This window comes from Halichoerus grypus, chromosome 1 (assembly GCF_964656455.1).
Source record: "Halichoerus grypus chromosome 1, mHalGry1.hap1.1, whole genome shotgun sequence".
Lineage (NCBI taxonomy): Eukaryota > Metazoa > Chordata > Mammalia > Carnivora > Phocidae > Halichoerus > Halichoerus grypus.
The window spans coordinates 152463397-152585278 of NC_135712.1; the positions used below are offsets into that span (position 1 = coordinate 152463397).

The following is a 121882-nucleotide window of genomic DNA, read 5'->3' on the forward strand; positions in this document are numbered from 1 at the left end:
AGCAGACACCTGGAGTATTTGATAAACCCATTACTCTTTAGCACTTGATCTTTTTTGTCCATAATCCTGGTTATAATTATAACCATGGACTATGTTAAGCAATTTATCACTTTCACCACAGTATTCTACTAAAAATTATATTTTTTGGTCAAAAAAAATATATATATGGTTTCTTGACCAAACAATTTGTAATCATTGGAATTTTGAGCAAGTGTCATTAACGGATTGTTTTTTCAACAGGATAAATTCACGACTCTCATGCAAATATAAAATAAGAACAGGTCAAGGATGTAATTTAACTCATCAACAAGTTAGAGGACTAAGATATTATAATTGGTTCAAAGAATAATTCAAAGATCCACATATATATAAGCAGTCAGTAATGCTGAAATGAATTTACAAATTGGTGCAAAATTGGAAGAACTCCAGGAGAAAGGGAATTCAATTGCATTTCCACACATCAAAATTTACCTGCATGTCTGTGGATAAGAGCCATTTGCATTGCTCTCAGCCATCTACAATTCATAGACTTACAAAAGAGCTCAAGGACAAGGATCACCCAGAAGGGTATGTTTAGATAATATCCACCTGTTTTTCCATTGAACGCACCTGGTAATCATTTTGCTCCGTTTCAACGTCTTTCACATTTCTCCCTGCATTGTCTTGTTTCATCCCCTCATTTCACAGATAAAGAAAAGGAGGCCTAGATGAAAATAGCAGCCTTTATATTTGCAACAAAGAAGTCCGTCAAGTCTGAATTTCAGGGCACTTGCTTATCCAGGACAGTGCTGGACCTGGACTTCTGACCTTCACTTTTCCATCTTCCTTCAGTCACTATGTTCCTTTATTTCCACCGGTCCTTGAATTGACCTGTTGCTTTTCATTTCCTAATATCATCCTTCTGCCAACCTTGTTCTTTACCCTGGGTCAAGGTGACAGTCTAGTTTGTCTAGTGACTTCTCATAGTTAACCTCAGCCACGGTCATTTTATTTGCCAAACTTTGAACAAAGTCAGAGCCTTACGTTGTTTCTGCATTGTGTGTACAAATTACTATCCACCGATAAACCTGAGGTTTGTGATCAGAAAACAAGAACTGCTTTGAATCCCACAAACCAAAAGTAGGTTAGCCCAAAGTATCTTTTCGTACCTTGCTGGTTTCTCAGTTTCCGTTTTTCTCTTGAAAGAGTTAACAGAGAATGCAAACCAGCAAGGAATTCCCACACTGGTTAGTGGGGCTGCTATTTCTGGCTGAAACTAACCTGTCAATCTCTTCCTCCACTTTCCCTACTTTCAAATCCTCTGCATCCTCTAATACTCTGCCAGAGGCAAAGTCCTTCACAGAGGGGCCCGTGTACAGTTCCAAAAGGGGTCTTGATATATCCCATGGGCTGAAAATGCATTGAATCAAGAATGGTAGGGACATGAAATAAAGCAAAAAGCCATGACAGGAAATCAGATAGCAAGCTTTGTCCATTGCAAGTGCCATGGGACAAGATGGAAGGACACTTGGGTCAGATTTCCCAGCATTTGGTGCCACTGAGCAAGGTTCAGCTGCTTGCAGGGCTTATGAAATATGGCTACAATCATCCAAGGAAGTGAAAAAGTAACAAGGAAACAGAACAATCAAAGTTACCTACCAAGAGAAGGTATCTTGATTTATTTCCTCTTGCATTGTTTGCTATAAATAGCGTGGCATTGGCCTCCTTGTACTTGCTTAAGGGAAAGGATTTGTGGTCCTATTGTTCTTCCTTCTGTTTTACTGATAAATGAAAGAGCAAAGGTGGAAGGTTACTCCCCGTTGGCAAAGTTCTGACACCAAACCAGCTGGTGTCTAAGGAGGAGACGCAGAGACTCATGAGATTGGCATGGACAGAGATATCTGGTAGTCCAGATAGAAGTAAATCATAAGAAAAGAAAAAAAGAAGAAGAAGGAAGTCATAAGACTCATTTCTACAGAAAGGCCGTGGCTAATCCGTAGTAGACACTCAATAAATACAGAATGAACAGGGGAGGAACAGAGTGAGAGAACACAACCAGTTTCACTATATGGTTACGTGTTATAAGGTTCTTTAAATTCATATTGGGGGGTACCTGGGTGGCTCAGTCAGTTAGGCGTCTGCCTTTGGCTCGGGTCATGATCCTGGGGTCATGGGATTGAGCCCCGTATCGGGCTCCCTGCTCAGTGGAGAACCTGCTTCTCCCTCTCCCTCTGCTGCTCCCCCTGCTTGTGTTCTCTCTCTCTCTGTCAAATAAATAAATAAATAAATCTTAAAAAAAAAAAAAAAAAAGAGTTGGATGCACCACCACTGAGCCAGGCAGGCATCCTGCATAACCTTACCTTTTAATCTGCAATGGTTCAGCAGTCCTGAACACAAAAAGAACTTAAAACCATTCACAATTGAGATGGACAGGTACAGACCTGCCTAATGAATTGGGAGTTCCCGGAGGAGGCTGGACTATACTGAGAGACAGCAGGTTCTGGAAAGAAAAATGCCCACAGGAGAGAAACCCTATTTAATTCACCCAGAAAGTGTCTGCATTTGGTTTTTCCTCCATCAGCACCTTCTCCTGACATATGTCTGCACAGCCGTCATGCAGTGGGAGAAAGTTAAATATATCAAGATGTTGATTGTAACACTGAAATAGCAAAAAATTGGAAAATATCTCAATGAATATTATGGAGGATTGGCTATGTAAATCAAGATACATCCATAACGTAGAATCCTAGGTAATCATTAAGGAAAAGGTAGAGAAAACAAAAACAAAAGACAAAAATACATGAAAAATAATGCTTTTCAAAATACTGGACATCAGGTGATAAAGGACAGTGATCCCTATGGGACTCTTTAATATGGCTTGTATGGCCAGGCACAATCTAGCTTCTCCCTGCCTCACAGACCTCATCTTGTGCTTTGTTCTCTCTGCTCAAGCCACACTGAACATGTGTTCATCCCTCACACCAAGAACCCTCTCACCACAGGGCCTTTGCATCTGCTCTTCCCTTTACCTTTTTAACTACTACCCAGCGGGGCGCCTTGGTGGCTCAGTCGTTAAACGTCTGCCTTCGGCTCAGGTCATGATCTCAGGGTCCTGGGATCAAGCGCCACATGGAGCCAGGAAGCCTGCTTCTCCCTCTCCAGCTCCCTGTGCTTGTGTTCCCTCTATCACTCTCTCTCTGTCAAATAAATAAAATCTTTAAAAAAAAAAAAAAAAACTACTAGCCAGCTTTCAGATCTCAGTCTCCTCAGGCTGTCCCTGAGCTTCTGACTAGGAACCCCTAATCTTTAAGCTTTCCACTCCTAAAATATGTGCTCTCAGAGAGCATTTTTCTCATCCTTCTACCTCTCATTTGTCATAATATATGTATACACACACAACTGTTTTATTAATGTCTGTAGCCTCATTGGTGTGTAAGTAGACAGGGTCTGTGTTCATTTTCATTCTCTATTGCATCAACACCTAGCACAATACATTCCATAACTATTTGTTAAATATGTATATCAGTGAATGCAATTCTTATTTGGGGTGATTTTCAAAATACTTAACAACTAATATGGCACGGACACTTCTCATTCAGTACTGGAGATAGCCATAAATAACCAGCATAACTATACATGTCAACACCAACTATATATTAATCCTGCCTGTATTACAATACCAAGGTTTCTTTTTTTTAAGTTTATTTATTTTTTTTAGTAACCTCTACACCCAGTGTGGGGCTTGAACTCACAACACCAAGATCGAGAGTTGCATGCTCTATCGACTGAGCCAGGCACGCGCCCCCACAATACTAAGGGTTCTAACATAAACATTGCTTTCATTCTGACCTATTACAGGATTTACATGGGACTGTAAATAATTAAATAATAAATTTAAGTAACATGCAAAAATCAAATCAGATCTAGATCTATTTGCTTAATTTGATTTAGATACTGACTCAGGATTAATATCAGCTGCATATAATAGAAAATCCAAATTAACAATGAATAAGTCTTGGGGTGCCTGGCAGGCTCAGTCAGAAGAGCATGAGACTCTGGATCTCAGTGTCATGAGTTTGAGCCCCACACTGTGTAGAGATTACTAAAAAAATAAATTTAAAAAATGAATAAGTCTTGCATGTGATAAGGTTTCATATATACACAAATCCAGTCTGGAATTAATATGGAGACTCTAAGATATCATCAGGAACACAGGCTCTTCAAGCTTTCTGTTCCTGCCTCACTAGTACTCTTGTCTTCATGGTCTAAGATGGCTGTTGGAGTTCCGGCCATCACATTTACATTCAAGCAGCAGGATGGAATACTAGGTGAAAAGTGAGAGACAGAGAAAAAGATATGTATCAGTCTTTTAAAGCAGTTTTCCAAAAACTGCCATATGACTTTAATTCTTTGCATCTCATTGGCAAGGATTAACCATATGGCTACACCTAGCTGCATGGGAGACTGGAAAAATGGGAGCATTTGATCCAGGCAGTTATGTGACAAGCTAAAATCAGAGACTGTATGACCTTGGAAGATGAAGACAAGTTGGGATAGGTGGCTAACAGTCTCTACTTCAGACAGATTCACATATTACACTATTTTTTTAATGGGAGGGAATGCATAGAAATTTAAGAAATTAGTTACAAGGGGTGGTTGGAAAGGAGTAAAAAGAAGAGGAGAATGGAAATGGAGTAATACAGATGAGGACCAAGTTATACTTCTTTGAGAATACCTTTTTGTTATAGAACCACAGTCATGTTTCACATGCTGTTCACATTTCCCTGAAAAATAAACAAGTAATTCAGACCTATGCAGATGTGGTGGGAATCCAAGATATAATACAAACAGTAACACATGAACCTGTACTAATAATAAAAAAGAAAATCTCACTGAAGGGGTGAGGAAGAAAAGAACTACTCTAAGTAACCTTGGAAAACAGGATCTTGTCTGCATAATACAAGTTTATAGACAGGGCGCCTGGGTTAGTTAAGCATCTGCCTTTGGCTCAGGTTGTGATCTCAGGGTCCTGGGATCAAGCCCTGCATTGGGATCCCTGCTCAGTGGGGAGCCTGCTTCTCCCTCTGACCCTCCCCCCCATGCTTTCTCATTCTCTCTCTCTCTCTCTCAAATAAATAAATAAAATCTTAAATAAAAACGTTGGGGTGCCTGGGTGGCTCAGTCGGTTAGGTATCTGCCTTCGGCTCAGGTCATAATCCTGGTGGTCTGGGATCCAGCCCCACATCGGGTTCCCTGCTCAGCCTGCTTCTCCCTCTCCCTCTGCCACTCTCCCTACTTGTACCTCTCTCTCTCTAATAAATAAAATCTTTAAAAATTTTTAAAAGAGGTTAAAGACAAAAAGAACTACATAAATGCTATAATCTAGAATAAAAATGTGTATTTCAAAGGACTATGGGTTAACAATTCTGACACCACTTTATGTGTACTTTATGAATAAATAAGAATTTTATATACAATGGAGAGCCTGGTTTCTCACTATTGGAAAAAAAGTTACAAATAAGAAGCCGCATAATACTGGATTGGCATCAGAGGTATCAGCATAAAATCCTAGTTTTAAAATATATATACAGATAGAGTTCTATAAAAATACAGATGCATGTGTGCATGGCTTAGTAGAGATACATGTATTTCCTAGCTTTTCCACAGAAGGAACCTAGTAGCAGTGAGCACACTTAGCACCCAGATATTGGTTTCCATACACCATTCTTCAGTAAAAGAACCAGGATTCCTTGGAGAGTGGTTGATTCAAGGACTGGGACAGGGAAATTATACGATGAATCCAGAATATTTTGCAGTGCCAGAAAGTAAGGCTGTGCTGAAAAAAGGAAGGGACATGTCAAAAAGACACAGGAACCAAACCTGAAGGAGCTCTAAATGGCCAAAGTTAGAACAATCTGAGCATTAAAATAAATAAATTATGGTGTTAGATTATAACCCATAGAATAAGATAAATATTATGAATCTATACTGACATAAATAAATAAAGGGGAAAGAATTCTTACAGAAGAATTCCAACTAAAGTGTGTAGAAAGAAAGAGGGAAATAAAAAAAATCAATATTAAGCAAGTACCACTGTGTTAATTCCTTGCAGGAAAGGTAGATACTAAAATTAGCAGGCAGGGAGCCTGGGTGGCTCAGCTGGTTAAGCGACTGCCTTCAGCTTGGGTCATGATCCCAGGGTCCTGGGATGGAGCCACGCCTTGGGCTCCCTGCTCCTCAGGGAGACTGCTTCTCCCTTTCCCTCTGCCTGCCACTCCTCCTGCTTGTGCTCTCTCTGTCAAATAAATAAGTAAACTTTTTAAAAAATAAATAAATAATAAAATAAAATTAGCAGGCAGAAATTTGAGGAGAAACAGGATATTTAGATAATCTTAGAGTATCTACTCAAAGTTATTTATGAAGACAAGGGGAAGATAGTAACTTTACAGTGGAGAAACCTCACAGGCTGCACCCTAACCAAATGATCAAGGTTAACGTGTAACAACATAACAATGTCATAAACGCCTTACTACGGAGCACTGAGAAGGACAAAAAGTCATTTGTCCAAAATGCATAACCTCAATCTAATCACAAGAAAACATCAAACAAGCCCAAATTGATGGATATCTTAACAACATTCATGACCAATACTCTTTAAAATGTCAAGGTCATGGAAGATAAGGAAAAACTACAATACTGTCATAGATTTGAAGACACTAAGGAGAAATAACAACTCAATGATCTGTGAAATCCCAAAACAGGAAAAGGACATCAGTGAATCACTACTGAAATTCTAATAAGTTCTGTACATTAGATAATAGTATTATACTAAGGTTAATTTCTTGGTTTTAATCACTGTACTTTGGTCATGTAAGATGTTAGAATTAGATGAAGCTAAGTGGAAAATATGTGGAAACTTTCTGAATTATGTTTGCAACTTTTCTGTAAATCTAAAATTGGTTAAAAATAAAGTTTTGGGGCGCCTGGGTGGCTCAGTTGGTTAAGCGACTGCCTTCGGCTCAGGTCATGATCCTGGAGTCCCTGGATCGAGTCCCGCATCGGGCTCCCTGCTCGGCGGGGAGCCTGCTTCTCCCTCTGACCCTCCCCCCTCTCATGTGCTCTCTCTCTCTCATTCTCTCTGTCTCAAATAAATAAATAAAATCTTTAAAAAAAAAAATAAAAAAATAAAAAATAAAAAATAAAAATAAAGTTTTGGGTTTTTTAAAGAATTTATTTATTTGAGAGAGAGAGAGAGAAAGCACTAGTATGAGCGGGGGGAGGGACAGAGGGAGAGGGAAAAGTGGGCTCCATCTGGGACTCCAGGATCATGACCTGAGCCAAAGGCAGATGCTTAACCAACTGAGCCACCCAGGGGCCCCAAAAATAAAGTTTTTTTAAAAGGTATGATTCTGGGGTACCTGCCTAGCTCAGTCTGTAGAGCATGCCACTCTTGATCTTGGGGATATGAGTTCAAGCCCCATGTTGGGCCTAGACCTTACTTAAAAAATAAAATAAAATAAAATAAAATAAAGTAAAATAAAATAAAATAAAATAATAAATTGAAATGTGTGGTTCTGTGAATGTCAGATGTAGTGTAAAAAAATAAAACATGTTTTGGTGTGAATACTTTATTGTATCTAACAGCTGTTATTAAATATACTTCATACTATTTTAAAGGGAAGGGGTTTTAAATTGTTGCCTTGATGAAGGATAGTTGGAAGAAAGGCAGGCAGACAAGGGGCCCCGACCCTAAGAGGAAACCACCCTTTAAAGGATTTTACACCGCCCTGAAAGGAGCCCTCCAACCTTGCCCATGTAATAGATAGATGACAAAAATCTGATTGGATGCCAGGCACAGGGAGGGTTAATCAGATTAAAACAGCCCACCAATAAGCCCATAAAAACCCCTAGAACTAAATGTCAAATTGGCAACCCTCTCGGGTCCCCTCCCTCTTTGGGAGCTTTGTACTATCACTTTGCTATCACTCAATAAACTTTGTTTTGCTGCCCACCAGTCTGTCTGGTCTACCTCTTCGTTCTTAAAAGCGGCATGGCCAGGAACCGTGGGCACTTAGAGGAGAAGAAATCCTGTAACAGCCTTATGTTTTAGTAAGAAATATGTCAGGAGTTTAGCTAAGCTAGCCATGCTATTGCTGCCTTAGCATTTATTTTGTTTAGCCAACCAGCCTGCCAGCGGGCTTAACTGACATGAGCCCCCCATGCAAGCAAGCACATGTCCTAGGTAATGGCCTGCAGAGTCACAAGCAAATGTAAGTTCCTGACATGACTTCCTCAACAGCCCTTGTGACCAACTGTCTGTCCTCTCTCCCAGAGCCTTTCTCTTGTGCACCCCATAGAGAAGACTCCCCTTGGATGGAATGCCTGGGTGGCTCAGTTGGTTGGGGGTCTGCCTTCGGTTCTGGTGGTTCATGATCCTAGTGTCCTGGGATCGAGTCCCACGTCGGGCTACTTGCTCAGCAGGGAGCCTGCTTCTCCCTCTGCCTGCCTCTCCCCCTGCTTGTGCTCTCTCTCTCTGACAAATAAAATCTTAAAAAAAAAACAAAAAAAACTCCCCATGGAGCTTCCCCAGACCACACTGTTTTGGGTTTGAATTGACCAATCCAGCCTTAGCCCAGGAACCCCAAAGCCCTCCCCACCCACAGGAAATGATGAAGGCATATGCCCCAGGTCCTCTCCCTCTCTGTTTGCACCCTACCTTGACCTTCCCAAGTGCTCAAGTGGCCCCTTGACACATACTGTGTACTTCCTCCAGATCTTGTGAGTAATAATCCTCTCTTTCAATTTCTCTCGTAATCTTTTGTTGAACCGTGGCAACATCCACATCTTACATTTCTTCAACAAATGTTAATCTAACAAAGTTATAACAAAAACATATTCTGGACTTCTAGAATAAGGAAAGGAAACTAAGAAAGTAGAGGTATAATGCAAGAAACCATGGTGGGGGGGAAGATTTCCACAAGCAAGATTAAGACATCGTGGACCCATTCCCCAGTGAAATTGGTGAACATTTTTTTAAAAAACAGACATAGGGGTGCCTGGGTGGCTCGGTCGTTAAGCATCTGCCTTCGGCTCAGGTCATGATCCTGGGGTCCTGGGATCGAGCCCCGCGTCAGGCTCCCTGCTCAGCAAGGAGTCTGCTTCTCCCTCTCCCACTCCCCCTGCTTGTGTTCCCTCTCTTGCTATGTCTCTGTCAAATAAATAAATAAAATATTTAAAAAAATAAATAAACAGGGCACCTGGGTGGCTCAGTTGGTTAAGCAACTGCCTTCAGCTCAGGTCATGATTCTGGAGTCCAGGGATCGATTCCCACATCGGGCTCCCTGCTCAGCAGGGGGTCTGCTTCTCCCTCTGACCCTTCCCCTCTCATGCTCTCTGTCTCCCATTCTCTCTCTCAGATAAATAAATAAAATCTTTAAAATAAATAAATAAATAAATAAATAAACAAACAAACAAATAAATAAAAAATAAATAAAAAATAAAAAAAATAAAAAACAGACATAAAATCAGTCTTTGTTTTTCCCTGCCGCTGTCACTGAGTCGTGCGGAGGCTCAGGTGCATTCAAGATTCGGCTCTACCAGTAACCCACTGCCATTACTGAGGAAAGCATGACTGCTGGAGGTGTAATGGGTGTTCATACTGCTGCTTTGCAAGATGTACTGAAGACCACCCTCATCCACAACGGCCTAGCACGTGGAATTCGCTAAGCGGCCAAAGCCTTAGACAAGCTCCAAGCCCATCTTTGTGCGTTTGTATCCAACTGTGATGAGCCTATGTATGTCAATTTGGTGGAGGCCCTTTGTGCTGAACACCAAAATCAACCTAATTAAGGCTGATGACAACAAGAAACTAGGGGGATGTGTAAGCCTCCACAAAGTTGACAAAGAGGGAAAACCCCACCAAGTGGTTGGTTGCAGTTGTGTGGTGATTAAGGACCATGGCAAAGAGTCTCAGGCCAAGGATGTCATCGAGGAATACTTCACATGGGAGAAATGAACAAATGAAAAACTTGGTTCTTGTTGAAAAAGAAAAACAACAAAATCAGTTAAAATCTCTAGAAATGGATCTAAGGACATATAGCCTATAAAAAGAAAAGAAAGAAAGAAACATTTACTAAAACAGAACAAACAAAAGCTACTAAAATTCAGTACAAACACTGAGTCTATGGTATTTAAGCTGAGACCTACTCCTCCTTCCCCCATTCCCGCTCGGCAAGATGAACACTCAAGACTGGTACATCCAAGAAAGAACACAGGGCTCTCTCTCCCGCCAGCTCCCAGTTGGAGGGCTATTTCCTACGAACAGCAGGACATCAGCATTTCTCATCTTGTCCCCATCAACCTGTTGCGGAGGCTCACTTCCTGTGAGTGTGGCTGAGAAATGAGGGCTCCTTTCGTCTGCCCAGATCCTGCTCATGGGACTGAGGCTCTCTACTCTACTGTGGCGCCTCTGAGAGTCCACAGAGCTCTGATTGTCCTTGCCTCAGCTCACCAGGCAGTGGTTCCAAGCCGGAAGAGGCAAGCCAAGATGTGATGTTACTACCCCCTTTCTACTGAGTACTCAATTCCTAGGGCAAGAGTGTCACTCCGAGAGAAGTGTGCCACAGTCCCCACCCCCTTCAGAGTAATGGCTCAGAAATTTTGCCTAAGGGAAGAAGCAAGATGAAAAAGACAGCTCTTATTTTCTTCCCAAAGACACTGATTTCATCTGCTATCAATGTGGAGAAGTTCAAGCCTGAGGGTTCTCTCAGAAACAGTGGAGATTGTGGTGAAAGGCAACTGGGAGGAGAATGACGTATTTATTGGATACATAGGCAAAGTATAGGCCAGCTAGAAAACCTGGGAAAGGGAGCGGGGAAGAGCCTGCCTGGGATCTGAATAAACTCAAATACTGCTCTCAGGGGCGCCGAGGTGGCTCAGGCGGTTAAGCGTCTGCCTTTGGCTCAGGTCATGATCCCGGGGTCCTGGGATCGAGCCCCACATTGGGCTCCCTGCTCAGTGGGGAGCCTGCTTCTCTTTCTTCTGTTCCCCCTGTTTGTGTTCTCTCTCTCCTTGTCAAATAAATAAAATCTTAAAAAAAAAAATACTGCTCTCAAAAAACTATTTCATCAGGGCACCTGGGTGGCTCAGTAGGTTGAGGGTCTGGCTCCTGATTTCGGCTCAGGTCATGATCTCAGGGTCTTGAAATCAAACCCTGTGTCAGGCTCAGTGCTCCACGCTTGGTGTGGAGTCAGCTTGAAATTCTCTCTCCTTCTGCTCCTCCCAAGCTTGTTCTCCCTCTCTCTCTCTCTCAAAATAAACAAATAAAATCTTAAAAAAAAAAAATCTATCCCGTCAAAGGAGACTGAATTGGATTGGGTTCCTCTGGGGAGCAATTTTTGCACCAGGGCTTTGCTGAAAACAATAGAGTAACCAGTGGGCAATTGGTGGAGTTTAACAGCAGTGTGGTCCGAGGAAGAGATATCAAAGAAAGCCCTGCCAAAACCTCCACATCCCAGGATGACTATGGACGACTGGGCTTCCGCCAGCCTCAGGACATTAGACCACAGGGAAAGGGGAGGATGGAGAGAGAATAGACTACACTAAAATAATCCAGTCAGTCACTAAACAAATAAACTAGCAAATAACAATAACAAGCCCTATTGGAGGGGTTACTGTGATATTATCTAAAATGTCCAGTTTCTGGGGCGCCTGGGTGGATCAGTCGTTAAGCGTCTGCCTTCGGCTCAGGTCATGATCCTGGGTTCCTGGGATCGAGCCCCGCATCGGGCTCCCTGCCCTGCGGGAAGCCTGCTTCTCCCTCTTCTACTCCCCCTGCTTGTGTTCCCTCTCTCGCTGTGTGTCTCTCTCTGTCAAATAAATAAATAACATCTTTTAAAAAAAATAAAATAAAATAAAAAAATAAAATGTCCAGTTTCTGACAAAAAAAAAAAATTATGGTACATGCAAAGAAACAAAGTATGACTTAACATTGAAAAACAAAAAAACAAAAAAACAGGCAACAGATACTGCAAGTGAGAGCAACCAGATGTCAGTTAACAAACAAAACCCTCCTAGTAGCCATTTGTTTTGTGTTGGTCCCAGCCTATAGATAGTGAAGCCACTGGCTAGAAATGCCTGGTACAACACCATTTCCCCAGTGTTGAAGCCAGACCAGCCCATGTGGTTCTTATGATTGCAAGATGCACCTCAGTAACAACCATCAGGAAACCTTGAAAAAAAACAAGGTTTATTACTGAGGAGTCCTGGAGGGTACATGGCACATCCAGGCCATACAGTGAGATCAGGGGTACAGACAGAGAGAGCATGGGCCTGGGGTTTTGCCTTTATTGGGGTCAGGGGTGGGTTGCCTAGGGTTTTACAGGTTCACTCTTTATTGGTGAATTTAAAACATAAAAGTAGGAATTAAAGTGCATGAAGAGAAAAACATGGCCCTTCAAACACTAGCAAACTATGCGGCAACATATAAAAATGCACCATGACCAAAAGAGATTTATCCTAGGAATGTGAGTTTGGTTTAACATCTGAAAAATAACTATTTTAATGCATCATATCACTAAAATGAAAAAAGAACCCATGATCATCTCAATAGACACAAAAAAGCATTTGATAAAATTCAACACCTTGTCATTAAAAAAGAAAAAAAAAAACACTCAACAAACTTCACAAACTAGGCACAGAAGGGAACCTGACAAAAGACCGTCTATGATAAAGTCACAACTAACATATTTAATGGTGAAAGACTGGATGTTTTCCCCCTAAAATCAGGAATAAGACAAGGATGCCCACCCTTGCTATTTTTGTAATAGAAGATTCTAGTCAGGGAAATTGGGCAAGAATAAAAAAAGGCATCCAGATTGGAAAGGAAGAAATAAAACTATCTCTATCCACAGATGATGTGGCCTTGTATATAGAAAATCCTAAAGAATTACCTGAAAAACTATTAGAACTAAGAGAAACCGTTTTATTTTCATCAAGGCTGCAGAATGCAAGATCAATTTTTTTCTATATACTTTCAATGAACAATCTGAAAATGAAATTAAGAAAATAATTCCATTTGAAATAGCATCAAAAAGAATACAATTCTTTGAAACACACTCACAAAACAAATATAACATTATATGCTGAAAATTATAAAATATTGTTGAAAGAAATTAAAGGATATCTAAATAAATTGAAAAAAATCCCATATTCATGGATCAGAAGACTTAATATTATAAAGGTGACAATACTCCCCAAATTGATCTACAGATTCAATGCAATATCTATCAGAATCCTAGCTGACTTTCTAGAAATTTACAAGCTGATTCTAAACTACATATAGTATTTCAAGAGCTTCTGAAAAACTCAAAACAACCTTGAAAAAGAACAAACATGGAGGACACACATTTCCTTATTTCAAAATACACTACAGAGTAATGGTAATCAAGACAGTATGGTACCGGCTTAAGATTAGACATAAACATCAATGAATAGAATTGAGAGCCCAGACACAAACCCATGTGTCTGGGGTCTATTTATTTATTTGTTTGTTTGTTTGTTTTTATTACTAATATATAATGTATTATTTGTTTCAGGGGTACAGGTCTGTGATTCATCAGTCTTACACAATACACAGCGCTCACCACAACATATACCCTCTCCAATGTCCATTACCCAGCCACCTCATCCCCCCACCCCCCTCCCCTCCAACAACCCTCAGTTTGTTTCCTGAGATTAAGAGTCTCCTGGAGTACCTGGGTGGCTCAGTCGTTAAGCCTCTGCCTTCAGCTCAGGTCATGATCCTAGGGTCCTGGGATCGAGCCCCGCATGGGGCTCCTGGCTCGGCGGGAAGCCTGCTTCTCCCTCTCCCACTCCCCCTGCTTGTGTTCCTGCTCTCGCTATCTCTCTCTGTCAAATAAATAAATAAAATCTTTAAAAATTAAAAGAAAAAAAGAGACTCTTATGGTTTGTCTCTATCTCTGGTTTCATCTTGTTTCATTTTTTCCTCTCTTCCCCTATGATCCTCTGCCTTATTTCTTAAATTCCACATATCAGTGAGATCATATGATAATTGTCTTTCTCTGATTGACTTATTTCACTTAGCCATCCACATTGTTCCAAATGGCAAGATTTCATTTTTGATGGCTGCATAATATTCCATTGTGTATATGTACACCACATCTTTTTTTTTTTTTAAATATTTTATCTATTTATTTGACAGAGAGAGAGAGCACAAGCACGGGGAGTGGCAGGCAAAGGGAGAGGGAGAAGCAGGCTCCTTGCTGAGCAGGGAACGTGACACAGGGCTCGATCCCAGGACCCCAGGATCATGACCCGAACCTAAGGCAGACGCTTAACCCGCTGAGCCACCCAGGTGCCCCTACCACATCTTCTTTATCCATTCATCTATCAATGGACATCTGGGCTCTTTCCATAGTTTGGCTATTGTGGACATTGCTGCTATAAACATTGGGGTACAACTGCCCCTTCGGATCAATACATTTGTATCTTTGGGGTAAATACCCAGTAGTGCAATTGCTGGGTCATAGGGTAGCTCTATTTTCAACTTTTTGAGGAACCTCCATACTGTTTTCCAGAATGGCTGCACCAACTTGCATTCCCACCAGCAGTGTAGGAGGGTTCTCCTTCCTCCACATCCTCACCAACATCTATCATTTCTTGGCTTGTTAATTTTAGCCATTCTGACTGGTGTGAGGTGGCATCTCATTGTGGTTTTGATTTGTATTTCCTTGATGCCGAGTGATGTTCAACATTTTTTCATGTGTCTGTTGGCCATTTGGCTGTCTTCTTTGGAGAAAAGCATGTGACTCTTGATCTCAAGGTTGTGAGTTTGAGCCCCACATTGGGGATAGAGATTATATTAAAAATTTTAAGGGGCAGCTGGGTGGCTCAGTTGGTTAAACAACTGACTCTTAGTTTTGGCTCAGGTCATGATCTCAGGGTTGTGAGATCGAGCCCTGCATTGGGCTCTGAAGTCAGCAGGGAGTCAACTTCAGATTCTGTCTCTCCCTCTTCCACTGCACCTTCCCCTTTCTGGCACTCTCTTAAATGATAAATCTTTAAAGAAAAAAAATTTTTTAACAGTCTTGAGGTCTTTTATTTTCTTTACGTTTATCATGCCATGAATTCATAGGGAATGGGTTCCTGCAGTTCGGGCTCCTTTCCATTGGTTCTCATAAAATGTGCTTCTCTGGGTGGGGCAGGCTGGCACTTCAGTTGAACCCAAGTACCTTTCTTTTTGGCTTCCTTCTTTTTCTGATCATTTTCCTTCACACGCTTCAGGAAGCTATCTCAGCTCTTTGAGTGTTTAATATGCTCAATGCGTACATTAATTCTCTCGGCAAGAGTCTTGCCCTTGTTTGTTTAGAACAATGCCAACAACATGCTCAGTAACATTGTAGACTCTTCCAGTTTTGCCACGGTGACATTTGTGGGGCATTCCTTTTTGAACAGTGCCCATTCCCTTGATGTCCACAATATCACCTTCCTTGTAGATTCCCATGTATGTGGCCAAAGGAACAACTCCATGTTTTCTAAAAGGCCTAGAGAACATATAGTGGGTACCTCTCCTCTTTCCCTTTGTTTTGATCATTTTAGCAAATTACTGGAAGATGGCAGTTCCAGACGAAAGGAAAGCAGAAGTTTTTAAAAATAAAATATAAATGGGGGGCGCCTGGGTGGCTCAGTTGGTTAAGCGACTGCCTTCGGCTCAGGTCATGATCCTGGAGTCCCGGGATCGAGTCCCACATCGGGCTCCCTGCTCGGCAGGGAGTCTGCTTCTCCCTCTGACCCTCTCATGCTCTCTCTGTCTCATTCTCTCTCTCAAATAAATAAATAAAATCTTTGAAAAAAAAAATATATAAATGGGACTCCTGGGTGTCTCAGTTGGTTAAGTTACTGACTATTGGTTTAGGCTCAGGTCATGATCTCAGGGTCATGGGATCTAGCCCCGTGTCATTGGGCTCTGTGTTCAGAGGGAAATCAGCTAGAGATTCTCTCTCTCCCTCTCCACCCCCACACTCCGTATCTCTCTTTCTCTCTCTCTAAAATAATAAATAAATAAATCTTTAACATAAAAAATAATAAATAAATAAAATATTAAATATTAAAAAGTTTTTAACTAAAATGGGCAAAGAGGGGAACCTGGCTAGTTTAGTTGGTGGAACATGTGATTCTTGGTGTTGGGGTCATGAATTAGAGCCCCATGTTGGGCATGGAGATTGCTTGAAAAAAAAAATAAAAACAAAATAAAATAAAATAAAATGGGCAAAGTAGCTTTATTCTTAATAGCCCCAAAGTGGAAATAACCCAAACAGCCATCACTTGATGAATTAATAAACAAAATGCGGTCGTCACAAACAATGGAATATTAGTCAGCCATGAAAAGGAATGGAGTGCTGATATATGCTACTATATGGACAAACTTTGAAAACATGCTAAGTGAAAAAGCCAGTCACAGAAGGCATACATTGTATGATTCTCTTTGTGTGAGATGTCCAGAATAGGCAAATCCTCCAATAGTCAATTTGAGACATAAAGCAGATTAGTGATTACCAGGAGCCACGACGTGGGAGGAGCAGGAGAGAACTAGTAATGTGTGCAGCATTTCTTTGGGGAATGATGAAATATTTTGGAATTAGATAGTGGTGATGGTTGCATAACTTTGTGAGATACTAAAACCCACCAAACTGTACATTTTAAGTGGGTGAATATGAATTATATCTCAATATAGCTATTTCCTTAAAAAGGAAACAAGAATAAGCAAAGAAATTGGCGAACATGAGGATATATCTAAAATACATACAGAACAACAACTAAATAAGGGATTAAAAGCATGGTAGAGGGGCGTCTGGGTGGCTCAGTCGTTAAGCGTCTGCCTTCGGCTCAGGTCATGATCCCAGGGTCCTGGGAGCGAGCCCCGCATCGGGCTCCCTGCTCAGAGGGAAGCCTGCTTCTCTCTCTCCCTCTCCCACTCCCCCTGCTTGTGTTCCCTCTCTCGCTGTGTCTCTCTCTGTCAAAAAAATAAATAAAATCTTTAAAAAATAAATAAATAAAAAATAAATAAAAGCAGGGTAGAATTATAATAGCAAACAATCATTGGGGTTGTGTGCTTCCACAGGCACACATGGGATAATTTTAATTTCAAAAAGGTTAAGGACTGCAGTTGATTAAAACATATTGAATATATAAAAAGTCATGAGTTCAGAATAATTTTTTAGAAAGGAAATAGTCCTGGAGATAGCCAGGCCATCAACTTATTCCTCTGAAAATTGTTAATTATAGGGAAAGAACTAAACATTTCTGCTTTTCTAATATAAATAGAATTTCAGTATAACCTAATATCCCCGTGAATAAGGGAAAGTGTTTCAATACAGAAGAATTCCAGCTAGGGCTGGGATTAGGGTAAGGTGAGTCAAGTGCCTAGGGTAGAAAATTTAATAAGGTACTCACCTTGCCCTGATTTTAGTTAATAAATGCAGGAGTATCCAAACTAGAAAATTGTTTCAACCATTAGTGAAATAACTGATTCAAGCACTAGTCATTAATGCTGCTAAAACAACTACAAGAAAAACTGATAGGAAATGTATAAAAATCAGGCTGTCACCATCCAAACCCAATGATCAATCTTAATGCCACAAAAAGTGAGACAACCAACATCGCATGCCTCCTGAGTGGGTACAGAAAGTACATAGCATCACTTAGTAAGGATTCTCAGGAAAAAAATTTTGAGTCATAATACAATCAAACCAGGCACCTGGCTGGCTCAGTCAGTGGAGGATGTGACTCTTGATCTCGGGGTTGTGAGGTTGAGCCCCATATTGGGGGTAGAGATTACTTAAAAATAAAATATTTAAAAAACAATAATAGGGGCGCCTGGGTGGCTCAGTCGTTAAGCGCCTGCCTTCGGCTCAGGTCATGATCCCGGGGTCCTGGGATTGAGCCCCGCATCGGGCTCCCTGCTTGGTGGGAAGCCTGCTTCTTCCTCTCCCATTCCCCCTGCTTGTGTTCCTGCTCTCGCTGTCTCTCTCTCTTTGTCAAATAAATAAATAAAATCTTAAAAAATAAAACAAATAATAATAATAATAATAATAATGCAGTCAAACCTTTAAAACTGACCCCTAGTCCACAGGAAATATTGAGCATAAAGGATGCAGTCCACAAGGAAGCAATATACAAGATCTCAAAGGAGGGACTTTCTATCAGACTCTAATTTCATCAGCAAGTCAATGAAAGGAAAAATAAAAGGTGAGGGGACTGTTCTAGATTAAGAGAAACATAAGACTTAAAAGACTTATGAGAAACACAAGAGACGTAACAACCAAATAAAACGGATCCTGTTTGATCTTGATTCTAAACAGAAATTACAAAAAGAATTTTTTATACAATCAAGGAAATTTGAGTATGGCTTGGTAATTGAATAATATTAAATAATTATTTGCATTTTGTTAGATGTGATAATGGATTGTGGTCATGCAAGAAAATATTTGGAGATTTCTTTTTGAGTTGCATACTGAAGTATTTAGAATTGAATGGTACAATGTCTGGGATTTGCTTTAAAATACTCCAACAAAAAACATAACAAGGGGGAAGGGGTAAATGAAACAAGTCTATGGTTAAATGAAGCTAAGGGATGGACACAGGGGGTTTGTTATACTTTCTAGTTTGGGGCATGTTTGGAAGGTTTCACAATAAAAATCCCAAAAATATGGGTACCCCATTATTCAGCTAAATCCCACTGTGTAGTATGTATCCTAGAGAAACTCTTATAGCTGTGCCCATGTTCAAGAGTGAGTTGTGCTTTGTAAAATGAAAGGGTAAAGTGTCAACAGCCATACCCCATTCCTCCTAGTTAACAAAATCCTGATTTTATCTACCCCTCACAGAAATACTTTGTGAATACTGTGTGAGGATCCAAGGCATGCTTTGGAATCTCATTTCTTCTTACCAGTAATTCATGCAGTGGCAGGCAGGCAACAACTTTGCCAATGAAAACGAAGGGAAATCTTGATGAGAGTCTAGGGAAGTTCCACCATACTTCATTGATTCCAAGGCACACAATCTTTCTTTCATTTCTGAAATTTGCAGGCTTCTCACAACTGATAGCATGTCGCTGGATGGCTGGTGCAGTGTGTTTGTCAACCCTGCGTGTGTACAAACATGATCTGGAAACCTACCCTTTGTGCCATCTGGTAAGATCCAGAAAGTACTAGAATTACAACTTGCAGAATGGGTGTTCCTGAGACCATAGTGGCACATTCTGTGAGGAGATACTGCACTGCCAGTTCCTTATAGCACAGAGGGTAACATTTTGGGGGGAAACATGGACGTGGAAGGCTCTGATTTGAAAAGTGATTTAGAGTGGAACTCTGATGAGAAGACATTCTGAAAATACCCTTAACCAATTTATTTCATTTCTACTTTCTTATTTTGTATACTCAAGAGTAATATATAATTTTAAAAATTTTATGTCTAAGTTTAAAAGGGCTATTTTTAAGAGTATAAAACAAAACTTCTAAGGGATAAGAAAGTACTGTCAGTTTAAGTGTTGGAATTTTGGTTTTTTTAGTAGTTAAAAAAATGTGTGCCTTCCCACTGATGGAATGTGGTACCTATCTGTTAGAGAATAAGGCTAGAAAATAGAAATTCTTTTTGCTCCCCTTCTTGCTTTGGATACTGTCCAGCAAGGGCACAGCTGTGGCAGTTACCTGGGACCACCAGGGGGAGACCAAAAGGATCCCAGGGATGCCCAATTGCATCCTGACATTGCTGAGTCGCTAATCTAGCAATGGAACATCCTACTTGCAGATTCCCATCAATGAGATAAGTAATGCCTATATTACTTATAAAACTTTTACTTAGGAATCATGCTACAAAAGTATACTGAAGTGATAATCATTTAGTAGAATACTGAACATTTTAAAATACACTATAAAGTTTAATGTAAATATATATTTTTTATATTTTAACATATATTTTATATAAATATAAACATATTTTATATGAATACTATGTATTTTATAAATATATATTTCGATATCAAAAAGATAATGTTGAGTTAAAAAAAGCAAGTTTCAGAATAATATCTGTGCAATACTTATATAAAGTTGAATGATTCATAATGTATTGTTTATATGTTTTAAACATGGACTAGAAGGATACATACTATCTTTAGCATAGTGGGTATGCTAAAGATACTCACTGGGGGGGCGTCTGGGGGGCGCCTCTGTGCCTTCGGCTCAGGTCATGATCCCGGGGTCCTGGGATGGAGCCCTGCCTTGGGCTCCCTGCTCAGCGGGAAGCCTGCTTCTCCCTCTCCCACTCACCCTGTTTGTATTCCCTCTCTCGCTGTCTCTTTCTGTCAAATAAATAAATAAAATCTTTAAAATACAAAAAGATACTCACTGGAAAGGGAGTAAGGGAAATGCAATCAGGAAGGGAATATAAACTGGACTCATCTGTACCAATAATGATTTGCATATTTTTTCAAAAGAATATCCAAAGCAAATGTGGCAAATATTAACTTTGTTAAATCTGAGGGGTAGGGGCGCCTGGGTGACTCAGTCATTAAGCGTCTGCTTTCAGCTCAGGTCATGATCCCAGAGTCCTGGAATCAAGCCCCGCATCGGGCTCCCTGCTCGGCGGGAAGCCTGCTTCTCCCTCTCCCACTCCCCTGCTTGTGTTCTCTCTCTCACTGTATCTCTCTCTGTCAAATAAATAAAAAGTCTTTAAAAAACAACAACAACAAATAAATCTGAGTGGTAAATAAACTTGTCATATTCTTCATTTTATGTTTGTGAAATATCTCATCATTATGATGATGAGGATAAAAAACCCTAGTCACCGGGGCGCCTGGGTGGCTCAGTCGTTAAGCGTCTGCCTTCGGCTCAGGTCATGATCACAGGGTCCTGGGATCGAGCACCACCTCGGGCTCCCTGCTCAGCCAGGAGCCTGCTTCTCCCTCTCCCACTCCCCCTGCTTGTGTTCCCTCTCTCGCTGTCTCTCTCTCTCTCTGTGTGTCAAATAAATAAATAAGAATTTTTTAAAAACCCTAGTTACTTAATTTTCCCATGTTTATAATTGAAATAATCTCAAAGTCATAGTTTAGAGCATAATAAAAGTATGTTTAACATACATACATTTTTTTCTTCACTTGTAAATTAGAAATGTCCACTGGAGATGGCGCCAAAGAGTCATGAAAAACACTAGGCTATATGACAGACTAATTCTCTTAAAGGTACTAGATATAATTGTGAAAATCCCATGTATACTATTAAGGCTTCTATCAACAATATCTTGTATTTGCATATTAGTGGTTCAGAAATAATGATAAGGACACAAATCTAAAAGCCAACAAACTTTGTAGGACACCTCCACAAAGAATAAAGAACCTTAGGATGAGAAGAGACTCCCCGACTCAATATGTTGTGTTTTGTTTTGTTTTAAAGATTTTATTTATTTATTTGACAGAGAAAGACACAGTGAGAGAGGGAACAAAAGCACGGGGAGTGGGAGAGGGAGAAGCAGGCTTCCCACAGAGCAGGGAGCCTGATGCAGGGCTCGATTCCAGGATTCTGGGATCATGACCTGAGCTGAAGGCAGACGCTTAACGACTGAGCCACCCAGGCGCCCCTCAGTATGTTGTGTTTAAGTCTTTTGCCAAAGGATTTCTATTGGTCAGGGTCTAACCAGGAAAATAGAAACCACTCTCAGCATTGAAAACAGGGGAGAAAACCCCGGAGGGAACTTAATACTGGGAAGTGGATAGAGGAGCCAAGAAACCTGGCAAGGCAGTGAGGCAACCCAGCCCTTAACAGAGCGGGACACCACTACTGCCTCCTGCTGGAGCAGGGGGGAAGGACAGGAAGCACGAGGTGTTCCTGGAGTCCAAGGGCTGGGGTCACTGAGCAAAACCAGAACTACCCTGAGCCTGTTGAGGGATGAAGCCTTTCCCAGAAAGACTACCTGAAGCAGAGAAAGAAGAGGAGAAATACCCCTGGTTTCTCCCTTCCTCTTGCTTTCCGTTTTCCCAATGACGCCTCCCACTGGCTGGACTTAGCCAGAAATCAGCTGACCTGGGAGCCTGGGAAACAGCCTATAGGAGTCAGCCCCCTGAAAGTACAGCGGAGCGGAGCAAGGGCAAAAATGAAATCTGAGGGCAGAGAGGATCCATCCCACTAGTTGAAAACTTAATTAGTTATAGTTAAATTTTCTTGTTTCTCGTATTTCTTTTCCAGAATGGTTCTCAGGCGCCTGAGTGGCTCAGTCGGTTGGGCGTCTGCCTTCCAGTCAGGTCATGATCCCGGAGTCCCAGCATGGAGTCCTACATCGGGCTCCCTGCTCACTGGGGAGTCTGCTTCTCCCTCTGACCCTCCCCCCTCTCATGCTTTCTCTCTCTGGCTCTCTCTCTCTCTTAAATAAATAAAATCTTTAAAAAATAGTAACAAAATAAGATAAAATGGTTCTCAACTCCTATATACCTAGAGTTGCCAGATTTAGGGAGTGGGAGGGAGAGACACGGATGCCAGTTGAATCTGAATTTCAGATAAACAATGCAATATTTGGAATATATTTATAACAAAAAATTTTTAGTATTTATCTGAAATTCAAATTTAACTGGGCATCCTGTGCTTAAAATTGTATCTTGCACACTGTGTACCATATACCAAGTATAACTGAAATGCTTTAAAAACAAAACTAACTTATACACCCAACTATACAAAAACCAGAACTTACCCTAACTTCCACATCTGTAAGACAGTGGGAAAGACTATTTCACAAAATTGGATAATGCCACTGTGCTCCAAACATTCTGGTGACAGAGCCTTTGGATACAGGGCCAGACATAGGGTAAAGCAAGTGAGGCACTGACCTTGGGTGCAAACTTTAATGGGGTGCCAAAAAACTTAGTAAGTAATCAAGATAAATAATATGTTAATGCAATATTTTTAAATAAAAATGAATACAAAAAATCCACAAAGAACAAAATATTGAAAATTTTAATATGACAGGATCAGTAACAGTGCTGTGCTGAGACATATTGAAACCTGAGAAAAGAGGAAAAATCAGTCTTTACTTACTTTAAACCTGTCTTTACTTAAAATATTGATATACTGCTCATCATGAATATATTAACTCCTGATTTCTAAAAATATTGCCTTAAAATATTATTTGTCTTAATTAGGGAATTTTTTGGCACTTCCTTAAATTTTTCCACCTGAAATGAGTGTTCAGCACTGTTTGGATCCATTTCAGGGTTACACAAAATTCGCCAGATTTGTGTCAAATGATTACTGGCACATTTTAAGTTGGCAAATAGTTTTGCCTTTGAAGCTTGATTTGAATAGCCAGTGAATGAAAAGTGAAGCTGGGACAGGAGCTTGATGTCCATCCCTGTGGATGTAACTGCTTTGGCAAAGTGGGTAGAAATTTACGCTTTCACATCTTTGTAGTATTTCTTGGTAATTATCTACTCACTGTGATGAATTGGTTGCAAAATAACTTGTAGTTTCCACCAGAAATTTGATTATGGGAATAACACTTGATTTAGCCCTTTGTATCCTAAAAAAAAAAAAAAAAAGCCAGATCTAGAGTGGAAGAACTCTTTTCAAGTTCTAGTTCTGACACTTACTAGCTGAGCAAGCTGATTCATTGATTTACTTCTTGGAGCCTCAATTTCTTCACCCTTAAAATGGGTTTGAATATCCATATTACAACAATGTTGAGGAAGAAAAGAAACAATCATTGCAAAACCTCTTTATGAAATTGTAAAAGACCATTCCGAAGTGTCAAAACTCCTGATACACTGAAGAATTCTCATCTTGGAGGGGGGGAGGGGCAAAGGGTGAGGGAGAGAGAATCTTAAGCTCCAGTGTGGAGCCCGATGTGGGGCTTGATCTCACCACCCTGAGATCACGGCCTGAGCCGAAATCAGGAGTTGGATGCTTAACCGACTGAGCCCCCCAGGCCCCCCAGAATTCTCATTATCGTAAAGTCCTGTTGCATTCATAGATATTGGCATGCTTGCTAAGTATCAATATAAGGATGATATTTATAAAGACAGTATTTGGAGATTATAACTGAGGTGATGGAGAGGGGATTCATATCGAGAGATTGTTTCCATAGTGCAAGAGAAGATTTGCATATTGCTGGTATAGTCTTTGGCCATCAGGAACATCTTCTTGAGAAAATGATGCCCATGTTTCCTGGTAAGGAAACGGCTTTAGCTACAAAAGAGGGTGTGTACGGGATGGAAACTGAAAAGGGATTATAGGCAGGTCATGAAAGGTCTTAAAAGTCATTTTTTTTTTTTTAAGATTTTATTTATTTATTTGACAGAGAGAGACAGCGAGAGAAGGAACACAAGCAGGGGGAGTGGAGGAGGGAGAAGCAGGCTTCCCGCCGAGGAGGGAGCCTGATGCGGGGCTTGATCCCAGGACCCCAGGATCATGACCTGAGCTGAAGGCAGACACTCAACGACTGAGCCACCCAGGCGCCCCTTAAAAGTCATTTTAAGGAGTTTGGAATTGGTACTAAAAGCAATGAAGTGTTTTAAATGGATGTGGACATGATCAGATTAGCATTAAAAAACCTATCTCAGGGCGCATGGGTGGCTCAGTCTGTTGAGCGTCTGCCTTCAGCTCAGGTCAGGATCCCAGGATCCTAGGATCGAGCCCCACGAGCAGGGAGCTTGCTTCTCACTCTGCCTCTGCCCGCCACTCTGCCTGCTTGTTTGTGCTCTCTATCTCTCCGTCAAATATATAAATAAAATCTTCAAAAAAAATAAAAATAAAAAACCTATCTCTGGCTAAATGAAGACATTCTGGAAGGGGAAAGACAGGATGACAAGGTTGCTGTGGCACTTGTCTCAGAGGCGATAATGACTTGGGAGTAGAGTGGCAGTGAAAATGGAAGGATCCATCATACGGAGGAGGTAGAATCCACAGACCTCGGTTGGCTGGTTGAACCAGATGGGGAATGAAGAACTGGGAGATGGTGTTTCAGTTATCTATTGCTACACCCTCAAATTTAGTGGTTTAAAAGAACAACTTTGTACATCCACATGCAAAAGAATGAGGTTGGGGGGGCGCCTTGGTGGCTCAGTAGGTTAAGGGTTTGACTCTTAATTTTGGCTCAGGTCATGATCTCAGGGTCATGAGATTGAGCTCCGTGTGCGGCTCTGAGCTGGGTGTGGAGCCTACTTGGGATTCTCTCTCTCTCCAACTGCTCCCCCCACAACAACAACAACAACAACAAAAATCTTTTTTTTTTTTTTTTTTTGGAGAGAGAGCGCATGTGTTCAAGAGGGATGGGGCGGGGAGGGGCAGAGGGGAAAGGGAGACAGAGAATCTCAAGCAGGCTCCATGCCCAGCACAGAGCCGGGCCCAGGGGCTGATCTCATGACCCTGAAATCATGACCTGAGCTGAAATCAAGAGTCAGATGCTTAACTGACTGAGCCACCCAGGCGTCCCTTCAAAATAAAATCTTTAAAAAAATTGTTAGAATTAGAAATTGGTAATGATTGTACAACTTCATGAATGTACTAAAAACCACAGAACTGCACACTTTACAAGGATGAATTGCATGGTATGTTAATTATATCTTAATTTTTAAAATTAGATTTAAGAAATGCAACAGCAATGCCTTATTATTTTTGCCATCCTGGGGGTTGACTGAGCAGTTTTTCTATTTCGTATGGTATTAGATAGGATCATTCATGTGACTACATTGAGCTGGCAGCTGAGTTGAGCTGGAAGTTTCAAGAAGGCTTCATTTTTGGGGTGTCTGGGTGGCTCAGTCAGTTGAATGTCAGACTCTTGGTCTCAGCTCAGGTCATGATTTCTGTGTCCTGGGATCAAGCCCGGTGTCAGGCTCCATGCTCAGCCTCCCCCTCTGTCCCTTTCCCTCTCCCTCCCCCTCTGCCCCTCTCCCAGCTCACACGTGCTCACTCTCTCTCTCAAATAAATAATTAAAATTTTTTTTAAAAAAGAAAGAAAAGAAGAAGGCTTCATTCTTATGTCTGGAACCTTGGTGCTTGCTGTCAGTTGAGGCATCTTGGGTCTCCTTCATGTGGTCTCTCTCCAGCAGGACAGCCTGAGCTTCCTTACACTTTGGTGGCTGAGAACAAGAGAGGAAAAGTGGAAGCTGCAATACTTTTGAAGGACTAGCCCAAAACTGGCTCACCATCACTTCAGCATCCTGTTGGTCAGAGCAACTCACAGCTCAGTTTCAAAGGGAGAGGGAGAGCAGCATGTGCGTATTGGGACAGGTGTAACTGCCGACAACTATCTTTGCAGACAGTCTTGCAAGGAAAGTGACAAGGACCACATCCAGTTTGAGGTGCTGTTCACTGGCTGGAGGGGAAGTGCGGTGCCAAGGTTGGTGACAGAACAGAGTCCCACTGAGATTTTCCACCTCCCACTTTGTTTTTTTTAAAAGATTTTATTTTTAGGGGTGCCTGGGTGGCTCAGTCCTTAAGTGTCTGCCTTGGGCTCAGGTCATGATCCCAGGGTCCTGGGATCGAGCCCCGCATCGAGCCCCGCATCGAGCCCCGCATCTGGCTCCCTGCTCAGCGGGAAGCCTGCTTCTCCCTCTCCCACTCCCCCTGCTTGTGTTCTATCTCTCCCTCTCTCTCTCTGTCAAATAAATAAATAAAATCTTTATTTTTTTATTTTTTTAAAGATTTTATTTATTTATTTGACAGAGAGAGACCAGCGAGAGAGGGAACACAAGCAGGGGGAGGGGGAGAGGGGGAAGCAGGCTCCCCGCAGAGCAGGGAGCCCGATGCGGGGCTCGATCCCAGGACGCTGGGATCATGACCTAAGCCGAAGGCAGACGCTTAACCATCTGAGCCACCCAGGTGCCCTAGATAAAATCTTTAAAAAAAAAAGATTTTATTTTTTTAAGTAATCTCTACACACAATGTGGGGCACAAATCCACAACCTCAAGATCAAGAGTCTCATGCTCTACTGACTGAGCCAGCCAGGTGCCCCCCTCCCCCACTTCTGAATTAACACCTTTCCATCACTGATGTCACCCTATCTGTGAACAAAGGATAGCTGCCAATACTGAAAGTTGAGAGACCTAAGATGTCTTCAATGTAGGAAATTCTAGAACCTTTAAAGCTGAATGTGGTGGTTAAGATAATAGTCACTTATTTGTCTTGTGACTTGGGAAAGTGGGTTAACACCTGTGCCTCAGTTTCCTTATCTATGAAATGAGGAAGAAGAACAAGAAAAGTGACCACCTGTGAGAAACTAAAAAAATGACTCTGTTGACATCTAGGTCCTGCTAAGAAAATAAAAATAATTCTTCATAGCAGAATGTTCCCAAATGGACATAAACAATCACAGAATATGAACAATGTTCAGAGAAGTTTACAGCATGACTGTGTTTGGAACAAGACAAAAAACAAAGCCCTCCACAACTGTAAAAATGAGGGAACACCCCCTTCTTCTAACATGAGTGATGCTGCCCCTTGACCAATGACAACTCTAGCCTTGCTTTAATCCTCCTGCCTCCTAGATAAAAATTAAGACCCTTAATCACTGAACTGCCTGTTTCCTGAGTGAATCTAATTCTAAATTGCCCCCTCCACCTGCCTAATCCCTCTTTAAAATCATCCAGCACAAGTCCAAATTATTTATGAGGTTCCACCTAATTCCCTTTTCTTGAGAGGATCCTTCCTTAAGCAAGATCAGTAAGCACTTCAGGCATCTTTTTATGTGAGCTCTAACATGTTGGGGAGAAAGAATCTCCTCTGCCCTTCAGAGTTCCTCTAGCTGGACTAAGAATCAAACTGAGATGAGACAGATTAGTGGGGAAAAAATCAACTTTAATAGCATACATATGAGCAGTCCACACAGACATGGAAATTCCAAAGACAGTGAGTCACATGAGGCTTATATGAGCTAAGGAAAGGGGTAGGGGTCTGAAGATACAAAGGGAGAAAAAGACCTTTAGCAGGAAGGTGGGAAGAGATGTTTGGAAAATAAAGATGTTTGCCCTATGCCAAAGTGACCCATCTTGGGTCAGCCTGCCCTTGGCCCCTACAAACATATACATCAAAATATATACTAGAATATTCATATTGGCCTTATTCAATACAGACAATAAAATGAGCACATAAATTACAGAATAATTAACATAATGGAACATTACATAACAATGAGAAACAAGCTACAAACTCAACAACATGGATGAATCTCATATTGTTGAGCAAAAGAAGCTAGACTCCAAGAAAAATGTACTGTATGGGGATGCTTGGGTGGCTCAGTTGGTTAAGTGTCCAACTCAGGTCATTATCTCAGGTTTGTGGGACTGCGCCCTGAATCAGGTCCATGCTCAGCAGGGAGTCTGCTTGAGATTTTTTCCCTCTCCCTCTGTCCTTCCCCCAACTCTTGCATGCTCTCTCACTCTAAAATAGATAAATAAGGTGTGCCTGGGTGGCTCAGTCACCTTTGGCTCAAGCCATGGTCCCAGGGTCCTGGGATCAGGCCCTGAATCAGGCTCCCTGCTCAGTGGGGAGTCTGCTTTTCCCTCTCCCTCTGCCCCCTCCCCCACTCGTGCTTTCTCTCTCCCTTGCTCTCTCTCTCAAGTAAATAAATAAAATCTTTAAAAATAAAATAAAATAAAATAAAATAAAATAAATAAGTCTTTAAAAATATATATATAGGGGCCCCTGGGTGGCTCAGTCGATAGCGTCTGCCTTCAGCTCAGGTCACAATCCCAGGGATCGAGCCCTGCATTGGGGTCCCTTGTCTGCGGGAAGCCTGCTTCTCCCTCTCCCACTCCCCCTGCTTGTGTTCCTTCTCTCGCTGTGTCTCTTTCTGTCAAATAAATAAAATCTTTAAAAAAATAAAACAAAATAAAATAAATATATATATGCTGTATGGTCCATTTGTATTAAATTTGAATACAGGTGAAACTAATCCATGGTGTTAGCCATTAGTTTAGTGACTACCCTTGTGGAGAAATGGGAGGAGGCATTAGGGGGGCCTCTAGTTGCAAGTAGTTTGTTGTCCTTTCTCTGGGCGCTAGTTATGTGGATATGTTGAAAATTCAATAAACTGTACTTATGATTTGTGCACTTTTCTATGTGAACGTTAATGTGAATAAAAAAGGTTTTTTTAAAAGTGGGCAACCACTTAAAAGGGACATAGGAGCCTACCTGAAAAAGCTCCCAATTAATAAAGCTGAAACAATTTCAGCAACAAAGTAACTTAATATCGAATTGTAAACACAATCATGAGTCCATACTCATAAAATTTATGGTTAAATAAGTAACTAAATGGGGGAGAAGAGACAAATCTCCCTTAGAGAAGGTTATCTACATATATACTCCTCACTGCAGGAGGTAGAGTTTAAAACATCCTCCACTCCCCAACCTGAGTGTGAACTGCACTTAATGACTCACTTCCAAAGAGTAGAGTGTGGAAGTAACTTTACAGTGGAGAAGACTGGCAGACCCTACCTGAGCCAGGTGATCAAAGTTAACATCATCATTTGCTAGCATGTAATCTTAATTTGATGTGATGAGAATGGCAAGTCACCTCTGGTTTTCCTCCTAAAAACCCATAATCCTAGTCTAACTGTAACTGAACTCAAGGGGTGCTGCACTTGGGGTGCATCAAATTGAACATAACCCAAAGAAGTGTTGAAAGCAAAGAGCTTTTTGTTTTCAAGAAATTTTTTTAAAATTTCATTTATTTAATAGAGAGAGGGAGGGAGTGCAAAGAGGGAGAGTGAGAGGGAGAAGCAGATCCCCCACTGACCAGAGAGCCTGATGTGGGATCTCAATCCTGAGATCATGACCTGAGCTGAAGGCAGACACTTAACCAACTGAAGCACCCAGGCGCCCCAAAAGCAAAGAACTTTTTATTACTCGTTACTTGTAAGGAGACAGTTCTCAAAGCACTGTCTTCCTATGGATTAGTACAGGATGCTTTTAGTCACTGTATTAGTGGGCAGGGCAGGTAGCTTGCATATACATTAAGGAACTTATATATATTCTATTACTTACGCTCCTTGCTTCACCTATGCTTGTCTAACACATTAACATGCTAGTGCATATAGGTATGTTCAAGAAATGGCAGAAAACCCCACCTATAGGAAGAGATCTTAGTATTATAATGAGCTAAAGGCAACTTTAAGACAACTTGGGGAAAAATAATAATAAATAAATAAATAAATAAATAAATAAATAAATAAATAAATAAAGGGGCTCTTTGCTGGCTCAATTAATAGAGCATGCAGCTCTTGATCTTGGGGTTGTAAGTTCAAGCCCCATGTTGGGTATCGAGATTACCTAAAAATAAAATCTTCTTGGGGGCACCTGGGTGGTTCAGTCAGTTAAGTGTCCGACTCTTGATTTTGGTTCAGGTCATGATCTCAGGGTTGTGAGATGGGCGTGGAGCCTGCCTAAGATTTTCCCTTTCCCTCTCTAATAATAATAACAAAAATAATAATAAAATAATACAATCTTAAAAAAAATAAAAAGACAACTCAGTGGGGCTTCTGCATAGATCCTCAACTCTAGTCCTGCTCAAACTGTCTCATGTAAGGGGCTATCATGTGAAACACCTAGCCGGGTAGTCTCCTTGGCTGGAACTGCTGGTTCTGCAAAACAAAACACATTCCTCCCCTGCTTTTGTCCCTTCCCGCTCCTCCCTTCTTCTGAGAGCTTTTAGCCCTCTGATCTAAGTAACTTCCCTGCTGCATCCTAGCTAACAGGGGCAGGGGTGTCCTGAGAAGGTAGACCCCATTGATTGAAGGCCCCGAAGTCATGTTAGCAGGTGTCCTGATGCCATGCCACTTTGTCTGGTCCTCTGTAGGTCTTTTCCATTTCAAGAGACTTGGAATCTAAAATATACCTTTATTCTTTATGCTAAAGATTTCATTAGATATATTTGATAATTGTTATCTCTAGGATAGTGCTGATTAACTACTTGTCCCACAGGTTGCTTTGAAAGATAAAGCAGGCATTCCTATCCCTGGAGGCTAGGCCTAAGTGTTCCTTGTTTGGTCCTGCTGTGCCTGGGGACAATTTGCTTCTGTTCTGAATTGACAGGATGAATGTCTGGGTGCCAGCTTCATAACCATGAAGAAAATAAATCAAATCAAATGTGCAGTCTTCAAAAATCCTGACCGGTACTCCTTAAAGCTGTCAAAATCATCAAGGACAAGAGAAATCTGAGAAACTATCACAGTCAAGACTAGCCTAAGAAGACATAATGAATGTAATGTGATGTCCTTGACAGAATGCTGGAACAGAATGGGGACAGTGGGGAAAATTGATGAAATTACAAAAAATATATGGTAATGTACCAATCAAGGTCGTTTCTTAGATGTGACGGATGTACCAGTTATTTAGTCAAAATCTATGATGCTCACAACACGGGAAACTAGGTGGGGAGTATACAGGAACTCTATGTATCATCTTTGCAATTTTTCTGTAAATATAAAACTATTCTAAAATAAAATGTTTTGTTTACGGGAATTGCAACAGTGTCTTCTCACAGAATTGGGAGAAATCAGTGAAAGCGTACAGGTGTCAGGTGTTATTATTGTGATTTTACGTAAAACGCGGGAGGAAAGCTCTGACACTTAGGAATTTTAACCAGGATAAGCAAGGGGTAATCGCGTGCAGATCCCTCCCTGGCTACCCAGCACACGCCCACAACCCCGAGTGAGGATCCGTCCGGTCGGGCGCGCACGCATACGCACACGCACACGCCGCCGGGGGCGGGGCGCTCGGGGGACGCCTGCGTGGGGCGGGGCCAGCCGCAGTTCCCACACCCGCGGCGGCCCCCGGAAGTGGTGTGTACCAGGATGCCGTGGAGCGGAAGCTGTCCCTGGCGGGAGTCAGTGGGGCTACCCGGCCTGAGACTCTGCCTCTTGTTGCTAGACGACGCGAACTAGCCTTCGTCACTTCCTCAGCCCGCCGCCTCCCCATTCCCCAGGCCGGAACCCAGGGGCCCGGAGCCGGGGTGGGCTCGTCTTCCGGGGTCCAGGACCGCAGCTAGCTCGGCAGCTGGAATCGAGGCCACGCCACCTGCGGGGAAGAACCTAAGCTGGGGTGGGAAGATGGCTGCAGACAAGCCTGCAGGTGAGGCTCCCACGCCCCGTGTGCTGAAGCGGTGGGACACGCAGGGGTGGGCCGACCCTGGCGCTGAGTCTGTGGGGACTAGGGGGTGGGGGCCCGAGGGCGATTTTAATTTGGGTGTGCATTTCTCTCCCCCGTCCTCTCCCTCGACCGTCCCATATGTGAGTCTTTGGGCCCCAGATCGATAGTTTGTTTTTGGTTTTGTTTTTGTTTTTGTTTTTATCTAAGTGCAGTATGAAGCCACTACTGACCGCCTTTGCCCCACTCTCCAGAATATCTGACTTAAATTTATTTAACCACTTCACAGGCTTTTCGGTTTTCCAGTGGGGAAGGCAGAACAAGCAAAGTTCACCCTGGAGCACACAGCTGCCTTAAGTCCCCTGGCTCAGGATAAGACTCACCTGGGCTGTTTTGCCCCACATAAGCCTGCCTCTGGTCAGCGACGTCCTATGTAATTAGTTTTGTGAAAACTATTTGTTTAAGTAGACATAACATTAGAGTGTCTCTATTCGTTCTGTGCTCTCAGATATCTTGGGTTTAGAACCTATTTTCCTGTAGTTCCTCAAGGTTAATTAATTTAATCTCGATTATTTTCTTTATGGATTACTGCTCCATTCCTAGAATCTTCTCCATTAGGGTATGTAAAATTCTTTCCTGCCTACCTCTGGGACGATCTGCCATATGTGTCTTTTAAGAAATTAATGTTCTCTGTGGCATCTCAATTATGTTGTGAGAGTTTAACTGACAGATCTTAGAAGTGGTCAACACTAAGACTTTTTGCAGTGAAATTTAAAAAAAAGAAAAGACAGTCTCTATATTCTGTAGATTTTGATCTCAGTAAGGGACAGATGGACTTGATTTGAAATGAAAGTGAGCCAATCCTAATATAGGTACAGATGAATAAAATTGTTGAAAGATCTCTTCAGTAAACTGAGAAGAAAAACAATAGAGAAAAGGTTTACAAAGTGAGGATAATAGAATATGCTGTAGAATTTTAGGTAGGCTGGTCACAGAAAGGCTCGGGTGAAGTGATATTTGAGCAAATACCCACATGAAATGAAAGAGAGCCATGTGGAATGGTTAGGGTGGATAGGGAGAATGTTCCAGGCAGGAAATAAGCATGACTTGTCCAAGGCTGGACGAAGGGGACCAGCATCTTCCTTCTTAATTGATGGCCGTTATCTGTTCGCCAGGTTTACCATTCCTCCTTGCCCATATCTTTTGCACTTGCCTGGAATGACCTTTTTAGGCCTAAAGCCCATCTAGTTTTCAAGTCCTACCTCAGTCATAAAGCATTCTTCTACTTGTTCATTCACTCACAAAGATTGAGTACCAGGCACTGCCTTGGATATTGAAGAAATGGGTATGACACACTCCCTGCCTTTGAAGACCTACTGCTCAGTTTGTGAGAGACCTAATATAGTGGTACATCCATTTCGTAGCATGTATGTAATATAGCCATGTAACGTAGCTATGTAATACGTGTAGTGGAGGAGTAAGGCCCAGGGCGATTTGGGACTGTGTCTTTGGTTGAAGTTTATAGGCCATGTTGTAGGAAATTCTTACCTAGATAATGTTAAATTTGTATTAAGTAGATGAGTGTTTAATGTGGTTCCTTTGAATCTCTCCTCCTCTCCATCCCCATTTCACCTGCTGTGATTCTAGCCTTTATCTCTCTTTTTTTTTTTTTTTTTTTATGGCTCTTTTCAGTTTATTGCATGAAGGAATTACACTAGTCCAAGTTAAAAGCAGACCCCAAATGGTTACATTATACAAGCTGTGAGGTTTTTAAACTTGTGACAAGGGACAGAAGGGAAATTCTACTCATTGCAAGGAAATCCTCACTTAAGCTTCAGTGAGCCAGAAGCACTTAAAACCCATGAACCTTCAGCTGGTCGTCCTTAGCCAGTCCAATCTCTACCAGGAACTGGCATATGTTCTTGCGCTGGTCACCCTGTAGCTGAATTACTTCTCCATATTCTGGATGCTCAATCACAGTACCATTGCAGGCAAATTTCTTCTTAAACGCCTTCACTAGTTTCTTTTTATCGTAATCATCAGCGATCCCTTGGACAGTAGTAAGGGTCTTCCTGCCGTTTCTCTGTTGAATTCTTATATGGATATAATCCTCAGTGCCAGCAGGAAGCAGATCATCACCCTTACTTGCATCAGCAAAGGGGTCGAAAGAGTGGAGGTTCTGGATAGCGGACATACGATACGATTCCTTTTCCTCAGTGGAAACGGCCTGCGGAAGGCGGCGGCGGGAGAAGGCGGGCGCGGGGGGACGGAGCGTAGGGAAGCGAGGGGGCTCAAGGGGGAGGCTGCTGAGTCCTCGGCGGCGGCTCAGTGACTGGGGCCTTTTTTTTTAAAAGATTTTATTTATTTATTTGATAGAGACACAGCGAGAGAGGGAACACAATCAGGGGGAGTGGGAGAGAGAGAAGCAGGCTTCCCGCTGAGCGGGGAGCCCGATGTGGGGCCCGATCCCAGGACCCTGGGACCATGACCCGAGCCGAAGGCAGACGCCTAACGACTGAGCCACCCAGGCGCCCCGCTAGCCTTTATCTCTTAATGGGGTCTGTTTCACATTAAGCAGCCTTCTGACTGTTGTTCGTTTCTCTTCCTATATAGTCCATTCTTCTCACTGCTGTCTTTTTATTCTAAAACACGAATTGGAACATACTATTCCCACCCCTGTAAACTTTCTAAGATTGTACCATCTTGTGTGCATCAAATCCTCACCCTTTAATGTCATTTGTGAAACTTCACAGTCTGTTTCCAGCTGATGTTTCTATATCAACACACCTAGCTCTTCACACCAGAAATGACTCTCTTGAAAAGCATTGTGTTCTTTTGAGTTTCTGACTGGTAAGAAAGAAGGGAAAGTGGTATCTTCCTTTCTCTTCTCAATCTGGTAAACACTCTCTTCATTCAAAGTCTAGTTTATATGCTGCTTCATCTCTGAGCTCCAGAGCTCAGAGCCCTTGTCATGGAGGGTATTGTGTGCTTATTCTTAATTAGGTAAGAAAAGAGACCCATGAAAGCGTTTAAGAAAGTACGTGACCTGGGGCGCCTGGGTGGCTCAGTCGTTAAGCGTCTGCCTTCAGCTCAGGTCATGATCCCAGGGTCCTGGAATCCAGCCCCGCATCGGGCTCCCTGCTCAGCGGGAAGCCTGCTTCTCCCTCTCCCACTCCCCCTGCTTGTGTTCCTGCTCTCACTATCTCTCACTATCTCTCTCTGTCAAACAAATAAATAAAATCTTTAAAAAAAAAAAGAAAAGAAAAGAAAGTAAGTGACCTGATCATAGTGTGGAAGGGGGTAGATTTAAGTGAAACAAGACTGGAAGCCCAGAGAATAGCTAAAGCCAGCTAATGTTGTGATATTAATTTATTCCATAAATATTTACCCATGGCCTGCTTTGCCAGGCACTAACATAATCTCTGTAGTCCTGAAGCTTATAGTATGAAAGACAGATAAACATGTAAACAAAATAAGAAATAATTGTGACTTTTAAGTTGTGATAAATATTGTGACAAAAAGGAAAATGAGTAGGATATGAGAGGATAATGAGAGCAAGGACCCTGTTTTGAATAGATTGGAAGGGCTCTCTTAGAAGTAACATTGGAACCCTCAATATAAAGATCCAGCCATGTGGGGGAAAAATGATCCAGGTAAGAGGAGCAACAAATGTACAGACCCCTTGGAAAATGTTTAAAGAGAGTGCGAAGACCCCTTGAATATAAGCACCTCGAAGAAAGGTACTTTTATCTGTGTTAGTCTTGCTCTTATCTCCAGTGCCTAGAACAATGGCTGGCATATAGGAGGCACTCAATACGTATTTATAGCATAGTGAGCAAAGGAGCATGAAAGAGATGAATTCAGTTGTGTCGGGCTGGCCTATGTCAGTTTGAGTTCATTCTAATGGGAAACCATTGGGAGATTTCAGCAAGAGCATCATGTGACCTGATTTATGTTTTAACTGAGGTAGGTAAGAACTGATGAAGAGATAGAAGTAAGGGGTTTGAAACCAGACAGCCTGGGTTCATCCTAGCTCTACCACTTGGTATCCATGTGACCTTGGGCAAATTTTCTTTTGTAAAGTAGGCTCCACACCCAGCATGGAGCCCAACAGAGAGCTTGAACTCGGTGACCCTGAGATTAAGACCTGAGCTGAGATCAAGAGTCAGATGCTTGGGGTGTCTGGGTGGTTTAGTTGGTTAAGTGTCCAACTCTTAATTTCAGCTCAGGTCATGATCTCAGGGTTGTGAGATCGAACCCCATGTGGGGCTCTGTGCTCAGCAGGGAGTCTGCTTCAGATTCTCTCTCTGCCCCTCTCCCCTGCTTGCTTGCTCGTGCGCTCTCAAATAAATATATAAATGAGTCAGACGCTTAACCAACTGAGCCACCCATGCACCCCTTGGTTAAACGTTAAGACCCTTTTTAAGCCTCAGCTTTCCTCTGTAAAATGAGAATGATAACAGTATCTGTGTCTCAGCATTAATAAAGGGTTAAAATGACATCATCTCAGGGCCTGATTTTTTTTTAAATGTGGGCTAATATTACTTTGGGGTAAGCGGTAGGATGGCAAGGAGAGGCAGATATGAGAAATGTTTAGGGAGTAAAACTGGCAGAATTTGTGAACTAATTGGGTATAGTAAGTGAGCAGAAACCTTTTTCCTTAGGAAAGGTTCTTAGTTGGACCTCAGTTTCTTCATTTGTAAGATGGGTGTCCTAGCAATTTTCTAACTTTTTTTTTTAAGATTTTATTTTTCAGTAATCTCTATACCCAACATGGGGCTCAGACTTAATAACCCCAAGACCAAGAGTCACATGCTCTACCAACTGAGCCAGCCAGGTGCCCCCTAACTTCTAATAGCATTTTATTTTATTTTATTTCATTTATTTTATCTTATTTTTTAAGATTTCATCCATTTATTTCACACAGAGAGAAAGAGAGTGAGCACAAGTAGGAGGAGTTGCAGAGGGAGAGGGAGAAGCAGGCTCCCCACTGAGCAGGGAGCCCGACGTGGCACTTGATCCCAGGACCCTGGGATCATGACCTGAGCTAAAGGCAGACACTTAACTGACTAAGCCACCCAGGTGTCCCTTTATTTATTTATTTATTTATTTATTAAGATTTATTTATTTATTTGAGAGAGCAAGAATGAGAGAGAGAGAGAGAGAGTACATGAGAGGGGGGAGGGTCAGAGGGAGAAGCAGGCTCCTCGCTGAGCAGGGAGCCCGATGCGGGACTCGATCCTGGGACTCCGGGATCATGACCTGAGCCGAAGGCAGTTGCTTAACCAACTGAGCCACCCCGGCGCCCCCCTTTATTTTTTTTAAAGATTTTATTTATTCATTAGAGAGAAAGCGGGGGGGGGGAAGGGGGAGAGGGAGAAGGAATCTGAAGCAGACTCTGCCCGACTCGGGGCTCGATCCCACAACTGCAAGATCATGACCTGAGTTGAAACCAAGAGTCGGACATTCAACCAATTGAGCCAACCCAGGTGCCCCCCAATAGCATTTTTATTTATCTCATAGGGTTGTAGCTTAAGTGTATCAACTGAGGTAAGGTGTACTATTTAGCTCACATCCTCTGAGAAGCAGAACTCAAAAAGTGCTTTTTATTTGGAAGGTGCAAAATCAAGATAGTAAAAGTGAGAGAGAAAAAAAAAAGTAAGGCAAAGGAAGGTGCAGTACATTAATACCTGGCTCCTGTTTCACCTTGAGCTAAGAGACAGAGCATGTCACTTGCATAAGGGATTTTTCTGAAAGGGTTTCGAGGAGAAACTGCACTCCAGAATAGTTCATATGAAGAGAGAAAAAAGGGATAATTTATCTGTCCAGTTTCCTCCCATTTCCTGTTTCCAATTGATAAAGACTTACTCCCTGAGAAACAAATTGACCTGTGCTTCTGGATTGTGTGGCTTCTCAGTGACTGATCTGCCAGCGGTTCTCATGCTCTGATTTGTATTTCAGCCAGACTGTAGAGGGGGGTGGATGGGGGACCAACCAGGGACAAAGATTGAGGGGGGCATTGGGAGGTTCACAAGGTCCATGTCCCTATATGACATACAAAAGTGATGTGAAACTGGTTGCATTTTTGATTAAGGAAGTACCAACAGTGTTTTAGGATGATTTATTTGACCTTATTTTTTTATGGTTATCTGAAGGGAGAAAATGGCTGGAATTAGGACACAAAATCCTAGATTTGAATCTATCTGAGAATTTGAACTGTGAGGCTGGCTGTAGTAGGCTTAATAGGAAAAGGTTGACAATATTATGAATAAGGGAAAGATAGGACCTGATGGGTAATAGGAAATCAGGAAAAGAGTACTTACAGATGGCTTTGAAATTTTGAGCCAGGATGGCCACAGAAATGATAACAACAAACAAATGGGAAAAATTTAAGCCAAGGCTATTTTATTTTATTAAAGACACCCAAAACTGATGATTATTATTAAATGTATAAGGTAAAAAGTATTAAATTCTCTGTTGCCTCTACCTGGTCTCTGCCTCCAGGTAGCTTATACTGAGTTTGTGTGTTCTTCCAGACTTTTCCTATTCCTACCCTAGCTCATATTGACTTAAAAATATGTATGTGCAGGGTCGCTTGGGTGGCTCAGTTGGTTAAGCTTCGGACTCTTGGTTTTGGCTCAGGTCATGATCTCATGGGTTGTGGGATAGAGTCCTGCTCCATGCTCAGGGCAGAGTCTGCTTGAGATTCTTTGCCCCTTCCCTCTCCCTCCCCCTCTGCTCCTCTGCATGCATGCACGTGCACCCTCTCTCTCTCAAATAAATAAATTCACTCTTAAAAATAAATAAATAAATAAATAAAATATAATAAATATGCAGATGAGGAAATAAACTATGTAATACTGTCCTACCATTTGCTTTCTTCAGGGTCCAGTAAGGAATCTGCATATATGAAATTTTTTCAACTTTGTATTACAGAGGATTTCAAACATCCAAAAAATTGAAAAAATGAGTATCCATATGCCCACCACCTAGTTTAACGATTGTTACATTTTGCCATATTTACTTCCTCTATCTCTAGCTACAACTTTTAGTATTGAATCATTTCTAAATAAGTTATAGACACTTCATCTCTAAATATTTCACTATGCATTTTTTTTTAAAAGATTTCATTTATTTGACAGAGTGTGAGCACAAGCAGGGGGAACAGGAGAGAGAGAAGTAGGCTCCCCACTGAGCAAGGAGCCCAACGCAGGGCTCGATCCTAGGACCCTGAGATCATGACCTGAGCTGAAGGCAGATGCTTAACTAACTGAGCCACCCAGGCGCCCCTCACATGCATTTTTTTTTTAAATAAAGCCATTCGGGGCGGCTGGGTGGCTCAGTCCTTAAGCATCTGTCTTTGGCTCAGGTCATGATCCCAGGGTCCTGAGATGGAGCCCCGCAACAGGCTCCCTGCTCCCTGCTCGGCGGGAAGCCTGCTTCTCCCTCTCCCACTCTTCCCTGCTTGTGTTCCTGCTCTCACTCTCTCTCTCTCTCTCTGTCAAATAAGTAAATAAAATCTTTAAAAAAAAAAAAAAAAGGCCATTCTCCTATATAACCATTGTCATACTTTAGAAAATTAATATTTGAATATATTAAATTTCCCAGTTGTCATAAAAATGCTATTTAAAAGCTTAAAGAAGCTGTGCTTATCTGGCAAAGTATCAGTTAAAAGATAATAGTAGGGGCGCCTGGGCGGCTCAGTTGTTAAGCATCTGCCTTCGGCTCAGGTCATGATCTCAGGGTCCTGAGATCGAGCCCCGCATCGAGCCCCGCATCGGGCTCCCTGCTCGGCAGGAAGCCTGCTTCTCCCTCTCCCTCTCCCACTCCCCCTTCCCCTGCTTGTGTTCCCTCTCTCGCTGTCTCTCTCTGTCAAATAAATAAATAAAATCTTTTAAAAAAATAAAACATAATAGTAAGTTAAAAAGATGAAAAGTACAGCATTGGGAATAGAGTTAATAATACTGTAATAATGTATTAACTGCACCTACTGTGGCAAGCACTCAGTAATGTATAGACTAGTTCAATCAACATGTTGTACACCTGACACTAATATAACACTACGTTAATTAAACTTCAATTAAAAAAAAAGCTGTGGGGCGCCTGGGTGGCTCAGTCGTTGGGCGTCTGCCTTCGGCTCAGGTCATGATCCCGGGGTCCTGGGATCGAGCCCCACATCGGGCTCCCTGCTCCACGGGAGGCCGGCTTCTCCCTCTCCCATTCCCCCTGCTTGTGTTCCCTCTCTCGCTGTGTCTCTCTCTGTCAAATAAATAAATAAAATCTTTAAAAAAAAAAAAAGCTGTGCTTTTCAAACTAAGATCCAGTCATGGTTTACACATTATATATATATATATTTTTTTTTTTTTTAAGTCTCTTCAGTGTATTAATTCCTAGTATTCCTTTATGTTTTGTTTTGTTGTATGACAGTGATTTTTGAATCAATTGTCTTGTAAAATATCCCACATTCTGGATTTGTCTGATTGTTTCTTCTTAGTATCCTTTAATTAGTTCCTTGTCTTCTGTATTTTCCATGAACTGAAAGTTGTTGCCTCTGCAGACTTGATTAAATTTAGGTTTACCATATTTTTGAGATACTTTTTAGATGATTCTGTATGCTTTATATAAAGTGCATAATGTCAATTTCAATTTGTCCACTGTTAGTGATGCTAAATTTCATCAATTTGTTAAGGTAGTGACAGGAACATCTTTTTCCAATTGCAATTAGAAGTAATCTATGGGGTAATAATTTGGAGTCATGTAAACATCCACCATTGATGATCAGTTATATCATTGGGGGTTGCACAGTGGCACTTTTCCTAGTTCTATTACTGTTTACATTTATTTGCTGATACTACATAAAGAATAGCTCTCCCATATCAACTGGGAATGAACTATAACTCTTCCCAGAAAGGCATGTTAAATGTTAAAAACTTGAAAATTCATCCTTTTCATTTACTAGTTTTCAGGATAAGGAGTTGATATAATAGTGACCTACATTTGATATTTCAAGTATCTTTAATGTTTAGGAATTGAGAGTAATGTATTGGTCTTATGATTCCAATTTTAAATATATAATTGAGTGTATAGTTGATTTGTACGTGTGAACTTAAGTTGAAACCTTAACTATATATTTTTGCATGGACATTAAAGAGTACCTGAGTCACTATTTTCATAAGTTAAATTTTTTTAGATTTATAAGTTATTAAAGTTCTCAGAAAATTTTCTTTTCAAGTCAACTGTACTTAAAATTGAATATATTAAAGTAGTAGAAATTTTATGTCTGAATGTGTCTAACTTTGTAAGGGAGATCAAACATTCATCACAGCCCTTTAAAATTAAAACCCCAAATAGAATGTCTAAGTTGTGGGGTGCCTGGCTGGCTCAGTTGGTAGAGCATGCAAATCTTGCTCTTGGGGTTGTAAGTACAAGCCCCACAATGGGCATAGAGACCAGTTAAAAATAAAACCTTAACAAAGAAAAAGTTGGGACAGATGGCTCAGTTGGTTAAGCATCTGCCTTCAGCTCAGGTCATAATCCCAGGGTCCTGCGATTGAGTCCCACATCGGGCTCCTTACTCAGCGGGGAGCCTGCTTTTCCCTCTCCCTCTGCTTATGCATGCTCTCTCTCTCTCTCTCACAAATAAATAAAATCTTTAAAAAAGTCTAAGTTGAATGTAAAAGCTTAAGGGAAATCTAGGCTTTCTGGATTTATAACATTAATAAATCAAGTATTAATATTTGAAAACTAGAGTAAATCTCTTTTCTGTGCATAAAAACTACTCTCCAATATGAAAATTAAAATACTCCTCAGCAGGGGTGCCTGGCTGGCAGTCAGTGGAGTATGATCTTGATCTTGAGGTTTTTCGAGCCCCACAATGGGTGTAGCGATTCCTTAAAATCTTAAAAAAAATACTCAGCATGGTAGAGGTCTGGTTTGCCTGTCTTTTCCAAAGCATGTTATTATTGATTTTTTTATTTAAAGATTTTATTTATTTATTTGACAGAAACACAGCGAAAGAGGGAAAACAAGCAGGGGGAGTGGGAGAGGGAGAAGCAGGCTTCCTGCTGAGCAGGGAGCCCGATGTGGGGCTCGATCCCAGGACCCTGGGATCATGACCTGAGCCAAAGGCAGACGCTTAATGACTGAGCCACCCAGGCTCCCTAGAGTCTTTTTTTTTTTTTTTAAGATTTTATTTATTTGACAGAGACACAGCGAGAGAGGGAACACAAGCAGGGGGAGTGGGAGAGGAGGAGCAGGTTTCCTGTGGAGCAGGGAGCCCGATGTGGGGCTCGATCCCAGGACCCCGGGATCATGACCTGAGCCGAAGGCAGACGCTTAACGACTGAGCCACCCAGGCACCCCTATTATTGATTCTTGATATTCTCTTCCTTTATTTCTGTAGTGCTGGACAGGGTGCTCAAGTCTGAGGCATTGCTGGCCACATATTATTTCTCTGAGCTATGTAGTAATCAGCTGTTATATGTGTAGGGTTTTGGTAAGTCAGAGACACTTGTCTAAGTGATAGAAAACCACATGTGAGGTGTGTGAACTTCAGTTATATGGTAACTTTGGCAAACCTGAATGATTTTTCTTTGAAATGGCATCCTTTTTTAAAACTTGCCTTCACAAAGGCATTAACACTACTTTGTGACCATACTAGTAGGTTTTCTTAGTTTTTAACATTCCTTATTCATTTGGAAAAAAATGTCTTTTCTTGAACATCATTGAAGTTATATTTTGAAAAGTGTAGCTTGTGTGGAATACCCTCCTCCAATCAGATTTCAATTGTTAACATTCTGTATTAGAATGTGTCTGTGCTTTCAGTTAACTGACTTCTTTCAGTTTTGAAATAGCAGTGTATTTCTTTTCTACTTAGTTCAAACCTAAAAGCAATTGTTTGGTTCAAAATGAAGCCTGTTGGCTTAAAGGGTGTCAAGGTTTTTGCTCCTAAGAGCTCTGTGCGCCTGGAAGGTCAGCCATGTTCGTTAGGCCAGAGTAGAAGGAAAGTCAAGCTTATGGATGAACGGCCATACACTCTCACAATTGGCAATGGAGACTACTTTTGGACAAATAAAGACACACTATGGAATTATGTGCAGACTCTTTCTGGTAAGAACTCAGCAGTTACAAATACTGTTTTAAAAACTGATTATGAAAATAACACCCATTCCTTATAGAAAACAGGAAGATAACAGGGAAAATAAAAATAATAATCCCATTGGAGTATTTTTGTTTTAAAGTTTTATCTTGAAGTAAAAATGCAGATAAAATAATGGTTGGTTAACTTGGAAAAGGCTACTCTTTGGGCTCAGTTCTCCAAAATATCTGTAGAAATGAGAATTTCAGAGTCTCTTGTAAGCCTTAGAGTCTAGCTTATTTATTTATCTTAAAGTTCGCTTCTCTCTTTACCTGGAGGATTGTAGGAGGCTTTTACAGTTCCTGGAGGATAATGGTGGAAAGTGGAAGCTTAAACTCTTCAGTGCGTTGGTGAATTGTTGGGTTATTTCCCCTTGCTTCATAGTATATATAAATCACTCTTTGGCAGTTGGGCCCAGAGGTCCCGTAAAAGAATATAACCTAGAGAGGGTATATTTTAGAAGAAGCTATGGAGATAACTTGATGGCACGTTAAGAAATTTTGGCATTTGGTTTAAATTTTGTGTACTTCCTTATGAGGGAAGATAAATGTTGTAAACACTTAGGGTTTCCTAAAATTTTTTAAAGTGTTTGTGTTCATTGTTAAAATTTTATGACAGATGTACATGCAGTTGAGGGTTCTGCTTCACTCTAAACTCATTCTTCGATATCTGGAGTCCTGAAATCCTGTGTCCTATTTTTACACATTTACAAGTAATTAGTTCTGGGGCACCTGGCTGGCTCAATCAATAGAGCATGTGACTCTTGATCTCAGGGTTCTGAGTTCAAGTTGGGTGTAGAGATTACTTTAAAAATAAAATCTGGGGTGCCTGCGTGGCTCAGTCCATTAAATGTCCAACTTCTGATTTCGGTTCAGGTCATGATCTTAGGGTCATGGGATTGAGCTCCACATAGGGCTCCAGGCTCAGTGCAGAGTCTGCTTGCCCCTCTCCCTCTGCTCCTCCCCCTGCTCACATGCGTGCTCTTTCTCTCTCAAATAACATCTTTTTTTTTTTTTAATCCAAAATAAAGATTTTATTTATTTTTTTTTTAAAGGAGATTTTATTTATTTGACAGAGAGAGACACAGTGAGAGAGGGAACACAAGCAGGGGCAGTGGGAGAGGGAGAAGCAGGCTTCCCTCTGAGCAGGGAGCCCTATGCGGGGCTCGATCCCAGGACCCTGGGATCATGACCTGAGCTGAAGGCAGACGACTAACAACTGAGCCACGAGGCGCCCCCAAAATAATCAATAGTCACATCTCTACCAACTGAGCCAGCAGGCGCCCCCAAAATAAAATCTTAAAAAATGATAATAGTAAATAAATAAAAGTAATTGGTCCTTACTGTTATTATACACCTAAAGTTTTGCAAAACAGATGTATTGTGTAAACAGGTTAACAATGACTCATTGTCACTGGCTTTCTAAAGAAAAAGCTATCCTTTTTTTTTTTTTTTAAGATTTTATGTTTTCAGTAATCTCTACACCTGGAGCGCCTGGGTGGCGCAGTTGGTTAAGCATCTGCCTTTGGCTCAGGTCATGATCTCAGGGTGCTGGGATTGAACCCCACATCAGGCTCCCTCTGCCCCTCCACCCACTTGTGCTTGCTTGCTCTCTCCCTCTCTAATAAATAGTTAAAATCTTAAGGGAAAAAAAAGTAATCTCTACGCCCAACAAGGGGCTTGAACCCACAACCCTGAGATCAAGGGTCGATCCACCAATGGAGCCAGCCAGGTGCCCCTAATAGTGTCCTTTTAAACTTTCTCTAATAAACTATTCGTTTTCCTCCTCCCTTTAGGACTCAATCCTTATCTGTATGCTGAAGTGGAAATGAAATACTAATTTATCTGCTAACTCTTTTTTTCATTTATCTTATATATTTTGAAAGTTTTATATATTTAAGTATATATATATTTAAGTATCCCAGTGTGGGAGTCAAACTCATGACCCCGAGATCAAGAGTCACATGGTCTTCTGACTGAGCCAGCCCGGCGCCCCTTATCTGCTAACTTTAATTATCAGAAGTAATACTAAAAAACCCAAATACCAGAATACCTTTTTTTTGTAGAGCAGATCTAAGTTTTTGATAAGTTCACTTAAGCACAAGTTATATTTTGTTCTTGGTGTTAAGTGGTGATTCTCAAGAGTATGCAATCCTACTGGGTATTTACCCCAAAGATACAAAAGTATGGATCCGAAAGGGTACGTGCACCCCGATGTTTATAGCAGCAATGTCCACAATAGCCAAACTGTGGAAAGAGCCAAGATGTCCATCGACAGATGAATGGATAAAGAAGATGTGGTATATATATACAATGGAATATTATGCAGCCATCAAAAGGAATGAGATCTTGCCATTTGCAATGACGTGGATGGAACTGGAGGGTATTATGCTGAGCGAAATAAGTCAAACAGAGAAAGACATGTATCATATGACCTCACTGATATGAGGAATTCTTAATCTCAGGAAACAAAATGAGGGTCGCTGGAGTGGGGGGTGGGGTGGGAGGGACGGGGTGACTGGGTGATAGACACTGGGGAGGGTATGTGCTCTGGTGAGTGCTGTGAATTGTGTAAGACTGTTGAATCACAGATCTGTACCTCTGAAACAAATAATGCAATATATGTTAAGAAAAAAAAAAGAAGATAGCAGGAGGGGAAGAATGAAGCGGGGCAAATCGGAAGGGGAGACGAACCACGAGAGAGGATGGACTCTGAGAAACAAACTGAGGGTTCTAGAGGGGAGGGGGGTGGGAGGATGGGTTAGCCTGGTGATGGGTATTAAAGAGGGCACGTTCTGCATGGAGCACTGGGTGTTATGCACAAACAATGAATCATGGAACACTACATCAAAAACTAATGATGTAATGTATGGGGATTAACATAACAATAAAAAAGAATAAGTAGAGATAAAAAAAAAAAGAGTATGCAATCTACCAGTGCTGGCTCCATTGGTGAGAAACTGCAAGAATCTTTAATGGTTTTGTCAAAAGGAAAGGGGAAGGGAGGTAATATCTATTTAGCATCTCCAAGCAGAGAGTTAGATGGCCAAGGGGAGACCGTACTGGAGATGTGACCGATTCCAAGGCTTATACTGCTTTCATTGCACTGTGTTTCCCTCTTGAGAGAGGGAAATTGGGAGTCTTTACTGACTGCCAACATGTGCCTGGCCAGGGCTCTTGGAGTCAGCTCTGTGGAGGACTGGTTCTTTGAAATGCTCTTGGAATATACAGGCTTCTAGATAGTTATCAAAAATGTCCACATCGTGCTTGCTTCAGCAGCACATGCACTAAAATTGGAATGATAGAAGATTAGCATGGCCCCTGTGTGAGGATGACAGGCAAATTCGTGAAGTGTTCCATATTTTTAGATATATTTGGAATGTTAACCAAAAAAAAAAAAAAGCCCACATCATGAATGTAAATAGAGTTTAATGACTCCTCACACACCCAGAAGCCCCCTGTATGCATCTTGCAGTCACTAGACTCCTGAAGGATTGATTTGAAAATTAAATGAGTTAAGCTATTTGAGGTGCTTACGTGCCTAACACATAGTGAGTGCTCAATAAAGGCTAGATGCTATTGTTGTTACAGTTAGGCAGAAATTGCGGGTAGTATAGGATGGAGAAGCAAATAGTTTCCCAAGATAGAACCTGGCATAGTAGGGGCTGGAAAGAATGATGGTTGTTTCAGAGCTGCAAGCAGTTTACATTTGGAGCCCTATATCCTCAGGACTTCCATGCCTGCCTTCTGATTTAGGTCCAACCTCACCTCCCATCCCCACTCCCTCTCTTTCACAGCCCCCTGTTATTGTCATAGCATTATTCACATCCGGAGTCATGTATTTGTATCTTATCTCCCCAGGGAGTCTCTTAGTTTCACAAGTGCTGGAACCTTGTCTGTGTGGTTCACATTTACATCCCTAGCACTTAGAACAATGCTTGACCCATAGTGGTCTCTCAGCTATTTATTAATTGAATGCATGGCTTGAATTTATCACATATAAGCCAAACTATCACAGTTAAAAAAATAACTCCCAGGCAAGTGTTCCGTGTTTCACCATGGCCAAAGTTAAAGAGTGAACAATGTCTTCTGAGAAACTTGGGGTGATGGTAATGGTAGTGGTTGTAGGAATTATTGAGTAGTAAATTTGGGGGACAAGATGATCTGCTATTTCCCCCCATGTGGAGATTTGTCTTCCATTGATACCTTAGTTAGATATAAGTGTTGCTTTGTGAACAAACATAGCTGTTTCTTTATAGAAGCTTGTTTGGGGGGACTGAATTTCTGAGTTGGAGGGTACCCTAAAAGCCATCTAATACAGATGCTCATTTTAGTAAATAGGGAAGCTGACATTTGCCCCAGTTCCATTTCTGTATCATCTGTTTAATTTCAAAAGTGGCACTAGAGTTTTGGTCATCGTATTTTATTTCCAGGTATTGTCTCCACCTCATTGTGCTACCTGGTCCTGTCTGTATGTTGAAAATAATAAAGTCTGTACTACCATGCCACATATGGGGACTTTCTCTGCCAGATACATTTCAATCACTTCACATATATTCTTAACAAAGCCTCCCAATAACTCTGAAAAATGTTTTCTTATCCCCATTTTGCACCTGGGTTCAAGCTTTGGAGGTGTTTGGATTCAAGGCTGAAGCAACAATTCTATCTGAAAAAAAAAAAAATCTATATAAATAAGAAATTCAAATATCACAAGATTTTGATAGTTTAAAGAATTCTTCTTTATTCTGAGTCATAAACAGTGGCATCACCCTCACATGTTCTATGTTTGCAGCCCATTGCATCATACTTGTACAATGGTCATATTTCTTTTTATTGGTATTCCATTAATGATACATGGAGCTTTTGTTGGTGAGTAAAACTAAAAAACCAGAATGTTCTTTGGGAGATATTGAAACATAAAAGACACCTTTTTAAAACAAAAGGTAGATTTTTAAACCAATTTAAAGTATTAACATTAAAAATGATTAATATTTGGGGTACCTGGGTGGCTCAGTCGATTAAGCATCTGCCTTCGGCTCAGGTCATGATCCCAGGGTCCTGGGATTGAGCGCTGCATTGGGCTCCCTGCTCGGCGGGGAGTCTGCTTCTCCCTCTCCCTCTGCCGCGATCTCTCTCTGTCAGTTAATAAATTAAATCTTTTAAAATGATTAATATTCAAAAAAATTAAAATGACTAATATTTATGTCACCGACATAATACTCTTGCCATAAATGTTAGACTGTATGCATGAGGAAACAATTAGATAAACCCAGAATATGGAACATTCTACAAGGCAACTAGTTTTGGCTCTTTTTTTTTTTAATTTATTTGAGAGAGAGAGAGCATAAGCAGGGTGAGGAGCAGAGGAAGAAGCAGACTCCCCACTGAGCAGGGAGCCTGATGCGGGGCTTGATCCCAGCACTCCAGCTGGGATCATGACCTGAGCCAAAGGCAGACGCTTAACCGACTGAGTCACCCAGGTGCCCCAAGTCAATAATTATTTTAAAGAGTCTAAGCTAGGGGCACCTGGGAGGCTCAATCAATCGGTTGAGCGTCTGCCTTCGGCTCAGGTCATGATCCCAGGGTGCTGGGATCAGCCCCGCATTGTGCTCCCTGCTCAGCGGGGAGCCTGCTTCTTCCTCTGCTTCTCCCTCTGCCTGCTGCTCCCCCTGCTTGTACTCTCTCTGTCTCAAATAAATAAATAAATAAAATCTTTAAGGAAAAAACAGCGGCTTGATAAGCAAAAAATGGTAAGGCAGTGTTCTGGACTAAAATAAACAAAAGCTATTTAACTGAGGAAATGTGTGAGCCTTGATTGGTCCCTGGATTGGGAAGGAAAAATAAAGTTATAAGACATGTCTTAGAGGGCGCCTGGGTGGCTCAGTTGGTTGAGCGACTGCCTTCGGCTCAGGTCGTGATCCTGGAGTCCTGGGATCGAGTCCCGCATCGGGCTCCCTGTTCAGCGGGGAGTCTGCTTCTCCCTCTGACCCTCCCCCCTCTCATGCTCGCTCTACCTCGTTCTCTCAAATAAATAAATAAAATCTTTAAAAAAAAAAAAAAAAAGACATGTCTTAGAACCGGGGTGCCTGGGTGGCTCAGCTGTTGAGCGTCTGCCTTCGGCTCAGGTCATGATCCCAGGGTCCTGGGATCGCGCCCTGCATCGGGCTCCTTGCTCAGCAGAGAGCCTGCTTCTCCCTCTCCCACTCCCCCCTGCTTGCGTTCCCTCTCTCACTGTGTCTTTCTCTGTCAAAATAAATAAATAAAATCTTAAAAAAAAAAAAAGACATGTCTTAGAACCATCAGGGAAATTTGAATGAAATTAGTGGACTATTTGTTAGATGATACTATTGAATTATTATTACTTTTCTTAGTGTGATTATTTTATTTTGGTTATGTAGGAGAATGTCCTTAAATCATAGGAGAGACATGCTGAAGTAGGGGAGTTAAATGTCATATTACTTTCAAATGATTCAATGAAAGAAATATGTAAATAATGAGAAAGCAAATGTGGCAAAATGTTAAAAATTATGCATCTCCATTTATATAACTAATGTTCTTGAAATGACAGTTGTTGAAACGGAGAACAACCTATCAGTGGTTGCCAGGGGTAGGGAGGCAGAGAGGATGTGAGTGTGGCTATGAAGTATAATAGGAAGGATACTAGGGGCGCCTGAGTGGCTCAGTCAGTTAAGCGTCTGCCTTCGGCTCAGGTCATGATCCCGGGGTCCTGGGATCAAGCTCCACGTCGGGCTCCCTGCTCAGTAGGAAGCCTGCTTCTCCCTCTCCCACTCCCCCTCCCCCTGCTTGTGCTCTCTCCCTCCCTCTCTCTCTCTGTCAAATAAATAAAATCTTAAAAAAAAAAGTAGGAAGGATACTTCTGTTGATGAAAATTTGTGTTTCTTGGCCATAACATTGTTAGCATCCTGGTTGTGATACCATAGTATGGTTTGGCAAGATGTTACTATTGGGGGAAACTGGGTAAAGGATACAAAGAATCTCTCAATTTTTTTTTTAGGCGTTATTTATTTTAGAGAGAAAAAGAATGCACGTTCATGTGCAGGGGGAGGCGCAGAGGGAAAGAAGCAGACTTCCCACTAAGCACGGGGCCAGACTGGCGTGGAGCTCAATCTCACAACCCCTAAGATCATGACCTGAGCCAAAATCAAGAGTGGGATGCTCAACTGACTGAGCCACCCAGGTGCCCCTCAATATTATTTCTTACAGCTGCATATGAATTTACAAGTATCTTAGAATAAAAAGCTTAATGTAAAAAACAGTGAATCTAGGTGAAGACAATATGGGTGTTCATTGTATTTTTTTTTTAATTTTTTTTAAGATTTATTTATTTGAGAGAGAGAAAGAACATGAGCAGGAGGGGCAGAGGGAGAGAGAGAGAATTTTAAGCAGACTCTGTGTGGAGTGCGGTCCCTGATGTGGGGCTCAATCTCAGGACCCTGAGATCACATTCTGAGCCAAAACCAAGAGTTGGATGCTCAACCCACTGCACCACCAGGTGCCCCTGGGCGTTCATTTTCATCGTATATTCTTTCAGCTTTTCTGTAGGTATGAAAATTGTCAAAATTGAAAGTTGGGGGAGGGAGTTGGAGGAAAAAAGATCCAAAAAAATCAAAAGAAAGCTTGCTTGCTTGCTTGCTTTCAAAAGGATTTTATTTATTTGTCAGAGAGAGAGAGAGCACAAGCAGGGGGAGCGGCAGGCAGAGCAGGGCAGAGGAAGAAGCAGACTTCCTGCTGAGCAAGGAGCCTGATGAGGGACTCAATCCCAGCATCCTGGGATCATGACCTGAGCCGAAGGCAGCCGCTTAACTGACTGAGCCATCTAGGCGTCCCAAAAGAAAGTTTTCTAAGTGGGAAATACTGGTAAATTGTAGAGGACAGTTTCTAAAGACTGATCTTGATTAAGTACAACTTGTATTTTGAGTTCAGTACTTCAGGGAAAAGCAAGAAATGTCATGATTAATTTGAGATTAAATGAAGCTAAAATAATCCATAGCATTATAGCTGGTTATGCCTTCTCAAGGTGCCTTCCTTCCCTCCCTGAATTCCTATTCCCAAAGTCTTTATAATGATGATGATGGCAGCATTGAATAAATGTGAAAAGGGCTGAAAGATTTATTTTTTTTTAAAGATTTTATTTATTTATTTGACAGAGCCACAGTGAGAGAAGGAACACAAGCAGGGGGAGTGGGAGAGGGAGAAGCAGGCTCCCCACTGAGCAGGGAGCCCGATGCGGGGCTCGATCCCAGGACCCTGGGATCATGACCTGAGCTGAAGGCAGCCGCTTAACAACTGAGCCACTCAGGCACCCCAGGGCTGAAAGATTTAAAGGATTTAACATTTTTTTACGGTCCCTTGAAACACTAGATGCTACATTTTTATGAGCTCTGTAGATGTGATTACCTTTTATTCTTATTAACTTTTATAACTTTATTGTCTCCTTTCCTTTAAATAAATAATTAAAAGCTCAGGTATGTTTCTTAGTGTTGAATGGAAACTATGTTTTGTGGCTACTGCTATGTAATTTTACAGAGGAAACTTAAAAGTTTGTGAAAACTGGATAAGCATGATGTTGTCTCCAGAGTGTGATATTATGGTTTAGGTTCTTGTCACTTATCTGACATCAAGGCCCCAAATTCCAAGGATAAGAAAGATTTCTGCCAGCCCCTCTCCCAAAAAATCATCTCCCACAGTATATAAATGAGGCTTAGTCTAGAAAGATCTCTTGTGAACAAGAAGAGATGGGATCATTTGACTGCATTGTGCTCACAAATGTTGGGATCAATGATGCTGCTTCCTTCATGAAAGAAAAAGTATTATTTTGGGATGCCTGGGTGGCTCAGTCGGTTGAGTGTCTGCCTTTGACTCAGGGTTCCGGGATTAAGTCCGCTCACGGGGCTCCTTGCCCAGCGGGAAGCCTGCTTCTCCCTCTGTCTGCTGCTCCCCCTGCTTGTGCGCGTGCGCTCGCTCGCTCGCTCGCTCTCTGGCAAATACAATTTTTTTTTTTAAAGATTTTATTTATTTGACAGAGAGACAGCAAGAGAGGGAACACAAGCAGGGGGAGTGGGAGAGGGAGAAGCAGGTTTTCCGCCGAGCAGAGAGCCCGATGCAAGCTCGATCCCAGGATCCTGGGATCATGACCTGAGCCGAAGGCAGGCACTTAACGACTGAGCCACCCAGGTGCCCCTGCAAATACAATTTTTTAAAAAGATGTATTTATTTATTTTGAGAGAAGGGAGAGACTCTCCTGCAGACTCCCCTCTGAACTCAGAGCCAGATGAGGGGCTCGATCCCACCACCCAGAGTTCATGACCTGAGCCAAAACCCAAGAGTCAGACACTCAACCAACTGAGCCACTCAGGCACCCCAGAAAAAGTATTTTTTTTTTTTTTTGAAGCATTTGTCAGAACAGTTAAAAGTGTTGAACTCGAGTAGTTTTAGACTTTATTTAGCAGAGATTTTTATGTTTACTTTGGAATTTGGTTTTTAAATAAAAAATATCAGGGCACTTGGGTGGCTCAGGTGTTAAGCGTCTGCCTTTGGCTCAGGTCATGATCCCAGGGTCCTGGGATCGAGCCCCACATTGGGCTCCCTGCTCAACGGGAAGCCTGCTTCTCCCTCTCCCACTTCCCCTGCTTGTGTTCCCTCTCTCGCTGTATCTCTCTCTGTCAAATAAATAAAATCTTTAAAAAAAAAAATCTAATTTTGAAATACTGAATTGTGGGGCAGGAATCATTAATCTTAAAAGGTATATGGATACTTAATCATGTTAAGGAAGCTTTTTAAATGTGTTAATCTTGGCTTTTGGATTTCTAAGCCTATGGAAGTATTCTTGGCCTGGAAATGTTTTGTTTTGTTTTGTTTAAAGATTTTATTTATTTATTTGACAGAGAGAGACACATGAGAGAGGGAACACAAGCAGGGGGAGTGGGAGTGGGAGAAGCAGGCTTCCTGTTGAGCAGGGAGCCTGATCCGGGACTCGATCCCGGGACTCTGGGATCATGACCTGAGCTGAAGGCAGTCGCCCAACCGAGCCACCCAGGTGCCCTCAAAGTAGTTTTCTAATTGTTAAATGTTACTATATTCCAACTGGGTTATAAACATTTTGAAGGTATTATATATATATTTATAATCTTTGGTCTCCAGAGTCTGGCATAATTTCTTGAATATGTAGGACTTTGATATATTGCTGGGGGGCAGATCTCATCTTTTTAAGTGAACACAACATTCTCAGCCCAGGATGGACAGAGCTGTAATCTTTACATAAGTGATGGTGGGTTTTCATTGTGCTTGACCATGGCTAAGGGAAACATTTAAGTTTTTGGTGGAGTGGCTTCTAACTCACTTATAACCCTAATATGCCATTGTTGTTGAGAAAGCCCTAACTGTGGCACCTTCATTAGGAAGAAGACAGAAGAAAACTAGGGTATGTTTACTGTATGACTTTATTTCTAAACAACTGTAAAACTTTTGTGCTTGCAGATCAGGGAGCAGAGAAACATGAAGGGACAAGTCAGTCCTCTGGGATTACTGATCAAGAGAAGGAGTTGTCCACCAGCGCTTTCCAAGCTTTCACAGTAAGCAATGGTTTTTTCTTTTGGCTCCCATTTTTAGAATCTGTCGAATGTGAATCTTTCCACAATGAATTTTTAAATTTATAATTTTTGTTCTGTAATAATTCAAGAATTAAGTTTAGAGAGTAGGTTTAGTTTTAATATTTAAAAAATTAGAGTTTAAATATGGTAAAAGGAATGGGAGTAATTTGAGCCATTACCAAGTTTTTGTGTTTTCATAAACATGTTTTAACTCTTACAGTGTTGTTTTTAAGTCTTTAAAACTTAGGGTCGCCTGGGTGGCTCAGTCGTTAAGCATCTGCCTTCGGCTCAGGTCATGATCCCAGGGTCCTGGGATCAAGCCCCACATCGGGCTCTCTGCTCGGTGGGAAGCCTGCTTCTCCCTCTCCCACTCCCCCTGCTTGTGTTCCCTCTCTCGCTGTCTCTCTCTCTTAAATAAATAAATAAAATCTTAAAAAAAAAGTCTTTAAAACTTAGATTTGTAAATATGTGGGTCACTCTTTTCAATTCACTGCTTTATTCAATTCTTTTTCTTGAATATGCTTTAAAATGGAACTCCAAAGGTTTCTTGTCAAAACTTTAACTTCTTTGACATTAAACAATATGAAAAAAAACCTTATTTGATTATCAAGTTACATGTATGCAGAAGAATTTGATACTGGGCGCCTGGGTGGCTCAGTCATTAAGCATCTGCCTTTGGCTCGGATCATGATCCCAGGGTCCTGGGATCGAGCCCCACATTGGGCTCCCTGCTCAGCGGGAAGCCTGCTTCTCCCTCTCCCGCTCCCCCTGCTTGTGTTCCCTCTCTCATGTGTCTCTGTCAAATAAATAAATAAATAAATAATCTTTAAAAAAAAAAGAATTTGATACTTGGGTATTCCAAGTGTATTTACTGGAAATTAAAAATTAGAATAATTAATCATATTACCTTTCTTGGCCAGTCTCAGCTACTATGTCCTACTAGCAATATACAACTATATACATATATATTTGTGTGTATATAGCATGTTGTTTTATACATATATAGAGATATATGGTATACCTATGTGTCTATGTATGTGTCTTATACAAGTATTGGTGTTAGAGTTTGAGTCTTAGGAAATATCTACAATTTTTTTTCCAGCTTTATTGAGATAATAATTGACATATCCCAGTTTCTTAATTGATACGAATATTGCTTCATCTAGTCACTTTAATTAGTAGGGGATTTGTAGGTCCTTTTATTTTTCTTTCCTTTTTTTTTTTGTTGTTGTAGGTCTTTTTAAAGAGTTTTTTTTTTTTAAGTCTTTATTTGTCAGAGAGAGAGAGAGCACAAGCAGGGGGAGTGGCAGGCAGAGGGAGAGGCAGGGGAGCCTGATGTGGGGCTCGATCCTAGCACCCTGGGATCATGACCTGAGCTGAAAGCAGACACTTAACTGACTGAGCCACCCAGGCGCCCCTTTAAAGAGTTTTTCAATGAAGAGTGAAATATATTTGGAAATGAATGTATAGTTTTAAAGCTGATAAATAATTTTGTCTGTTTTTTTGTCTTAGGCTGGAAATTATGATGCCTGTCTGCAGCACCTTGCTTGCCTACAAGAAGTAAACAAAGATGATTATAAAATAATTTTGAATACAGCAGTGGCTGAGTTTTTTAAAAATAACCAAACGACAACAGATAGTTTGAGACAAACACTTAACCAGCTGAAGAATCAGGTGATACGCAAATGAATTTAGCTGTAAAAATACTGTGGTATTCTCTCAATTGTGCAATAGAAATACTTAAGGAAAATTCATAGGACATGTCTGATATTGATAGCACAATTTCTAATGTATCTAAAACACTTGCATTAATTTTATAAAATTATTATTCCAGGAAATGGAAGGTATGTTGTATAATTTTATTTTCTATTGTATTTTTAAATTGAACAGAATAGATTAATATACCAAATTTGAATGAGCTTTGGAGTGTTGAGAAAAAATTAAAGTGGAAATATATGAAAAAGCTTAACCGCTGAGATTATCTTTTTTTTATAACTGCAAAGATCTGATTATTTATAATGTCAAATTGTTTTAGCACTTTGGATCAGGACATGATTAATTGATTAAATAGAAGATATTCTGATTCATATATGGTTTGGGGCTTGTCTTGGTCATTGGTCATAACAGCAACATTTCTCACATCACAGAGTTAGAGCTTTGATAGTCAAAAGGGCTGATGATGAGGATGATAATAGTATCAGATAGCAGACATTTATTGCTTATTATGGAACAAGGCCCTGCTAAGAACCTTGTATGCAGCATGTTACTTATTCTTCCCAGTAGTCCTATGAAACAGCTACTACAATTTTTCTCATTTTACAGATGGGAAAGCTGAGGTACAGATAGCTTGTATAAATTGTCCAAAGACACAAAGCTCGTAAATGAAAAGAGCTCCATCAGCCCAGTCCTGTTTGACTCTAGGGTCTGTGCTTCTGATTACTGCTTCATACTGTAGAAGGTCTTAAGACCTTTTTGAGCTCCTGTCCTTGTTCGTGAATACCACTATATAATGGAGTATCACCCTAATATGTGATATAGTTAGAAATAAGTGACCCCTTCAGGGTCTTCATAATTTTTTATAGGAGTAAAGCTACTTTATAGTATCACCCTAAACGTGGTATTGTTAGAAATAAGTAACCTGTTCACGCTCTTCCTAATTCTTTACAGGAGTGATTTTTCAACCCTATTATAGTTCCTCAATAAAAATGAGAATAATAGGGGTGCCTGCCTGGCTCAGTTGGTAGAGCATGCAATTTTTTTTTATTATTAACATATAATGTATTTGTTTCAGGGGTACAGGTGTGTGATTCATCAGTCTTAAATAACACACAGCGCTCACCATAGCACGTACCCTCCCCAGTGTCCATCACCCAGCCCCCCCATCCCCCCACCCCCCTCCGCTCCAGCAACCCTCAGTTTGTTTCCTGAGATTAAGAGTCTCTTATGGTTTGTGTCTCTCTCTGGTTTCATCTTGTTTCATTTTTTCCTGTCTTCCCCTATGATCCTCTGCCTTGTTTCTCAAATTCACATATCAGTGAGATCATATGATAATTGTCATTCTGTGATTGACTTATTTCACTTAGCATAATACCCTCTAGTTCCATCCATAGAGCATGCAGTTCTTGATCTCGGGGTCATGAGTTCAAGCCCCACCTTGGGTGTAGAGATTACTTTAAAAAAAAAAAAAAGAAAAGAAAATGAGAATAATAGCCAACGTTTATTAAACGCTTATGTGATTCCAAATTCCATATTAAATGCTTTTTATGTTTTATCGCATATAATCCTCACATTCAACCCTTAAGATAGGTACTTGTTACCTCAGTTATAAAACTGGGATTTAGGGAGCCTAATAATTTTAATTTATATAGCCAGGAAAGGGAGGAGCAAGATTTGAACCAGACCGTCTGAGTTTTTTTTTTTTTTAAAGTAAACTCTACATGTGGGGTTTGAACTCACGACCCCAAGATCAAGAGTTACATGCTCTACAGACTGAGCCTTCCAGGCACCCCCAGACTATCTGACTTTTGAGCCTGTTTTCATAGCTACCCCAGTCTTCACAAATTTATATATCACATTTCTTTATTTCTCTAGTCTTAGTAACTGTGACTTTATCTGGAGCTCCAGAATCGAAGGAAAGATGATGTTTGTGGATATCTAGTACACATGTCCTATGGCCCCATAGACTCTTTCTTCCAGGGAACATTTATTTGGTCTTTGAGCACGAGTTCATCCTTAAAACCCTTTTTTAGAGTAAGAGACTCCTGCAAACTTCCTATTAAGCCAAGAAAACTGCTTTTTGAAATCCTTTCACCAGTCCTAATTCTTTTTTTTTTTTTGCTTTTATTCTTGATAAGGCTGGTTCAATAATCCCCCTCACGCCATCCAACTCTCTTGCGTTTCCTAGAAGTGTTGTACCTGTGTCTCCTAGGTTTATCTAAATCACACTTCCATTCAGAGTCTTCTGTGCTTGGCATAGTTACATACCTTTACAACCTATTCCACCTTTATTAATATTTTATCTCATTTAATGAGTAGTTTTTGTTCTGGCTGGGGCAAATACTAGATGTTTTTGGTAAGTCCTAGAAGATGTTGCTGTTATTTATGTCATATGTTCAACCATTTTTGCTTTGTTTTGGTTTTGTTTCTTAAGAAGAAAGAATTTATTTATTTATATTCTTCGTTTGCTAGAGAGAGAGAGAGAGAGAGAGAGCAAGAGAGCACTCACACGCACACACAAGCAGGGGGAGCAGCAGGCAGAGGGAAAAGCAGGCTCCCTGCTGAGCAAGGAGCCCGATGTGGGACTCAATTCCAGGACCTTGGGATCACGACCCGAGCTGAAGGCAGATGCCTAACCGACTGAGTCGCCCAGGTGTCCCTACTTAAATAAAATCTTTAAAAAAAAAACACCAAGTCTTAAAAACAGACCCATAGCAGTCCCTGCCATTTGACAGCAAACTCCCAGCGCCCAGCAACTAGTAATCTGCTTTGTCTATGTATTTGCCTACTTTGGCTGTTTTGTATAGGTGAATGTTCAACCATTTTTGAATCCAAAATTCCTTAATTTGTCCAAAACCCCCTTTTCTGGCTAAGAATTAACCCTTTCTTAGCTCATTCTCTCTCCATTATATTACTACCAAGAAGTACTATTTTTCTTAGTCACTTGAAGACTATGACTTGGTAAGTGAAGATTATACAGAACCTGCAAACTCAACAGAGATGCAAGTGCTTGTGGTCAGAGAGGACCAGTTGTTAACATTTGAACCGCCCTGTCAAGCTCACCACGTGGATGACGAAGTCTCAGGTGTCTGATTACAACTCTGTCATGAACCTTCTGCTTCCTTGCCATCAGCCAAACCAAGGTTAAGTTCATCATGTATATCAAAGTCCCACTGCTTAATTTAGGGAAGTGTCAGTCTTAGAGTTAATTATTTAACATTGCTCAATAATTTGTTCCAATCTTTAGGGGCACCTGTGTGCCAAAGTTGGTTGGGAGTCCGACTTTTGGTTTTGGCTCAGGTTGTGGTTTCAGGGTCATGAGATTGAGCCCCGTGTAGGGCTCCAAGCTCAGTGCAGTGTCTTCTTAGGACTCTCTCTCCCTCTCCCTCTCTCCCTCTCTCCCTCTCTCCCTCCTCCTCATGCACTCTCTCTCTCTCAAATAAGTAAATCCTTAAAAAAATAATTTATTCCAATCTTAATAGTGGCAAAGAAAAATTAGTTTTAATACCAATAGATTTCCAGTTTTGTGTGTTAAATGAAATTACAGAATGTTTGTAAAACTTGAATAAAATTTGCAAGGCTGGGGCACCTGGGTGGCTCAGTCGTTAAGCGTCTGCCTTCGGCTCAGGTCATGATCCCAGGGTCCTGGGATCGAACCCCGCATCGGGCTCCTTGCTTGGCGGGAGGCCTGCTTCTCCTTCTCCCACTCCCCCTGCTTGTGTTCCCTCTCTCGCTGTGTCTCTCTCTGTCAAATAAAAAAAAAAAAATTTGCAAGCCTATTGCTACAGCTTAGGGAGGGGATATGCAGGTAGTCATTAGCTTTAAAATGCAAAGTGTTGTGGTTTTTTTATCTGGTATCAGATGTGAATGTTAGTGTTTTAGCAAAGCCATTAAAAGCCTATTTTTGTTGTTTATTACTTTAAATAATTTTTTTTTAGTTATATGAACAAAACCTGAAAATAAGAGGAATATCAGAAAATATACTCCCTAGCTATAAAACCTTGGGCAAGATAATTAAGTTTTTTGTGCTGGTCTCCTTATTTATAAAATGGAAATGATAATATCTATGTCCTCAGGTATCTTGAGGATTAAATGAGGTAGTCTCTATAAAAGGTTTAACATAGTGGGCCTGGCACATAATTAAGTAGTTAGCCATTGTTTATTAATGTTTAAATTTTACTTCAGTTTTTACAAAATGAAATCAAGGTTATTTATACATATGTTGTGTGTGTGTGTGTATGTGTATGTATAAAACATAGTGCATACAGGAAAGGTCTTTTGAGTTTTGCCCACTGCCAGAGAGGCTAGAAAGTAGGGGACCGTCTCGGAAGCCATATTGGCAGTTAAAACATTGACGATATCTTCACAGTGGCAAGGAAGAGACTTGCCTTGCTTTGTGCTAGGTACTACATAAAGTCCATGAAAATGTTTTACTTAATGGAATTTTATTATGAATAAAATAATTTTGAATATATGAGAATTAAAATCTAGAGGTCTTGTTGAAAATGGAAAAATTCAGAGTAAGAAATGTTGGCCTTTGTTTCTGTTTATTCATATAGATTCTTTCACTTTTGCTCTTTATTTTCTTACTGTTGTGAGAACAACAACGATCTTTGTTGATTGTTTCATAGGTCCACTCAGCTGTTGAAGAAATGGATGGATTAGATGATGTTGAGAACAGCATGTTGTATTACAATCAGGCAGTCATTCTTTATCATCTGCGGCAGTACACAGAAGCGATAGCAGTTGGTGAAAAACTTTACCAGTTCATAGAACCTTTTGGTATGTTCTGTAAAAAATTTCCCTATCATCAGGGGACTTGGGTGACTCAGTCAATTAAGTGTCTGACCCTTGATCTCAGGGTTGGGAGATCGAGCCCCCTGTCGGGCTATGCACTGGGCACAGAGCCTGTTTGGGATTCTCTCTGTCCCTCTCCTTCTGCCCCTCCCCACTCTAAAAAAAAAAAAAATTCTCATATTTGCAGTGGCCTCTGGTACTTTTACGTAGTTAACCTAAATCAGGGAGTTGTCTGTTAGTATTTAAAGAAAGAAAAAAAGCTGTGTAGGTTTTCTTAATAGCTAGAAAAGATAAAAATGGCATTTTTAGATGAACCCAGGTTTTCTTTTAGCATTTCTTCCCCACTCCTCAATTTTTTTTTTTTTTAAACATCTCATCTACTCATTTGAGAGAGAGAATGAGCAAGAGAGAGAACATGAGCAGGGGGAGCAGCAGAGGCGGGGGGAGCAGCAGAGGCGGGGGGAGCAGCAGAGGCAGAGGGAGCAGCAGGCTCTCCACTGAGCAGGGAGCCCGATGTGGGGCTCGATCCCAGGACCCCCGGGATCATGACCTGAGCTGAAGGCAAACACTTAACTGACTGAGCCACCCAGGCACCAGGCACCCTGCCCACCCCTCAGTTTTTAAAAATGACTGTTAGAAATGATGTTTCTGATTGGAAAGACTTAGTGATTTTTGTTTTTCTCTGCTCTTTGAATACCACCTAGTGTACCCAATCCATTCTTACTTGAGCAGTGTATTAAGGAGTGTTTGGGGATGTTAAGGGACAGTGAAATATTTTGTCCATTGCCTCACTGACGTTTTTGTGGATAATCAAAGAATAGATAGTACAGACTATGCTAGCTTTTTTTTTATCTTTTATTTTATTTTTATTTTTTTTTAAAGATTTTATTTATTTATTTGAGAGTGAGAGAGAGAGACAGCGAGAGAGGGAACACAAGCAGGGGGGAGAGGGAGAAGCAGGCTTCCCGTGGAGCAGGGAGCCCGATGCGGGGCTCGATCCCAGGACCCTGAGATCATGACCTGAGCCGAAGGCAGACGCTTAACGACTGAGCCACCCAGGCACCGGGGAACCTTATTTTTAGATAAGGCAATCAAGGAAGGCCTGGGATAAGACAGTATTTGAAGAGACCTGAGTGAAGGTAAGAGGTGAGCCACATGGCTCTTGAGGAGGAAAGCATTCCAGCCAGAGGTGATTGTATATGCAGAGAACCAGCAATGAGCTTGAGTTTAGTGAGAGGAACAGCAGAAGTCCGTTGTGACTGGAACTAGGTAGGGAAAACAGAAGCAAACGAAGTCGAAAGTAGTGAGGGGCAGAATAGGTAAAGTCCTGTGGCCTAGGTGAGGCCTTAACTGTTTTAAGAGTGGTGGGTGACCTTTGCGCATCAACCACCTTGATTTTAGTTTTAAATGGAATCCACTCTGGCTGCTGTGTAAAAGCAAGAATGGAATCAGGAAGACTTGTTAGGAGGCTCTCTTAAGGGCTTTTGAAATTTCTGTTCTTGATTTTAGCATTTTTTAGACCTTATTTTTCCTTTTTTCTTCTGAAAGGAAAAGAAAATAGTGTTGTGATATACCAGGTTACCCTTCCTTTCTTTTTGGGCTCTTCTTCCTTTGAAGTCCTTCTTAGAGTTGGAAGGAACCTCAAAAGATCACCTGGCTCACCCCCCTGCCTTTAGGCAGGTGAAGTATTCTCCCCATTTTACAGGTCGGCCAGCTGAGGTCTAAAAATTAGCTCAGTGGTGTGTAGAGGCCACATATCTAGTAAGTAGCCAAGCGAATACTAGAATTGAGGTTTTCTTCTTCCTAAAGTAATATTCCTCATTTCATGTGTTGGTGTTTGGTAGATATTTTGTCAAAGGAGGATCTGTCACTAGGAACCCTACAATGAGAAGCCTTGAGATGCAGAATAGAATAGCATTGTTGGTATTGCAAGTTTTCCATTTGTGGCTCTAGGTGATGAACAGTCATTTAAATAAAGACTTAGTCTTTGCTCTTAACTTTTCGGGGAGGAGTGGTCTGAAATGTTCGCTTCACTTTGGATTATAACTTTTCTTTTCCTGTTTTTTTTTCCCCAGAAGAAAAATTTGCCCAAGCAGTGTGTTTTTTGCTTGTAGACCTATATATATTAACCTATCAAGCTGAGAAAGCTTTGCATCTTCTTGCTGTCCTAGAAAAAATGATTTCACAAGGCAACAATAACAAAAATGGGAAGAATGAGGTAAGTGTTCTGAAGTGATCAGATTAAAATTTGTGGTTAATATTTGGAGTTATTAAATATTTTAATAGCTTTATTGAAATATAATTCACTGTACAGAATGGTTGCTATTGTTAATCATACCGTAGTATTACATACTCGAAAATGGCTAAGAGAGGGCGCCTGGGTGGCTCAGACGGTTAAGCGTCTGCCTTCGGCTCAGGTCATGATCCCAGGGTCCTGGGATCGAGTCCCACATCAGGCTCCCTGCTAGGCGGGGAGCCTGCTTCTCCCTCTGCCTCTGCCTCTCTGACTCTCATGAATAAATAAATAAAACATTTAAAAAAAAAAAAAAAGAAAATGGCTAAGAGAGTAGATCTTTAAAGTCCTCAGCACAAGAATAAAAACCTTTTGTAATTGTGTATAGTATAGTGATAGATGTTTTAACTAGACTTATTTCATAGTATTTACAAATATTATTATGTTGTATACCTAATAGTGTTTATGTCAGTTATACCTCAATTTAAGAATTCTTGTAATAAAAATCAGAAGAATTATGCCTACCCTCAGGCGGCCCACAGTCTAGGTAGGGAGAGACAGATGAGTTAAAATTTTGATTAATGGGGCAACTGACTGTTGCTCTACCAGCTCGGTAGAGCATGTGACTCTTGATGTCAGGGTCGTGAGTTCGAGCCCCACGTTGGGCATGGAGCCTACTTATTTAAAAAACTAATTTGATCAGTGACCTAAAAAAGCAAATATAATTCACATCTACAAAATTTAACATTTTAAGGTGTACAATTCAGTGGCTTTTAGTATACTCACTGAGTTGTAGAACTGTCATCACTATCTAAATTCCAGAACATTTCATCACCCCAAAAAGAAACTCTGTAGCTGTTAGCACTTTCCCCCTTACCCCTGGTAACCACTAATCTACTTTCTATCTTTATGAATTTGACTATGCTGGACATTTCATATAAATGGAATCATACAATATGTGGCCTTTTGTGATTGGTTTCACTTGGCATAATACCTTCAAAGTTTCCCAAGTTGTAACATGTACTTCATTCCCTTTTCATGTATTTCATTCCTTTTTATGGCCATATAATCCTCCACTATGTGCTTTTGCCACATTTTTTTAATCCATCAGTTGATGGTCATTTGGGTTGTTGTCCACATTTGACTTATAATTGATGCTGCTATAAACATTTGTATACATATTTTTGTGGTGGCATATATGTTTTCATTTTTCTTAGGTATATGTTTAAGAGTGGAATTGCTGGATCATACGGCAGTTCTATGTTTAATCTTAGGAGGAACTACCAGCCTGTTTTCCAGAGTAGCTACACCATTTTACATTCCTACCAGCCTTTCATGAAGGTCCCAGGTTCTCCACATTCTTGCCAACCTTGTTATCTGTTTTTTTTTTTTAAGATTTTATTTATTTATTTGACAGAGACACAGCGAGAGAGGGAACACAAGCAGGGGAAGAGGGAGAGGGAGAAGCAGGCCTCCCGCCGAGCAGGGAGCCCAATGCGGGGCTCGGTCCCAGGACCCTGGGACCATGACCCGAGCCGAAGGCAGACGCCCAACGACTGAGCCACCCAGGCGCCCCTTTTTTTTTTACACTGTAACCATCCTAATGGATGTAAAGTGGTATCTCATAGTGGTCTTAATTTCTGTGCTTACTAAGGGTGTTTGCATCTTTTCATGTGTGAAATGTTAGTTTTATAGAATGTAAAGATTAGAATTAAGACAATAGAAATCCATAATCTGGATAAACAGGGCAGCTTTCTTTTTCTTTTTTTTTTTAAGATTTTATTTTTTTTTATTTATTTGACAGAGAGGGACAGCAAGAGAGGGAACACAAGCAGCGGGAGTGGGAGAGGGAGAAGCAGGCTTCCCGCTGAGCAGGGAGCCTGATGCGGGGCTTGATCCCAGGACCCCCGGGATCATGACCTGAGCCGAAGGCAGATGCTTAACGACTGAGCCACCCAGGCACCCAGGGCAGCTTTCACTAGAGAAAATTTCATCATTTAAGTTCTTCGGAAAGAGTGCATATTTATGACATATTCTGGGATAAAAGACTTGGTGTACATTAAGAATACTTTTTAGATCTCATGGGTTTTTTTTTTTTTTTTTAAAGACTTTATTTATTTATTTATTTGAGAGAGAGAAACAGCATGAGAGGGGGGAGGGTCAGAGGGAGAAGCAGGCTCCCCACTGAGCCGGGAGCCCAATGCGGGACTCGATCCCAGGACTCCGGGATCATGACCTGAGCCGAAGGCAGTCGCCCAACCAACTGAGCCACCGAGGCGTCCTCATGGGTTTTCTATTTTTAAGATTTTATTTGTATTTTTAGTTATTTATATTTTTGAAGATTTTATTTGAAAGAGAGCGCGCACACGTGCGCGAGTCGCGGGGTGAGGCAGAGGGAGAGGGAGAAGCAGGTTCCCTGCCCAGCAGGGAGCCCAATGTGGGGTTTGGTCCCAGAACCCCAAGATCATGACATGAGCCGAAGGCAGACGCTTAACTGACTGAGCCACCCAGATGCCCCAAGATTTTATTTTTAAGTAATTTCTACACCCAACGTGGGACTCAAACCCACAACCCCGAATTCAAGAGTCACAAGCTTAGCTGACTGAGCCAGTGGAGGTGGCCACCATGAGGTGCCCCTCTTGTTTGTCTTGCTTGTTCTCTAGTTGTCAAGGGATGGTCCTCTCTTCCTGTCCCTGTCCTTTTGTTAAAAAAGGAGTTATTTGTAGAAAACAGATTGTTAATACCTTTCTTTCTACCTATGTAAGTTCTCGAGGTTTAAAAGTAAGTATTTAGGGAGTCTGGGTGGCTCAGTCATTAAGCATCTGCCTTCTGCTGGGGTCATGATCCCAGGGTCCTGGGATCGAGCTCAGCGTTGGGCTCCCTGCTCAGTGGGGAGTCTGCTTCTCCCTCTCCCACTCTTTTTGCTTGTGTTCCTTCTCTTACTATGTCTCTCTCTGTCAAATAAAATCTTTAAAAAAATAAAGAAAGAAAGAAAAGTAAACATCTAGCATTACTTTTTACAATTTAACAGGTGTAGATAGAAAATAATTCAGTTAGGGGCGCCTGGGTGGCTCAGTCATTAAGCGTCTGCCTTTGGCTCAGGTCATGATCCCAGGGTCCTGGGATCGAGCCCTGCATTGGGCTCCCTGCTTGGCGGGAAGCCTGCTTCTCCCTCTCCCACTCCGCCTGCTTATGTTCCCTCTCTCGCTGTGTCTCTCTCTGTCAAATAAATAAATAAAATCTTTAAAAAATAAATAAATAAATAAATAAAAAGAAAGAAAATAATTCAGTTAAATCATCTTAGCATTATTCCTAAACACTGTGTGGTAAAATACTTTGTTTTTATATGCAGTATGTAAGAGAGTTGATAAAATAAAATTCTGTTCAAAAGATGCTTGTGTCCTCTGCTAGATACTAAAGTGACAAAAATAAAAACCTTATGGTTCACACTTCGTGAGAGAGGAGAAAGATGGGGCAGCATCTGTCCAGGGACTGGGAGGAAGGCGAGTAGGGACGATTTTGGAGAAGTTTAGGGGCGCCTGGGTGGCTCAGTTGGTTGAGAGTCCGACTCTTGATTTCGGCTCAGGTCGTGATCTCAGGGTCATGAGATCAAGCCCCACGTAGGGCTCTGTGCTCAACGCGGAGTCAGCTTGAGATTCTCACTGCCTCTCCCTCTGCTCCCCCCCCCCCCCGAAATAAATACTGATTTTGGAGAAGTTTGGATGTTTGATTTGGGCCTTGAAAGATGTAATATAATTCGACTAGTCAAAAGCAGAAGGATGGAGCAGAGTAACTGGCATGGCAGAGAAAACACAGAAGGTGTGAGAGTGGTTACATTGGAGGAATTTCTGGTAACCTGAAATGCATAGTACACCTGAAAAATGATATAGGAGATCTGGAGATGAGATTGGCAACTCAAATATTGGTCACATTGTGAAGGATTTTGGATATTACTAGGAATCTAGCATATGATGTTGGCAGTGTTTATACCAGAGAAAGTTTTTAAGAGGGAAATGACATGGGGGCACCTGGGTGGCTCAGTCTGTTAAGTGTCTGCCTTGGGCTCAGGTCATGATCTCGGGGTCCTGGGACTGAGCCTGACGTCAGGCTCCCTGCTCAGTGGAGAGTCTGCTTCTCCCTCTCCCTCTGTCCCATACCTCCCTCCTGTTCTCTCTCTCTCTCTCAAATAAATAAATAAAAATCTTTTTAAAAAAATGTAGACATCAAAAGTTTAAAAAAGGGACGCCTTGGTGCCTCAGTCAGTTAAGCATCTGCCTTCGGCTCAGGTCATGATCCCAGTGTCCTGGGATTGAGCCCCACATTGGGCTCCTTGCTCAGTGGGGAGTCTGCTTCTCCCTCTCTCACTCCTCTGCTTGTGTTCCCTCTCTCGCTGTGTCTGTCAAATAAATAAAATCTTTAAAAAAAAAAAAATTTCCTATTACTCCCTCCAGACTATTATACCTGAATCTCTGGGAGTGAGACCTGGGATTCTGTAGTTTTAAAATATTCTGTAGGTGATTCAGATAAGCTCACTTGTAAATCACTGATTTAATTATGGTAAAAAATTTTTAATTTTGGTTAACTTTGTTTTACCACCCTACAGACTGGTAATAACACCAACAAAGACGGATCAAATCATAAAGCTGAAAGTGGAGCCCTAATAGAAGCTGCAAAATCAAAGATTCATCAGGTAGCATAAATTCTCAGAGAGGTTATGCATCACGTATATTTACTAATAGTTATGAATGATGAAGAATGTGATAGATCATTGAAAGCAGTAAATAATTCAAGGCATGTATATTTGTTTGGCTTTGAAATATTATAATTTAAAAGCATATTTATCCTTCTAATTATATTTGCTTAAAATGATAATGCAGTATCTTTTCTTTAATTACTTGATAAAAGATTGAGAGAAATGGCCTGGGAATGTATTGGATGATAAAATCAGTTTGTAGACTACTAAAATTCATTCTTAATTAGCCAGGTGCAGATAAAAATGATAGGAATTAGAGAATTGCTGAATCACTCTATTGTGCCCCTGAAACTAATACTGTATGTTAATTATACTGGGATTAAAATATAAATTAGTTTTTTTAAAAAATAAAAGAATTGTTAGGATTTTTGCTTGGAATTTAAGTATAAATTTTATTCTACCATGTTTTTTGTTTTTTAGAATGCATTCTAAGAATACAGTAAAAATAGATTAAGATAATTTAAAACTTAGTTTTGCAAGTAACTGGTATAACTATGTTGTAAACAGATTGGGTTGAAATTTCATTTAACTAGAAAGTAAAACTAGTTCAGCATGTGTAAATCCATCATAGTTCTCACATACTAGCATTTTCCTTTGATAGTATAAAGTAAGAGCTTATATCCAAATGAAGTCCCTGAAAGCATGCAAAAGGGAAATCAAGTCAGTCATGAACACAGCTGGAAATGTAAGTTTCTTCTTGATTTTCTTTTTTTTTTTTTTCCAGTTTGTAACTTTTATGTCCTAAAACTTTCTTGTTTGGATAGTAGGTATTTGTCAGTCTTAAATAATTTATTTTAGTCTATTATAGTATAATATACTGTTACATATAATCCTTGACATTGAGTTGTAAAGTGATGATCATACTGTGTCTATAATTTAATACTTTTCTCACTTAAAATTATAGCAAGCATTTTCCCTTGGTGCGTAGCCCTCAAAACCACCATTTTAAATAGCTATCTAGTATTCTGGAAATGGTTTATCACAAGTCACATAAACATTTACTGTTAGACACTTCAGGATTTTATTAGTTTATACTCAAAACATGTATTAAAGATTAACAGTTCAGCTGTAGCCCAAACCTACCCTTCCAAATGATCTTTGACTTGACAGTACCTCAATTTGACTAACGTTGCTAGAGTATTTGAGATAAAATTACTCCTTCCTTCCACTCCCTCCACCCCACTCCTCCACTGATACATAACGTTTAAGACTGTGGAGGGAAACGGTAGAATTGTGAACGTTCTTGATGCTTTTGGGAAAACTGTTAATTTTAAGTATGAAGTCATAAGGAGAAATAGTTTGGCTTTGAAGTATTGTAGTAGTTTGTACTACAGTTTGTAGTAGGAATGGTTCAGGATAATTGACCCTAGGAATCCTAGGCAGGATCCAGATTAGTCACTGGGTCAGTACTCAAGTGATTTTTGAGGAGAACAAATTGTAGCCAAAGTCTGAGGAGGTAGACTTGAGGCTAAGAGAGAAAAGCCTAACTAGCCAGCTAACCATTATCAAACCTTTTTTGAGATAAAAGACATGATCCCTGCCTTAATGGAAGCTATATTCACAGGGGAGAGAGAAACAGTAAAATAAATAATTGTAATGCCGGGTAGTAGTAATACCTAAATCAGGAGGAAGTATTGCTACCCGGAATAAGCTTTGGAAGCCCTTGTTCCTCAATGACCAGGAGGCAGAGCAAAGCATGAACAAGGACTTAGAAGAAAAGCCTATAGCTAAGCTAAAGTGAATAAATGATGAGACCAGGATTCCTGATGTCCTCTTGGATGGATGTTTAGTCTGCAGATCTATGCATGCTTTTGCATTCTAAATAGGTATGATACAGATGATCCTCCACTAGGAGGATTCTTAGGGGAGGTGAAACATGGTCTGCCATCCAAAATGTGATCTTTGTCACAAGCAAGATTAGCTCTTGAAAATAAGGCATTCTGTTAGGCAATTCTTCCATCCACAGAATGACACTTTTTTTTTTCCTATTTGGAAAGGCATTGGATTATTTGTGTCCCTTTGGGTTCTAATGAAGGTACATCTGTACCCTAAAAAATAAGGGAGACCTCCAGTCTCTCTAAATAGTCATTGAACTGAAGGACCTAGTTAAATTGGCTTCCAAGTAGTAGTATAATAAATGAAGACAGTCTGTTGTTGATCTGCAGACTGTATTCTTATACATATGTACTGCGTGTTATTTTTTTTAGGCAGACCCTTAATTCAGTTGATAAGGTGCTCTCTGATAGGTTTAATTTTTTTAGATCGTGAAAGCAATGAAAAATTGCTAGTTTTTTGTGAGCATGATTTAAATGATTCATTTATGCTCTTGAATACATGCCAATACAGCAGTGTGATTATGATCTCACAATAGACATCTGAAAACAAAATATAAGCAACTTATATTTTCTTTACAGTCTGCACCCTCTCTATTTCTTAAAAGCAATTTTGAGTACTTAAGAGGCAATTATCGAAAAGCTGTGAAGCTATTAAATAGTTCAAACATTGCTGAACATCCAGGATTCATGAAAACAGGTAAAAGAAAATTGTGAAATTCTAGTATTTTTTCTGGCTCTTCTGTCTTTTGTTGTTTATTTCCTATAGTGCTCTTCAGTGTGATTTTTGCTATTTTTTTTATTTTTTTATTTTTATTTTTTATGACAGAGAGGGAACACAAGCAGGGGGAGTGGGAGAGGGAGGAGCAGGCTTCCCACAGAGCAGGGAGCCCGATGCGGGGCTCGATCCCAGGACCCTGGGATCATGACCTGAGCTGAAGGCAGATGCTAAATGACTGAGCCACCCGGGAGCCCCGCTAATTTTTTTAAATGAAATGTTTTATTATTTCTGCCGCAGAAAATTCTTAGAATTTATTCTATTATTTGTTTCCACTTTATTTATTTTATAGATTTATTTATTTTAGAGTGGGAGTGAGCATGGGGAGGGGCAAAAGGGGGGGAGCAGAGAGAGAGAGAGAGAGAGAGAAGCAGACTCCCCACTGAGTGCAGAGCCTGAGGCTGGACCGATCCCAGGACCTGTGCCAAAACCAAGAGTTGGATGCTTAACCTACTGAGCCACCCAGGTGCCCCTATTTGTTTCCATTTTAGAGGAAGCTTCGGGGCTCCTGGGTGGCTCAGTGGTTGAGCGTCTGCCTTCGGCTCGGGTCACGATCCCAGGGTCCTGGGATCAAGCTCCACATCGGGCTTCCTGCTCTGCGGGGAGTCTGCTTCTCCCTCTCCCACCCCCCCTGCTTGTGTTCCCTCTCTCTCTGTCAGATAAATAAATAAAATCTTTAAAAAAAAAAAAAAAAAGAAGCTTCACTCCTTTACTTTTCTCTCACCTCATGTATGCTTTCTTTCATTTCATTTTTTTTTTTTTAAGATTTTATTTATTTGAGAAAGAGAGAGTACAAGCAGGGGGAGCGGCAGAGGGAGAGGGAGAAGCAGGCTCCCTGCTGAGCAGGGAGCCCAATGTGGGGCTCGATCCCAGGACTCCAGGATCATGACCTGACCCGAAGGCAGACACTTAACCGACTGAACCACCCAGGTGCCCCCATTTCATTTTTTAATACCAGCTTACAAATTATGCCCAGGACATAAGGTCCTTGGACTTTTACTTTGTGAAATGAGATCTTTTAAGGAAATGAGATGATAATGTTTTTACTTTTCCCTTTTCTCCCGTAAAAGCTATGACCATATGATGATTTTTTTAGATTAACTATATCAAAAATATTTCTATAAAGCTGGGAAGATAATTATCATTATCTGTTTTCTATTTCAAAAGTTTTTTTAAAATATTTTATTTATTTATTTGTCAGAGAGAGTGCACAAGCAGGGGGAGCGGCAGAGGGAGAAGCAGGCTCCCCACTGAGCAGGGATCCCGATGGGGGACTCAATCCCAGGACCCCGGGATCATGACCTGAGCCGAAGGCAGATGCTCAACCTACTGAGCCACCCAGGCGTCCCTGTTTATAGAGAGTTTTATTTATTTATTTATTTATTTTAAGATTTTATTTATTTACTTGACAGACACAAAGTGAGAGAAGGAACACAAGCAGGGGGAGTGGGAGAGGGAGAAGCAGACTTCCTGCCTAGCATGGAGCCCGACGCAGGGCTCAATCCCAGGACCCTGGGATCATGACCTGAGTCGAAGGCAGACATTCAACAACTGAATCACCCAGGTGCCACTAGAAAGTTTTTTTTTTTTTTAAAGATTTTATTTATTTGAGAGAGAATGAGAGAGAGCGAGTACATGAGAGGGGGGAGGGTCAGAGGGAGAAGCAGGCTCCCTGCCGAGCAGGGAGCCCGATGCGGGACTCGATCCAGGGACTCCAGGATCATGACCTGAGCCAAAGGCAGTCGCTTAACCAACTGAGCCACCCAGGCGCCCGCCCCTAGAAAGTTTTAACGAGGTTTAAGCGTCAGCTTAAGCATCCAGCTCTTGATTTTGGCTCAGGTCATAATCTCAGGGTAGTGAGATCGAGGCCTGCATCGAGCTCAGTGCTGGGTGTGGAGCCTGCTTAATTAAGATTCTGTCTCTCCCTCTGCTCTTCTCTGTGTCTAAAAAAGAAAGGTTTTTTTTTGTTTGTTTTTTAAAAAAAGTTTTAATGAGTTGCTTAATACGGTTGGTAAAATGAAAGGTAAAATTTGGGGCCTTCTTTTAAGTTCACATCATTGCTATTTTATGGGGAGAAAGGGGGAAAATCCATTTATTCAAGAAATGAAGTCAAACTATTGAAAATGCTTTATCCCAAATTTAAAATGCAAAGATGGGGACGCCTGGGTGGCTCAGTTGGTTAAGCCTCTGACTCTTGGTTTCAGCTCAGGTCATGGTCTCAGTGTTGTGAGTTTAAGCCCCAGGTTGGGCTCTGCACTCAGCGTGGAGTCTGCTTAAGATTTTTTCGCCCCTCTGCGCCTCCCCCCTTCACATGCACATGCACCCGCACTCACTCTCAAATCAATCAATCAATCAATCAATCAATAAAATCTTAAAATGCAAAGGATGAATAAGGTTTTTGGGGATGTTTTCTTTTAGATTCTATCCAGATACGAAGATAGAACACACATGCAGGGGCGCCTGGGTGGCTCAGTCGGTTAAACGGCTGCCTTTGGCTCAGGTGGTGATCCCAGAGTCCTGGGATCAAGCCCGGAGGCGGGCTCTCTGATCAGCAGGAAGTTGGCTTCTCCCTCTCCCTGCAGCTCCCCCTTGTTGTGCTCACGCGCTCGCTCGCTCTCTCTCTCTCTCTCTCTCTCTCTCTCTCCCCCTGTCAAATAAATAAATGAAAGAAAATCTAAAAAAAAAAAAAGCACACCTGCAGACATACTCACCTCCCGCCGCTTTACCCGTTCTGTTAAGTGGGGTTGTAAAAGATGGAGAAAAGCAATTTGTTCCATTGCAGTTCTCTTGGATATTCTGTTTATTCTGAGTACCAATTTTTAATTGTGCTAAATTTTCATTTTTGCTGTTTTATTGTCATAATTTCCCCTCAGAGTCCCATAACACCCAAACACTGAATGATCTTTAAGACTAAAAATTCAGTATCCTTTGAGAAAATTTTGCTTAGGATTGTCTTGATGCAGATTTCAGAATCAATATTTTTAGGCTCTACAGTGGAGTGAGGAGCAGGACATACAGTTGACTACTCAACAGTTAAGATGACCTAATGGGAAAGATTTTTATATAGTAGTTATGTATTTTACATACTGAATTTTTTATAGTTATTAATTTAAAATATTTTCTCATGTACAATTATTTTTTGCTGCTGATAAAATATGCTTATTGGAAAAGATTCAGGAGTAGAATGTTTCTTAAATTGTTCACAGTGCCACTACCAGAGGTGGCCTCCTTTAAACATTTTAATGTGTTTCCTCTGTCTTCCCCAGAAGCCTACTATTTGTCTTTTTAAAATACCGTTGCTCAATTTAAGAACACATCCGAAGAAAATCTTTAGATTTTAGTATTAAGCATTGAATATCCTGAGTGTTAATTTTGTCAGTCTGATCTGGTATTTTATATCATTGTGGAAAAGACAATCAGTAAATTGTTTTGGAGTATTTGGGAAGCAGTTTAGAAGAAGAAAACTAAAGCTTGGATTGCTTTCATTACAGCAAAGTAAAACCCAGAGGAATGAAGGGTTGAAAGCAACTAAAGAAAACTTGAATATTTTAATTTGGGGGGGGGGGGATACTTGATTTATCCAAAATGCAAGAACCATAGATTTTAGAAAAGATGATTAAATTTCACCACATAAAAATGTAAAACTTTTTATGATTAAATGCACACACATACACACTGAAGCAGGTCATAAGACAGATGACACACTGGCTTTGGGGGGAGTATTTGAAATAGATGTGACAGAAGGTTTCTATAATATACTAACAGGTAACCAATAGGAAAAACATCTGTAACCAAATAAAAAAAATGGGTAAAGAACAGAAAGAAGCAGTGTATTACAGGATAAGAAATACAAATGCCTAACAAGCTTGAGAAGATAGATGCTCAGCCTTAGTGATAATTAAAGAAGTGTGAGCTAAAAGAACAGTGAAGACTTTAAACAAGCAAGAGCAGGATTTTATATATTGTTTAATGTATTCTTGCTACTCATGTAGTATGTTTCCATATATACTGATTCTTTCCAGTTTCTACATAATATTTTGTTGTGTGGATGCAGTGCATATAATGTTACTAATAAATACTTTTTGTCCTTTGCATTATTATATTATTTGCCCACAATTATTTAAAAATCAGAAGAAAAGATTAAGCAGGCTAACAAAATCAATGGGTAGGGTTTATCACCTTTAATAAAAGATTATAAAAGGAAAGGAGCTTAGAAAATTTTCAGATGTCCTGAATTTCAGATGCCTTATAAACTTTTCTATAAGGACCAGGTGGAATTCCTGTTGCATTGCCAATTTTTGTGTGGCGTATGTCAACAGTAACATTTTTGGACAAATTTATTTGTGTTTTTGTCAGGTGAATGCTTGAGATGCATGTTCTGGAATAATCTTGGTTGCATCCATTTTGCCATGAGCAAGCACAATTTGGGAATTTTCTACTTTAAAAAGGCTCTGCAGGAGAATGACGGTGTTTGTGCACAGCTCAGTGCAGGCAGCACTGATCCAGGTGAGCCCATCGCTGGGGGACAGCTCGTATCTTCCTACTTGAGAGATGATATTAAAGAGCAAGCATCTGAGCACCGAGTAGTGTAGAAAATTGTTGAGTCACTGTGTTGTATGCCTAGCACTAGTATAACAAGGTAAGTAAATTATACTGGGATTTAAAAAGTAATTTTTTGTTTTTGGTAAAGAATAAATAGGTAGATAGTGATCAAGTGTCTGGTCAGAATGCATCCATATGTGCCTGCCTACAATTAACATCGACCCTGCCCAACGGGTTTGACTCCGGAGACTTTTGGTAGATATGGCTACTTCAAATAGCAAGGTGGTAGGAGTAATTATCAAAGAAATTTATAAATTACATTTACTTTTTCATGGATTTGAAAATCAGTAATCACACATGGTAATGTTATAAAGCAAAGTATGTTGCTAAGATTTCTCGACTCGTTTTTTTGGTGTTTTTTTTTGTTGTTGTTGTTTTGTTTTGTTTTGTTTTTTAAGTAAGCTATATGCCCAATGTGGGGCTTGAACTCACAGCCCCGAAATTAAGAGTTGCATGCTTTACCAACTGAGCCAGGCAGGTGCCCCTAAACTAGTTTTATTATCGCTTCTTTCCAGGGTTTCACCTGGGATGTTACAGGCAGCACCTGACAGTCTTTTTTACTTCTTTATTTTTTTGCACCTGACAGTCTTTGAGCAAATTCCTGAAGTTTCTTACTTTAATATTCATATGATACGTTGATCCTGGATTCATTGATCCTTGACCTGGAATGCTTAAAATCAAGCAATTATTTAGCTTTTTTAACCATAAAAAAACTGATGAAAAGTGTATCCAAAATCATAAGTAGTCTTATTTTATTGTAGACTGTGAAACTTTGAATAAGTGAGTGAACCATAGTCATTGTAGGTACAATATATTAATTTTTATTTTCATAGTAAAGTTCCCAGACTCCTGCTAACATTAGCTGAATACTTCTGGTTAAGAAAGCACATGACAATAAAATGGCTAACCAAAATGAAAGTTAAAAAAGAAAGTGAATCTTCTGAAAAGGTGGAAAGGTGGTTAAAGATTCATAGGAGTCAGTGGGTCCTATCTATTTTGTTTGCCTTTCTGGACCATTGTTACCTGGGGAGCTGGCAAATGAGAAGAGACATCGCTGGCCACACCAGCACAAGCAACTGAGATGACTGTGGAGGATATTTGTGGGGTTGAGGATGAAGATCATCACTACTAGAGAGCTATTACAACCTTACACTGGGCCGGAACACCTGGGTGGCTCAGTCGGTTAAGCATCTGCCTTTGGCTCAGGTCATGATCCTGAATCCTGGGATCCAGCTCTGTGTCGGGAGTCTGCTTCTCCCTGTCCCTCTGCTGCTCCCCTTGTTTGTGCTCTCTCTGTCAAATAAAATCTTCAAAGAAACACAAAACTTCACACTGAGGTCCTTGGTATTAAACAAGGTAGTATTTAAGTATTTAGTGGAATAAATGTTTTCAGTGTAACTTATTTTTAATCTAATGTTTTCTTCTTACCTAATTTGTATCATTAGGCAAGAAATTTTCGGGAAGACCCATGTGTACATTACTAACCAACAAGAGGTATGAGTTGCTGTATAACTGTGGCATTCAGCTTCTTCACATTGGAAGACCTCTTGCTGCCTTTGAGTGTCTGATTGAAGCTGTTCAGGTTTATCATGCAAATCCCCGCCTCTGGCTAAGGTTGGCTGAATGCTGCATTGCTGCAAATAAGGGGGTGAGTGCTCCTTGGGTATCTTATACACTCCCCCCCAACTTGTTACATAGAAAGCAGAAAATACTTGAAAACACACAAGACCTCATTCCCTTTATAACTCTCAGAGAATTTATAGGGCGCCTGGGTGGCTCAGTTGGTTAAGCGACTGCCTTCGGCTCAGGTCATGATCCTGGAGTCCCGGGATCGAGTCCCGCATCGGGCTCCCTGCTCAACAAGGAGCCTGCTTCTCCCTCTGACCCTCTCCCCTCTCATGTGCTCTCTCTCTCATTCTCTCTGTCTCAAATAAATAAATAAAATCTTTAAAAAAAAAGAAAATAACTCTCAGAGAATTTATAAAGATAGTCTGTTCTTCAACAGTTGGACAAAAGATTTAGTTTCTTAAAGTCATTTGTTAACATTCTGGTTCTTAAAGTATAGCAGCCTGTATCAGCAGTCACATTAAAGAGGCGAAGCCAGCGAGAGGGTCGTATCTGTTGGAACAGTGGTCTGCTAGCTGCTGGGGCAGGGGCCGTATCATCTGCTGGCCTGAGAATGGTATGTGCACCGGCTGGTTAGGGAAGGGCTAAGACCATGAGTGTGCAAAGAACTGTACAACACTGCATTTCCTTCAGTGGGGAGGGGCTTTACTTTTGATTCAGTAAATGGTTCAGAGTTCATGGATTATCAAGCTGTCTCTCTCACACCTTTGTCCACAGTGACTGTGAGAAATAGGCCAGTTTACATGGCTGTCCTTGCCTAGAACATCTGCACGTGGTGGTTGGTAGAAGCCTTTGGAATCTCAAGTGGGGAGTGGTCAGTGGGAGTAGGAGAAAGACAGGTTCTATCAGAATTAACAGATGCCTGTATCACCCCATTTCTTACCCACCCCCCACCCTTGCTGCACTCTTTGGCTGTGTGGAGATTGGGAGGCCTGGCACCTGGGGTTTGTCTGCCATAGGTGATATAGATGTTTTTGCTGCTCCTATTGCTGAACAGCACTTCCTGAGAAGCAGCTGCAAAAACTAGCATTTAGAAGTATGTTTGCCTGGCAGTTTTCACACATGATACTTAAGTTGTTCATGATTTGGGTATACCACTGGGGAAAGAGATAAGTGCTATCTTTGAAGGGCTTTAATCATTTATATAATTGTAATTTGCCTTTTAAAAAAGGACAACTTTTTTTTTTTTAAGATTTTATTTATTTGACAGAGAGCACAAGCAGGGGGAACAGCAGGCAGAGGGAGAAGCAGGCTCCCTGCTGAGCAAGGAGCCCGATGTGGGACTTGATCCCAGGACCCCAGGATCATGACTCGAGCCAAAGATAGACGCTTAACCGACTGAACCATCCAGGTGCCCTAAAAGACAACTTTCTTACTGGATATTTCTTAAATTAGCTGACAATTTTAGGCAGTATTTATACTTTTTTAAAACAAGAATCTCTAGAAATTGGGGCGCCTGGGTGGCTCAGTCATTAAGCGTCTCCCGTTGGCTCGGGTCATGATCCCAGGGTCCTGGAATCGAGCCTCATATCGGGCTCCCTCCTTGGCGGGAAGCCTGTTTCTCCCTCTCCCACTCCCCCTGCTTGTGTTCCTGCTCTTGCTGTCTCTCTCTCTGTCAAATAAATAAATAAAATCTTTAAAAAAAAAAAAAAAAAAGAATCTCTAGAAATTGCTTATTCTCTTTAATTCATTCATGAATTTAAGTGTTGGAGACCTCTCATTTGGACAGTTATTGGAAACCAGGGAATTAGATCTTCCTAGGAGTAGAGAAATACAGTAAGGTTTAATATTTTCTTTTAAAATTACTTATTTTTAGAAATAGTACCTTTAGGATAGTCTTCATTCTGTGGATTTTATTATGAAGTCCCCATCCTCCCATTTTCTTGTACAAATTTCTAATTTTTTAAAAAAGACTTTATTTATTTAATGGGGTGCCTTCAGCTCAGGTCATGATCCCAGGGTCCTGGGATCGAGGCCCGCGTCAGGGTCCCTGCTCAGCAAGAAGCCTGCTTCTCCCTCTCCCACTCCCCCTGCTTGTGTTCCCTCTCTTGCTGTGTCTCTCTCTGTCAAATAAATAAAATCTTTAAAAAAAATTTGTATTTATTTATTTTGAGAGAGAGAGCATGCACAAAAGGGGGGAAGGGGAGGGGCAGAGGGAAAGGGAGAAGCAGACTCCATGCTGAGCAGGGAACCTGATGCGGGGCTCGATCCCAGGATCCTGGGATCATGACCTGAGCCAAAGGCGGACGCTTAACTGACTGAGCCACCCAGGCGGCCCTAAGTTTCTAATTTTTAAAAAATGGTAGGGGTGCCCTGGATGGCTCAGTTGAGCACCCAACTCTTGGTTTCCGCTCAGATCAGGATCTCAGGGTCATGGGAAAGAGCCCTGCATCCGGCTCTGTACTTGGCAGCGTAGAGTCTACTTGGGATTCTCCCTGTCCCTCGTCTGCCCCTCCCCCTGCTCACACGTCTTCTCTAAAACAAATAAGTAAAATCTTTTTTAAAAATGGTAAAGATACTTGATTGCCATAATTTGGTGAATCTTAGAACACTCAGTTTGTGCTACAAATAGGGAATTTGCCAAAAATAATTATCTATGTCTATGCTTCTCCTCCTTCTAAAAAAGATCTAAAGTGCCATAAAAGACAGTAAAAACAACCCCCAAAATACTCCTGAATAAAACCAGAAAACAAAATCCCAATAAGTAGAAATTATAAACTACAAATAAAATTCCATAAAATGTGTTTAGTCAGTATAGAAGGAATGCTGACCAAAGCAGTTTATACGTTCAGAAATAAATTGATTTTGGGGGCACCTGAGTGGCTTAGTCGGTTAAACATTTGCCTTTGGCTCAGGTCATGATTCCTGGGCAAGCCCACATTGGGCTCCCTGCTCATCGGGGACTCTTATTCTTCCTCTGCCCCTTCCCCCGCTTGTGCACTTGCTCGCTCTCGTTCTGTTCTCTCTCAAAATCTTTAAAAATAAGTACTTTTTTTTTTTAAAGATTTTATTGATTTGTTTTTTGACAGAGACACAGCGAGAGAGGGAACACAAGCAGGGGGAGTGGGAGAGGGAGAAGCAGGCTTCCTGCAGAGCAGGGAGCCTGACATGGGGCTCGATCCCAGGACCCTGGGATCATGACCTGAGCCAAAGGCAGACGCTTAACGACTGAGCCACCCAGATGCCCCCAATAAATTCATTTTTGAATAAAAAGAACGAACTTAATTGTTAAATTGGTGATGCTAAGGAGATGATTTATGTCCTGTTTATCTGATGCACATTGCTTCAGACCGCTTTTGTCAGAAGCACAGCTTACGCTTGCTTGGGTAGGTATAATATGTGAGAAATCCTGCTAATTATCAAACGTAGACTTAATTGCAGGGAGAGTATTTAAGCATTTTAAGAGAAGGCTATTAAAATATATAAATGTGGGGCGCCTGGGTGGATCAGTCGTTAAGCGTCTGTCTTCGGCTCAGGTCATGGTCCCAGGGTCCTGGGATCGAGCCCTGCATCGGGCTCCCTGCTCAGTGGGGAGTCTGCTTCTCCCTCTTCCACTCCCCCCGCTTGTGTTCCCTCTCTAGTTGTGTCTCTCTCTGTCAAATAAATAAATCTTTAAAAAAATATATATATATAAATGTACCATTTATTTTTCTTAGTTCTGAAATTCAAATATGTTGAGTGCTGTTGCTGTTATGGCACTATAAAGTAATATTTTAATTACATACGATTCTTCTACATCATGACTGATCTGACACACGTTCTGGCTCTTGGTGTATTATTGAAAGTATTAGTTTATTATTGTGGGTTTTTAGTTCCAGTCCATTTTTGTTTTCATCCGTTGCATCTTCAAATCTAGCCATCTGATTGATCGGCTTGCATGACCTTAAGGATCAGGAAAGAATGTATGGATGAATCATTATAAATTTATCACCACCAGTAGGAAAAGAAGTCAGAATGGAAGTCTTTCCCATAGTGGTTCAGAATATCCACTATCTGTAATTTTTCATTAATATTGCTTGGCTGCATCCTTGACAAAAAATTTCCAATCAGAGAGGTGCCTGGGTGGTTCAGTCGGTTAAGGGTCCAACTCTTGGTTTCCGCTCAGTTCATGATCTCACAGTTGTGGAATCGAGGCCTGCATTGGGCTCTGTGCTCCGTGTGCAGTCTGCTTCAGATTCTCTCTCCCTCTCCCTCACGCTCTCTCAAATAAATAAATAAATAAAGCCTTTATAAAAAGTTTTTAATCAGAGCAGTTTTGTATTTTTTAAGCATGTTGTGTGTTTTTTTTTAAAGGTTTTATTTATTTATTTGACAGAGACAAAGCGAGAGAGGGAGCACAAGCAGGGGGAGTGGGAGAGGGAGAAGCAGGCTTCCCGCAGAGCAAGGAGCCTGATGCGGGGCTCGATCCCAGGACCCTGGGACCATGACCTGAGCGGAAGGCAGACGCTTAATGACTGAGCCACCCAGGCGCCCCAAGCATGTTGTATTTTTTAAGCACTATGTAATATTTTCTGTTTAAAATGAATATGCAAGTGAATCCTTGTTTTATTAGAAGTCATAGATAGTAAGTTATAGTAGGGGCAATAAGTAACAGTACAGAAACATTATGCTTAGAGAAGGACTTTTTGCAGGGCAGAGTTTAGCTCTGTGAGTTCATGGATTGGCTCCAGTTTATTCTGCATATGAGAATCTGCCTGACTTTATATGACTAGTTGGGAATCCACCTGCAGGTAACTCAGAGATTTGGAGTGAAAGGGAAGATAGAGGTAGTTGACACCATCCAGTTCCCATAGTAAGATGATGCATCTTAGTGAAATATCCTAAAATACTGTATATGTGTAAGTAGCTTTTACTCTTTTCAGTTTAATGTTTTACAGGGCTTTAGGATTTTAATTTTCTATAAGGCAAGAATTGTGCCCATGTAAATTTTAACATATAGGTTGTCTGAGTTTATAAGTTGTTGACAATTTAATGCTTTCAATGAAGAAGCACAAGATATGTGTTTTAGAAAGTAGAGCTGCTTCCCTTTTTCATGAGTTTTTGTGGCTCTATATGTTTCCTTAATCTGATGTCGAAGTGCCTGTAATATGCAGCATGGTCCCTGGGATGTAGAATGTTCTAAGTAAATCATTCTAAATAAATGCTTGAGTCATTCTTGAATTGCCTTTTTTCCTTAGAATTACCTCAAAGTTCATATTAAAGTACAGCATGCATCACAGACTTCCCACCCCATGTACTAACTAACTACTCTTCAATGTGGAGCATATTTCGCTCCACATCGATGGATCTTAGGAACTTCCTTGGAGTAACCGGAAAAGTATTAGATCATTTTTCACATCCTGTCTTATAATTGCATTAAATTAATTGGAAATTATTTATATTTTGTAGACTGCTGAACAAGAAACTAAAGGCCTTCCGAGTAAGAAAGGAATTGTACAGTCTATTGTTGGTCAAGGCTATCATCGTAAAATAGTTCTGGCATCACAGTCCATACAGAATACTGTATATAAGTAAGTATTTTGCAAAGAGAAACTATAGATATTTAATACTTCACATAATGTTATTTATAAAAATATGCTTAAGACTTATCACTTTATAGGAGAAATCATTTTGTAACTAGGTTTTATTGCTACTTCAACAAATAGATCCCCATATATAGGTTCACAGTGAATATTATCTGACATAAGAATTCAGTTAATTACATCTATGCTGAAACTGTTGATGGCCTAAGAGACCCTGGTCTATTCAGTACCATTATTCAAAATGTCCAGAAGAGGGCATCTTGATGTTTCTTTTTTTTATATAATTTATCATTGATGCTTTTTATTTAGGTATTTTCTTATAGTCCCTAAAGGTAATTCTTAGTATTTAGAGAGAAAAGTACTAATACATAAAGTAACCAAAGCATTATAAAGCTGGTCACATGTAAACCTTCAGTTGAGTAACTTTTAAATATGAACATCTTTATCTTGTATAAAGATTCCAATTTGGAGTTGCTATTATTTCTAAAGTAGTAGGCTTTGTAAAAAAAAAAAAAAAAAAATTGGCTGTATTTTTTCTTTTCCAAAAAATAAAAATGTTCCACTACCATTTAAAAGTTCTCCCAGGGGCGCCTGGGTGGGTCAGTTGGTTAAGTGACTGCCTTGGGCTCAGGTCGTGGTCCCAGGGTCCTGGGATCGAACCCTGCATCGGGCTTCCTGCTCGGCGGGAAGCCTGCTTCTCCCTCTCCCACTCCCCCTGCTTGTGTTCCCTCTCTCGCTGTCTCTCTCTCTCTGTCAATTAAATAAATAACTAAAATCTTTAAAAAATAAATAAATAAAAGTTCTCCCAACGTTTTAAAATAGTAACGGGCACACAATATTTTGGTCTTAATTTATTTCAACTATAATGCAGATTTTTTTTTTAAGACTTAAGATAAAGGATCATTTTCCTACAATTTCAAAATTATTACTACTTTTCACCTTTTGAACCAATAGAAAGTTATATAAAATCTCAAAAAAATTGTAAGACAAATTTACAAATAAAACATTTTCAAAAGCAAGGATCAACCAAAACAAGGCTCAGATGTGAAAATCTTTTCTTTTCAATTCTTACTATACTTGCCCTTGCCCTCGCTGTAATTTTCCTTGTCTATAACTCTTGTGTTACATTAACGACGACATTGCAGATAACCTTCAAGTTGGTTTCCATCCTTAGTCCCATTCCTAGAGATACATCTTGTATGACGTGTATACTTGCTATGTATTATTCATACTTTTAAATTTTTTGTGTGTAATATTTAGGATTTAGGTTCTTTACAATTCTCTTATAACTGCTTATTTTCAAATTTCTACCTGTCAGCAAATTTTCATTTCCAGTTATATTGGTTTTATTCCTGATAATAGAAAAGTCTTATTTATTTTTACGTTATTTACTTAGCTAATTTGTTTTCGTTTTTTAAGTGATGGACAGTCTTCAGCCATTCCTGTAGCCAGTATGGAGTTTGCAGCCATTTGTCTCAGAAATGCCTTGTTGCTGTTACCTGAAGAACAGCAAGATCCGAAGCAGGAAAATGGGTCTAAAAATAGTAATCAATTAGGTGGGAACACGGAGAGCAGTGAAAGCAGTGAAACTTGCAGGTATTCTAATCCCTTTGACCCCCTTTGGTGAAACCCCTCAGGACTTCATTAGTAAGCCTCTTTGTCCTTTAGATGAATTCCTAAAATCTCGAGCCCGAATTTCCTAAATCCCCTGTTTTGAATAATAAGAAAGGAAAGTATGAATGTTAAGTATTTCTGGAAGAAAGAAATACTGTGAAGACTAAATGAGGAGAGAACCTAAGAAAAGTGGAAAGAGGGGCGCCTGGGTGGCTCAGATGGTTAAGCGTCTGCCTTCGGCTCAGGTCATGATCCCAGGATCCTGGGATCGAGTCCCGCATCGGGCTCCCTGCTAGGCGGGGAGCCTGCTTCTCCCTCTGCCTCTGCCTCTGCCTCTCTCTCTCTCTCTCTCTCTGACTCTCATGAATAAACAAATAAAACATTAAAAAAAAGTATTGCGGGCGCCTGGGTGGCTCAGTTGGTTAAGCGACTGCCTTCGGCTCAGGTCATGGTCCCGGAGTCCCGGGATCGAGTCCCACATCGGGCTCCCGGCTCAGCGGGGAGCCTGCTTCTCCCTCTGACCCTCTCCCCTCTCATGCTGTTTCTCTCTCGCGCTCTCAAATAAAAAAAAAAAAAAAAGTATTGCTGCTGAGCCTAGTGACATTTATAAAAAAAAAAAAAAGAAAGAAAGAAAAGTGGAAAGAAACAACTTTTCATTGATAGGAGGAATAGTTGTAAAGAAATCCTGTTGCTCTCTCAGAGATAGCATTTTGTTTTTATGTTTATTAAAGTAAATACTTAAATCCTAAAATTTCTCCTTTTTTCTTAGCCTATGCCTTTTCTCTTAACATACCATAAACGATTAACCTCAAGAATATTTCTACTAATTTCTAGTTTTTTAGTATAAGTTAAATATTAACCAGTCTCTAGAAATTAAGAGAGCTTCTCGTAATAATAAAACACCATTATATATAAAGTTGTTTTTACACATGGCACCTTTAAATTCAAGTCTTTCATCCCAGCGTTTTTTTCTTGATTATGATAGAAATACATGTATTAAAGAAAATTTGAAACAAAATTGTGGGGGTTTTTTGTTTTTTCCTGCATTGGGGTTATGTTTTACTGTAGTTGATAAAAAGCAATCAGAAGACTGAGAAATGTGTGAAAATACAGGAGTGGTTTCCTTTGTAGAGATATTGTTTACAATTAGAAATTTTTAAAAACAGTATTGTGTACTGGAGGAAAGAAACTGAAATACAGTATAGCTTCAGCACAATGGTTGCTAAGCATTTTGCATTCGTTGTTTTTGGCTCTTGTATATTTTTGGCATAAAAAATTGCATGAGAGTGGGGGTAGGGAAACAATTTTATATTTAATTGTTTATTTGCTCTTCATAATTTAGAGTCTATCTTTATTTTAGCAGTAAAAGCCATGATGGAGATAAATTCATTCCAGCTCCACCTTCTTCTCCATTGAGAAAACAGGAATTAGAAAACTTAAAGTGAGTATCTAAACAAAATTAGGGGCGCCTGGGTGGCTCAGTCCTTAAGCTTCTGCCTTGGGCTCGGTCATGATCCCAGGATCCTGAGATTGATCCCCGCATCAGGCTCCCTGCTCGGCAGGAGGCCTGCTTCTCCTTCTCCCACTACCCCCTGCTTGTGTTCCCTCTCTCGCTGTGTCTCTCTCTCTGTCAAATAAATAAATAAAATCTTTAAAACAAAAATTAGTATAGCATCTATTGCACGTTATTTTTAATCTTCTTTATTTTGTTAATGTTATGAATTATATTGATAGAATGTCAAATGTTAAACCAACCTTTCAATCTTGTGATAAACCCCGCTAGTCACAATGTATTATCTTTTTCTATAAATTGTTGGATTCAGTTTTTTAATATTTTGTTAAGAATATTTGCTTCTTGGGTGCCTGGCTGGCTCACTTGGTGGAGCATGCAACTCTTGATCTTAGGGTTGTGAGTTTGAGCCCCACGTTGGGTGTAGAGATTACTTAAAAATAAAATCCTAAAAGAAAAAAGGCCGTCTTTTACATTTAGCCGCATAATTACCACTTCTGGCTGATTCTAGTTTCCATAAGATATCATTTCCCTTCATTCTGAGGCTCCTCCTTCAACATTTCTTACAATACAGGTCTTAATTTTCCTAGGGTTTTGGGTTTTTTTAATCTGTTTAAATCTACAGTTGTCTTTATTTCATCTTCATTCTTAGAGAATATTTTCACTGAAAACAGAACTCTAGATTGGTAGAGTTTGTTTTTCCTTTCAGTCAGCTCTTTGAAGAGGTCACTGCATTAACTTCAACTTATGTTATTTCTGATTAGAAGTTTATAGTCATTGTACTGAGGTGCCGTTTTTCTATCTGTAGATTGTCTCTGTTTTTCAGCAATTAGACTATGATGAGTCTGAATGCGATTTTCTTCATTTTTACTCTTGCCTTGGAGTTAGTGGACTTTAAGTCTATAAATTTATCTTTCAACAAATTTGATATACTTTGACCATAATTTTTTTTTTTTTTTTTTAAGATTTTATTTATTTATTTGACAGAGACAGTGAGAGAGGGAACACAAGCAGGGGGAGTGGGAGAGGGAGAAGCAGCCCTCCCGCGGAGCAGGGAGCCCGATGTGGGGCTCAATCCCAGGACCCTGGGACCATGACCTGAGCCTAAGGCAGATGCTTAATGACTGAGCCACCCAGGCGCCCCGACCATAATTTCTTCATATTATTTTTGAGTTAGGCTGAATGATACAGCATTACTTTTAAGAATGATTTCAATAATAGAACTGAAAATTAAAATGAAAAAAAAGCCATTATTTCTTTTATTATTATTATTTATTTTTTTTTTTTTTAAGAACCATGATTTCTTACGTTTTGCCTATTGCAAAAGAGTGACAGAAGTACATTTAAACATATATATGTTGCTGGTAGCATTGTCAATTAATGGATGACTTTTGGAAAACATTTATTTATTCCCATTTTTTTCTGACAAACAGTGCTAGCCTTGTGAAAGGTACAGAGGAATTAGAGATAGAGGAAAAAAAACTGCCTTCAAAAGCAGATGATGAGGAGCATCTGGGTGGCTCAGTTGGTTGAGTGTCCGACTCTTGATTTCAGCTCAGGTCTGATGTTAGGATTGTAGGATCAAACCCCACGTGGGGCTCCACGCTCAGTGGGGAGTCTGCTTCTGTCTCCCTCTCCCTTTGCCCCTCCCCCAGCTTGCACACTTGCTCTCTCGCTCTCCCACTCAAATAAATAAATCTTTAAAAAAAAAAAAGCAGATGGCGAACACTTAGGACAAAATGATATTAATTAGTAGTTTAGTTATTAGGTCGTGAGATTTGGGGTATCTCTTTTATTCGTGTGATATTTTATTACCCTGAGAAGTAAAAAATGACCTCATTTTAAAATTTTGCATTTCTTTCAGTCTGCTCAAGGTGCTCAGTCTGATGCCAAGGTTAACTGATGGCTTGTATTTCTTTTTCTTTGAACCTCCTGTTTGTAGAATTTACCATTTTCATATCGGGTTTTTCATCCTTTTTGTTTTTGTAAGAGTTCTTGTATGTTACAGAAATTGGCCTTTTATCATTTCTGAGATTTATGCTTTTAGTTGTAAAACAGAATTCCATAAGTATTCATGTAATGTGTAGAAAGGCCTTCTTGCCTCCAAAGATGAGAGAATAATTCACCTATGTGTTCTAGCACTGTCACAACCACCAATATAAATTTCTGTTTCATCTAGAATGTATTTTATAGAAATGAATAAGGTAGGGGCGCCTGGGTGGCTCAGTCGTTAAGCGTCTGCCTTCGGCTCAGGTCATGATCCCAGGGTCCTGGGATCGAGCCCCGCATCGGGCTCCCTGCTCAGCGGGAAGCCTCCTTCTCCCTCTCCCACTCCCCCTGCTTGTGTTCCCTCTCTCGCTATGTCTCTCTCTGTCAAATAAATAAATAAAATCTTAAAAAAAAAAAAGAAATGAATAAGGTAGGGATCTATCTTTACTGTGTGTAATTTTTCATAGTATAGTCCATTTGATTAACTTCATTTAACTTTCAAATAAAGCATGCAACAGAACTATAAAATGTTAAGATTTTATGTCTAAACAGTTTAAAATTACAATTTTATAAAATAACGTATATGTTTATTTGCATGAAAAAATTGGAGGGATCTATGTCAAAACCTTCATGGTGGTTATCCCTGAATAGTGGAATAACTGATGATTTTTGTTTTCTTATTGGATATCTGTTTTTTCTAACTCTTTAAAAAGGAGGCTATTTCATTAATGTTAGTGAAGCCCCTCCTTGCATGCGTAGTGTTTTTGGAGGAATATTGGCCAGCAGGATATGTCCTTTTCTCTCTCTCTCTCTTTTTTTCCATTTAAATAAAGATGTGCCCTTTTCTTTTTTTTTTTTTTAAGATTTTTATTCATTTGTTTTGAAAGAGAGAGAGCGTATATGTATGTGTGTGAGAGATCGCGAGAGAGCAGGGGGCGGGGCAGAGGCAAAGGGAGAGAGAATCTCAAGCAGACTCCACACCAAGTGCAGAGCCTGACATAGGGCCCAGTCCCACAACCCCAAGATCATGACCTGAGCCAAAATCAAGAGTCAGGTGCTTAACTGACTGAGCCACCCGGATGTCCCCAAGATGTGCCCTTTTCTGATCATATTCTGTCAGATCAACATGTTCATGCCAGGGCATTGCTGTCCATGAGCACAGGGTCCCATGCACCATTCTCACCTAGACAACATCTTTTTATTTCTTTATTTTATTCTGTTGAAGTGTACCATAAATTCCCACTTTGCATTAATGCCCTCTCTGTCCCGGGTTTTATTATGAGGAGGAAAGAATTAATCCTCTGATTATATGGAGGATTAAATCTCATGTTTAGTTAGAAATGAGTTGGTCATTTAAGATTTTGAATGTGGAGTTTTGGTTTTTTGAAACTTGACAAAGTTAATTAAATGTTTTCTTGGGGGCACCTGGGTGGCTCAGTCAGTTGAGCGTCTGCCTTCGGCTCAGGTCATGATCCCAGGGTCCTGGGATCGAGCCCCGCGTCGGGCTCCCTGCTCTGCGGGGAGCCTGCTTCTCCCTCTCCCACTCCCCCTGCTTGTGTTCCCTCTCTCGCTGTCTCTCTCTCTGTCAAATAAATAAATAAAATCTTTAAAAATAAATAAATAAATATAAAAAGCATCAAATTTCAACCATATAACTAAAACCATGCTAGATTTTTGTCCTGAATGGAAATTTGTAAAAACAACGCAAATTAAGTAAAGCTAATCTGTATTTGGTATAACTTGAGCTCATGGGAAAGAGGTGGATTGTAGTGCTCAGCCAGGACAATATTTGGGACAATGCTTTGATTTGCCAAAAAAATGTACTGTTTTCCCCCAGTGTTCCTCATGTTTTCTAGAGATGTCTTTCTTTATGGATCCACCTGCATTTTATATTTATCTAAGGGGTTCATCTATTTTTAATAGGTTATTGTGTGTGATAAAAATCTTAGTACAAAAAGTTACATAGTGTAGGGGCGCCTGGCTGGCTCAGTCAGAAGAATGTACGACTCTTGATCTCAGGGTCGTGAAGTTTGAGCCCCATGTTAAGGTGTATAGATTACTTAAAAATAAAATCTTAGAAAGAAAAAAAAGTTGGATAGTATAAGTAAAATTTGACCCATCCCAGTCCTCTGTTTCTAAGATCTTCCCTGAGGGGCGACCAGTTACCAGTTTCTTGTATGTCCTTCCAGTGAGATTTCTCATTCCTGTGCCAGTGTATGTATATATGGTAATTTTTACACTAGCAATTGGATAGTGTCCCCATCTTGTTCCATACCCTACTTTTCCCATTTGACAATGTATCTTTAGAAATTGCTCTGCATTGGTACAAAGCTCTGTTTCATTCTTTCTAATAGGTGCATAGAATTGCATTATATGGATATGACATACTTCATCATTCCTTTATATTTAGTTGTTTATAATGTTTGTCTTTGATGTTACAAATAATGCTGCAGTGAGTATCATTGTACACAGTTTTTAAGGAGAATCCTTAATGAATAAGGTATTTTAAACAGTTTTTAAATTGGATTTAATTTTTACAAATTTATTTGAGTACTAATCTTAGGATGGCTTTATGCAATTTAACAAGTATATTATTCTCTAATGGTTGAACAGCTGCAGAGTTGTGTAAATTAATTTTGCCTTCTGAAAGTGGCATTAAAGAGAAGGGTATGTGCAGAGTGGCATACTTCCTCTCTGAATTTTGTACCCTCCAAGGCACAACTCTTTGCTTTCCATGTGCCCTAATAGGAGGATTGATGATTTTCAGAGAAAATAAAATTACTTCCCTATTTTTGTGGAAAGGGGCAAAGGGTCTCCATTGGGAATTCCATCATCATAAATTGAGGTAAAGATGGGTTTGCTGGTATATATTAACCTTTTTTCTTATGGAGCAGATGGGAGAAAGGAAATGGAACAAGAGGGAAGGAGCCTTAGGGTAGATTGATAAAAAGAACTGCTATGCAAGACAGTAGTAATGGTAATGTGGAGACAAATGGTGCAGGGAAGGAGTCGTAAAAGATTTGTGTCGTAATTTTCAAAGCTATAAAAGCTCATAATGCAGTTGGGCGTGTTAAAGGGCAGTTCTGTGGCAGGAGCCAGCTGTCTTCTATAGAAGGAAGGAGACTGAGTACATTGGTTTTCTGTTAAGATCACGGAATTCTTAGAGATTTCATCTTTTTCTGACCTGAATTCTTTTATGTGATTGGAAATGTGTGTGTGACTAGTGTATAGTTTAGTTTTTATGGACTATTATCTTTGACCCCTTGTGCCCTATAATACCCAAGACACCAATGTAAAACCTCATTTCCTATTTCCAGCATAACTAATATGCAGTAAATTATCATGAGTGTTATAATGGCCGCTTCCTTTGGTATGGGTTCACAGCCTCTTGAGTACTTTCATTTTTTTCGTTTGTATATAAATGAAGATGGGTCCCCAAAAATATTCATTCTAACCAAGTTTCAAGAATGTTTTTTGAAGACAGATGACACCTGAAGCAATTAATGAGATTCTATATTAGAATTAAGAAAGATTTCAGAAAAATATTCTCACAATTAAAACAGAAATTTACCCCACATCAAGAAATGTCTCAGAAATCAACTAAGCAGTTTAATTGTGAGGCTGAGATGAACAGATGAACACTGTTAGAGTATTGTTCAGTTCCTGAATCATTCCGAGCTCTGCAAAGCCATCAGTTTCATTCAATTAGGAAAGCACACACACACATACACACATTCTACAGCCTTAAATTAAATAAATGCTATGACTTAAAATTTTCAAAGAAAAGGTGATTCTATTTCTAGGTACGTACGCAAGATAAATGAAAACTTGTACATACAATAAATCATAGCAACTTTACTCATGATAGAGAAAAACTAGGAGTAGTCCAGTAACCATTAATAAGAGAACAGATAACTAAATTATAATCCACTATATACACTGGAATACTATTCAGCTATAAAAAGCAACAAATTATTGATGCACAAGTCAATATGAATGAATCTCAAAACATTTTGTGTTTCTTTTATGCAGTGTAAGGTATCTACAGTATGATTCCATTTATGCCATTTATATGACAGGCAAAACTATACAAAACTAATTTATGTTAATAGAAATCAGCAGTGGTTGGGAGGAATTGACTGGAAGAATCTTTCTGCAGTGATAGAAATGTTCTGTATCTTAACTGGGCTGGTGGTTACATGTATATATTCAAACTCATCAAACTGTACACTTCAAGTGATGCATTTTAGTGTATATAAATTATATCTCATTAAAATTTTAAGGTATTGGATCTCAGTGGCTCAGTCAGTAGAGCATGCGACTCTTGATCTCGGGGTTGTGAGTTTGAGCCCCATGTTGGGTGTAGAGATCACTAAAAAAAAATATAATTTTTAAGGTAGTTTTAAATTTTACAAAAATTAATATAATTCTAAATATATTCTTTTGAGGGGCACCTAGGTGGCTCACTCAGTTAAGCATCTGCCTTTGGCTCAGGTCATGATCTCAGGGTCCTGGGATCGAGCCCCACATTGGAGTCTCTGCTCAGCAGGAGTCTACTTCTTCTGTGCTCTCTTTCTCCCTCTCTCTCTTGTTCTCTTTCAAATAAAAAACTAAAATAAAATAATATATTCTTTTGGGAAATATAATTTAACCACTAATGATTGGTACATGGTCAGTTTCCCTTATATATCACTTACGAGGTGGCAGGACATGAAAAATTTGGTTTCTTGGGGCGCCTGGGTGGCTCAGATGGTTAAGCGTCTGCCTTCAGCTCAGGTCATGATCCCAGGGTCCTGGGATGGAGCCCCACATCGGGCTCCTGGCTCAGCGAGGAGCCTGCTTCTTCCTCTCCCTCTGCCTCTCTCCTGCTCATGCTTTCTCTCTCTCTCTCTCTCTCTCTGTATCTCTGTGTCTCAAATGAATAAATAAAATCTAAAAAAAAAAAAAATTTTGGTTTCTTAACAACAACAAAAAAAAACCCTGTTTGTAGTTAGCATGTATTCCTTAGACCCTAAGGTTGCAGTATCTGGTACGAAAGCCACTTACCAGGTCACTACTAAGCACGTGAAAGGTGCACTGTTTAAGTGTATGGTACAAGGAGGGATTTCAAAACTTATAACCAAGAACAATGTAAAATGTATTAGTAATTTTTTATATTGATTGTATGTTGAAATGATATAGTAGATTATTTTAAATATGTTAAAACTAAATAATTTCACCTGTTTCTTCTACTTTAACGTGTTTATTAGAAAATTTAAAATTAGGGGCGCCTGGGTGGCTCAGTCGTTGAGCATCTGCCTTTGGCTCAGGTCATGATCTCAGGGTCCTGGGAACGAGCCCCACGTTGGGCTCCCTGCTCCGCGGGAAGCCTCCTTCTCCCTCTCCCACTCCCCCTGCCTGTGTTTCCTCTCTCACTGTCTCTCTCTCTCAAATAATAAAATCTTTTAAAAAAAGAAAATTTAAAATTATACTTACAGCTCCAATTATATTTGTATTGGACAGTGCTGCTCTGAGTTTTTATTTTTATCTTTTTAAAGATTTATTTATTGGGGCGCCTGGGTGGCTCAGTTGGTTAGGCGACTGCCTTCGGCTCAGGTCATGATCCTGGAGTCCCGGGATCAAGTCCCGCATCGGGCTTCCTGCTCGGCAGGGAGTCTGCTTCTTCCTCTGACCCTCCCCCCTCTCATGTGCTTGCTCTCTCTCATTCTCTCTCTCTCAAATAAATAAATAAAAAATCTTTAAAAAAAAATAAAATAAAATAAAGATTTATTTATTGAGGGGCACCTGGGTGGCTCAGTCGGTTGAGTGTCTGCCTTCAGCTGGGGTCAGGATCCCAGGGTCCTGGGATTGAGCCCCACGTTGGCCTTCCTGCTCAGTGGAGAGCCTGCTTCTCCCTCTCCCTCTCCTGCTCCCCCTGCTTGTGCTCTCTCTCAAATAAATAAAATATTAATTTTTTAAAAATGTGATTAATCACTTTTTTTTAAAGATTTTATTTATTTGACAGAGAGCGAGAGAGAGAACACAAGTAGGGGAGTGGGAGAGGGAGAAGCAGGCTTCCTGCGGAGCAGGGAGCCCAATGCGGGGCTTGATCCCAGGACCCTGGGACCATGACCTGACCTAACGACTGAGCCACCCAAGCACCCTCTTTTTTTTTTTTTTTTTTTTAAAGGTTTCTTTATTTTAGAGAGTGTGAACTGGGGGTGTGGTTCAGAGGGAGAGGGAGAGAAATCAAGCAGACTCCCCAACTGAGCACAGAGCCTGACATGGGTTCAATTCCAGGACCCTGAGATCATGACCTGAGCTGAAACCAAGAGCCAGACACCCAACTCATTCAGCCACTGAGGCAACCCTTACTTTTTTCTTTTATTGACCATGCTTTTCATGTCCTATCTAAGAATCCTTTGCCAAATTCAAAGACATAAGGGTTTACCCCTATGTTTTCTTCTAAGAGTTTTATAGTTTTACGTGTTACATTTAGGTCTTTTATCTGTTTTTCAGATAATTTTTATATATGATACGAAGTAAGCGCTCAACTTAATTCTTTCGCATACTAGTACCTTATTAACAGGAAAGAAATAAGTTCATAGGCCTAATTAGTCACATATTAACATTTCATTGTTGCACAGTGGTTTATTATTTTTTTTATTTTTTATTTTTTTAAAGATTTTATTTATTTATTTGAGAGAGAGAGCACAAGAGGGAGGAGCAGGAGAGGGAGAAGCAGACTCCCTGCTGAGCAGGAAGCCCGATGCGGGACTTGATCCCGGGACTCCAGGATCATGACCTGAGCCGAAGGCAGTCGCTTAACCAACTGAGCCACCCAGGCGCCCTGCACAGTGGTTTAATAACCAGCTTAGGTATATGTACTGATTTTTACATGTTGCATATTATAGGACATCTTTGTTATTCATTCTGAGATTGTGATTTTTAATTTCTGAAACTAAAATGGAACTGCTCTAGAACTTGGAAAACAGTATAACAGAACTGGAAAAGGGCAGGAAGTAATTTGGGGGCCCACATGGGAAATGTTTGTATGAGAAATTAAAATCACAGCATATAGAATAAAAGTGAGGGGCACCTGGGTGGCTCAAGTCATTAAGCTTCTGCCTTTGGCTCAGGTCATGATCCCAGGGTCTTGGGATCGAGCCCCGCATCAGGCTCCCTCTCTCGCTTCCTCTGCTTGTGTTCCCTCTCTCGCTGTGTCTCTCTCTGTCAAATAAATAAATAAAATCTTAAAAAAAAATAAAAAAATAAAAAATAAAAATGAAATTTCAATTTGTCTTTTTTTTTGTTTAATAAGAGGCTCAAAAATGGATAAAAGGAAGTGTTCAGGTCACATTTAATTAAGCCCAGTTAAGTTGTTCTACAAGTATAAATTATAAAACTTTAATTAGTTCATTTAGAATTTGATGTAATACTCAGTGGATGATTTCCCATTCAGTTAAAGAGGACCTCCCATGACCCAATGTTTGAGAGAAGATGAATCAAACAAATGGTTGATGACATAAATATTATAGGCAGTTCTAGTGTACTTATGGAATCCAGTTTCTTTTGGTTTTGGCCTAGTGGTTATATTATAGCTCATGAGACATACCTAAAACAGAATTACGGCTGAAAATCTTTTGAATCTCCTATTGTTCTTACATCTGAGTGTGTGGTTCTATTGAAATGTATCCATCTATAATCAATTCCACCAAAGAAGGAACCTGCATATGTGACATTTCCTTCACATCATAAGCAGTGTTCATATTGACAGGGCTCGAGTAATTCTTCAGTGGTCTGCCATTCTGTGGAAGCCCCATATGGCCACTGCTGACATTGGACAAATCCTTTAACCCCTGTAGGTCTTACTTTTCTGTCAAGTAAATGAATTGGGTCAGATGATCTTCAGGTCCCGTCTGTATATAAAATGCTGTGTCTGTGACTTTATGAATTTTATGTGCTGCCTAGGCTAGGGCTCGGTCCTTTGAGATGCTAGATTTGGTTGAAAAAACTTTTTTCAGCTTCTTTGTGTTGGGCTTCTATTTGGTTTGGATTTGGGGTGTGTTTGTCAGTAAGCTTCTTTTTGTACAGAACTGTTACCAGAAAAGCAAAATGTTTACAAAACACGTGAAGTGAAAAACTTAAAAATTTTCTTTTAAGATTTGAAAGTTGACAAGTTTAACATTTTCGAAATTATCATGGATAATGGAAATAGCTTGAAGGACTTTTTTTTTTTTTAAAGTAGGCTCCATGCCCACCATGGGGCTCAAACTCACAACCCTGAGATCAAGAGTCGAGTGCTCTACCAGCTGAGCCAGCCAGGCGCCTGATTATTTTTTTGAAATTATATAATCTATTCAGCTTGGAAGAAATTCTTTTTCTTTTTTTAAGATTTTATTTATTTAGGGCGCCTGGGTGGCTCAGTCAGTCATTAAGCGTCTCCCTTCGGCTCGGGTCATGATCCCAGGGTCCTGGGATCGAGCCCGCATAGGGCTCCCTGCTCAGCAGGAAGCCTGCTTCTCCCTCTCCCGCTCCCCCTGCTTGTGTTCCCTCTCTCTGTCAAATAAATAAATAAAAATCTTTAAAAAAAGAAAAAGATTGTATTTATTTATTTGAGAGAGAGAGAGAGAAAAGCAGGCTCCTCATCTAGCCTCTCGTCGTGGGGCTCGATCCCAGGACCCTTGGGACCATGACCTGAGCCAAAGGCAGATACCCAACTGGCTGAGCCACCCAGGCATGTCCCCTGGAAGAAATTCTTTATTGGATTTTTTGGGCCAATTTTTCAAACTTGTTTGCTCTAAGATCTCTTTATAATTTCCTTTGACACATGGTGACTGACTAGATTTACCCCCATTTTAGCCTCTTTTAATAAGGGTTAAACTATTTCAGACATTTGGTTTAGATTCATTTAACTCATTACAGAATATGTGGCTTGACAGACTTTTAATTCCCAGTCTTATATGCCTTGTTGCTGTAATTTGATGCTTTAAGGAAAGTCCTTACCCCCATTTCTTTTCTTTTTTCTTTTTTGTTCTTTCCTTTCCAAGGGTTGGCATTCTGTGGACCTAGAGCAAGTTCCTCCCACATGTAGAGGAGAGAGTGTGGGGTTATGTCAGATCCTCCAATTGGGGGGGGGGTGTAGACTGGGGGCAGGAGATGGAAAGCTAGTGTGTCTCTTCCCTTGAGGTATAGTTCTTCCAGTCTGATGAACTGTCAGATCCACTGTGTGGTTGGTAAAGCAGATTGGACAGTGACTCGGGGAAGTGGGGGGTGGGGGGGGGTTAGTATTTTAAGTAGCAACTCTCAGAAGTAAAGTGATTTCTCCAGGGGCTTAGTAGATAGAGCTATATGTGTTTCTAGTGTTACCACTCTGTAGGAATTAATGGCAGAGTAGAGTATTGTTTCCTAGAGGAAAAGGAGGATGAGTGAGGATGATGAGAGGTTGGGATAGATTGTGAGGCATTAAGGGAAGAGGGGCCATAAATGTTAGTTTTAGTTTTGTGCAAGTAATGAAACTTGCTTAATCCTGACAGCTCTTGATTGGAATGCCAGCCACAGAGTTCTGCTTGACATATTTAAGTATTTTTGAAAAGAAAGATTATTAGTAGAATCTTCTACCCTGTTGTGATTTGATAGGATCTCTTCTGGGAAAAAAGGGTAAAAGTTGAGGAAACCAGATTTTTACCTGGTACATAGCTGCAGTCTGGACTTCTGGGCAGCAGAAACCTGCTGCAATCTTACATGACTGATTTCTGGACCCAAAGTGGGCTTGACAGTGGGCTGGAGCAGTAATAGCCCCCTACTGTCGGGAGAGGCCAGGGCAGGCTTTTCCCAGCAAGCCTGCCTGAGGTGTGGCTGTCCTAGATGCTAGGCCCCAGAGCATGCAGGATGACTCTCCTGTCTGTGGGAGCTGGGAAGGAGGTGGCTTCGTCAGTGAGGCAGCCTGCCAACAAGACAGGTGGAGGTCTGCGTGCCTGGAGCAGTAAGTCAAAAAATGTTGAAAGCTGTGGTCTTCAGTGATTATCTGTTAAACACCTACTGCGTAGATGCTGAGGAATTGCTCCAGTGTTAGTGCAGGAAACAAAAGATGGTGGGCTTCTGCTTTGAAGGGGCTTATGTCTGATCTTTGGCCAAGTCATGGATGAAAATGGATATTAAACTTAGTGATTTTCATTCATATAGGCCCTGCGCTGATGGCTTTCTTGGGCCTCTGGAGACTTAGGCCTTAAAAGTCTTTTTCTTCATAAGCAGTACATACCTGGCTGATGAATTTGTGTTCATTGCCATTTTAAAATAGTACAGGGGCACCTGGGTGGTTCAGTCGTTAAGCGTCTGCCTTCAGCTCAGGTCATGATCCCGGGGTCCTGTGATCGAGCCCCGCATCAGGCTCCCTGCTCCTCGGGAAGCCTGCTTCTCCCTCTCCCACTCCCCCTGCTTGTGTTCCCTCTCTCACTGTGTCTCTCTCTGTCAAATAAATAAATAAAATCTTTTAAATAAATAAATAAATACATAAAATAGTACAAATAAGCCAAAAGAGGAAATTAAGTCACCCTAATCTCACGACACAGAGCTAAGTAAGCACTGAGGAGCTACTGCGCGGGGGAGATAACTAGCCATTGCCTCCCTTCTTTGGGCCCTTGCTTCTTCCATCAGAGAGAGGATGCCCCCTAGGGGCTGTGGCCACAGGACAGCCTGGCTGGTAAAGACAACTCTTGGAAACATAGGGATATTGACAGTAAGCTTGTCAAAAAATCCCTTTGAGAAGGACATTACTTGCCTGCTCTTATTCTCTTACGTGAACAGGGTTCAGATTTTAAATTATGTGCTCAGTAAGAAAATTTAAACTTTGGAGGGGCGGCTGGGTGGCTCAGTCGGTTAGGCGGCTGCTTTCCGCTCAGGTTATGATCTCGGGGTCCTGAGATTGGCCCCATGGGAGGCTCCCTGCTCAGTGGGGAGTCTGCTTGTCCCTCTCTCTCTCCTGCTTCCCCTGCTTGTCAGGTCTCTTGCTTGCTCTCTCTCTCAAATAAATAAAATCTTTTAGAAAAATTTAAACTTTGGATTACCTTCTGTTTTCTTCCCTTTTAAAGAGACAGGCTTAAGTACCTACATTTGTATGCATAGTTACGAATGCATTGGGAAAATCGTAACAATCTTTTCTTTCTACTTTATTTTCAGGTGGTCTTGTGAACCGATAGTGAAGTAATATGATAGGATGGGAAGGGCAGTGAATTAGGAGTCCATGGTGTTGAATGTTAGTCCTAACTCTAATCACACACTCTAAGCTAGAGAATATATTAAATGACTTTGGATTTCAATCTCTATCTTTTTAAAACAAGGGACGACATTAGGCACTCTTTCAGCCCCTACCATTGTAGCCTAAGGCCATAAATCTCAATCTCCTTGTGTCTCCTCTGGGACCGGTCTACTTTTCTGTGTTGTGAGTTGCTGAGGGGACTACTTTGCCTTTAGTGGGGTAATTTTCCAAGGTTCCAACACCCAGGACTCATTCAGTGAAGAGGAAACAGCAGACGACTTCTGTTTGTCTGATTTGCCCAGCTGCGGCACTTTTAGAAGGGCCATTTCTAGTTAAGGATTTCAGATTATTAGAAAACTGCAGGGTTGTGGGGGTTGCATTCTTCCTTAGACTGAAATTACAGCCCGAATGCACTTAATGATACACATATGTACTGTAATTTGTAAACATAACTCAAAACCCTGTATCTAAGTTGGGTCATTTGCGGTTGGCCGTTCAGACCTCATTTCTATTTGACAGGGGTTTATTTTAAGATTGCTTTTTGGAGCGGTTGTTTAACATTCAAGTGATCTATTAGTGTCAAGTCTTTACCTAGACCTGTTTTAAATGAGCTGCCCGTTAAGTAGAAAACCAAACAGAAGTTTGCTTTCCAACGCAACTTAGCAAAGTCAATGTAACTTAAATTTTCTTATCTTCACATGTATGTACTCAGCCTGATTTCTTTCTTGAATATTCATTTAGGGTAATAGTACATGTATGAATGAAATTCTTCTAGTTACTCTTGATATTGTTGCTTAGCAAGAAATATAGACTTAACAGGTTCAGAGAAGAACACTTTACAGTAAGCTAAGTGGATTTTTTAGTGAGTTAATTGTGTTTCTCGGCGAAATGAGTTTGAAAGAATAGTAATCTGCTTCTGGAGCTTTATTTCTAGGATGTTAAATGTTCTATGGGAAGTAAATTCTCACTAGGCCATTAACTACATATTTTTTTACAGGCTAAATATTGTAACTCCTTTTGGTTATTTTGTTGGAGATGGGGGTCAGTTGGATGGAAGCTAAAGATGGTTTGGGTAGATAGCCACACTGTGCCTCAGATGGTAGTTTTATACATCATCCTAATTCTTACCATTACTGTTGTGACTTCCTCTCTCTTCTTTCCCGGTGTCCAGATTGTCACAGCTTTAATTAGGGCGTTCTTTCGTATTTAATAACAAATACAACCATTGTCAATTTTGTAACTCAGGTTTTCAGCCCTTCCCTTTTGTGTTCCAGATGCTCCATACTTGCCTGTAGTGCTTACGTGGCTCTGGCTTTGGGTGATAACCTTATGGCTTTGAATCACGCAGATAAACTTCTTCAGCAGCCCAAGCTGTCAGGATCGCTTAAGTAAGTGTGACTTCCCCTGTGTGTCCCAGGGTCGTTTTGTTTGGAGGTTTTCAATTAGTTTGTGGTACATATTGCTGCTCTTTACTCCCCCAGTGGGATGTATTATCTAGACAAAGCAACTGACTGAAACATTAATTTGGTAGTTCTTTTCCCTTGTTGTACCTCGAGGATTAAGGGAAGTAGCATTTGCTGTACTGAGTATCAGGAGGCAGAAACTTTGCACTGTCTAGCGTCCACTACTAGGCCTGACTGGAGCATATTTTCACGTATTAGTCCCCAAAACAAGATGAGTCCTCAGGAAGAAGACCCACAAAAATAGGAGTTTAGTCAGCATGATAAATCTGCTTCAAGGAATGCAATTTAAATAGATAACAATTCTGACTACCTGAGTTTTATGCCTCTTCAGTATTACTGTCATTGTCAGTCTAAAATTGGCTAAAGCACCTCTCTTTCCATTTATGGAGGTTGAGTGAGATGCAGCTGTCTTTGAATCTTTGTATGATGCTCTGCTAGAAATTTTATTCGGAACCACAGATACTCTGCATAACGTTAGGACAGTTGTTTTTTCATTCATCCTGTGGGTATATACCTATAATCTCCAGAATATAATTACTTACTCTTGCCTTTTAGTGGTCTTTGTTTATAATGTGCAATGCTTAGAATTGGGAGATCATACTCTGAGGAATAATTCTGTTGATGTTTAATTATGTTTGTCCTTAAGAAAAAGTATTACTTTATACAATCATCTAAAATTAACAATGATTACGGTTATTTTAGGCCAGTGTTTCCCAAACATACCTTGTGTTTCAAAAAAAAAAAAAAGATAATTAAAAGAACATCCAGTAACATAAGAGGCTTTGCCACAATCAAATATAAGAAAGCCTTGTCTAACATTGAGGCCTGGCGGGATCCCGAGTTCCAGTTCAAGCAGCGGGGTTGCCTCTGAGGGCACCGCCATCCAGCTCGGGGAAGTAGCGCCCAGAGTTGCCGCCCAAGTCCACACTCGGCCTCTGGTGCCACGGCCATGATTAGAGCAGTGTTCGGTTTGTTTTGCTGTTTAACAGAGGTGAAACACAAATCTTCACTGCTTTTTCAACCTCTTTGGTTGACATTGTGGTCACTGTTCTCAAATCCCAAGTAGATTCTTTACTTGGCATTCGTTGGAGGGTTTTTAAGTTTATCAACTTTTGAGGGATTGGCCAAGCTGTGTCTGGCAATTTCTTTTTTTAATTCTCTTGATTTCTTTTTTAATTCTCTTAACTATTCTTTCCTAAGTATTGGTTTCTTAATTAATAACAAGGCCACTGTCTGTCTTCCCAGCAAAGACAAGCAGGTAATTCTGCATTTGGCAGCTCACATACCACAGCAGCTTTACCCCACAGCTTTTTGCTTTCTGTACACCTGGTCAAAGATTTCTTGGCTTTGAGTGTCATGAAGGCATTTCATTTGGCTAAAAAAGGAAAATGTTTTTAATAAAGTAAATGCACAGAAGACAATTTGAAGTAGTTCTTTGAATTTATGTGTTTGTGTTTTGTAATGATTACTGGCTTGTGGATACTATTTTAATGAAATTTTTAAATTATCTTATTTCAAAATATAAGTGAAGTTACTGATTTTTTTTTTTAAGATTTTATTTATTTATTTGACGAGAGAGACAGCGAGAGAGGGAACACAAGCAGGGGGAGGGGGAGAGGGAGAAGCAGGCCTCCTGCTGAGCAGGGAGCCCGATGTGGGGCTCGATCCCAGGACCCCGGGATCATGACCTGAGCCGAAGGCAGACGCTTAACGACTGAGCCACCTAGGCGCCCCTACTGATTTTTTAAAAACTTGTCATTTCTGTTAGGGTATTTGGTAGAGAACCAAAATAAGGTCATCGCAGCCCCTCTTAGTTAGAAAATAAAGAATTAAAGAGCTCTTGAGTGGTTAATATGTGTAAATCTCTAAAAAGGTTATATTGAAAAGAGCCTAAAATTTGAGGACTCGAGATTCATGGGGACAGATTCAGTTGGGTCAGGCTAGCTAGAGTAGGTGAGACCTAGCTGGCCATTTAAAAGGAGGAGTAGAGAGATCCCTGACTGGCTCAGTTGGTAGAGCATGCAATTGTTGATGTCAAGTTTGTGATTTCAAGCCACATGTTGGGTATAGAGATTACTTGAAAATAAAATCTTAAAAAATAAAATAAAAGGAGGAATAGATGTTGGCTTGTGGAGATGAGGCCAGGCTTGCCCAAGAAGGCCAGGCCATGGGGGAACAGTGGGTGCGCCCTGCCCAGGACACTGTCTGGTAGGACCAGAGCAATTTTTGAGGGGGTGGGAATATTGACTGGATATAGAAAAGTGGGACCAAACTTGGAGAGCTTTAAGTTGATAAAAAGTTTTGTTCTCAGGTAGGAAAAGTCATTAAGATTTTCAGCAAGGGTGGAATATACCTAATCCTGTTTTAATTTTGAAAAATCAATCAGGTGATCATAGAGAAAAATGGCCTGTAAGTAAAAGACCGGAAGAAGCAGGCTCTTATAAGCCGGGAGGATGCGTATTTGTCCTAAAAACATCAGTGGGCATAAAATAGATGATTTGAAAAGCAGGAAACCTTTGGGATAGAAAGTAAAGTTGATCTAACCCAAATCTGGTCTCAGTCCCGTTTGGCACCCTGATGTGTTTTGACTATTCCAGCAGCGGAGACTAGAGGATTCATCCTTGGACCTGTCTCTTATTTTAGAACTTCATTCCTTTCCTTATGGTAATGTTATTTTCTGCATAAACAGAATAGTAAATTTGCCAATTCTGAACTTTTTTCTTAATTGATATGTGTCATTTGTTCCAGCTTAGCGGATATAAAAATTATTGTATATTTTAAGATATTTTTATATAAAGAGGTAAGAGTTAAGTGACCTTTAATTGATCCATTTATAAACTTCTATTTCAATTCAAAGATTTGAAATATGTGAAGCATGTGTACACCAAATCTTGTTATACATTGGGTGTTTTGTGATGACCTACTTCTCAGTTTGGAATCTGTTCTTTTCATCTTAGGTTTTTGGGCCATTTATATGCTGCAGAAGCCCTCATCTCTCTGGACAGAATATCTGATGCCATTACTCACTTGAACCCAGAGAATGTCACTGATGTTTCCTTAGGGATCTCTTCAAATGAGCAGGACCAAGGTTAGTGAGGACACATTTGATCAGAACCGGTCATCACTTCCACTTCCTTCTTGGATGTGTGGAAATCTGAAGGCACAGTTGTGAAGGGAAAGAAGTTTTGGGTTGGCTCTCTACATTTTTGGCTGTACATATTTTGTAGTAATTATGTGGTGAGTAGACCTAAGAGTTGATAATCACATGGTCTAAATCCTTACTTTAGAGGGGCACCTGGCTGGCTCAGTCAGAAGAGCATGAAACTCTGATCTCAGGGTGTGAGTTCAAGCACCACGTTGGGTGTAGAGATAACAGACCAAAAAGAAGAAGAAAGAAAAGAAAGACTATTTTCTTTTTTTAACTTTTTTTTTTTTTTTTAAGATTTTTATTTATTTGAGAGAGAGACAGCGAGAGAGAGACAGCATGAGCCAGGTTGAGGGGCAGAGGGAGAAGCAGACTCCCGTTGAGCAGGGAGCCTGATGCGGGACTCGATCCCAGGACCCCGGGATCATGACCTGAACTGAAGGCAGACACCCAACTGACTCAGCCACATAGGCGCCCCAAGAAAGATTATTTTATTTTATTTTTTAAGATTTTATTTTATTTTTTTGACAGAGAGACACAGCAAGAGGGAACACAAGTAGGGGGAGTGGGAGAGGGAGAAGCAGGCTTCCCGCGGAGCAGGGAGCCCAGTGCTGGGCTTGATCCCAGGACCCCGGGATCATGACCTGAGCCGAAGGCAGATGCTTAACAACTAAGCCACCCAGGCGCCCCAAGAAAGACTATTTTAAAGAAATAAATAGACTCTCACTTTTGAAAGGCTGGTAGAAAAATTTGTTTTGATTATCATACTGTATTTTTCTCCTTAAAGGGATTCTGCAGTCTAGGGGAAAGTAGAAAAAAGCATTCAAAAGTCAGTTTTATTTTTTATTTTTTATTTTTTTTTTTAAGATTTTATTTATTTGACAGAGAGAGACACAGCGAGAGAGGGAACACAAGCAGGGGGAGTGGGAGAGGGAGAAGCAGGCTTCCCGTGGAGCAGGGAGCCCAGTGCTGGGCTTGATCCCAGAACCCTGGGATCATGACCTGAGCCGAAGGCAGACGCTTAACGACTGAGCCACCCAGGCGCCCCATGGGAGCATTTATTTTTATTTTTATTTTATTTTATTTTTTAAAGATCTTTTATTTGACACAGAGAGAGACAGCGAAGAGAGGGAACACAAGCAAGGAGAGTGGGAGAGAGAAGCAGGCTTCCAGCTGAGCAGGGAGCCTGATGTGGGGCTCAGTCCCAGGACCCTGGGATCATGACCTGAGCCGAAGGCAGACGCTTAACGACTGAGCCACCCAGGCGCCCCTCAAAAGTCAGTTTTAAATCATGCCTAAGTTTTTAAGAAAGCAAGACTGGCATTCACTTTATTCAAGATATTATGCAGGAATGGGGTGGTGGTGGGTGGTACCTTCTGGTGTCCTCTAATAGAACCTCCACTACATGAAAAGTAAACACTGTGACATGACAGATTGCTATGATACTAGATTTTCCATTTCATAAACAAAATTAGGTTTCTAGAAAATATACTCTGTTGTCCTTCCCCCTCAGGTTTATTTTCATGTTTTTGTAGGCTCAGACAAAGGTGAAAATGAAGCAATGGAATCCTGTGAGTAAGAAGTTTTGTAAATACTTAAAGTAGCCTGGCTTTGCATCCAAAAGATGTAGGCTCAAGCCTTTTGTGTCCATTTGTCAACCTAAGAAGTAGCGCTGTGCTTTAGTCTGAGCAGCTGCTGGGGCGGTGGATTGGGTTGCCCCCTTGCCCTTGACCCGGCCTCTTCACCAGGGTCCACGTTCTTTTTCCCCAGCTGGGAAGCGGGCCCCTCAGTGCTACCCCAGTTCGGTCACCTCTGCCAGGACCGTGATGCTATTCAATCTTGGCAGCGCCTACTGCCTGAGGAGCGAATACGACAAAGCCCGAAAGTGTCTCCACCAGGTGAGGCTGGAAGTGGTGGGGCTAAGCCCTCTTGTAAGGCAGTCAGCAAAGGCTTTGGAGTTTCTGGGTTTTGTTACTTTGTTTGAGGCTCTGGTCAATTTGTTAAAAATTGGAATATTACTTTTCCAAGCTTAGAAATATTCTTGCAAGGTAAACAACTGATCAGCTATTACAAATGAACCTAGGCACTTAATGGAGGATTTTTCCCAATGGTTTTAATAATTAAAATTTCAGAAGATTGGAAACTATCTAAATAAGGGATCACTTAAATAACGGTGCATCCATACAGCTGAACACAATGCCGCTGTAAACTCTGTGTACTAAAATGATAAGATATCCAAGATATACTAAGTGAAAAGACCAAGATTTAAAACCGTTGCTTTATGACTGTGTATATGCATACGAGAGCTCTGAAAGGACATACTAGAAACCACCAACACTGGTTATGGGGCAGCAGGATAAGTACTGTGTGGCTGGACCACTAAAACGGGAGACTTCAGAAGAAAGCTGGTGCCAAAGAAATTCCACATATGCTAAAGAAAATTACTGGCAACATATAACTAAAATACACCTCTGAATTCTACCACTGAAATGATGTATCATCAGTAGGTCTCTGGGAAGATTCTGATTGAGCCTCTTTAGGTTTCCTGCCCATCCCTGCCTGGAGCAGTCATGGACATGGACCCTTACTTGCACTAGGGGACCAGGTGACCAGATAGCACCAATGGCAGCTCCAGAGGCTGGGTCAAAAACTCAGAAAGGGGTAATTCGTCAAAAAGATACTAATTCAAATTGCAAGCATGTGAGCACTACTTCTTGGTAAGCCATGGGAATCAAACAGCAAAAATAGGTAGGCGTGATGCAACCCTGCCTGTAAAGGGAATTGCGAGGTCAAAGGGTGTGCAGAATTTTAAGACTTCTAATATGGAAAGTTTGTGTCAAATTGTATAATCACCAGGAGCACAGGAGACAGCCCACGTCCCTATATGCTTGTCAGAGTAGCTAAAATTGAAATTACACCTATTCTCAAGAGATTTGGTGGCTTCTGGAAATGTTCTTCCTGTGAAGACCACTTTGTCTCGTGTAGAGCCATGAAGAATCTTACCTTGTGCAAAATAACCACGAGTGATATTTAGTTAAAGTGGCATCTGGTTGGCACTTCTGATCCAAAATCAGAAATGTTAAGTGACGGACTATCCAAGGAAACATGTTTGCTGTTATCTTGCAGTTGAGTTACACCAGTTGATTGGGAAGGAGTTGATTACAGCAAAGAGGACTTTTTTTTTTTTTTGAAGATTTTATTTATTTATTTGACAGAACGAGAGAGCACAAGTAGGGGGGAACAGTAGAGGGAGAGGGAGAAGCAGGCTCCCCACCAAGCAGGGAGCCCGATTCGGGGCTCAGTCCCAGGACCCTGAGACCATGACCCGAGCTGTAGGCAGACGCTCAACCCTCTGAACCACCCAGGCGCCCCAACAAACAGGACTTTTGATCTAAAGTTGCAGTATGCATGGTCTGGCTCAGGTGCTCGTACAGAAGGTGGCCATGGCGGCTGCCACGCTGGGAGAGACAGATGGGCTCAGGCCTGGCTCAGGGTCTGAAGGGGATTTTGTTTTGGTCCCTTGGTTTTTAGGTTAATCCAGTGGCTGGATCTTTGTTAATTGGGAGGCCCACCCTGCCTGGGAGGGCAGGACAGTGACGTGAAGAGTTGGAAAGGGCTCCACGGAGATGTTTCCGAGGTTGCCTGCCCGCCACTAGCCATTCTGAACAGCCAGTAAGCAGAGCACCATCAAGTCTCATAAAGTTGCTGTTGTGAATGCCTGTATTTTAGAGAAAGCTGCAGACTGTGATCAATGCAAAGAACAATAAATGACCTGTGTTAACCAGCCACTTGAAGGCAAAATGGAGATTTTAGTACCCACAAAATGCTGTAAAGATGATCTTGCCTGTATGAAGCTTGGCCTAGAAGTGTAAAATCTCATTTTCTGAACAGAGTCATTATACCTCCGTGATGTGGTGAGAGAAATAAAAGCCTCCCTGCTTCGTTTGTGAAGAACTTAAGGGTGTGCCCTGGATGAGAGCATACCTGCTCATCCAAGATCTCTTCTGAGGCTGCTGGGAACTGACCTTGTGCAAGCTTCTGGTCCCCCACACATCTCCCATCTGCACAGCTCAGCCTACAAGGCTTTTCTCCCCATTTTCTGTTACCCAATATCCACCCTGCAAGGACTAAGGCAGGTGCCCCTTGCCCTGAAGCTCTCCATTCAAAAGAAACATTTTTCTCTCTTCATATTCACAGTACATTCATTCTCTTCTCTCCCTAGCATTTGGATCAATTTGTTTGGATTATTGTTAGTTGTTTGCATGCCCGTTTATTGTCAGGATGAGTCCCTGTCTTACCCACACACTCACCTCTGATCAGTAAATGTTTATACAAGTACACTTTTTGATAAGATGAAGGGAAGAAGCAGGGCAGCCTGGAAGCCAGAGTACCTGAGACTGGATGGGGGAATACAAGTTGATAGTAAGGTGTGAGAAAAGGCTGCAGCCCAAAGAGGCCCAGACTGAGGAAATAAACCTATGATCTCAGCACCATTGATCAGAGCAGGCCAGGCTTCCTTTCTCACGACTAAGTCAGAGAGAAATGGCTAGCTAGAGAAGTGACTCTCAGATCTAGGAAAGAATAGCATGTTGCTTAAACAATTAAATTATTTTATTTGACAAAATTGTACTGTTTCAGTCCTTAAAAGTGGGGACATTAAACATGCTTAGTGGTATTTTTTTCCTGTATTACCAACTTTTTAAGTTTGAATTCTTATTGCTAACTTTGGGAACTTGAGACCTGCAATACTGAGTTGTTACTTAGGGAAACAAATGGACATGCAGATTTTAATATAAGTGCAACCATGTCTGTGGTGAAGAGCCACCAACAACAGACCTGGACCAATGACTGGAGTGCAGAATCAGGAGTGTCTGGTCACCCTTCTCAAAACCAAATAGAGCCAAGACATAGAAGAAGAACCCCAAGCAGGTGAAAACAAGAGGGAAGAAAAGCTTTCCCCTATTAAGAACTCATTATGGACTAGGTAAGGGAAAATGAATAGTGAATCATTTAAAGAAAAATTACATGTCTAGTTTAATCAGTAGGGATGAGGACAAAGGTAGCTGAGGGACATCAGAACAGAATGATAGTAGTTGCTAGGAGGTCATGTGGGAATGAGTTTGCTAACTTGTCATTGGTAGGCTTCCCCCCCACCCCCACCCCCAGCATTACTTGGAGTTTGTGTCTTAAGCTGTTGGTTTTTCATGGGTGTCTTTTTTGTTTTGAGCAAAGGCGGCTTCGATGATCCATCCTAAAGAGGTGCCCCCTGAAGCCATCTTATTGGCAGTCTACCTTGAACTGCAAAATGGTAAGTAATTCTCTCTAGTTAGGACTGTATCCCTTCAGAGATGACTGGGTCAGTTGGAAGAGCATGCAACTCTTGATCTTGGGGTTGTGAGTTCAAGCCCCACGTTGGGTGTAGAGATTACTTAAATAGAAGTTTAAAAACAAAAACAAAAGGACTGTATCCCTTCAAAGAACCCAAGGTTTTGGGTGTCTGATTTATCTCTTCGAATTTGAAACTTTGCCTTCCTTGAAGATACTACCCATCAAGTTCTTCTAGAAAAAAATGTAGCTAGGGAGTTTTTGGTATCTTACAAATTCCTGCTTCTTGTGACTTAACCGTATTTCCTTTTATCTGTGAAAATACAAGAAAGCATAACTTCTGACAATTATAATTAATCCCTACTAATTAACCTTTCTCTTAGGCAGCCAAATGACTTGAATTGAGAACATGAGGCAGAATGCCAGTTGCTAAGAGTTGTACACTGTAGTATTTTGAACATAGATGTCATTAATGAGTTTTACAGTAAACCAGTTCTTGCTGACAGTTATCCAGACCTAAATCCAGGTCAGACCTCTGGAGCACATACAACCTTTAAGGACGTGGCCTCTGAGAAAAATGACTGTGGGCCCTATATAAGAGACAGCATGAAGTAGAGAAGAGACATGAATGGAAGAAATTAAACAGAAACATTAAGAGTTCTAAGTCATGCCTCCTTTTGATCATGGGAATCTACATGGTTCCCTTTTTTTTTTTTTTTTTTTAAATATTTTATTTATTTATCTGACAGAGAGAGACACAGCAAGAGAGGGAACACAAGCAGGGGGAGTGGGAGAGGGAGAAGCAGGGTTCCTGCCGAGCAGGGAGCCTGATGCGGGGCTCGATCCCAGGACCCTGGGACCATGACCTGAGCTGAAGGCAGCCGCTTAACTGACTGAGCCACCCAGGTGCCCCCTACATGGTTCCCTCTTTTGATAGCTTTTTTATAGCATTAAGTGCCTGGTACCCATCTGGCCTTGGCCTCCTGAAAGGTGTGAATAGGGTTAGTGCACTGGTCCTAGTGCCCTTCTTCCATGCAGTCTACCTGGAGACAAGTTCGCAAGCTGGGTTATACCTTAGAAAAACCTTAGGGCTTTTAAAAATCCCTTTTTTTTTTTTAAGGATTTTATTTATTTATTTGACAGAGAGAGAGACAGCACGCAGGGGAGTGGGAGAGGTAGAAGCAGGCTTCCCGCAGAGCAGGGAGCCCGATGTGGGGCTCGATCCCAGGACCCTGGGATCACGACCTGAGCCGAAGGCAGACGCTTAACGACTGAGCCACCCAGGCACCCCTAAAAATCCCCTTGCCCAGGTCACACCCCAGATCTCTTAAATCAGAATTTCTGGGGATGGGACGGAGACATGATGTGGCTTCAGTGTGTAGCAAAGGTTGCAGACCACTGCTCTCCCAGACCCTCTTTTACTTCCCTTGCATGATGCTAATGGCTTGCTTTGCACATGGTATTGTTTATGCTTTTTTTTTTTAATGGGAAGTGTTTTTATAGGTAATACCCAGCTGGCCTTACAGATCATCAAAAGGAATCAACTGCTCCCCACAGTGAAAACACTGTCTGAGATGAGAAAGAAGCCAGTGTTCCAGCCTGTCCACCCGATCCAGCCCATCCAAATGCCGGCTTTCACTGCACAGAGAAAGTGACATTTTTGCTCTCAGAAAACTGTTACTCGAGACCCAGGGGGGTATTTACGGGCCTTTTTAGTTGTATCACAGCAAAATGAATAAAAGCAGATGGTGAAAGGTGCTAGTTTTGAAGACACAATTTTGAAATGATTCTAACCCCTGGCTTTTTGGGTTTTTTGTTTTGTTTTGTTTTGTTTTTTTGCCAGAAGCTTACTTAAAATTAAGGATTCACAAACTCGTTTTCATCTGTTTTTCTTTAATCTTACATTTTGAGCCATTATGTGATGTATCCATGTCATAGGCAATTAAAACATGGTCTTATCAGAACAGTCTTGTATAATACATTTTGTCTTTCTTGCAACTGTTGGACAATTTTAGCATCTGAGGTTTAGTGTTAAAGTTTTAAAACCTGAGAGACCTGTCAGCAGTAGATGAGTAGCCAATCCAGAAGCTGGTCTGGGGGCAGAGAGGAGGGGAAGTTGATGTGTTTTCTGCCTGGTTATGACTAAAAGGACCAGAAAATGCATAATAGAACCCATAGGGCCATTAAATTGGCTTAAGAAGAGATGACTGGTCTGATAGGAATCACTTGCTTCAAGATTACAAATGAAGACAAACCAGGTTCAGGGCAGTGGTCATGTTCATCCTCCTCTACCCCTAGGCGGAGGCGCTGGTTCTAGAGTCTGTTAGCAAGGAGCTCAAGGTTCATTGTTAACCTCTTTGCAGATGTAAACAAAATTTTAAAATTGTTTCTTTCCCAGGTGCCTGGCTGACTCAGTTGGTAGAACACATGACTCTTGATCTTGGGGTTGTGACTTGAGCCCCACGTTGGGTGTGGAGATTACTTAAAGAATTAAAAAAAAAAAAGCTGCTTTCGAACAGACAGACATATGTTGTGGGATTAACATGGCCAAAATTTGTCCATAGGGTTAATACATTAACTTTAGGGGGAAAAGCCATAACACAGACTTTCTTTGGAAAAATTGGGTCGGGGCACCTGGCTAGCATGGTTGGAGGAGCAATCAGCTCTTGATCTCAGGTTTTGAGTACAAGCCCCACGCTGGGTGTACAGATTCCTTAAAAAATAAAAAAAAATTTTTTTTTAAGATTTTATTTATGTGAGATAGGGAGAGAGCATGAATTGGGGAGAGCGGCAGTGGGAGAGGGAGAAGCCGACTTCCTGGTGAGCAGGGAGCCCCACACAGGGCCCAATCCCATAACCTGAGCCAAAGGCAGACACTTAACAACTGAGCCACCCAGGTGTCCCCAGAAAATTTTTTTTAGAAAAAAGGGGCACCTGGGTCACTTGGTTGGGTGTCTGACTCGATTTCAGCTCAGGTCATGATCTCAGGGTAGTGGGGTCGGGCCCTGTGTTCAGCAGGGAGTCTGCTTGAGGTTCTCTCTCTCTCAAATTTTATTTCATTTTTAAAAAAGATTTTATTTATTTATTAGAGCATGGGGGCGGGGACAGAGGGGGAGAGGGAGAAGCTGATGCAGGCCTTGATCCCAGGACCCCAGGATCATGATCTGAGCTGAAGGCAGATGCTTAACCGACTGAGCGACCTAGGAGCCCCTAAATAAATATTTTTTTAAAAAAAGAAAAATGAAAGAAAAATTGGGTGACCTCCTGGTTGAGATCATGTTTGGTAGGTTCATCAAAGCTTGCTATTTAGGAGTGTCCCTTGCTGTCTACATCTCTTCAGTCCCCTAGTTTGGAGACCACATTCAGATAGGGAAGTCTGACACACCAGCAGACTCTGAATGGTTCCTCACTTTCACGCCTGGAGAGGAAAGTATTTGATAACAAAGCACATAATTTACCCAAAACTTGATCTTATTCTGTTGCTGAAATCACTTTAGATAGATATATCTACTAGAACAGGGTATCTGTGATGTAATAGACATTGCACACAAAGGACTCAGAGAAGGGGGGAGTTTCTTTTTCCACTTTTTTAAGAATTTAATTGACAGAGAACACAAGTAGGGGGAGCAGCGAGCAGAGGGAGAGGGAGAAGCAGGCTCCTCGCTGAGCAGGGAGCCCGATGTGGGGCTCGATCCCAGGACCCTGAGATCATGACCCAAGTCAAAGGCAGAGGCTTAACCAACTGAGCGACCCAGGCACCCTCTTTTTCCAATTAAACATGGGATGGGTGGGCACATAGGGGTTCTGTTGCTCTTTTAAGAGCCACATTACTCTTAAAATTTGTCTTTACAGAGTGAATTTTTTCTAGGTAGATACTGAAAACAGTGGCCTACTTCCATGGGCCTCTCAGAGCCATTTCCAGATGAGAGGAAGACCCTTAAGCTTCACTGGTGTTGGTCCCAGTCTGTAGCCTCTGCATTGCCAAGTCCAGCCAAGCAGCAGCACTGGGGGACCCACTCATATGCTGCAGGTTGGTAACAGAATTGCTTGTCCTGGACAGTTTTTGGAGAATGAGTCCACAGACCTGATAAATTGGAGGACCCCACAGGGTCTTGTTAGTGTGAAGTAGGAAAAGGCCTGTTAGTTGTACTCGAGGACAATACATCTTTGGAGAAATCTCAAGAAATGAGAACTTTCCTTGCTTGCTGATTGGTTTATGGGAAAGTAGGAATAGCTATGAGGCAGGTCAGGCCCCATGTTGCTGTGTTAAATAAGAATACATTTGGGGTGTCTGGGTGGTGCAGTAGGTTAAGCGTCTGACTCTTGGGGGCGCCTGGGTGGCTCAGTCGTTAAGCGTCTGCCTTCGGCTCGGTCATGATCCCAGAGTCCTAGGATCGAGCCCCGCATCGGGCTCCCTGCTCCGCGGGAAGCCTGCTTCTCCCTCTCCCATTCCCCCTGCTTGTATTCTCTCTCTCGCTGTGTCTCTCTCTGTCAAATAAATAAATAAAATCTTTAAAAAAAAAAAAAAAGCGTCTGACTCTTGGTTTCTGCTCAGGTCATGATCTCAGGGTCATGGGATCGAGCCCCACATCGGGCTCCTCACAGAGTCTGCTTGGGACTCTCTCCCCCTGCTCACTGGCATGCTTTCTCTCAAATCTTTAAAAAAAAAATACATTTGGCTGCTAGTAGTAAACAATGGGTTCATGATATCAACGAAGATTGTTTTTCTCTCACTTAAGAGGTGGGCACATAGGCAGCTGCTGGCCTTGGTTCTAGTGCTCAGGGATGCCTTCAGGGACTCCGCTCCCATTTTCCATGTCACTGTCCTTAGCATTTGGGTTTTTGTCCCCAGTCACAGGATGTTCCAGCATTGTATCTGCATTGAAGGCAAGAAGAGGGTAAAGGCAGCCTATCCTCATAGGAGACTGTCAGGAACAAACTCCCAGCTTCACGTCTCCTTTGTCAGATCAAGTCAGGTAGCCATCCTTAGCTGCAGGGAAGGCTGGAAAAGAAGTCACTAACAGTGTTGGCTGCAGTTGCTAGGATAGCCCTGTACATCTTAAGGGGAGGCTAGGTAAGTGTTTTCCCAACCTATGAACTCTTTCTGATGCCTTGTCAAATGAACGTTCCATCAGCCCAGCTTTGCCTTCCATAGCCTGCCCTGGGCAGATCCCAGCACATTAAATGTAAACTCTTCCATTTCCATGACTGTTCATACTAGTTGCATCAGCCAGGAAGCCGCCTTCCCACCTATTCCTGCCCCAATTTGTTAATGCCACCTTTGTTAAGTGAGGTAATCCTAATGTGCTAGAAGATTTTAAATGCCACTTCCCTGAAATTTTTCCCAGGTATTTCCATTTCTTCCCCCTTTGGGTCTCTCTTGATACATAACTTTTTTTTTTTTTAAGATGTTTTATTATTAGAGAGTGCAAGCACGAATGGGGAAGGGGCAGAGGGAGAGGGACAAGCACTGCTGCTGAGCGTGGAGCCAGACGTGGGGGCTCTGTCCCAGGACCCTGAGATCATGACCTGAGCTGAAGTCAGAAGCTTAACCAACTGAGCCACCCAGGTGCCCCGGATAAATACCCTTTCCTTATGGCATATGGTTTTCAGTAAACAGGTGTGGGTGTTGTAGGCATCAACCTTAAATCTTACTTGTTAGGGTTGTATGTGTATCTATAAATATATATACATATATATATTTTAAGATTTTTTTTTTAAAAGATTTTATTTATTCGACACGCAGGGGGAGCAGCAGAGGGAGAGGGAGAAGCAGGCTCTCCACTGAGCAGGGAGCCCAATGCGGGGCTCAATCCCAGGACCCTGGGATCATGACCTGAGCCAAAGGCAGATGCTTAACCAACTGAGCCACCCAGGTGTCCCAAGATCTTTTTTTTTTTTTGAAGATCTTATTTATTTGAAAGAGACACAGTGAGAGAGGGAGATAAGCAGGGGGAGTGGGACAAGCAGGCTTCCCGTGGAGGAGGAAGCCCAATGCGGGGCTCAATCCCAGGACCCCGGGATCATGACCTGAGCCGAAGGCAGATGCTCAACGACTGAGCCACCCAGGTGCCCCTGGTGCTCCAAGATCTTATTTTAAATAAGATAATAATAAATAATCTCTACATCCAACATGGGGCTCAAACTCAAGAGTCACACGCTCTACAGACTAAGCCAGCCAGGTGCCCTTAAAGTGGTAAATTTTGAGAAGAGCCTCATCAGCTTCTGTTCAAACTCCCACTACCCATTCAGCTTCAAAAGGGCGAAATTCACAGACCCAATGAGAATGTGATTGCAAGTGTCCCCCAGACTGTAAGGCACTCACCCTCAGAAAAGCTGGAGCATTATGCCCCTGGCCCTCATGCCATAGGATGGCCCCTGCAGAGCTCCACACTGCCAAGTCCTTTACTGGTGTCCTGGCCCACTTCCGCCTGCCTGTGCGTGGACACCACACCCATTCCGGCAGCTTGTAACCGTGCCACCCTTTCAGAACAACATACCCTGATATTTCCCCCACTCACACTCCACTGTCTGATAGCTAGAGCTCTGCCCCCTACTCAACCCAAGTGACCAAGCCGATGACTTGATCTCTTGAGGTTTTTAACCAGTTTGCAAAATGAGGGTGCCTTTCCTCAGGACCCAGTGTGAGGATTAAAATGAGGTGATGAATGCAAAGTGCACCTGGTGGACATTGACTACCAGTGAGTTCACGTGCCCGTCCTGGTGCCTACACCCTGCTCAGTCCAGCCATCCTCCACACTTCCTTCCCCTGACTGTTCCCTGTCTCCCACCCATTCCCCTTCTTGGAAGCCTTCTGGAGAAAAGTGACTCATGACCTCATGGACCCGAAGCCAGACTCTGACTGGCTTCAAATCTTGTTCTCTCATCTACTGGGACAAGTTTGATCTGGAACAAGTTGTTTTGCTTCTTTGTGCCTCAGTTTTTTCATCTGTAAAAGGATACTAATAGTACCCTCATTGGGCTGGAATGAGGTTTAAGGGCCTGGCCCTTGTTATTTCTGGAAGTGCCTTGAACTCCCAAATGGGAGCTCCATGATTTTCACTGTGTGATATAAAGGATATCAAAGCAGAAACTGTTTCCTGCTTTATTAAGGAAACGTTACACATTATTACATTATTGAGGTAGCCCTGCAGGTGGCTGGTAGGAGCAGGAGGGCTCTGTAGGTAAACTGTCTTCACTTTGGATATGTCCAATGTTAAAAGATAAACTGAGGCATATTAAAAATTTTAAGAGTTTATCTGAGCAAAAATTGATTCAATTGGGCAGCATTCAACCTAACAGAAAGGAGCTCTGAGGAGCTGTACAAAATCAAAGACTTAGGGCAAAAGGGAATGGGAACAAGGAAGTTATGCTGGCAAAAAAAGTTATTGCAAAGTTACTTTAGGGATGCTAAGGATCTATCAGGCAGATTACTTAACTAGGGCTGATCAGGTGATTCCCGATTAACTGGTTTAAGTTTCCATTTCTGGGAGACACAAAACTAAGTAAGTTGAGGCTCAGTTTGGTGATGAGGGGCTTAGCGTAAGTAACTCTATTTGGAGCCTGTTGTCTGTTTTGTTTTGTTTTGTTTTGTTTTTTTAAAGATTTTATTTATTTGACATAGAGAGAGAGACAGCAAGAGAGGGAACACAAGCAGGGGGGGTGGGAAAGGGAGAAGCAGGCTTCCCACTGAGCGGGGAGCCCGATGTGGGGCTTGATCCCAGGACCCTGAGACCATGACCTGAGCCGAAGGCAGTCGCTTAACCAACTGAGCCACCCAGGTGCCCCTGTTGTCTTGTTTTTAATACCAGTATCTGGGGTGTAGTGGTTGTGTTCTCATCCCATTCTTTCCTACCTTGCCCAGGCCCTTGCCCTTGGGTGAGAAGGGCTCACAAGTCTCCCGCCTCAGGTCCCTCCTCAGGCCAGCCTGTGCCTGACTACAGGGCAGTGCTGATTCTTGCCCATGGTTCAGGAAGACCTGCAAGGGCTCTTCATGGTACCGGCTCCATCCTCCCTAGTTTCTGTTGACCTCTCCCTTACACCCCAGGTGTCACCCAAAGTGGATTCTCTGCCATCGTCCCAAAGGAGTCACCATTTCCCACTCCCTAGAAATTCCTCTCTTTCAGCTTCAACATGTCAACATCCTAGCCATCCCACACTACCTCTCCGCAGCCCTAACCCCCGAAGAGATTCATTTCTCTTAAACCCCAGCTCTTCATTCATGCCAGCCATGCTTACCAAGGGTGTGTTCTGGGCTGGTGAGCTTTTTTGTTGAGCCCCACAGTAACTTGGCAAATCTTCAGGCACACTCTACCTTCTCTTCTTTGTCAGCTATTTTCTTCCCCCTCCGGGATTGCGAGTACTTTGAAGACATGCGTGGATTGTTCTAGAGGAACAAAGTCCACTGAACAGAATTTTTGGTGATGTTTTTTCTTTTTAGGCCTGGCAGTGTCACTGGACCCACTTCTTTCAAGGTGGGAGTGGCCTATTAACATAACCCCAAGGTTCACAGGGCCTCAGCATCCTTGACCCTCTGAGCCTTATCAAGTGAGATTTAAATAGTGGCTCAGGATGGATGGGTTAGTGGTCAAACTCAGCTGGCCCAGCCTAAAGTACCCAAACCCAGACAAACACAAAGCAAGCAATTTACACATTCAGCTTCCCTTTCTCCCTGGGAAGAACAAGGCAGAAATACAGGCTCTGCAGTAGGAGTGGGGGTGCCACGGGAGGACGCAGCGAAGTTCATTAGCCCCCTCATTTGGGGCAAAGGGGATCCGTGTGGTGACAAACAATTGTCCTGGAGGATTTAGGAGGATTTGGCCAAGTGTCCCTGTGGGCCCCAAGCCTCCTCCTAATCCCGTCCACATTTCAGACTACTTAGGATCGCATTAAATGTCAAAGCCTGGCGTTTAGGGAAATATCTACATTTCGTATGCATCGCTCGGGTCAAAAGAAAAGCTGAAACGAACCTTCGAGCATTTGGCGCGGGAGGCTCTCTGTGTGGTCCGGAGTGTGAATGGGGAGGGGGGTCGGCGCCCTCGCGGCCTCCCCGCCCAGGAATGCGGGCTTTTCACATGTAGAAAATGCTAATGCTTTGTTCCAGCCTCGGCCTCCCGGAGGCGCGGAGGCGCCCGGCCGGATTGTCACAGCTGCATTTGCATGTGAGCGGCCCCTTGTCCCCATCCCCACCCCCATCCCTCCCCTCCCCCCAGCACGGCTGGGCTGAGGACTTCTGGGACTGCAGGAAAGGCCGCCTGCAGATGTCCTCTGCCATCCCTTAATCCCTGACCAGGCCACAGGTAGCTATTCTGGAACTTTCTGAACGAGTATCTTTTTCCCTGGCACCAGGCAGGTTAATTTTTTTTTTACTCCGATTTCCATTTTATTTAGCACTTTCAATCATTTCCTATAAAACAACTTATTGGATGAACCAGTCACATCTGTGTCGTTGTGGCAGGAACCCTGCGTTCCATGTGACGCTTAGCAAGGACTCCATTTCGCGTTTCCTCCTCAGACTGAGCAGCCGAGGGACCTCAGGTAGCCGCGGGGTGTGTGTGAGAGAGAGTTTTTACGGAGGGCGACACAGCCCACAGGTTGTAGAGGAGGCCGGAGGTCCCGCAGCACGGGCGCACCCAGCGCAGACGCCGTCCGGGAGGCCCCGGGAGGCCCCGGCAGCGCCGGGCGGACTCGATCCTCGGAGCCCAGGGCGCCACCTGCCGGCGGCCTGGTCAACGCGGCGAGCGAGCCCCGGAGGAGTGCGGATGCTGTCACGCCCGGAGGGCCCCTTCTCCGTCACCCGGCGCAATCGCGTTCCCTGGCTCGAAACCTACCCTCCACCCGAGAGGACCCCGCATTTCCCAGAGCGGAGCTTTAGCTCTGGCCGACACCGGGGAGCCCGAAGATGCGGGCGGCAGAACGGGATCCTGCCTAACACACAGTTTCCTTCAATGATTGCGGTGTTTATCTGATTAATTTCATTTTTTTCATTTTACTTACTTTCTTATGTTTATTTAGTTTTTCATTTAGTTTTTTAATTTAGTTTTGTTTATTTTACTTTTTATTTCCTTTATTACTTTTATTTCGTTTATTCCATTTCGTTATTTTGTTTGGTTTTTCACATCCATTTCATTTTACTAATTTTATTTCATTAATTCCATCTATTTTAATTTCTCTTTAGTCCATTACTTAATTTAATTTTAATTTTATACATTTTATGTCATTTAATTTAATCTCATTTGTTTCATTTCTTTATTTGTGGGTGAAAGAAAAAAGTGGATAACTTTTTCATCCTCTTTTGAGGCTTATGTAGTCTCCTGCATCTGAGTTTTGAGAAACAGTGAAAACAAATACTACCTTAGGGGATGCCTGAGTGGCTCAGTCAGGTAAGCTTGTCTGCCTTTGGCTCTGATCATGATCCAGAGTCCTGAGATCAAGTCCCACATTGAGGGACTTTGCTCAGTGGGGAGTCTGCTTCTCCCTCTCCCTCTGCCTGCCACACCCCCTGCTTGTGCTCTCTCTCTCTCTGACAAATAAATAAATAAATAAAATCTTAAAAAAAAAAAATACTACCTTAGCTAACTACTCAGGATGTTTGTCTCATCTCCACAACCAAATCTGAAACACCTAAAAGTCCGAGGAAAGGTTTGATACCATAATTGGGCCAGAGAAATGTGTTCATTGGCTGAAAGTCATTAATACATATTTCTCCCATTGGCACAGTGTAAAACACTCATCGTGAGTCCTGACAATCTGATTTCTAAACGCCAAGGCACCTGCTCTCAGCAAGACATATTGCCAGGTATACAGGGTAGAAGTCAAGTTCGGAGCACATAGTCCTAGCCTCAAGAGATCCAAGCCCAATAGAGACAAGGACCCAAGAATTGCAACAAGGCTTCATGAAGAAAGTCTCATTTCAGGTGGGCAGATAGGGAGGGGCAGGAGACTGCTGCAGGTGACTGGACCATAGGGGGCACATTCCAGATAAAACCAGAAAAGAAGGTCTCTGTCACACTGCAGAGAGTGTCAGGTGCTGGAGGAAGGGTGGTTTGTATTAGGAGGTAGGCGAGGGGTCTTTCGTCAGGGAAGTCTCAGTTCTCCGACCCTGTGGTCCTATGGGTTCCATAGAGGGCCTTAGTGCTTGTGAGTCCCCTGAAAGACCATGTACATTACCATGTGTGGCCTGTGTTATTCTGGAGAAGGGGAGAATAAGTCACTATTTGCTATCGATTCTCTAGAAGGCTTTATGAATTGCATTTCTAAATTTTCACCTTCCCCACTTTTAAGAAAGATTAAACATTTATGTAGAAAAAAATGAAAAAGCTGTTTAATGAACACCTTCATGTCCTAGATCCACCAATTAACATTTGGCTAACATTTGCTTTAGCATGCTTCCCCTCTCTCTTCAACACACATACCTCCAGTTATTTAACTATCTATCTAGTGAACTTTTGAGAGTAAGTTGCAGACACAATAATACTTCACCACTGAATGCCTCAGCCTGTATCTCTAAGAACAGGGCCATTCTCTACGTAACAAAACTCAGTTATAGCTCCCAAGAACTTTAACATCGATACGATAATTCTATTTAGTAATACACAATCCATATTTAAATTTTCCCAGTTGCCCCCACAATGCCCTTTATTGCCATTCTCCCCCTTGGTCCAGGAACCACTTCAGGATCCTGCACTGCATTTGGTTGTCATAGGTCCTCTTTAATTCAGAACATTCCCTACGCCTTTTTGGTCACTCATGACATCGATAGTTTTGAGGGCTCCAGGCCAGTGGTCTTGGAGAAGTTTCCTCTACCTGGATTCATCTGATTATTTCTTGATGATCGGACGTGCATTTTTGAGTTGGAAGCCCATTGTTGTCATGCCTGATACCTGTCCGGCCCCCAGGCTGAAGCACCTCTGCTCAGAAGCCAGGACTGTGGTTTCTGATAAAGCTTTCTGCTCTTGCTTTCCTGTCTAGATGCCAGCAGCCCTATCTCCACACCAAACTCAAAACAGCCCAACAGGAAAGCACCAAGATGACCAGATTTCCCTGTCTGAAACTGGCACGTTTTCCAGGTTGAGAAACTCAATTTTCTATTGCCATTTAATTACTGTGGCTTTCATTAGCCCTGAACCCTGGCAAGGGAACAGTCTGGGAGAAAGGGGAGGTGGGCCCAGTCAACAGCTCAAATGCTGCTGGGATCAGGGGAAGTACACGGTGGTGAGGAGCTGCTAGCCGTGGTTCTTCACGCTCAGCCCACATCTGGTGAAATGCTGGCTGGACAGCAGTCTTGAGTTAGGATTATCCCATCTGCGGGTGGGGGCAGATCTTCGGGGGCCTCTAGCTCCCATTAGGGCTTTATGAGTCTGCAAATGGGCAGGGATGGGAGGGGATATAAAGAAAGAAGCCTCCCTCCAATCCTTGGACCCCATAGCCCCTGTTAGCCACGGTCAGTAGTAGGACCAAGGAGCCTGCTCTTGTGGGATTCCTGCTGTCCCCGTGGGAAAGGGCTCCCCGGGAAGGGCGGGGCTGGCAAGAGCCCAGTGAAGACATTGCCCAGGCATGACTCCCAATGAGACGCTCATCACTCAAACTGGGCAAGAGACAGGTTTCTTTTGGGAGGTGTCCCACTCTGCTTTCTTTCTAATTTGTATGGGATGCATCCACTTGTCTGCCCTCTCTTCCTGGAGCTGGCTTCTGGGAAGGTAGGAAACGCACAGACTCTAGAGCCCAATTACCCGGGTCCAAGTCCCAGGTGTGCTACTTCCTGTGTGACCTTGGGAAACTTACTCTCCTCTCTTGCTACAGTTTCCTTCTTTGTAAAATGGGATTGTAATAATAGGAACCTCAGAGGCCTGTTCGGAAGCTTATGTGAGGTAATATTTGTAAAGCTCTGCGAACATTGCCTGGCATTTCTGAAGCACCAGGTCAGTGAAGATGAAGGAAGTCAATGCAGGGCTGCTATCCCTGCCACGTGGAGATCGTGAGTCCAGCCCTCCGCGACAGTGTGGGAAAGGAAGAAGGATGGGCTCATGGGAAAGTCTCAAGCGTTAGAACTAGACACTCTTGGGTTCAAATCCCAGCTCTGCCACTTCCTGGCTGTGTGGCTGTGTGCAAGCTGCTTGCCCTCTCTGGACCTCAGCTTCCATGTCTATAACATGAAAGAAAGCTCCCTCTGTAGGGCAGTGTTAAGAAGGGGTGCTTCCCTAGCAAATGCAGCTCAGTAAATGGCCTCTAGTCATTTTAGGAGTGGTTCTTTGAGTTTCTGATTTCTGCCTGTTAAAAAATTCTGATTTCTGCCTGTGGAAGGAATAGTCAGAAGGGGCCTCCCCTGGCCTGATCCTTGCCTGGAGCCTCTGACTTTTCCAGGTTTTCCCTCCTAGAGAAGGAAATGGGCTTTTTCTTCCTTTCTGGCCTTTCATAAAAACAGTGTGAAAAACCCTGAAAAACCCAACAGTGGCTTCATGGATCAGGAATCAGAGGTCACTAGCAGCCCCTCATTTGACCTCTGTCAGCCCCTCAGAGGCCAGAGAAGTGGAGTGGCTAATGGCTAGCCTGGTACTTCTGTGATAATTGTCCTCTCCACTTCAAGTTGGAATGTTTTATAGAGCTCTGAGTATGGGTTGTTTTATCTATTTATCTATCTGTCTATCCATCTATCATCTTTAACTCAAGTCCAGGCTAGGCTGGTCATGAAAACAGAGAGCAGGATTCTGGGAGGAAATGACAAACTTTGGTCCCTCATCCACTGATTCATTACGTAAAATTCATACCACAATGGGATTCAAGGCCCCTGGAAACCTGCCTGAGCCAGCAGAAACAGCTAAGGATGGTCTAGATTTTTCTAGATATAGTCTTTTGTATTTGGGGAATTTCAACTA

General features: G+C 41.4%; 2 protein-coding genes, 1 non-coding gene and 2 pseudogenes across 10 annotated transcripts; 3 read left to right on the top strand and 2 right to left on the bottom strand.

Moving 5' to 3' along the window:
* The first annotated feature begins 9585 nt into the window (after nt 1–9585).
* LOC118523882 (small ribosomal subunit protein eS12 pseudogene) lies at nt 9586–10316 on the top strand (annotated as a pseudogene).
* A 4767-nt stretch (nt 10317–15083) lies between these two features.
* On the bottom strand, nt 15084–15610 carry LOC118523881 (large ribosomal subunit protein eL21 pseudogene; annotated as a pseudogene).
* A 16206-nt stretch (nt 15611–31816) lies between these two features.
* Nucleotides 31817–109972, top strand: CNOT10 (CCR4-NOT transcription complex subunit 10). Of its 8 annotated transcripts, none has more exons than XR_013448429.1 (19): nt 31817–32106; nt 53755–53849; nt 55380–55541; nt 60215–60365; nt 62456–62598; nt 67217–67303; nt 67968–68051; nt 69781–69898; nt 74333–74482; nt 76024–76226; nt 81593–81714; nt 83146–83322; nt 84701–84781; nt 99350–99463; nt 102496–102626; nt 104219–104254; nt 104454–104581; nt 106215–106355; nt 107916–107991. XR_013448429.1 is itself a non-coding variant. In XM_078073898.1 (19 exons), the coding sequence occupies exons 1-19, from the start codon at nt 32085–32087 to the stop codon at nt 109661–109663; spliced, it is 2229 nt and encodes a 742-aa protein (XP_077930024.1). In that variant the 5' UTR covers nt 31817–32084; the 3' UTR covers nt 109664–109972. The 8 variants fall into 8 exon arrangements, 7 of the variants coding, with proteins under 7 accessions (XP_077930024.1, XP_077930017.1, XP_077930038.1 ...); XM_078073898.1 differs by lacking the exon at nt 106215–106355 and adding an exon at nt 109512–109972 and having other exon boundaries at nt 84704–84781; XM_078073891.1 differs by lacking the exon at nt 106215–106355 and adding an exon at nt 109512–109972 and having other exon boundaries at nt 62459–62598.
* LOC118523883 (eukaryotic translation initiation factor 1) lies at nt 33867–34384 on the bottom strand. The gene has a single exon (XM_036073687.2). It carries the CDS (start codon nt 34313–34315, stop codon nt 33974–33976), a length of 342 nt encoding a protein of 113 aa, XP_035929580.1. The 5' UTR covers nt 34316–34384; the 3' UTR covers nt 33867–33973.
* LOC118523885 (U6 spliceosomal RNA) lies at nt 46521–46623 on the top strand. The gene has a single exon (XR_004911301.1). It is a non-coding gene; the product is annotated as a U6 spliceosomal RNA (small nuclear RNA).
* Nucleotides 109973–121882: the final 11910 nt, after the last annotated feature.

Bases quoted from the DNA above. Each gene is read 5' to 3' on its own strand.
- CNOT10 (XM_036073686.2), top strand. From the start codon at position 32,085: ATGGCTGCAGACAAGCCTGCAG. The intron at 74,483-76,023 runs GTGAGCCCATCG...TTGTATCATTAG, and splicing joins TGCAGGCAGCACTGATCCAG to GCAAGAAATTTTCGGGAAGA. The intron at 102,627-104,218 runs GTTAGTGAGGAC...ATGTTTTTGTAG, and splicing joins TTCAAATGAGCAGGACCAAG to GCTCAGACAAAGGTGAAAAT.
- LOC118523883 (XM_036073687.2), bottom strand. From the start codon at position 34,315: ATGTCCGCTATCCAGAACCTCCACTCTTTCGACCCCTTTGCTGATGCA.